The following is a 144,179-nucleotide window of genomic DNA, read 5'->3' on the forward strand; positions in this document are numbered from 1 at the left end:
GGAGTTGAGGGGAGAGTGTCGTCCGGAGGGCGGGAGGGTTGGAGTGGGCGTCGGGCTGAGTCGTCAGTGGGCAGAGTGTCATCCTCTCCCATTCCCAAGGCTAAGTGGTGGGCGTGGCTACATTGTGATCCGTAGAGTTTGAGTTGGTTGCTGAGGAACCAACCAGTCTTACTGTTGGGGTACGCTATCTTGTACACAGAGGGACTTACTTTGTCAGAGATGGAGTAGGGGCCTGCAAATGTAGAGGCTAGGAAGGAGCTGGGGTTGTACAACGAGATCATAACCTGCTTGCCGACTGTATACTCTATGAGGTGAACCTTTTTGTCAAAGCTGGCTTCACTCTGCTTTTTCCTAGCGTCTAGTCGGACAGCAGCAGCTAGTTGTGCCGCTTTAATGTTTTCTGTGACCTGTTGCACTGCTTTTTTGTGGGTGAACGCGGTTACTGCGGGATTTGCCAAATCGAGCCCTAATAAATATTCAATGCCTTTCATTGGTCTCCCTGTCATAAGAGTGTGTGGGGGGGGGGGGGGTTGAATTCTGTGGAACTGGAAACTGTGTTCCTGATAATCATGAGAGCAAAGGATAGTACCGTGTCCCAAGTGGAATTGTTCTGCTGTACCAATTTCCTAATGGTCGTTTTTAAAGTGCGGTTCATGCGCTCTACTATGCCGCTGGACTGGGGGTGGTAGACTATGTGGAATTTCTTTTTGATACCGAAAATGGTCATAACGTTTTGCATTACTCTGCCGGAGAAGTGGGAACCTTGATCTGTCTCAATGCTGCGTGGAAGACCACAGTGCATAAATATCTGATGGGGCAAAATTTTAGAGCTCCTTCCTAGCCTCTATGATGACCAGCACGTAATCTGTTTCTGCAGTGGGGGAGGGGACCAATGTAATCAATTTGCAGATTTGTCCAGGGGCCTTCTACAGGTCGGGTGTGTCTTAATTGTCCCTTCTTTGCATAATGTTCTGGGTGCAAATGAGGCAATTGTCAACATAATGTGTGACATCGCTTTTTAATTCGGGCCACCAGCACAAGGGTCTTAAATGGGCAATGGTTGTGTCTATTCTCTGATGTCCGTAGATTAACTGGTTTCTGCCATGGGTGGGGACCATATAAATTCCGTCCTTTAACATGTCCTGTATTGTGAGTGTGTCCTTCCATTTATCATAGGGGGCTGGGTAGGTGCCGTTCAGTACCTGTTGAAGGGAGTCGTCTGCTTTCTGTGCCTGAGATAAATCCTCAATATTGGTTTGGGAGACCTGGATTGAATGTATCTGTTCACACTCGGGGGGTTGCCAGAAATGACCAGTGCGAGATGCAGCTTTAGCTAAGGCGTTGGCCTTGCGATTCCCGGGGGGGGGGGGGGGGGGGGGGGGGGAGGTGCAGTGATGGCTCTTTACTTTAATGATGCCTTATGTGCGGCCGGTAGCTTTTTTAAGAATATGTTTCAGAAGAGGGGCGGAGGGTAGGGGCTTTCCGTCGGTGGATACACCTCGAGATTCCCATAGGGGAAGGAATTCTGTTAGACTGTTGCAAACATACAAGCTGTCTGAGTGTATGTCTGTAAGCGTTGGAAAGGAGTCTGGGTGATCAATTACATAAGCTATGGCAGCCAGTTCGGCTGCCTGCGAACCCAAGTGGCCGGGTAATTTTAAAGATACCTCTTCTAGTGGGCGTTCCTGTGAGTCCTCCATGTAAATCCCGCATCCTGTGATTCTTATTCCATCCTCAACAGTGGAGGAGCCATCTACATAGATCTTTACTGTGTCCCCTGTGTCTTGGGAACTTTGTGTCTCACCGTTTACACGTGGTTGTAGCGATTTGGGAACAAAGGGTCCTGTGGCTGCAATTATCTGGTATTCGTGTGGGGTCCCTGTATATTGTAAATTGTCTGCTAAGAATGTGTGGGTCTTGGTGCATTTCACAGAAATATCCCTGCCTTGTAATAAGAGTGACCAGCGAGCTGCACTGGTCTGGCTAACTGAACCATCCTTTAGTTTGCCGTCTAACCACAGTTGGGTGGGGGTATGCTCGGTTAATATTGTGACTAGGTTGAGGCCTGTAATGTAGGCAATGTACTGGACTGCTCAGAAGACTGCAAGCAAGTGTCGTTCACAGGCAGAAAATCCTTGTTCCACAGGATCTAAAACTCTAGAGACATAGGCTACCGGTCCTAATCGGTCATGGCGTTCCTGTAGCACTGCTGAGAGGGTTCAGTCGGTGGTTGCGACCTCTATGGCATAGGGCAAGTTGGGGTCGGGGACTTGTAAAGCGGGAGCTGTACCTAGGGCGCATTTTAAATCGTCTATGGCGTCTATGTGCCGGGGAAGCCAATTCCATGGGGTGTTCTTTTTCAGAAGCTCTGAGATAGGGGCGGCCTTGTTGGCAAAACTATCTATATAATTTCTGCAGTATCCCACTAAACCTGGAAATGAGCAGATTGCACTTACATTATGGGGCAGGGGAAATTTCACAATGGACTCAATTTGCTTTTGTTCAATTTCACGTTTGCCATGGGTAATAATGGTGCCTAAATAAAGTACCTTTTCCCTCAATATCTGTGCCTTTTTGGGGTTTACCTTACATCCAATGGACTGTAGCAGGGTTAGTAATTCGGCCAATAGAGCCACGTGCTCTTCCCTGGTATCGGTTTGCAGGAGCAGGTCATCTACATGCTGAATTAGGCATTCGGGACGGGAGAATTTGGGAAGACCAGCAGCTAGCTGTCTGTGGAAAATGGAGGGGGAATTATGGAAGCCTTGGGGGAGACACGTCCACGTGTACTGTTGTCCTTGAAAAGTGAATGCAAATTTATACTGGCAAGCCCGATCTAGGGGAATGGACCAAAGACCATTGCTGATATCCAGCACGGTGAAATACTTTGCTTGCACTCCCTGCTTAAGCATGGTCGCGGGACTCGTGGCAATGGTGGGGGCTGTTAAAGGGGTAACTTTGTTTAGTTTGCGGTAGTCAATGGTGAGTCACCATGAACCGTCTGGTTTCTTTATGGGCCAAATCAGGGCATTATTAGTGGAAGCTACGGGTCAAATCACTCCTTGTTTTAACAGACTGTTAATTACCTTTAAAATTTCGCCCTCAGCCTGCTGTGGAAATCCATACTGTTTCTGTGGTTTGGGGTCAGGACCTGAGATCATAATCGTACCTGCAATGTGCCCGCAGTCGTGTTTTGTTGGGCAAACACACCTTTGTGTGTGGCTAATACCCGTCAAATGGTGTCGTCTGTGCTAATTGCCGAAGGGTTAAACCAATAGTCCCCTACTGAGCAAATCCTGTTTTCGTAATCCCCTACTGAGAGTGTGGCGGGGGCTTGGACATTCGCCAGACACACTTGTTTACGGGGTCGAAGGAGAGGTTATGGGAGTTCATAAAGTCTATGCCTAGGATGTGTTCTGCAGTCGGGGGTAGGTCTACTAGAACAATGGGGTGGGTAGTGGCTACGTTTCCTATTTCGATGGATATAGGGGCTGTGATGTATCCCTCTTGCATGTAGCCTGTGAATCCACTGAGTGTGATGGTATCGGTGGTGGGCCAGGGTAGGTTTGCGGAGTTTAGTGTGGTTTGGGATCCTCCTGTGTCCCAAAGAAAATCAACTGCTTGTCCCCGGACTGTGCCTGTGACTACCGGTCTTCCTACGCTAGTTTACATTATGCATGGGGCGAGCGTTGCCTTCTAGCTGTCGCGGCTGTCTGACCTATTGTTTCTGGGTGGGGGATTGGGCTGTTGAGGTCGTTGGTGGTGTGGGGGATTTTGTCTGCAATCGCGGGCAAAATGTCCTCCTTGGCCACAATTGTAACATGAACCTCGTGGTGCGTGGGCTGGGGCTTGTGCTCTGGGGTACTGTTCCTCTCTTCTGCCTTCATTTATCCATGCGGGTCCCTGGCTAGTTCTGACTGGGTACATTGTGGCTTCTAATCCGTTCTGGTCCATCTGATTCTGAAGTGACAGTTCCCATGCCCTGGATAGGTGTCTAAGTACCCAAATCTCATTTTGTGTGGTATCTGCTGGGTCATAATTTGCGCAAGCCCTTTTTCCTGCTTCCGTGGCATGCAAAACTAAGGTACTGGACCATTTAGTGGTTTCTTCCTCATCTAGGTGAGCGCGGTGTAAATTTCCGTATACTGCCTTGAAATGTATCCAGAGGCGACCAAGAGGCATGCGCATTAAGGACCATCAATGACAGCAGACTAACCGGTGCCACCCCCCTTATTTGGAAAGGCCTACGTGCCTGGGACAATGATAGATAGGACCCGCCCAGCCATTGAGGTATCCGTCCCCTAATTGGCCCAGGTCAATGAGGGTGATCGAAAACCCTATTGATCCATTGGACCTGGAGTAAGGACCACCCAAAAGGGCGGGAAAGAGATGAAGGATAAAAAGCCCTGCACACCAGGGATCGGCCTCTTTTGGGACTGGCCTGTGCGTGACCAACTGTAGCAGAACAACCAAGTTCAAGGACCCGCAACCATTTCCTGAAGGACGAGCCCAGCTGAGACAAACCCAACAACTTCCAATCGACCATGTGGACCCAGATAAAGGCCTTATCTCGCACAGTGCCGGTCACTCGAAGTTAAGTAAAGGTTATCTTAATTGTTAGGTGTAGTTTAGTACGGAGCTGCATGTATTATTGCACAGAGATACAAGTCTTATGTTATTAATAAACTGTGTTTTTGAGCTAACATACTGGTTGTGTGGTCATTTGGTCAATATAAGAAATAGCTTATGGTTCACATAAAGGGTAAAAAGTCAACATTTATTGGCGACTCTGACGGGATCTCGATTAGAAGTGACTCTGTTACTCCGAGGGATTCCGCAACTTTGAATTAAATTGGGGAAAGAGAACAAACCACAAAAGTAAGTTTCATATCGACTAAATAACCAAATTTCGGAAGTGTGCATTAACCGCACGCGTAACTAACAGGGAAGGGTAAGGTAAACTCATCAGACTTGCATGCAAATCTAGAGGGATTGTGAACTGGAATATACCCGTAAGCCGTACCCGTTATTCGATTGACTCCTTATTCTCCCCTGTTCCAAATTTTAAGTAGAGAGGAGATGGCAGGCTGTAACTAGTGGAGTGCCAAACAAAATCGTGCTAAGGCCTCAATTTATATTAGTGACTTAGACAAAGGAACAGGGAGTAATGTATCTAAATTAGCTGATTACACAAAACTAGGTGGAAATGCAAGCTGTGAGGAGGATATAAAGAGGCTGCAAAGATATATAAACATATTAAGTGAGTGGAAACAGATTGTAAGATTGAGTATGATATGGGAAAGTGGGAGGCAGAAATCATTTTTAAAAGGTCTGGAAATTGTAAATTTTGGATGTTTGAAAGACTTGAGTGTATTCATAGAAGGATCACAAAACGTTAGCATGTAGGTACAGCAAGCAATTAGGAAAGCAAATGGCATGTTGTCCTTTACTGCAAGTGGATTGGAGTACAAGACTAAAATGTCTTGCTACAATTGTACAAGGATTTGGCAAAACCAAACCTGGAATACTGTGTGCAATTTTGGTCTTCATATTTAAGAAAGAATATATTTGCATTGGAAGCAGTGGAGTGAAGATTCACGAGATTGGTCCATAGATGAGAGGGTTGTCCTATGATGGGAGTAAATTGGGTCTATACTCTCAGGAGTTTAAGAGAATGAGAGTGATCTCATTGAAACATTGGCAGTCTGGATACTGAGACGTTGTTTCCCTTGGTTGGAATTCTAGAACAATGGGGCACAGTTTCAGGCTGATCATTTAGGACTGTGAATGAGGAGAAATTTCTTCAACGGGATGTGAATCTTTGGAATTCTCTACCTGAGGCTTGTGGATGTGTCATCATTGAATATAATTAAGGCTGAGATAGATAGATTTAATTGTCTCTCAGGGAATCAAGGGGCATTGTAAGCAGGGGGAAAGTGAAGTTGAAGGCCAGGAACAGCCATGATCACATTGAATGGTGGAGCAGTTTTGATTGGCTACATGGTCTTCTCTTGCTATTTCTTATGTTATTATGTATAGTATGTAGCTGCCATGTAAGTGAGGCATTGACGATCTTTTGAATTCCGTGGAACTGTATTGTGAGTCAGTGGATAATTAAAAGACCATGTCATATTCTTTTTAAACAAGTTGGGAGAGATTTTCTGTTTCAAGTGCAATTGTCGATTCCACGCAAATTGCACCCAAAACTGTGACTATTTTGAAAAGTGCTTTATCCTCCTTGAATTTTCACTCAAACTTATTCACAAAATCTGCGATAAACAAGTGCAATCAGAGGGGCGGCACAGTGGTTAGCACTGTTGCCTCACGGTGCTGAGGACCTGGGTTTGATCCCAGCCCCGGGTCACTGTCCGTGTAGAGTTTGCACATTCTCCCCGTGTCTGCGAGGGTTTCACCCCCACAACCCAAAGATGTGCAGGGTAGGTGGATTGGCCATGCTACATTGCCCCTTATTTGGGAGGGAAAAAATGAATTGGGTACTTTAAATTTATTTTAAGAAACAAGTGCAATCAGGCAGTCTTTTAAAGTTTTTTTTTTGTTTGACATCAATAATTTTCCTAAATTGATTTAAAATTGATAACTTGATAAAGTTTGAAATAGGTGAAAAAAATAAGCATTTTTAATTAATGTCAATCCACCAATATTAAGTCGCTGAAATTTATTTTTAAATAAATTGAATTATTTTCTAGTTATATTTGGGTAAGTTTGTTCTAGTTTCTTCGTAAATTAGAATACCAATTACATTTAAAAGCTTTTAAAACACCTGCCTTAAAGTTTTTTTTAATCCAAAAGAACAAATGTTCCTTGAAGGTGTGTGGTAGTCACCACTGTTTGTATAATACGTATATGAGAGATAATACGGTAAGGCTCCTGTGCTACAGGTACGGGGGTAGATCCCTGCCTGCTGGCTCTGCCCAGTAGGCGGAGTATAAAAGTGTGTGCTCACCGAGCTGCAGCCATTTCGGCAGCAGTTGCAGGAGACAACACATCTCTGCTTAATAAAGCCTCGATTACTCTCTACTCTCATCTCATCATAATTGATAGTGCATCAATCTGCGAACAAGCAGCATTAATGGAATCTCCCAATGGTGATTAAATCCTCCTGCGGGCATGACTAATGTTGTGGGGGAGATCCAATGGGCCTGTTTCAAAACTAGCACAAATGATTGTGGAAAATCAAGTTGCGCTGAATGCAGATTGCGATCTTTTGCCCCAACATTGGCTGAATGCTCTGAGAAAGCCAGTGCAATTGAATGGAAAGTCCCAAGTCATCATCTCTAAGCCTGTGACAAAATTGAAAGAGGAAAGCAAAACTCAGGAAATTGATGGAAGGTATAACCAGGATGGTAATGTACAAAAGCAATGCAGTGCTGCAGTTTTGTAGCACAGTGTGGTCGGAAACCCAGGGAACAGCAAATCTTTCATCCAGTATAGTTGTAAAATGATTTCACCAGGGTTTGAACTATTTTTGACAGTCAGTTTATAAACGCACTCAATAGAATTCTATTTCTATGGGTGGCACAGTGGTTAGCACTGCTGTCTCACAGTGCCAGAGATCCGGGTTCAATTCCGGCCTTGGGTGACTGTGTGGAGTGTGTACATTCTCCTTGTGTCCGCATGGGTTTCCTCTGGGTGCATCGGTTTCCTCCCATAGTCCAAAGATGTGCTGGTTAGGTGGATTGGCCATGCTAAATTGCACCTTAGTCTCCAAAATGTTTTGGTGGGGTTACGGGGTAATGGGATAGGTTGAAGGAGTAGGCCTAGGTAGGGTGCTCTTTCAGAGGGCCGGTGCAGACTCGATGGGCTGAATAGCACCTAAGGGATTCTATGATTCACGTAAACATAACAATCACTATTATCAGGTACACAACAAAAATTTTGAACACAACATAATTTTGAAGTATATATATCCAGTCGCTGTTCCAGTTCAAGACCTACCTTAAATACCCTTTGTTGTGGGTATACTTGAAACGAAGATTCTGGGATTGGCTAAATTGTTACAGGCCAAAGCTGTCTTTAAAAAATCAATCTAATGCAGCTGATGGCAGTTGTGTCACAATGTACATGATTCCAACATTTGGACAATTTATATTCTCACCAACATATGAATCAAAGTATCATTAATTTAACAACAACAGTTCAATAAATGTAGAGGAACTGGTCCTATTTTTGCGGTCTGCATCTTTGTGTTGTCGCGCAGAGCCCAGCACCCAGAGACTCACTGCTAACAGAGAATGAAAAAGCAATGAATTGCTGTTGCTATCCTAAAATAGGTTCAAAATCCAGTGGTGTATACCTGAAATAGAGCATCCTTAATTTTTCAATTTTAATAATCTGGAAGTGAACCATTAAATAAATGCACATCTAACTATCGGCTACAGTATGACTCTGCTACAAACAAACTCTCAACTCAGCCTAGTGGTAGAGAGCACAATTTCTATTCTTTCCATGTCACTGTACCTCTGGGAGGGAAGGGAGGCTCAGGGCTAAGTGGTTCAATTGAACTAGGGAGAAAAAGTATGTAATATACCAGATGGTCCTTCCGAAACCAGTGAATGGGAATGAGAATCCTCTGCACTGGACTCTGATCCTCCCTGAGGAGTGAGTCTCTGGATGCTGGGCTCAGCTGTGTGCGGATTAGAGGGCCAAAGAAAAGTGGCACTAATTTTCTACAAAATTTGGGCTTGGTTAGTTTCATGGCTGATTTGATAAATGTGTCTGTGAGGCCTTCAAGCCTTTAATCTTTAAATATATATATTTTTTATTCATTTACAGAATGTGGGAGTCGCTGGTTTAGCCAGTATTTATTGCCCATCCTTAGTTGTCCTTCAGGTGGTGGTGAGCTGATGGTGGAGACCCATAACAGAGGCAACCACAGCTGCAGCCTGTCTGTCCGGCCAAACACTTCACCAGGACAGAGCCCTTCTGCGGCTTATCTCATGCAAGTCAATTTCACTCAATTTGACTATGAGCAGTCTCTAGGTCCACAGCTAAATGCTATTTCAACAGAGGAATTAGCCTTGTTCGTTGTGATAGCATTTCACGCTCCTCAACTCTCAAGTGCCTCCTCATGGGGACACGTGCCATTTCTCAGAGGATGATTAGTGCACTGCATGTCAAGCAAACTTTGAAACCCGAATAGAGTGCCTGAACTCTAGGAACGTCAGCACCATAGAGACAACAATTGTTGATTGTTCATATCCATCCTCTGAATGGGGTCTGAATTGGGGGCTTTTGATCTTGGATCACTGTGCCCACTGGGCGGGGATGGGAGGAACGGAGAGCAACGTGGGTGTGAGTGTAGGCAGGCCTGCTGTGTAGATTAACGTGACAAGAGATTTCACACGTATCAGGTGTAACATGTTTGAACAGTGAACATTTTATACTTCCATTCCCCCTAGCAACATATAGTGAAAACCCCAGAGCTCCTCACTCTTCTTGATGTTCCATGGTTTACTGCTACGTCTAAGTGTCCCCCCCCCAGTATGCACATCAGAGGTGGAGGCAGCCTGCTGCTTTCCGTGCCCTATAGCCTTTGATGCCCTTGGCTGACGTCCTCTGGAGGGCCTGGAGCTAGAGGACCCCTGCCAAACCGGGCCCAGCCATCGCTGTGCCACCCTGTTCTGCTCGCTGCCCTTGAGATGCCAGTGTCAGGTGGGGGAGAGATTTGGTGGAACTGGAGACCACCATTGTCTCCTTGGTGGTAGGCCTCTAGTGCTTCCTCCTGGGTGGGAAAGGAGATAGTGTGAGTGGGAAAGGACGAAGAGTGGGAAAGGAGAGTGAGTGGGAAAGCATACAAAAAATTGAGCTGAGTTTTCAGGAATGCTGTGAGTGAGACAGAGAAACTGAATTTCTCTCAGCTTGTTTGGCTTATTTTGTGTTATCTAATTTGAAAATATATAGTATTCCTGGTATATTCAGTGATTTATTTTATTTTGCAAATTATTCCAACTAAGAATGCCAGTGCCGCACCTGTACGGTACAGTATTTCAGCCTGTACATTGGTTTTTCCAGGCAACGAATGTCCAAAGGAAACACTGGCTTAATTTATTCCTAGGGGAACTTATAATTCACAAAGTTGTTTCATTTAAAGTCACAATTTTCAGGAATGCAACCTCAACTTTTAAATGAGGGCTTATTGTACTGGAGTTAGTGGTTGAAACAAAGACTATGTGAACATTTAAGAATACATTAGGGGAGGAGGCCCTGGTGGGGAATATAAAACGCAAGTGGGAGGAGGAGTTGGGAGTGGAGGTGGGGACCGAGACATGGGCAGAGGCTCAGTGGTGGGTGAATGTGCCCTCATTGTGTGCAAGGTTAAGTTTCATCCAGTTTGAAGTAATACATAGGGTGCATATGGCAGTAGCAAGGATGAGTAGGTTCTTTGAGGGGGCAGATAGGTGTGGGTGGTATATGGGGAAGCACACAAATCACATCCACTTGTTCTGGGCATGTCCAAAGCTGAAGGGGTTCTGGCAGGAATTTGCAGACGTGATGTCCAAGGTGTTAGGGGTGGCCGAGTCTGGACGTGGCGATATGTGGGATGTCAGAAGTCCCGGGAGTCTAGGGGATGAGAGAGGCCAATGTTTTGGCCTTTGCCTCCTTGAGAGCCCGGAGACGGCTCTTGCTCGGGTGGCAGGACTCAGAGCCGGTGAAGCGGGGATGTGGGTGAGCGACCTGGTGGAATTCCTGAAGCTAGAGAAGGTCAAGTTTGTTTTGAGGGGGCCGGTGGATGGGTTCACTCTGAGGTGGAAGCTTTTTATTGATTTCTTTAAGGAGGTTTGAGGGGTCAGTAAGGGGATTAAACTGGGGAAGGCTGAATGGGAAAATGGGGTGGTATAATGTTGTATGATTGTTCTTCTGCTTTTATTTACATGAAAATGCCTTGAATGAAATATTTTTTAAAAATAACATATTAGGCAGATGGTTTAAGGAAATTGGAAGTCACAGACATGGGAGTAGGAAGATTGCTCATGTTGAGGATAAAAACCAACAGATAGGTATGATTGTGGATCGTAATTTCTATGTAATGCCTCTGACCATGTTTCTTGGTATACATGAAAATCTAGGATCAGAAAGTCACCTCCCACATTCAGTGAGTGCTGTCATACATGGGAGTGTCACATATCAGTCCCCGATTACACAAGGTCTAAGCTGCTTAGAACTGGGAACAGTAAGAAGTCTTACACCAGGTTAAAGTCCAACAGGTTTGTTTTGAATCACTAGCTTTTGGAGCACTGCTCCTTCCTCAGTTGGACTTTAACCTGGTGTTGTACGACTTCTTACAGTGCTCATCGCAGTTCAACGCCGGCATCTCCACATCATAGAACTGGGAAGTTATTGAAATCTTCAGAATGGTCCAGAACTTCCAATCTCCAGGGGATTTTATCCAAGTGGTACCCCAGAAGATGCACTGATCCCTCAGAAGTCCCCATGCAAGGACTGCATAAGAACTGCCAGGGAAGTTAAAACTTCCGATGGGCAATTACACTGCCCTGGGAACCATCCGTTACGCCGATGTGAATTGGGAGACTTGGATCATTCTGATCATGTAACAGAAAAGTTACCCAGGAAAAGATAAAAGGATGAAAACCACTTATAACTGTTGGGCCTGAGATTTACACAGGAGGGCTCCATGCCTGAAGAGTTGTCGGCCAATCTGACTGGCGTTTAGCTCTACAAAGCGGGACTAATTCCCACCATCGCTCATTGGAGTAAAATGGCAGCTGGCCTGGAGTCGGCAGGGATGTATTGGGTTAAGCATTTGCCTTCCCATTATTTAGAGGTAGTGTTGGCTGAGCCCCCGCCATCCTAAAAATGCAGCCCTTGTGTACTGATACTAGTGACCCGCCCCCCCCCCCCCCCAAAGGACTGCCTGACTACACCCTAATCCTCCAGTAGACCACCAATGCCCCCCCCCCCCCCCCACACCAAACTACTCTCCTCACCCAGCGACTACAACCCGGACTCTGGCCTACCCTCTTCATCCCTCACTGGACCTCTCAACTACACACTTCTGACTGCACCCCCAACCCCTGACTAGCCCCCCCCCCACCTTCTGACTGACCACCCGACCTCATGACCATCCTTCTCCAACTCCCATCCTACCCTCCTAACCCATCCTACACCCATTCCCCCAGTCTCATCCACTTACCAGCAAAATGTGGCAAAATTGATTGTGCGCAACAGTCAACGTCTCTTGGGCCACACTCAGAACCCAGATGGCCCGCATGTGACCCCTGGGCCGTAAGATGCCCACCATTATCTAGTTGAACGGCAACAGGCCAAATGGCTTACTCCTGCTCCTATGTTCCTTTGAGCAATCAGAGATTTAATTTTAAATAAAAGATTCACAAATTGGCAAACTAGTTCAAAGCTGGAGCGCAGCAAGCTACCCAGTCAAATGTCAGCCTGGCAACAGCCTTATCCAGATGCAGCTTAAAAGGTATTTTCATAATAAAGGTTGGTTGTCTCACAAGAGCAGCATTTAAACAAGAAACCTACAATCTTCACTGCTAGTGTTTGTTCAGCCAACACTACCTCTAAATAATGGGAAGGCAAATGCTTAATCCATGCATCAGGCCTGAGGCAGAGCACCTTGATGGAGAAGAAAAACACTGAATAATTCTGGAAATGTCATTTCACTCCGATTCCTCTATAATAATCTTTTTATGTACACTTCATTGCACAGAATAACTCGAAAGCCTTATTTATTTGATATCACTATTCTTACAGTAAGCTCACAGGAAATAGACCATTGTTTTTACTGCTTCAACTCCTCCAACCCTATGACAGATGAAGGACAATTCCAGGTAGCCCAAAACAATTATCTGACAGGTTTTCCACAGTTGGTTCTAACGTGTTTCATCCATTTCTGCCATTATATTTGTGTAAATATGTTGCCACACCTAAAACTCTGAGGAAAGCAGTGATATCCGTACATTAAAATCAAGTAGGAAGCAATTTTCCATTCAAATCGATATTATGAATGACATATGTTACTTCAGAAAAAACATTGAAAGTGTACAGAACCCAGATGATTGCAGTGCTGGGGTGAATTGGAGCCATGTTGACCAAGGAGCTCCTTAAACCCAGGTCTTGCTGATTTAATGAACCTCAGCTAGATTAACAGTTGGGACACTACAATTGCTTCACTCTTCCCTGGGTGAAGGATGGGATAAAGCTATGAAAAGAAACTCAGCTGGTGCTTTCACTGCCATTGGCTCTCCAGTGCCCCCTGCTGGAATGTGCCTGCCTGGGGTCATAGGTAAGAGTAAGGATGGGCTTGGCTGGGATGCCTTGCCATGACTTTAAAGGCTATTGGTGCTCAATGACTAGCTTCATGCATAAAGCACAGCCAGCTATTGAAGTACTGGAGGGTAACAAATGTTGGAAGATTCAAACCCCTGCTTCAGTTGATATCTTCAGGATAGGGAGAAAATTAGAAAACAAATCATCAAACTTTTATTTTACACATTATTAGATAGACAATTTGAAAGTTTATTTTTAAAAAGTGATCTTTTCAAGCGGTCTTGCATGTTGCTTAATATTGTCCATTGAAAGAATAGTCCAAACTAAGAGAAATTGTTAAGAAAAAATAACAGGTTGTAGGAAAGCAGCAAATTGCAGACTGATGTCTTTATCTCTGGTTATTAACTGCTTGAACTTTTCATTTCTTGACTTTTGATGGTGAGATGCATTCAGTTTAGCTGCAAAAAGTTTCTAATTGCTCAGTTTCTTCTATGACCACTATCTCTGTGATTGTCTCTTCCCTTGTAATGGCTGACGTTGTCAGGGTCATTCCTCCTCTCTTTGTGCTTGATGCTATCACAATTTGAATCCCGCTCCTCTCTCTTATTGCGATCGTACTTCCTGTATTTTTCTCTGTCATCATACTTTCTGTCAAACCTGTCTTCTTTGCGCATTTTCTCTTGGTCACGCTGCCTTTCCTCGTCGTTTCTCAGCTCTCTCCCATCACCGTGAGTGAACCTTGTTTCTCTTTCTGACCTTTCATTGCACGCTCCTCTGCCGTTTTGATCATCTCTTCGCCTTTCTTCTCGCTCTGAGTTCCTAGGCCGACTTCTCTCATTATGTTTCTCTCTGGTTCTCATTTCATCAACTCCATCTGTTTGTTTCCTTGCATCTCCTCTTCCTCTTTCGTCATTCCTGCGATCCCCACTGCAATCCTGAGTAGTGTCCAGTTTCGTACTAGTGTATTTCTCATATCCTGCATCCTCTCTTTCACTCTTGACTCTTACAAGTGGTGGAGGGGATAGGTTTCGGCCAGAGCTTTTGGCCAATTGCTTGGTGGCTCGCTCCTCGCTCTCCTTCTTCGCCAGTTTGAATTTTTTCTCCTTTTTTTCTTTCTTTTTTTTCTTTTTCTTTTCTAGAGAGCAAAAAAAATGTTCCGGTGAAACCTGGCTCACGAAAAGGGGCCATGTTAGCCCCAACAAATAACTTCTCTTATCAACACCCACTGTCAACATCAAGGATTCTCGGGTAGAATGTAGCACAAAAAAAACACCTGCATTCTGTGCCAACCTCAGCAGACCACCAGCATTATCATTTCATTTCTCACATGGGCCATGTTTGTAACCTTACTGACCAAGTTATTCATCATCCTGACTTGGAAATATATCAGCGTTCCTTCAGTGTCGCTGGATCAAAATCCTGGAACTCCCTCCCTATCAGCACTGTGGGTGTATCTACACCTTAGGAACTGCACCATGTTCAAGAAGGCAGCTCACTTCCACCTTCTCAAGAGCAACTGGCGATGGGTAATACGCTGGCCTAGCCAGCAAAGCCAATATGTCATAAATTAATAACTAAAATATTGCCAATTCATACTGAATTAGAGGCCCTTTTGAGCAGTGCTTCAGTCGGCACTTGGAACTGGACTGAGACTAGCCAAATGCATTTGATGCAGGTCTCTTCCCTCGGTCTGTTTTTAACCGGTCAGTTTGATTTGGATTTTGAACAGATCCAGAGGAAAAAGGCTAGGTCACTAGCTTGCTGAATACTAAATACAATCCCAGGAGTGTGGGGATTTTGAATATCAAACTGCAGCTGCAACTAGTCCATTTTATAGAACCAGTACGCCAGTGACACAGAGTTGCTGTAAAACAGTGACTCATAAACTCTTATCACCTAATTTGCCCAAACCAAAGCTTTGGCAAAATCCAATCCGTAAGCCATTGACCCACACATTTCACTTCACATACCTTTCTTCCGTTTTTTAGCAGTCATTTCACTAACATCCTCTTCAGACGATTCTGAGGAAACTGGTGCTGAAGGAGGTGCTCTTGGTGCACAGCCTTCCTCTCTCAGTCTTTTTGTCACATCATCAATGTCATCACTATCCTTTGGAGGACGGTAATTGGCCACATGATCAACACGGATTGTCCTCCCCTTTATCTGAAAGGTGGATGAACACAAAAATTACAACACCGAGATGTCAAAGCTAGTCCTTATAGCAGATTGTTCGAATCATGCTTACCCACTGTGTTTCTTCAAATGTCTATGGTTTCTTGATGCTCTATTACTGGAGAAAATCTGCTTCTATCTATCCCATGCCAATCTTTCACGAGTTAGCATATTAAGTATTCTGCATGATTGACTGGACTAGAACCTCACTCTCGTGGTCAGTGCATACTCACAACACAGATATGAACTCAGATTAATGAGAGTACTTACATAATACTGGCATGCAATAATATGACAAATATGATTTAAATTCAGTAAAATAAACAGGTTGGAGTTTTATTTCATTCTTCGACAGCCTCAGAGCACAAGACAGCAGCAAAAGATATTTTTTCAATTCAAGTTTACAAAAACTGCTTTGTACCACACCCAATGTTATGTAACATTCATCAGAGAAAGGTCCGAGATGTTCAGGGCACCATACAAAAATATAAAATGAAATTAGCTTTAATCATATCCCATTGTAACCATCTGAATGGAAATGCTAACAAAATAATGACCAGACACTCTACTTTAAAAGAGAAATAAAAGGAAACATCAAGAATTCACTTTTGTTTCTCGTCGATCCTGTTAACGGTCGTTGTGCGCTGGGACACCAACTATGGCAACCGTTACCATGGCTTTGCTAGTTTTGTATCTTGCCAATCCTTTGTGACACATCCATATTTTTCTTCAGGGTTATTGACTGCACTCTGATCACACTGTTCTCCAATCAAATTGCTTTTTAAAATTTCATTTAAGAACATAAGAACTAGGAGCACGAGTAGGCCACCTGGCCCCTCGAGCCTGCTCCGCCATTCAGTGAGATCATGGCTGATCTTTTTTGGACTCAGCTCCACTTCCGGCCCGAACACCATAACCCTTTATTCCCTTTAATCCCTTTATTCTTCAAAAAACTATCTATCTTTATCTTAAAAACATTTAATGAAGGAGCTTCAACTGCTTCACTGGGCAAGGAATTCCATAGATTCACAACCCTTTGGGTGAAGAAGTTCCTCCTAAACTCAGTCCTAAATCTACTTCCCCTTATTTTGAGGCTATGCCCCCTAGTTCTGCTTTCACTCGCCAGTGGAAACAACCTGCCCGCATCTATCCTATCTATTCCTTCATAATTTTATACGTTTCTATAAGATCCCCCCGCATCCTTCTAAATTCCAATGAGTAAAGTCCCAGTCTACTCAACCTCTCCTTGTAATCCAACCCCCCCCAACTCTGGGATTAACCTAGTGAATCTCCCCTGCACACCTTCCAGTGCCAGTACGTCCTTTCTCAGGTAAGGAGACCAAAACTGAACACAATACTCCAGGTGTGGCCTCACTAAAACCTTATACAATTGCAGCATAACCTCCCTAGTCTTAAACTCCACCCCTCTAGCAATGAAGGACAAAATTCCATTTGCCTTCTTAATCACCTGTTGCACCTGTAAACCAACGTTTTGCAACTCATGCACCAGCACACCCAGGTCTCTCTGCACAGCAGCATGTTTTAATATTTTATCATTTAAATAATAATCCCTTTTGCTATTATTCCTACAAAAATGGATAACCTCACATTTGTCAACATTGTATTCCATCTGCCAGACCCTAGCCCATTCACTTAGCCTATCCAAATCCCTCTGCAGACTTCCAGTATCCTCTGCACTTTTTGCTTTACCACTCATCTTAGTGTCGTCTGCAAACTTGGACACATTGCACTTGGTCCCCAACTCCAAATCATCTATGTAAATTGTGAACAATTGTAGGCCCAACACTGAACCGTGAGGGACACCACTAGCTACTGATTGCCAACCAGAGAAACACCCGTTAATCCCCACTCTTTGCTTTCTATTAATTAACCAATCCTTTATCCATGCTACTACTTTACCCTTAATGCCATGCATCTTTACCTTATGCAGCAATCTTTTGTTTGACACCTTGTCAAAAGCTTTCTGGAAATCCAGATATACCACATCCATTGGTTCCCCGTTATCTACCGCAGTGGTAATGCCCTCAAAAAAATTCCACTAAATTAGTTAGGCACGACTTGCTCTTTATGAACCCATGCTGCGCCTGCCCAATGGGACAATTTCCATCCAGGTGCCTCGCTATTTCTTCCTTTAATTGGATGTGGGCGTCGCAGTTAGGCCAGCATTTATTGCCCACCCGTAGTTGCCCTTCAGAAGGTGGTGGTGAGTTGCCTTCTTGAACCGCTGCAGTCCTTGTGCTGTTAGGGAGGGAGTACCAGGATGTTGTCCCAGTGACAGTGAAGGAACGGCATTATATTTCCAAGTCAGGGTGGTGAGTGACTTGGAGGTGAATCTCCAGTTTGTGGGGTTCATAGATTTCTGCTGCTTTTTTGCCCTTTTAGATGGTAGTAGTCGTGAATTTGGAAGGTGCTGTCTGAGGAACCTTGGTGAGTTACTGCAGTGCATCTTGTAAATGGTACACATGGCTGCCACTGTTCGTCGGTGGTAGAGGGTTTGAATGTTTGTGGAAGGGAAACAATCAAGCGGGCTGCTTTGCCCTGGTTGGTGTCGAGTTTCTTGAGTGTTGTTGGAGCTGCACTCATCCAGGCAAGTGGAGAGTATCCCATCACACTCCTGACTTGTGCCTTGTAGATGGTGGACAGGCTTTGCGGGGTCAGGAGTGGGTTACTCGCCGTAGGATTCCTAACCTTTGACCTGCCCTGTTAGCCACAGTATTAATATGGCTAGTCCAGTTCAGTTTCTGATCAATGGTAGCCCCCAGGATGTTGATTGTTTCAACTTCCCTCGTGCATTTTCTTAACTGCATTAAGATAACAATTTTTGGTCATTTTTAAATGTAAAATATTGGTGTCCATCTTTGATGAACACTGGAGCGTAACTGAATCGTCATAAAGAGAATATTGTTTCAATATGCACAATGCTGCCACAGCTATGTCTATCATATACATTCTATCAAATGATAAAACAATTTAATGTCCTTTACTCATTCATATCGGTAAATTTTAAACTGTATGTGGAACGTACGAGAAACGTAAAAGTTTGGAGCAACATCATAGTACTAATAAAATAGAAAATTGGTGTGATGAAGAGGGTTGCTGAAGGCTGTAAAGAAAGGAGGACTGCCTATCAGGTGAGAAACTTTTTCTTGTATATCTTGTCGAAGAGTAGGGTCCTGTTGTAGGATCACTGGAATATGTTCAAACACTCATTGACGCTGTTGATTTAATCTGGATATAGTAACAGCAGCAACAACAAACAACAGTCGTCATCTTCATTGCAAAGGATAAGAAACCCTGTATATATCTTATAAACTAAATACAAATATTACCCAACTTTACTAAATATGGCACTTTAAAAACAAAATCAGTCCACTACTAGAGCGACTTAAATTTAATTTTAACGTCTTGCAATAAGTTTGCAATTTATGTATTAAAATTGCAAACAGCTAATGGTGGCATTACTACCGTATTCCAAGTTAGATTTGGCAATAGCTACACACCGGACTGGCAATACTTCAGAAGTTTCAAATTCTATTGTAAAGTTCAAGCCAGATTATTTATGTGCTCACAACTTTTGAAATGTTAAATCACTTTAAATTTTGAATCTGCAGTGGCAATTCTAATCAATTAACAGAAGTTTAAAAAAATCAGAAGCCACTAGATAGTCACCTTGTTCAGAAATACTTAAATGACTTATTTGACGGTCAAATGAGCAGCTGAGCCCTACGGTATGAAAAGGTGCCAGATTTGATTATGCCACCGTGAGTTATCTTCTGGGAGTGGCAGTACAGGAAATATAACTGGCCTCAGCCAGGGCTCACTCATGTATCCAGGGGAAGCCACCATGTGCATGAAGATAACATCCATGTCTATAAAACCATCTAAAGTTTACATATCATAGATTATCATAGAATTTACAGTGCCGAAGGAGGCCATTCGGCCCATCGAGTCTGCACCAGCTCTTGGAAAGAGCACTCTACCCAAGTTCAGCACCTCCACCCTATCCCCATAACCCAGTAACCACACCCAATACTAAGGGCAATTTTGGACACTAAGGGCAATTTATCATGACCAATCCACCTAACCCGCACATCTTTGGACTGTGGGAGGAAACCGGAGCACCCGGAGGAAACCCACGCACACACGGGGAGGATGTGCAGACTCCGCACAGACAGTGACCCAAGCCGGAATCGAACCTGGGACCCTGGAGCTGTGAAGCAATTGTGCTATCCACAATGCTACCGTGCTGCCCTATGTACAATGGTCACTAGGAAAAAGCTGTTTGAAGATGCCACTGACCAAGGAACAGTAGCAAAATGAGTCAATGCCTTCTCGAATTATGGACAAAGAATAATTTAAGTGGGGAGTTAAAGGAATGGTCTTAAATCATGTCCTGGAACTGCATGATCAATTACCGGAACTTGCAAACATGATGTTTTCTTGTATCATACATCATCTTATGTTCTCTGAGGTACTGTTACAAGAAAAGCAGTCATCAATTCCTTGCTGATTTTTACATTGATTAAATCAGGCAAAATACTGATCGTATGTTATTTGTAAAATTTGAAATTTTTTTTTTTTTTTACAATTAAAATTATTGTGGACAGAAGGTAGTCCCATTTTTCTGTATGGAGTACTTGCAAAATATTTTAATCTTGTAATTTACCCCAATTTTCAGTCTGGCTTATCCACAGCCGATAAAGCAAGCACATTATCTGCCAGATACAATATCGATGGTGCAGAGAATCTTTACATGATCCTCCTCCTGCATTCATACCCACCTTAATTCCATTAAAGTTGTCTACAGCCAAAATGGTGCTTCTCTGATCCTCATAGCAGATAAAGCAGAAGCCTTTTGATTTCCCAGTCTTCTTGTCTCGAACTAGATTGATGTTAACAATCTCCCCATACCTGTCACATGAAGATTAATGGTTTACTGCATTTATTCCGTCTCTCTTACAACACTTTTAGCAGAGGTTACATCTCACCAGATACACCATTGCTGTCTCATCTCCTTCTCAATAAACCTCCCACTCAGGCTCTCTTACATGGAGTTAGACTCTCTGCATTTTCCCCTATCTACCTTCGCTCTCCGATATCCCAGGCCTCACTCTCTGACTAACTGTATTGAATGTTCACTCTTGCGGGGAAGGCATCTGATCCAGGAGAGATCTGCCAACACACTAATCTGGAAGGGCCTGTGGATCACAGGTGGCGAATCCTTCTATTCAGAGACCACCTCACCGGCTGTACATCGTGTCATTTCCCAAACTATCTGCGGAGGTTGTATTGCTGCCATTGCCAGATGTCTACTGGGTCTTTCTCCCCCTCCTTTCCGGGTACTGTTTCCCTGTTCAAACTAGTCACCCTTTTCTACCTCTCTTTTAAAGTTCTTAGAGCATTTTATTCTCTGCTGCTCCAACTGTTATTGAGTAGTTCAGGGGCAAGCAGGGGAGGAAAACCAGAGGGAGAACTGTTACTCCGGCACATTTTGCTGGAAGTGACATCAAATGAACAGTATATATCTATCTCATCCTACACTAACTCCATTTCTTTCCAACTTATGGACATTGACCCCTTCTCAGATTTCACCTTGTCTCTTGCCTCCACTCCTGCCTATGCACTTAATTCTTGTCCTGATTTACAAATCTCTCCACAGGTCATCTACACAACCTCCTCCAGCATTCTGTATAACCCAGTCCCTCGCACCGTGTTTCCTTCAGTGTAAGATAATTCAGCCACCTTGGTTCTTCTCCAGATCTTCCTCTCAAAATCTATTTGTCTTGCTCCTTTCTTCCTCGCTTCTAAAATCTTTCTGACCATGCATTCAGTCTTCTCTCCTTGCTCTTCCACTCCTGTTTGATGTCTGCCCTCTGTTTGAAGCACCTTGAGAGGTTTTATTACATTAAATGTATTGGATAAATGCACTGCATTGTTATCAAACTGCAGGAAGGTGTGAAAGCTATGAGACTGTGCCATCTACTGGCACAAAACCAGACTATTTTCACCAATCCTGAAATGATAAACCAAATCAAGCACACACTGCTCATGATACTGTTTTTGAGACAATAAAAGATTTGTGATTATAAAGTGGCTTTTATCATCCAACGCACTTTAAAGCTAATGTTGTATTTTTAAAATTCAGTCATTGTTGCGATGTAGGAAGCGTGGCAGTCAATTTGCACACAGCAAGCTTTGGCGAACAACTGAGCAACACAGACCAAGAAGGTTCGAGATTTGATAATAATCGTTTATTGTCACAAGTAGGCTTGTGATCTCCAATGGTTTGTACTGTTTGGTGGTCCCAATCGATGCAGTGGCAGGGTCTACTACAATTAGGCTCAGTACCATTGCATCCGAGAAGGAAAGCTTAATTAGTATCTACTCCCACTAGTCAACAGGCTCTGTTCTAAGTGCGCAAGGATAAACATCAAATGAAATCAAGATCAAGCTGCACCAGTGATTAATGAGTCTAGTCACTTGATTGAGGAATTCAAGAGGGGCGTACCTGTGGAACTGCATATCAGCATAATATCTAGTCTCAGGTGGAGAAAGTGAGCAGAAAAATGGGCAAGGAAAAATAATACTTACTGGGAAAACACACAGATTATGTCTCCTTCAGTTAATTCGTAGGGCAAGCCACCTAGAAACAAGAAAATAGAGGGTAATTACAGACAAAACCAAACTCTCACAGCTGATGTTTGCATAGCCAAGGCCCAGGAGTCTGTACAATCAGTACTACACTCAGCTTAATAAATATAAGATCTGGGGTCGATGTCACAAACATTTTACAAGAGAAATGTATGCTATTTAAACATCTGATTACATTTTCTGTTTATTATTGGCGTTCAAATCTTCATACCAATGGCCTAGGAAACAGCAAATTAAGTTTTCACTCAAAGAATAAACACAATAGAACTTTTTCATGGAATACGAAAAAACATCACATTTTCTCCCCCACCTTTCAGTACCTTCCCCTTCTCGGAGAGTGCTTCTATCAGCCCAGCTGAGCAGTGATACTCAGTAAATGAGCCACAAACGTACCCGTCATCAGCACTATTGTGAAATCTTACACCAAGATCAAGTACTAGGAGCTGACTGCGTGACCTCAATCTGCGCCATTTCACAATATCACCAAATCCTGTTCACACCTTATTCCACTTCAAACTGTCACCTTCACTAAAACCATAATGCCAATCTGCACTCGAAATGGCTAAGATATCACCTCTGGCAACCTCCCCTCATTTAATACCTTTATTTTCCTCAGTCCTCCCACCTGCCTCTATTTTGACTTTTGTTTGTAAATTATTGGAATGAGAGGCAGCAGTGTAAATAATCCAATGGGCAACCAAGCAGCAAAGTGGGCCAGAAGGTGGTACTGTACAAGGGGTGGGTTAGTAAGCAGCACCGCAGGCAGTGGGAAACATGCAGCAGGCCATCTTCAGCATTTGTTAACCTCCTTTTTAATATTTGACATTCCATTTAAAATTTCTAAGGTTGAGATTATTGACATTAGAACTTTGAGGAAATGAAGGGATTTGGGGATCAGGCAGGGGAATTGAAGTTGAGATCAAAGATCAGCCTTGATCTTAATCAATGGCAGAGCAGACTCGAGGGACTGATTGGCCCACCCCATTCCTACTTGTCATGCTCACCAGAGTTGGATTCAGCAAATCTATATGGAGGAAAAATTTGAACAGCAACCTATAGGATAGGATGGGGTTATAAGTTTATTTTTTAAGACACATTTTTAAAAACACAAGGCTGAAGTGTTGATACCAAAAGCCCCATCCAAGTGGGGGCCAATAAACAAATAAGCGTTAGAGGAAATAAACGTTAAAATAAAATATTGATTGTTCAACCTTTAAAATATTTTCCAATTGAAACACTTAAATTGCTTGATTGAGAAAAATCTTTTGACAACAGTGGGTTCCAGTAAAACAGTAAACGCTCTCCTTTCACCTAGTTTACGACTGATGGGAGCAAGTCTTAAAAATAAAATACCTCCTCTGAAATCATCTTAAAGGAATCCTCAGCAGAGATCAACCCATGACACAGGCAATCCCATTAAATTCAACAAGAATTGAAGTCATTCAATTCCTGAGATTAGAATGGAAGCATTCCAGTCTTGGAGCGGAACTGACTGGTCAAATTACTGAAGGTTTTTGACTGTAGGATATTAGAAAGGCCGTTTGTGCCTTAGTTTTTATTTAGACATGGCCAGGGAAACAGGTTGTCTTTAGCAGAGAAAAAACATCAACACAGTGAAAAAAAAGAGGTGGACTCCTTTGTTAAGTAGTTGGGCGCAGTGTGACTGAGTTTTCTGGTTGTTGGGACTGGCAGGTTTAATTGTTGCACTGTTGTGTTTCAATGTTTATTTTTGTATTTTCCTGTTCTTGTTGGGGTTGAATTTTTGCAGTTTGGGGTTTAGTTTTATGTGGGGTTCTGTTTTGATTGTTATGAAAATATCTAGCTCACTGTCAGAGCTCAATGGTTTATGGGGTTTTTAGTATTTTGTTGTTTGTAACTATTTTTCTTAACTCTAGTGAGCCTCCCTGCTAACCTAAGAGTTAGATAACGTGAGCAGCATTGAAGGGTTGGCTGCAGCCCATTACAGTAGTTTTTTTTAGATAATGAGCTGAAGAGTTCTTGTTTTGTTTAGATTTGTTAGTAGCTTTTAGATGTTGGTGCTCGCCTTGCTTCTATTTGTACTCATATTTGGGTGGGGTGGTATCCAAAGGCAAGGGTGGTGGGAGTTTACTACAGCGCCTACAAATTTTTCTTTGTTTAGTCTTGGGATTTGGTTTGGCGGCCACCTTGGGTGGGCCTGGTTGCTGCACCTTTATGTACCTCTTGGTAGAAATGGCTGATTCCGGATTGAGGGGGTGTGGGAGACCCCTCATTTGTTTGGTCACCTGAAATGTCAGGGGATTGGATGGCCCAGGGAAAAGGTGAGAGTATTTTTTCATCATAAGAATTTAAATTCCGATGTGGTATTTTTGCAAGAGCAATGTGCAAGACCTACACTTGTGGGTCAGGGATCAGACAAGGCTGCAAAAGGGGTGGGTAGGGCAAGTCTTTCACCCGGGCTTCGATAATAGAGCCAGGGGTGCGGCAATATTAATTAATAAAAGGGTTCAGTTTTCTGCCTCTAGAATCTTGGCTGACCCCAATGGCAGGCACTCCAGTAGTTCTGGATAATATCTATGACCCAAACCGGGACAATACAAATTTTATTAATAATCTGCTGGCCTCTCTCCCCAATTTGGATTTGCATCAGCTTATTTTGAGTGGGGACTAATTGTGTTCTGAACCCTAGTCTGGATCGGTCCAAACCCAAATCTCTGACTCCATCAGGGGTGACCAGAACTTTGTTGTTTTGCATGGAGCAAATGAGGGGGGGGTAAGATCCTTGACACTTTTTTGCACCCAGGTGACAAAGATTTTTCAAGTACCAGGTATTCTCGTGGATCAATTTTTTGTGCAGGATAGGTCTCTCCTCCCTTCGGTGGTTACTGCTGAGTACTCCGCGCTTGTGATTTCAGACCATGATCCGCACTTTGTTGATTTGGCCTAGAGTCAGGTCCCTCCCAGAAATTTTGTGAACACATGTCCACTGCCATTGGGGACTATATAAAATGTAATAAAAGTGAGTCAATCTCACCTCCCATGCTGTGGAAAACTTTTGGGGTCGGCCTCGGAGGGCGATTATCTCCTATAATGCACACATGGTGAAGAGAGTGAGGGCGGAGCAGCAGAATTTGGTGGACTCCATTCTGGAGTTGGACTACCAGTCCACACTTGCCCCTATCCAGTTGGCAAGTGGGAAAAAGCTGCAGACACAATTCGAGCAAGCAATTGTCAACAGAGCGGTGGGCCAGCTGCGATGCTCGAGGGGCATGATTTATGAATACGGTGAGAAGGCTAGTCATCTTTTAGCTCACCAGCTGAAGCGTCAAGTGACTTTAATTTAATTCTGGTTTAATGATTCCTTATCCCAGGGTTCGTTGCCCCTTACCCTCTCACAGGCCTCTATTTCCTTGATTCTCAAGAAAGACAAAGGCCCAACAGAGTGTGGGTCTCACACTATCTCTCTCTTAAATGCGGATAATAAGTTTATTGCCAAAGTGCTGGCGCTGCGGTTGGAACCCTGCGGCTGGAGCCCTGCTTTGCCAGAGGCGATCTCGGAGGATCAGACAAGTTTTGCTAAGGGTTGACAACTGTCAGCCAATATACACTGACTGCTAAACATTGTCCTTTTCCCCTCCTCGATGTCCAAACTGGAAGTGATTGTTTCTCTCGATATCGAAAGGCATTTGATAGAGTGGAGTGGGAATATCTATTTGAGATTCTTGGGAGGTTCGGATATGGTCACAGGTTTATTTCCTGGATTCGACTACTGTAGGGCCCCCGCTGCTAGTGTTTGTACAAATTTCCTGAACTCTCTAGTTACTTCCTCTTAAATAGGGGAATGAGACAGGGGTGCCAATGGTCTCCGTTCCGGTTTGTTTTGGCAATAGAACCGCTCATTATAGCACTGAGGTCCTCTATTAAATGGAGTGGGATAAATCGGGAAAGGGTGAAGCATCTGGTGTCCCTTTACGCAGATAATCTACTTCTTTATATTACGGACCCAGTAGTCTCTGTTGACGAGATAATGAGGCTGCTTCGGAGTTTTGGCTCCTTCTCTGGGTACAAGTTGAACTTGGACAAGAGTCAATGTTTCCTGGTCAACCCCAGGGAGGAGATCCCAACTGGGGACGCTACCTTTTCATCTTGTCAAGACTAGCTTTCATTATCTGGGAGTCTGGCTGGCCTATAATTGGACCTTGCTTCATAAATGAAATTACACTAATCTGGTCGATAGTGTCAAGTCAGACTTAGAGGTGGGATAACATTCCCTCCCTACCCCCCACCCCCCTGTCCTTGGCAGGCAAGGTTCAGACTATTAAGATGAACATACTCTCGAGATTTTTTTTCTTTTGCAACGTCTCCCCATTTCTCTTCCCAAGTCTATTGTTAAAATCAACAAATTAGTGTCCTCCTTTATTTGGGTGGGAAAGACTCCAAAGATCCGTGGGGCTTTGCTCCAAAGAGATAGACTTTGGAGTCACGGGGCTTGGCTCTATGCAATTTAATATTTTACTATTGGGCAGCCAATATTGAGAAGATACTGTTGTGGTTCAGTAATCCTGGTTTGACATGGGGACAAATGGAAGGGAGCTCCTGCATCGTTGTCTTTCTCTCCAATCAGATTTTCCTTGAATCCAGATTTTCCCTGGTGTCCACCCTGAGAATTTGGAAGCAGTACAGGCAGTATTTCAGGCTCTGTTCCCTGACTTTGCAAGCCCCCATCTGCAACAACCACTTTTTTCTGCCAGCGGGTTTGGACTCGACGTTTAAGTCATGGGAGGGGCCGGGTTTGGAGACCTATTTGATGGGGACGTTTGCCAGTTTTTGTTTTATAAATTTAGAGTACCCAATTCATTTTTTCCAATTAAGGGGCAATTTATCGAGGCCAATCCACCTACCCTGCACATCTTTGGGTTTTGGGGGCGAAACCCATGCAAACACGGGGAGAATGTGCAAACTCCACATGGACAGTGACCCAGAGCCAGGATCGAACCCGAGACGTCCGCGCAGTGAGGCAGCAGGGCTAATCCACTGCTCCACCGTGCTGCCCGACGTTTGCCAGTTTTAAGGAGTTGCCGGAGAAATTACAACTGCCCGGCTCCGATTTTTAGGTAGTTTCAGATTCACGATTTTCCACGCAAGGATTTTCCCTCCTTTCCCTTGGCACCACCCTCTTCCCTGTTGAAGAGGATTTTGTCTTTGGCCGGGTCTGGTGGGGGAACTATTCCAGGCATATATGGCTCCATCCTCTCATTGGAATTAGCTTCGTTGAGGGACGATAAATTGGATCTCATTCTGGACAGTGAGGTGTGGAGTGCAGTCCTTCAAAGGGTCAATCACACGTCTTCATGTACTCAGCTAAGTTTGATTCAATTCAAGGTGGTGCATAGAGTGCATCTGACTAAGTGGGTTTTTCTCTGGGGTGGAAGACAACGGTGAGCGCTGCTCTCAGGGACTGGCTAACCGCACTCATGTTCTGGTCTTGCACCAAGTTAGTAAAGCTTCTGGGCCTCTTTCTTCGACACCATGTTGGAGATACTCAATGTTGATTTGGATCCATGTATGCTTGTGGCCAGTATTTGGGGTATCAGACTCGCCGGTGCTTCAGTCAGGGGTGAAGACGGATGCCCTCACCTTCGCCTCGTTGATAGCCTGGAGACAGGTTCTGCTTGGGTGGAGGTTTCCTACTCCGCCTAGTGCCTCAGCTTGGTTGGGTGACCACATGGTCTTTTTTACATTTGGAGAAGGTTCCACCATAATAATAATATTCATTATTAGTGTCACAAATATGCTTACATTAATACTGCAATGAGGTTACTCCAGCACCTGTTCGGGTACACGGAGAGGGAATTCAGATAGACCAATCCACCTAACAAGCACGTCTTTCAGGACTTCAAATTAATATGTCCGTTTGCTTGTGAGTCTCTTCGTCTATTGTGTAACTTTGGTTAATTGAGTTTTATGGTTTTGTTTATTATGGAAAAAGTTTCAATAAACATATTTTTTTAAAAAATACATTTTATCATCAAAACTTTGGCTTGCACTCATCAAGATAATTCGCAAGAACCCCAAATATAGAGGGAACAACAATGTATACAAACAAGAGTGCTGATTGGTGGCAAGTGAACTCTGATTGGTAGAGAATTTACCATGGAGAATGCACCAGTTGATGGGGACTGACAGTTAACTGCCAAGCATTGTTTGAGATTTAAGCCAGGCAGCTCGACTCTGATTGGTCAAGGCATTGAGGAATGAACCAGCAAATGGCGGTCACTTATTTTGTTTAGCCGAAACAGGTGTTCTTTCTCAACAGATCTTACAGCATCTGTAGAGAGAGGACAGAACTAACATTTTGAGTCTGGATTACACTGTCAGCTGTGACGGAGGGTAATCCAGACTCGAAATGTTAGCTCTGTCCTCTCTCCATAGATGCTGTCAGACCTACTGAGATTTTCCAGTATTTTCTGTTTTTGTTTCCGATTCCAGCATCCGCAGTAATTTGCTTTTATACATTTTCTTTCTGTCTGCAAAGAACAGGGCCCTGTGTATTAATATACATAGCTTTCAAAACACACACTGCGAGCCTGAGTGGCAATCATAAACTGTATTGCTGAAAAAAAGTCAATTTTTTCCGAAGGTTTTGTCTTGTACTCATGAGGATAAGCACAAGAATACATTGCAAGACAAATTGAGACTGTACGAGAAGAGAATGCAGATTGGTTGGCAAGTGGACTCTGATTGGTTGCTGTGTTCACCAATACTCAACTTCTACCAAACAAATCTTAGACGGGTTGTCAGCGTTAATTCTTAGCTCACTGAGAATTAGTTAGCAAATGTTGTCCAATCAGAATCAGATCTAATGTTGGGCACTGTTTGAGTTTTGCAAGCACAGGGATACGGTCTGTACCTTGCCCACTGCAAACAACAGAAGGGACATGCTATCTGAGGCATAGTGGTATTGTTGCTGGACTAGTAATCCAGAGATCCAGGGTGATGCTTTGGGGACCCGGGTTCGAATCCCACCACAGCAGATGTTGAAATTTGAACCCAATAAAATCTGGAATTAAAAGTCTAATGATGACCATGACTCTTAACTGCCCTGTGAAATGGCCTAGCAAACCACTCACTTCAAGGGCAATTAGGGATGGGCAATAAATACTGGCTTTGCCAGCAATACCCACATCCCATGAATGATTCCCAAAAAATCTGCCAGCCTTTGGTTTTACAGCCTACATACCGAGCATCACACTGGCATTGAAATTCATATATCACATTACTCATTTGTGCATTTTGGCTTGACAGGAGCATCCTGCTAGTGGCAAATATCATTTGTGTTGCTACTGTATAGTAGCAGCGTGAAACGGCTAGCTTCAACTGTTGCTCAAATATTTGAGATACCTTGCTTTTCTGGGGTAATGTGACATAGATTGGGCACATTTCAGGACCGAAAGTGATGGCCTTAAGCCCGTTCATGGGTTTGTGCAACATACAGCAAAAAATGATCTGATCGGATAGCTGCTATCCCACGGGATGCCTTTGATGTACCCTATTTCAGCATCAATGATGAGCAAATGGCTCGGGCCTGATTTATATGATTGCTGATAATGCCAATCCTATGCTGTGTGGAACTGTAAGAATCTCAATGTGCATATTGACCAGTGAAGGTAGGCTTGCGGTAGAATGTGGTAGAAAACCCCGGCAGATTTCTCAACTAGTACCTCAAGGAAAGAACTCTGGTTAGAGAATTCAAAAAGAATCTTGTTCAGTTCAGAGAGCCATTTAGTGTTTGTCATGATAAGTTAATTCATAGAATATGTTTTACAATAGTAGAAACTTATAAAATAATTGATGGGGTAAGGTGGAAGAAATAGAAGATGATTGAAGAGGGAAGTTATGCTGGAACTGTATAAAACATTGGTTAGGCCACAGCTGGAGTATTGCGTGCAGTTCTGAAACTCATGTTATAGGAGGGATGTGATAGCACGGGAAAGGGTGCCGAGGGGATTTACCACGATGTTTCCTGGGCTGGAGAATTATAGCTACGAAGAGAGATTGGATAGACTTGGATTGTTTTCCTTGGAGCAGAGGTGACTGAGAGGGGACATGATTGAGATGTATAAAATTATGAGGGGCATTGATAGAGTAGACAGGAAGAAACTTTTCCCAAGGGGCACAGATTTAAGGTAAGGGGCAGGAGGTTTAGAGTGGATGTGAGGAGAAACATTTTTTATCTAGACGGTGGTGGATGGCAGCAACTTGCTGCCTGAAAGGGTGAAGGAGGCAGAGACCCTCAAAACATTCAAGAACTATTTAGGTGTGCACTTGCGATCACAAGACATACAAGGCTATGGGCCAAGTACTGGAAAATGGGATTAGAATAGTTAGGTGGTTGTTTTTTGCCGGCACAAACTCAATGGGCCAAAGGGCCTTTTCTGTGCTGTATGACTCTATGACTCAGAAATGAAAGACGACCACAGAGAAGGTGCAAAAGGCGCAGGAATGAGGCGTCATTCACATTGCAAAGAGAGACAGATAGGACCAGAACACTGCACAAGTAAATTTAAATTTACTTTCATAGTACAGGAGACAAAATGGTTTTAAGTCATTTTATTAATAACAAACTTTTGAACAGGGAATGTGGATTTACTATTTCTATCCAACTAGGACCAAAAGATTTTATTATTTAAAAAAAAAATTTCCAAGGGGCAATTCCTTAGAATCCCTACAATGCAGGAGGAGGCCATTCAGCGTAACATGTCTGCACCGACCCTTCCAATGAGCACTCTACACATGTCCACCCCACTCTATCCCCACAGCCTAACCTGCACATCCCTGGACACTAAGGGGAAATTTAGCATGGCCAATCCACCTAACTCGCACATCTTTGGACTGTGGGAGGAAACCGGATCACCCGGATGAAACCCATGCAGACATGGGGAGAAAGTACAAACTCCACACAGACAAGGCCGGAATTGAACCTGGGTCCCTAGTGCTGAGGCAGCAGTACTAACCACTGTGCCACCCTATTTAGCGTGGCCAATCCAACTACCCAGCACATCTTTGAGGTGTGAGGGTGAGACCCATGCAGACACGGGGAAAACTCCACAGTGACTGGACAGCGACCTGGTGCTGGGATTGAACCCTGGCCCTCAGCACGTGAGACAGCAGTGCTAACCACTGTGCCACCCCAAGATTTTATTAAACTGAAATGCGTTGAAGTTTCCATGGCTACTGGACAGCTGATTTGTGATGCAGAGCAAGGCCAACAGCACGGGTTCAATTCCCATACTGGCTGAGGTTATTCATGAAGGCCCCACCTTCTCAACCTTATCCCTCGCCTGCGATGTGGTGATCCTCAGGTTAAATCACCACCAGTCAGCTCTCTCCCTCAAAGGGGAAAGCGGCTTAAGGTCATGTGAGACTACGGTGATTTTACTTTTACGTGGCTAACTTTGTAATAGTTACTTGGGAAATTATGTTTTCGTTATATAAACAGAATTAGGGAAAGGAAAGTAGCACTGCACTTACAAATCACAAATCCTGATTATACAAGAGTTAAAGAGGTTTCAACAATATCTTAATTAGTTCAGGCTGTTGGCAGTTGGGGATTATATCTATGACAACTAGAAGCAGTTAAATAAGCACCATACATTAATCCAAGACTGGTATATTAACCGGCAGCACAGTGGTAGCACTGCTGCCTCACAGCGTCAGGGACCTGGGTTTGAATCCGACCTCAGGTGACTGTGTGGAGTTTGTACGTTCTCCCTGTGTTTGTGCGAGTTTCCTCCGGGTGCTCAGATTTGGCCATGATCAATACGCAGGATTACAGGGATAGGGGCGGTGGGTGGGCCCTGGTCGAGTGCTCTTTCGGAGGGTTGGTCCGTACTTGATGGGCGGAGTGGCCTTCTTCTGCACAGTAGGGATTCTATGGTAATTGCTACATGTAACATATCTGTCCTGTAACCATCTCTTTTCTTGCCAGGTTTCTGGTGTTCATTTAGGAGTTGCCAAGGTGAACCATAGTACAGAAGGAGACCATTTGGTCCATTGAGTCTGCACCGACCCCATGAAGGAGCACCCTATCTAGACCCACTCCCCCACCCTATCCCCGTAACTGCACATAACCTGCACACCTCTGGACACTAAGGGACAATTTTATCATGGCCAATCCACCTAACCTGCACATAGTTGGACTGTGGGGGAAACCAGAGCACCAGGTAGAAAACCACGCAGACCCAGGGAGAAAGTGCAAACTCCACACAGTCACCCAAGGCCAGAATTGAACCCGGGTCCTTGATGCGGTGAGGCAGCAGTGCTAACCACTATGTCGCCCCAAATCAGGAGTGTGTCCTTAGAGGTGCCGTGTGGTGAAATGTGCCAGAGACTGAGTTCCAGGCAAAACATGTCGAGTTGTGGTGCACAAGGAAAGATAATAAGTAACCCCATCTCACACAGCCCCTTTCTTTCTTTCATCATCCTAATTAGAAAATCTGCTTTAGATCTTTCCACGTAATGCTGGAATTCAAAAACAAATTTTGATACACCTTACGTTTAGCAATATAAAAGAAAATAAATTCAATTATATTTAGATTTTAAACAAACTAATACTTCTGGCCATAAGTACTGTTGCCACTAAAACAATGACAGATTAGAAACTTGGAGAAGATTTCGCTTACCCAGAAAGATCCAGGCACTGTCCTTGTACTCCGAATGCCAGGACACTTTATCTTGAACACCCAGCTCTGCCTCTCTTGCATTTAGCTCATTGATGAGTTTCACTTTTGTGAGTGGACTAAGTACGGGGATTAAAAAAACCAAAATGATTGATTATAAGATGTGTTGAGACTATGGTACTCAAACAAAATATTAATTTGTCAGGTCCACGTGCGTATTCCACTGATGGGAACTTTTATCATGCTAATTGAATCAAGGTGTATGATGGATCATTTTAGGACAGCCACAGCTATATTCCAACACTCTCTAGACTTGGTCTCTTCAATGCCCTCTGGTCTGCGCCTAGACCCCACACCACGCAATTGCCATCTCACGCAGAACTCTCTTCACAACAATCTATTCTATCCTGCACACTGTCATGCTCACCAATTACTCTAGTTCCCGTTCAACTCCACTAACCATTTGGCTCACAACACATAGCTTTCCAAATTCTGATGACTGTTTCATAATTTCCCCCTCGTCTCACACACTACTACTGCAAATTCCTTCATTCCCAACTTCCAGAATACGGTGTAACCTTCCCCCTCTACTATGAGACCCTGGCCTTCAGCTATTTCAACACTCCATCTCAGAATTATCTTGTGGTGGGGGAGCACGGTGGCAGAGTGGTTAGCACTGCTACCTCTCGGCGCCAAGGTCCCAGGTTTGATCCCAGCCCTGGTCACTGTCCGTGTGGAGTTTGCACATTCTCCCTGTGTTTGCGTGGGTTTCGCTCCCACAACCCAAAGATGTGCAGGGTAGGTGGGTTGGCCACGCTAAATTGCCCCTTAATTGGATCTCTAAATTTATATTTTAAAAAAAGAATTATCGCGTAGAATGGCACGATATCACAGTGGTTAGCACTGTTGCAAAACAGCTCCAGGGAACCGGGTTAAATTCCGACCTCGGGATGACTGTCTGTGTGGAGTTTGCACTTTCTCCCCGTGTCTGCATGGGTTTCCTCCAGGTTCCTCCCAGTCCAAAGATGTGCAGGTTAGTTGGATTGGCCGTGATAAATTGCCCCTTACGTGTCCAAAAAGGTTAGATGATGTTACTAGATTACGGGGATAAGGTTGAGGTGTGGGCTTAGGTGGGGTGCTCTTTCCCAGGGCTGGTGCAGACCCGATGGGCCGAATGACCTTCTTCTGCACTGTACATTTTATGATTCTATGAACCACTCTGCCTCTTATCTGCACTTTCCTTCAAACAAAAACCTCACAGGGCAGCACGGTGGTGCAGTGGATAGCGCTGCTGCCTCACGGCGCCGAGGTCCCAGGTTCGATCCTGGCTCTGGGTCACTGTCCATGTCGAGTTTGCACATTCTCCCAGTGTTTGCGTGGGTCTCGCCCCCACAACCCAAAGATGTGTGCAGGGTAGGTGGATTGGCCACGCTAAATTGCCCCTCAATTGGAAAATATTAATTGGGTATTCGAAAATTATTTAAAAAAAGAAAAATAAAACTCACAAATTCATGCTCAAAACTTGTTCTTGTTCCTACTCTATGCCTGTCTCTCTGTGAAGTGTTTCAGAATATTTTGCTGCATTGTTACATTAAGCAGTCTCATACCTGCGAACTCAACCATTCAGAAAAGCCAACATATAATGAAAGTTGACAACTCAACAAAAATAAATGCAATGGAAAGCAGTCCAGAATCGAGTTAATTCATCAAAGCCATTGAATTAAAGGTGAGTGAATTTAAATTCCTTTTTATTACATTGGATTTCAAGACTTTTACGATACCTCCTCCACTTCCCTGAAAGATTCGGCAGAGTCTTAGAAAGTTTTGAACGAATGCTTCTCTTTGTCCAACTCAGTGGGACTGCCCCTGCTTGATCTACTTTTACCAATCCAACTGTAGTCAGGGTATTGGCATAATCTCCAAACTCCTCCAAGTATCGACCCATGTTCTCCTCCCTCTTCAACTACGACACGGAACTTGGAGCCATCATCTACAGAGATGCGGTCAGCTTTTCCATGATACCCTCTCCGGTGTACAGTGGATGATGGAGCTCTCATTACCTTTTCACAGACTGGGAAGCCCCGAATGTCTCAGCCAAGGTGGGATGGCGGAGCCATTTCCCCCTTGTTGCAGCCATCAATCTCTCATATGAATTTACAACCATCATCAGCCAATCATGCCTCTTCCGGAGGTCCCCAGCATCACAGATACCAGTCTTCAGCCAATTTGATTCACTTCATTTGAAATGAAGGAATGGCTGACAGCACTGGATACTGCAATGACAACAGCAATGACATTTCAGCAGCAGTACTCAAGACTTGTGCTCCAGAGCTAGCCACACTCTAGCAAAGCTGTTCCAGTAGTTACAACACTGGTATCTACCCGACAATGTGGGAAATTGCCCAGGTGTCCTGTACATAAAAACAGGATAATTGCAATCTGATCAAGCTCGGAATGTGTATTTGACAGTGCTATCAAGTAGCACTTACACAGAAGTAAGCTGCTCATTGATGTTCACTTTGGGTTCTGCCAGAGCCACTCAGCTCCTGACTTCATTAAGTCTTGGTGCAAAGATGGACAAAAGAGCTGAACTCAAGAGGTGAGAAGAGAGTGACTGCACTTGACCGAGGGCAGCATCAAAGAGCTTCGTAAAATCAAAGTAAATAGAAATCAGGGGAAAAAACTCTCCGCTGGTTCGAGTCGTACCTGTCAAAAGAAAGATGGTTATGGTTAGCGAGGCCAATTACCAGGCTATTGTTACAAGAGTTCACCAAGGTAATTTCATGGCCCCAAACTGCTTAATCAATGACTTTCCTTCCACTGGAAGGTCAGAAGCGGGGACAGTTGCTGATGCCTGCACAATGCTTCGCACCATTCGCAGCTCCTCAGATACTGAAGCAGTCCATGCCAATATGCAGCAACATTGGACAACATTCAGGCTTGGATTGATAAGAGGCAAGTAACATTTGCACCACACAAGTGCCAGGCAATGAACATCTCCAACAAGAGAGAATCTAAGCATCTCCCCATGACATTCAATGGCATTACCATCGCTGAATCCCCCACTCTCAACATTCTGGGCATTACCATTGACCAGAAACTGAACTGGAATAGTCATATAAATAATGTGACTACAAGAAATGGTCAGAAAATTGGAATTCTGCAGCAAATAGCTCACTTCCTGACTCCCCAAAGCCTGTCCAGCATCTACAAGGCACAAGTCAGGAATATAGTAGGATACTCTCCATTTGCCTGGATGAGTGCTGCTCCAACAAAACTCAAGAAGCTTGACACTATCCAGCACAAAACTGCCCTCTTGATCACCACCCCATTCACCACTTTCAACATCCACTCTCTCCACTACCAATGTGCAGTGGTTGCACATCTACAAGATGCACTGCAGCAACTCATCAAGGCTCTTTCGACAGTGGAGTCCAAACCCGTGACTCCTACCTCTAAAACGACGGGACAGCGGATGTATGTGAACACCACCAGTTGCAGGTTGCCCTCCAAAGTTCACACCATTCTGATTTGGAACTATATTGCCATTCATTCATTGTCCCTGGATCAAAATCCTGGACTCCCTCCTGAACAGCACTGTGGGTGTACCTACACGACATGGACTCCAGACGTTCAAGACAGCTCGCCACCACCTTCTCAAGGAAATTAGGAATGGGCAACAGATGCTGGCCTAACCAGCGACACACACATCCTGTGAAAGAAAATATATGCACCTCACTACCTCCTTGTCGTGATAGTGAGTGGATAGGCATCAGGATCACAAAATCAACAACTCTCCTAGCCAACACACAAGCAAAAATCATTCTCACTGACTGCTCTGAACACAAACTATGGGACCACGGCAACTTGCAGATACAAACAATAAAATTTTGTTCACTGGGTCTGTAAACATAAAATTGAATCTTTGTATCCCTTTGAACCATTTGTAACTGTGTGAAAAGAACAGGGGAAACTTTCATAGATTGAACAAACTGTTAATCAAAAGAAACCCTTTTAAAATATATTAATGTCAAGCAGCAATTTGGCCATGACTGACATCTGTAAACATCGCTGAATCCTCCACAGACTGACTGCACAGACTTCTACCCTTGTTCCCCAAACTACACACTCTTGTAGAACAGTGACACGTACAACAGATTTACTCCAGCTGATCTAATGGGAGGTGGGATTTTCTGATTCGAGTGCAAATCCTAATTTCAAAATGAAAGAAGGTCTGTACTAAGAGTTAAGGACATATTACACTCAAAGATTAAGTTAGAAAACAGTATGATTTAAGGTCGTTTCAGACTTCTACACAAGTTTCCTTTTTAAAAAAGATTTGTTGTAATTCCTCTTCCATGAATTCACAGAGTGAAGAAGTTCAGTTTTTTCTGACGAATTTACATTTGTCTCTTTTACTCTGTTCACCTGAATTTCATCCAGGCTCAGTACTTTCCTGAAAGCCGTCTGTGGTGATATGCATCACTGTAAATACACAAGGGATTAATGTAAATACACGTAGACTAGATAGACACTAGAGGGAGCACCAGAGACATGACACACAGACATTCAACCAATAGGCCTGTCAGATAGGACACAACCAATGGGCAGTCACGACACACACACAGAGGTGACACTACCACAGGAGGGCATTACATCAACCTATATAAAAGGACACAGCACACATGATCTTCCTCTTTCCAGTGGAGACACTCAGTGAGTACAGACACAGGGTTGATTGAACATCACACCCACCACGTGGATTGTAGCAGATGGGTTTGTCAGTTTGAGTAGCTATAGAAGGATTAACAGTCGAGTCAAATCCAAGTAAGAGAATCGTTAACAGTTTAATAAATGTGTTAAAGCTATCTCCAAGTTTGAACCTTCCTTTGTCAGAGTGCACATCAAGGAAGCAGCTTATGCTACGTCAAGAGCATAACAAAACATGGTACCCAGGAGTGACTGTTAAATCCACATAGCTCAACTCAACAAAACAGTGACAACCAGCAACAGCCGCCAGGCAAGATGATGTTCAGGATTCCGGTTCCACAGCAGCTCAGGTACCAAGGCAATCTCAGTGAAAACTGGCGTTGGTTCAGGCAGAGATTCGAGATCTACCTGGTAGCGTCTGTCTTAGATGGTGTGGCGGATGCAGAGAAAATAAAGCTTCTACTTACCATCGCGGGTCCAGAAGCAGCTGAAATCTTCCAGACCTTCAAATACTCAAAGGGGCAAAACAAGGGTGACTTCCAGGCAGACCTGGACAAATTCCAAGAATTCTGCAAGGAACATACAAGAAGAAAAGGTAAAAGAGGCGCCAAAACTCACCACGAGGTAGGCCTGCAGCAACGAACGGCAGTTTTGAATTGCAGCCATCTTGGAAAAGGTGCTGCACATGCGCAGTTGCGCGAAGAGTGCACAGAATGGGAAGGTCCGTCTGCGCATGCGCAATTGAGAACAAGGCCCCAAGTAAAGGAACAGCGATCTGCGCATGCACAATCGCTTCCAACGCACGACGTCACACACGTCGTGACATCAGAGGCCCCTGACCACGCCCACTTAAAGGGGAAATGTCCCAAAACAAGGGGAAAATTTTTTTAAGCCTCAACACCAGATTCTTTCACCTGGAACGACAGCACAATGCCTGAACTTAGACCAGTAACTGAAAGTAACCTCTGCAGAACCCTGCAACAAGCAGTTAGCACCGCCCAAAGAGATGATACAGTCCTTGAAGATTATGACTCAGACCGTAAATTCTTCTTTGGACATCGCGAGCCCAATGCCAGCTCCGACACAAAACGTGATGATATGGTCCTAGAAGACTACAACTCAGATGATGATTCCATCATTGGCGATGGCGACCCCTGTACCAAATCCGAACCGCAACGAGATGTGTTCTACAGTGAAGAATCCGACACAGACACGGACGTGTTCTTCGGATTTGAGGATCTTCAACCCAGCATATACGACATCCCGACTCGGGAGTGCAGGATTATGCTGCGGCCTGACACCAGGAGACAGAGAGCGGTAGAAGCCCACAGTGAGCGGCCTGCTGCCACACAGAGAATGGTCCACGCACCGCGAGCAGTCCCCGACTCCACACAGAGTGGTTCACGCACCACGAAGGGTCCCAGCCTCCACACAAAAAGTGATGAAAGATGCCACAGCGAGACCGATGCACGATTCCACACAAGGAACGCTGCAAGACTCCACAGAGGGAGTGACACAAGTCTTTCAAAATGAAAGAAGGTCTGTACTAAGGGTTAAGGACATATTATACTCAAAGACTAAGTTAGAAAACAGTATGCTTCGAGGTGATTTCAGACTTCTACACAAGTTTCCTTATTAAAAAAAAATTGTTGTAATTCCTCTTCCATGAATTCCCAGAGTGCAGAAGTTTATTTTTTTCTGATGAATTTACATTTGTCTCTTTTACTCTGTTCACCTTAAGTTCTTCCAGGCTCAGTACTTTCCTGAAAGCCGTCCATCTCTAACATCTTCCAATGCCCATTTGAATTTGTGTGCTGAGGTTTTTTTTTCCATTCGCAAGATCATGGTTCAACAACTCACATTTCCACTGTGTAAAATCCCTAAAGGTGCTTCACGGGCCAAAGGGAAGGATAGTGGGGAAGAGAGCAAAGGAAAGGGAAACAGAAACAGAGGGAAGGGCTTTAGGAGATTTTTGCCAGCAGGAAGATGTCATGGTCGAGGGAGGGCATCACAAACGGTAAAAGCAGAGTGGCGGACAGATTTAATTCACTATCTGTGGTCACAAAAAGGGTTATCGTTGTTTTAATGCTAATGACAAGATTCATTCCATGGACCAAACTACTGCTGACAACAAACACTTCAGCTCAGATACTCTTTGATCACACTTTAGTCTGCTCAGCGCCCTGTCACCCATCACCTTGACCCTTCTCTATTTGAAATGAATGAAGAGTTAGTGCTGAAAACAAGCTCTGTACAAGCAGCAGTTTTCAGAGGAAATGGCTGCAGACTCGGAATGAACGATGCTGACCATTGACCATCATACGGCAAATGACAGCCCCGAGGAATCTCTTGTGTCCATACCAAACAGAGGCTATCCTTCCCTCACTGAACGTATTTCGAAAACCAGTAACGTAATCATTTCAATCTCCAACTCACTTCATTTTGCAGCAAAATTCCTGGTCTCTGAAGCAAGAGGGGCACTTCCCGGGACGTGAAGGAGGAGACGGGCAAGATGAGCCACAACAGGATCCTGGACCGCTCCTGCCACACCACCACCTACTGGTGCACAACACCAATGACAAGCTGCTCGTCTCACAGTCACTTCACTTCTCACTTTAGAATTTTGAAAACAATATGCTATATGGGCATTTAAATAAATGGGGATGATATTTAATTTGTATAAATGAGGATTGATCCAATGTAGAGGTAGAAGGAGATATGAGTATTGTTAATAATTATCAGTACTGACAAAATGTCACCAGAAATGTTGAGATGGGGAGATGTTGACTTGCAGGGGACGGGCTGTAGGGCGGCGATGTCCCACCCATCGGAACGGAGTGGCCAGGCATGGACGTTCATTGCCATGGGCTGACCACTCACCTTGGGCTGTGGTTCTGCAGGGTGACACCAGCCGAATGGGTGCCCTGCACCCCACCTTCTGCCATATCACCCCCCCCCCCCAAACCGGCCGCATCACGCGGCCTACCTAAGGACAATATCCACAGTAGCCCCTATAGTGGGGAGCTGGACAGGGGCTGCGGAGTGTACCGCTGGCATGGGCATAGGCAGCCGACGGTACCCCTAGCAGCAAGGATGGGCGCCAGGACCAGAGGCTCCCAAGTTGCCGGACTCCGACAGGGCCAAGGATGCGGAGATGGGGGAGTGGGGAGAGGGGGACATTCAGGGGCACAGTCCGCAGTGCCAAAAGGGGCCACCGTGTAGCCCGTTAGACCTGGTTGGGCACAGGAGTATGCACCATGCTAACATGTTGGCCTTTCGCCCTCTGAAGACAATGGACATTGGAATTTTTACCAGCAATGGTGGCCTTCCTCCTAGTCGCCGCAGCCCTGGAGGATGCCCTGCGGCTGTACGAGCTGGAATACGCTGCGGCAGCGGAACTTACCCCAGAGGAACACGAAGCAGCTGTGAGGATGGAGAGCCGGCCACCCAACAGGCCATGGAGCAGGTGCAAAGGAGGCGCTGCATGAGGCCTTGTATGTACCGGCGGCCCCTCTCATCCGAGGACCTGCCAGACTGGTAATACAGTCGAAGACTCCGGCTAAAGAGGGGACGGAGACCCGCTGCAACAACACCCATGCTGTGACCATGGGTTTGAGCGAGCGGTGATTCAACATCCTGAAGATGCGGTTCAGGTGCCTGGACCACTATGGCAGGGCCCTCCAGTGTAGCGCTGGAAGAGACTCACATATTGTGGTACCCTCCACAACATTGCTTAGCAGACGGACGACATGCTGGAGGAGGACGAAGAACGCTAGTCCTCATCCGAAGAGGAGGATGCGAGATAGGGCGAGGATGGGCAGGGCACTGGGCCCAGGCAGGCAAGGGAGGCCACACAACGCGTGCGCCAGGACTAATGCGCATGAGACGCTCTGATCGCCTCCAGGCTCGCCGACTAGGGGGACTGGCCCGGGCCATGGACATCTCATTCCACCACCCCTCACCGGAGCAGTGAGCACTGGCTGAACTGCAGTCCCTGGGCCAAGCCCATCCACAAGGTCCGCCCATTCCCCATCCCTCCCATGCCCCTGAGGCCAGCCCATCCCTCACACCCATCTGACAGAGCACCGAGGTAGGTTGTAATGTTGTGCACAGATGTTTAATGTGAATAAATATATACAGGTTTGTGCCTTAGCCCCTAACATTATACTGTGCCCTGCACCTGTGCCAATTTAACTGACGCCTATTTTTCTGGCCTTACAGGCCCAAGCGCTACGCCTAGGTGGATCTGCAGATGGTACACCAGGAGTGGAGGTTGCCTGCTGCGATTCTCGCCCTGAGTCCTGGGTCCTCTTTGGCGGCCGTCTTCTGGGGAGACTGTGCCTGGATGGGCCAGGCTGCTGCTCGGTTGTCCCAGGTGGAGTGGTGCTGCCCTGTTCTGCTCGCTGCCCATGTGATGCGCCAGGGACAGGAGGGAGGGGGGATTCCGAGGTGCTGAGGTGTTCCGGCACCTACCCTGTGGGAATCACCAGCATGAGCCCCAACATCTCCTCCTCCATTGGGATGCCTGATGGCCCCCGAGCTACTCCATGGGATGGGGGTGTGAGCGGAGCGTACCCCTGAGGCTCCCCCGCCACCTGCTGCTGCCAGTCCTGGAGGCCCACTCTCGTCTCAACTAGGGTCAGCATGCTCATGGCCATAGAGCACAGGGCGTGGACCACCTTCATCTGGGACTGTGCCACATCACCCAGTGACTGTGCCACCACCTTCTGGGCGTGTGCCACATCAGCCAGTGACTGTGCCATCTCCCTCTGGGACTGGGCCACCTCACTCTGTGTCTGTGCCATGTCGGCCAACGCCTCTGACGTTATCAGCCATGGCCCGCTGTGACTGGGCCGTGCTTTGCAGTACCGCGGCAATGTCCAGGTAGCTCTGGTACATGGTTGCCTGTGTCCTGGGCCCCAGCCACTGCCTGCACAGATTGGACTCCTCCAACTGCACCTGCAGATACTGAATGCTCGCCGACAACCCCATATGTAGTCCCTGGCTCTGTGACTACATCTCCACAATTGATGGGACCGTCTGTTCCAGATGTCCCTGGGGTCGGCTCGCCCTCTGCCCTCCGGGTGTTCCTACCTCCATCTGCTGTACCGGAGCAGCTGTGTAGTGAGCACCAGATGGTGTCCCAGGACCATCTTCACTAAGGTAAGTGTCTGGGGAATGGTGGAGGGTGTTGGAGACAGCTATGATGGGAAATCAGTGTCTCCCTCGGACTTGAGTTCCGGGGATCCGGGTCGATGACTCCCGTCGGTGTCATCATCATCGCTGCTGAACTGGGAATGTGGTTTGGTTGTGGTCGAAGGGGGACACCAGAAGGCCCACCTCATCACCAGCAGCTCCTGGAAGACGCAAGACAAGATGCATGATTGCATTGTGGACCGGTGTGGGGGGGGGGGGGGGGGGGGGGGGGGTATATTTGGGGAGGAGGGTGGGGTGGTGGTGGAGAGGTGGTTTGGTGTGGTGGTGGTAGAGCAGGGGTCTGGGGGTGGTGTGGGGGTGGTGTGGGAGTGGTGGTGGTCGGGGGCTGGGGTTATGACACACGTGCCATGCGGAACGGCAACCGAGCAGGGTCTCAGCATCTGGATGGCGACCTTCGCCCTAGCAACTGCCCTTTCTTCATGCCCTCTGACCACGTCCAGTGCCCTTTGTTCTGCTGTGGTGAAGGGCCGCTCTCTTCTCCCTCTCTTGGCGGTTGTGTGCCGCCTCCTCCTGGGGAGGTGGGGGTGGAAATAGAAAACACAGTGTTAGACAGTGCGTCACATGCAGCCTAGGGGGTGAATAGCTGGTGGCTTCAGTGGCCAGAACACTCAACCATGGTGGCCTGTATGGGTGCCAGCATGTGGTGCAGGGTAGGGGTTCAGCTGCTCTTTGGGTGGGGGGAATGGGGTTGGGTTACGGGTGTGTGGGATGTGGGTTGGTGCTAGGGGCATAGTGCTGCCTACTCACCCTGGCTGCCCTGAGGAAGTTGTGCAGTTTCTTTCGGCACTGCTGGCCGGCCGGGACAGTGTTGCCTGCTGCGCTAACGACCTCTGCTACCTGCACCCAGGTCCACCGAATGGCGATGGCTTCCCTCCCACCCCGGGATGCAGGATCGCATGCCTCTCCTCCACGGCGTCCGGCATGGTCTTCAGTTCAGCATCTGTAAACCTTGGTGCCACATGTCTTGCTGCCATCTTGTTGGCTGTGATGAGTGTGTAGGGGGGAGGGGGGGGTGGGTGCAGTGTGTATATGCAGCTGCAGCTTGTCAGCCTTCTGAGTGCCTATCCTGAATCCGGCACCGCTTCTCATTGGAATCGATCGTGTTCCATGTGGCGCTAGTGCCAGCCCCCTAACTGTTGGTGAATTGGTCTAGGTGCGGTGCCAGATTTACTGTCGTGGAAGTCCATTAATCCTGCCCCAGCGTCAACACTTAGGCTCGGGAACGGAGAATCCGGCCCCGTGTCTTTAACAAACCCATGCTGGCTTTCCTTAATTAATTCACGTTTGTGCAAGTGACTGTTAATTTTACTCCTAATTATCATTTGTTAAAGTTTTCCCGCTATAACGGACTGCTCTGTAGTTGCAAGGTTTATCCTTCCCTCCTCTGTTTTTTTGAACAATAGTGCAACATTTACAATTCTCCAGTCTGCTGGCTCCACCCCTGTACCTAAGGAGGATTGGAAGATTAGAGGCAGTGCCTCCGCAGTTTCAATCCATACCTCCCCCTCCAGTACCTTTGGGTGCATTTTATCCGATATGGTGACTAGTCAACTTTAAGTGCACCAACCTATCTGATGCCTCCTCTTTATCAATTTTTAACCCTTCCAATGTCTAAACTACCTTTTACACTAGCTCTGGGCAGCATCCTCTTCTTTGGTAAAGACAGATGATCATTTAGTACCTCAGCGATGCCTCCTGCCTCTATGTGTTAATCCCTTTGTAAGTCCCTAATCAACCACACTCCAACCTTTTACCCACCTTTTACTATGTAAATGCCAATAGAAGGGTTTCAGTTTCCCTTTTAATTTAGCTGCGGTCTCTCATCATACGTCATCTTTGGTTCTCTGATTTGCTTTTTCACTTCTCTGAATTCATTTGTGTTCTCAACCTGGCATCGGTTCTGCTTCATCAGATTGTCTGTCTCTCTCATCCCCCCCCCCCCAGTGTTCCCCCCCCCCCCACGCCCCCCCCTCATCCCCCAGAACCAAATCCAGCAATGCCTCCTTCCTCACTGGATTGGAAGTGCTGATGTAGAAAGTTCTCCTGAACACAGTTCAGGAACTCTTGCTCACCTTTGCCCTTTACACTATTAATGTCCCAGTTTATATTAGGATAATTGAATCCCTATTTATAATTGTATAATTCTTCAACCTCTCTGTGGTCGTGGCTGATGACGCCTATCCACAGACCGCCGCGGAGACCCGCTACAACGATGCCCAGACAGAGACCAGATCCGTGACCGAGCGGTGCGTCGGCCGCCTGAAGATGTGTTTCAGATGCCTGGAACACTCTGGAGGGGACATTCAGTATGATGCGGTGGCCTGCTGCATCCTCCACAACATCACATAGCAGAGGGGCGATGTGCTGGAGGAGGAAGTGGAACACCAGGCCTCATCCAATGAGGAGGATATGGGGGAAGGCTAGGGTGGCAGGACATGATGCCCAGTCAGGTACGGGAGGCCGCACAACGTGGGCACCAGGGCCAACGCGCACAGGGAGCTCTGACCGCCTCCAGATTCACCGACTGGGGGTTGGGGGACTGGCCAGGGGCACGGACACCACATCCCACTCCCACCCCCCTCCCCCTCCCGTGCGCAGGCCACCCCATGCCTGCAACCACCTCCATGATAAATAACTTTCTCAGTACGGGGCGGGGGCCCTGGGTTGGCAGTAACAGCGGGCCTAGTCTATGGGATAGAGGATGAGGACAACCCACTCTGCGATGAGCTCTGGTGCTCTGGGAGGGGGTTGGGGTGGAGTCCGTCAATTCCCCCGCCCCACGTCCGCCCATTCATCCATTTCCCACCACCCCCCGGCCACCCAGAGTAGCCCACCCCTATCTGACAGAGTACCAAGGCAGGTTGTAATGGTGGCAACAGGTGTTTAATGTGAGCAAATATATACAGATACGTGCCCTAGCTCCTATAACTAAACTGTGCCCTGCACCCGTGCCAACTAGTGTCTAACCGTATGGCCTTATGGGCCCTAACGCTACACTTAAGTGGATTTCCAGACGGTACAGCAAAAGTGGAGGCGGCCTGCTGTGATTCCTGCCCTGTGACCTGGGTCCCCGTTGGCTGGCGTCTTCTGGGCCCGGCCGCTCCTCAGGCGTCCCGGGTGGTGGGGTGCCACCTGTTCTGCCCGCTGCCCACCAGATGCACCAGGGACAGGAGCGGGGCAGTCCGAGTGGCTGCGGTGTTCCGGCACCTCCCCTGTGAGAGTCACTGGCACGGACCCCATCACTTCCTCCTCCCTCAGGGTGCCTGATGGCTCCTGGGCTACTCCATGGTACAGGGGTGCGAGTGGAGCTATCTCCTGAGGCTCCTCCGCCATCTGGCGCTGCCAGTCCTGGACATCCGCTATGGTCTGGACCAGGGTCCGCACGGGTTTCATTTCTGGAATGGACTGACTCATCGATTGTGGAGATGCAGTCGCAGAGCCAGGGGCACCCAGCACCGCAAGTGCAGTTGGAGGAGTCCTCATGTAGTCCATGGCTTTACGACTGCATCTCCACTACGGATGGGACTCTCTGTTCCAGAAGTTCAAGACCCATCTGGACGGCAGCTAGTTCTTCGGGTCGGCCTGCCCCTGGCCGTCCGCCCCCTTGGGCGTTCCTATCTCCACCTGCTGTACCGAAGCAGCTGTATGGTGCGCACCAGAGAGTGTCCCAGGAGCCTCTTCACTAACATCTCCAACTGAGGTGAGTGTCTCTGGGGTGGTGGAGGGTGTTGGGGATGGCAGTGACGGAAAATCACTGCCATCCTCCGACCCGAGCTCTGGGGTCTCCTGGGTCTTGGGCGGAGGGCTGGTTTCCAAGCTGCTCTCAGCTTTGGTGCCCGGCTCACAGGGAGGGCTCTGGCTGTGGCAATGGCTGGGGTTAGGGGTCGCTAGATCGACCCAAGGCAAGACGCATGGTTAGACCACGGGCCGGGAGAGAGTGGGGGTGCCTGGGGTGAGAGAGGGGGCTGGTGGCGTGGGGGTGGGATTGGTGTTGAGTTGGGGTGGTGTAGGGTGAGGGTGATGTGTTGGAGAAGCAGAAGACGACAGAGTTGGACAGTCCAACGCATGCAGCCCAGGGGGTGGGCAGCTGGTGGCCAGGTCACCTGGCTATGGTGGCTGGTATGGGTGCTGGCATGTGGGGCAGAGTTGGGGGTTCCGTCCTCCAAGGGGGGGGGTAGGGTTACAGGTGTGTGGGCCGCGGGTTAGTGCCCGGGTCACAGTGCTGCCTACTCGCCCTGACCGCCCTGAGGAGGTCATGCAGTTTATTCTGGCCCTGCTGTCCGGCCCGGAGGGTGTTGCTGTTGGCGTTGATCGCCTCTGCCACCTGCGCCCAGGCATGACAAATGACGGCAGCTGGCAGCCTCCTTCCTGGGCTAGGGTACAGGATCACCCTCCTCTCCTCCACGTTGTGCAGGAGGGTCTCTCCAGCTCGGCGTCGGTGAAACTGGGTTCCGCCCTCCTTGCTGCCATATTGTTGGCTGGGATGGTGTGTGTGGAGGGAGTGAAGTGTGTATATGTGCCTCCTGAGTGTGAATCACAAAACCACCGAATCTGCCATTAGAATCAATTGTTTTCCACGTGGTACCGGTGCTAGCCCCTTAACGGTAGCAGAATCGGTCAAGGTGAGGCGGCAGTTTTTCTGTCGTGAAAGTCCACGAATTCTGCTTTGGTGTCAACACTAAGGGCGCGAATCTTCGGCCTCGTTGGGCTCCCAGCGCAAAGCAGTCGGAGAATGCCGGTAGAGGCCTCCCGACATGCTCCGCGCCTCCTGGGGTTCTCCAGAGTCCCGCGAGACATCGGAGTCGGAACCCCATCCCAAATGGGCGGGACCGAATATCGCTCGCGGAAGTAGGTCGTAAACCTACTTACTACCTATCTGCGAGCGATCCAGCAGCGTCCTGCGATTCTTCGGCCTCCCCAGCAAGGCTGCAGCCGGGCGCTGATCAGTGCTTGTCCACACTAGCGTGGACCAGGCGGAACGGCACTCGGGGGGTGTCCTAGGCCACCAGAGACCCCCCAAGGTGGTTAGGGTAAGTGCAGGGTGGCCCCCTGGCCTTCCCCTTGGAACGGGGCACCTTGGCACTGCCCAGCTGACACATTGGCACTGCTGCCCTGGAACTGCCAAGGTGAGCAGTTGGGTGCCATGGTGGCAGTGCATGGGTGCCCGAGTGCTAGGGTAGCACTGCCAAGGGTCAGGGGGCAAGGCAGGGCCATTGCCATGAAATGAGGGTGGAGGGGGGGTTTGAAGGGTGGGGGAGTGCAGGGCAGGTAAGTACGGGCCTCCAGGAGGTTGGGTAGGTGATGGATGAGGGTCCTATAAGGAAGGGGGTGCTGTAAGGTGGCGGGGGTCCTGAAGAAAGGGGACCCCTAGGGACCCCATAGTGGGGTGTCCTCACTTGGAGGGTGTGGGGTAGTATCCTTGTGTGGGGGGAAGTGAAATTGCCCTTAGAGATTGGGGCACACTTTCAAAATGGCAGCCGATTTCTGAACGCGGGGCCGTACAGTATCGTGGATAAAGCCAGCCCCATGGTGTACGCTGTACAGCTTCCCCGAAAGATAAGATGGTATCACGTAAACAAGTGCAAGCTCTTTGACCCCACCAGGGCCGGTAAGAGCAGGAAGGAAAGGAGGAAGGGGGAAGTGAGTGAGAAAGCCCCCTTGGAGGTGGAAACGGTAGGGGAAATACCCGACCCCACCGTTACCCAACAGGTGACAACGTGCTGTCCCCGCCTAGCAGCACCAGAAGTAACGACCACTGTGAGGCAGACGGTGATACAAGCACCCAGCCCGGGTAACTTTAAAATACCCGAACACCCACTCACCGGTCGAATAAATTGCCTCAGGGAGGCAGAAGTAGTGGAGGCAGAGGAGATGGAGGTGTTGCCTCTGGTTTGGGAACCATTGAGGGGACGTAGGAGCGGTAGGGTCTCCAAGCCCCGGTAAGGTGGTCTCCCTCACACATGGCACCTGGGGCCCGATCCCGCAGTAAAAGGGCCCGGGTGGAAGGTGGGATCCGTAGAGCACTGCCGAGTGCGGCCACAAGTAGCCCAGTCTCCGCAGGGAGCGGAGGGGGATTCCAGAACCCCTTAGGGGAGGGGTAGGCCAGGGGCAGTCAGGCCCCTCGGCCCAGGGAAGTCCGGACGAGACGGTCGGACCAGATGGACGACTGGCCCCAGCATAGTGGGGACCGGTTTTGAGCTGGCCACCCGGGGACGGGTGGCGTTGTACATAGGTTTATTGCTGTATTTATAGCTTCTGTTTAGTAGAACTCTTGTGTAGGATCTGGTCAGTGTTGTGTGTGTTTTGTTTCTACTTGGGGTAACAGTTTAGTGTGGAGGTCGGGAACTTCCACCGTACGAGATTGTGGTGATACACCACTGTACTTCCCTAGCATTGTACATAGTTATATAATAGTTGTGTGTAACGTAGCCCTGTAATCCTGTGTATTGTACTGTGTATTGTACTGTAGCTCTGTAGAGGTTCGGTCACCTGTATGTAACCTGACCTGTCTACGGAGAGCTCCGCCTTGGCCACTCCCCCGGGAGTTAGGTATAGGACCCAGCTTCTGAGACCTGACCCATTTTGTCTGGGGTCGTCTGTGTCGGGTAAGCTTCCTATGTAGTGTATTAAAGCCTTGGTTAAAGTCTCACATGTCTTTGTGGTTCTTGACGCTTATTGCATCAATTTAATACACTACAGTTATAATGGAGGCTGCTCTGAAACCCGACAAGCTCTCGCTCGACCCCCACGCTCCACGCGCGGATCACCTTTTCAACTGCTGGCTCCGGTGTTTCGAGGCCTACCTGGAAGCATCCTCCGCCTTCGCCAAAATGGACGCTGACCAACTCAACCTCCTGTGCTCACGGCTCGACTACGGGCTTTTCGGCCTCATCACGGGAACAACGACCTACGCCGATGCCATTGTGAAGCTCAAAAGCCGGTATGCACAAACTGTTAATTCTATTTACGCCCGCCACCGCCTCGCCTCCCGGCACCAGCAGCCGGGTGAACCCCTATCCGTGTTCGTTCGGGGCCTCCGTGCCCTCGCGCTCACCTGCAACGCGCCAGCAGTCTCCGCTGAGCAGAACACTGAGGCCCTGGTGTTCGATGCCTTTGTAGCCGGCATCGCTTCCGTCCCAATTCGCCAACTCCTACTGGCACAAACTACCCTGACTCTGGACACGGCAGTCACTATGGCAGAGGCTCAACAGGCAGCCTATGACAATAATGCGTCCTACACGCCTGCCCAAACTTCCTTTGCGTCTGCCCACGTTCCCTACATGGCCGCTACCTCCCTGCCGCCCGCCCAGCAACAACCCCTGCAAGTCACGGCCCACCCAGCCACACCAGCAGTAAAAATAATGCCTGGGCCCCAGTGTTACTTTTGTGGCCAGGCAAAACACCCCAGGAAACGCTGCCCTGCTAGAGATGCTACCTGTTCAGCCTGTGACAAGAAAGGCCATTTTGCAAACGTCTGCCGCTCCACCGCTGCCTCAGGGTCCAACACCGCGGCCTGCTACTCCTGGGTGCCGCCATCCTCTGTTCCCGGCTCGCTATTCGACACGTGCGACGCATGGGCGCCGCCATCTTTGATTATCCCCGGCCCGGCTTCCTTCACTTCCGGTCCGCCGCCGATCGTCGCTTCCGGGTCCGCCCCGCCGCCGATCGTCACTTTCGGACCTGCGCACTCGACCGAAATGCTGCAAACAACTGAGATGCAGCCAACGACAGCAACCTGGCCTCCAACAGCAGCCTACGACGCCTGGGCGCCGCCACCTTCTTCCGCAGGCCGCTCCCCGGATCCGGCACCCTTCTCCAACAGCTCCACCATCGCATCCATCGTCCTCGACCAGGACTGACCGCATCAGCTCGCCAGATCCACCATGGAGGTTCAGGTAAATTGTTTCACTGTTACCTGTCTCTTCGACAGCGGCAGCACGGAGAGCTTCCTCCACCCGGACACCGTGCGCCGCTGCTCCCTCAAGGTACTACCCACGCGCAGGCATATTTCCATGGCCTCCAACTCCCAGTCGGCCGAGGTTTCGGGCTACTGCGCCGTCACCCTCTCAGTGAACGGCGCGGTGTTCCAGGATTTCAAATTCATGGTCCTCCCTCACCTCTGCGCCGCCGTGATACTCGGCCTGGACTTCCAATGCCACCTGCGCAGCCTCACCTTGCATTTTAACGGCCCCCTCCCCCCCCTCACGGTCTCCAACCCCCAGTTCTTCCCTGATCCCCCCCCCCCCCGGGTCCCACCTGTAGTCTCTCCACACTCAGGATCCCCCCCCCCTTCACTGTTTGCTAATCTCACCCCCGACTGCAAGCCCGTGGCTACTAAAAGTCGGCGTTACAGTTTTGGGGACCGCCAATTCATTCGAGCGGAGATTAAGCGCCTTCTCTCGGAAAATATCATTGCTCACAGCACCAGCCCCTGGCGAGCCCAAGTGGTGGTAGTCAAGTCTAGCGAGAAACACCGCATGGTCATTGACTACAGTCAGACCATCAACCGGTACACGCTGCTTGATGCGTATCCCCTCCCCCGCATATCTGACATGGTCAACCGGATTGCACAGTACCGGGTGTTCTCCACCATAGACTTGAAATCCGCCTACCACCAGCTCTCTATCCGCCCGGAGGACCGTAACGTCACGGCCTTCGAGGCGGACGGCCGCCTCTGCCACTTTCTCAGGGTACCCTTTGGCGTCACCAATGGAGTCTCGGTCTTCCAATGGGAGATGGATCGAATGGTGGACCAGAACAGACTACCTTCCCATATCTGGACAACGTCACCATCTGCGGCCACAACCAGCAGGACCATGACATCAACCTCACTAAATTCCTCCAAACTGTCAAATGCCTCAATCTCACGTACAACGAGGCAAAATGTGTTTTCGGCAGCACCCGCCTCGCCATACTCGGCTACGTGGTGGAGAACGGTGTTCTCGGCCCCGATCCCGACCGTCTGCGACCCCTTCTCGAACTCCCCATTCCCACCTGCCCCAAAGAACTGAGGCGATGCCTCGGGTTCTTTGCCTACTATGCCCAGTGGGTGCCCAAGTACGCTGACAAGGCCCCACCCCTCCTCCGTTCCCCCTCATTCCCCTTCCCGCCCGAGGCCTGCCAGGCCTTCCACCTCCTAAAAACCGCTATCGCCAAAGCCGCCATGCATGCGGTAGACGAGTCTGCACCATTCCAAGTCGAGAGCGATGCCTCCGACTTTGCCCTGGGTGCCACCAGGCGGGCAGGTCCATCGCCTTCTTTTCCCGCACACTCCAAGGCCCCGAGATCAGCCACTCCTCTGTTGAGAAGGAGGCACAGGCCATAGTGGAAGCCGTCTGGCACTGGAGGCACTACCTGGCCGGAAAACCATTTACCCTCATTACTGACCAACGATCAGTTGCGTTCATGTTCGACAACAAACAACGAGGTAAAATCAAAAATGATAAGATATTACGGTGGAGGATCGAACTCTCCACCTACAATTATAGTATCTTATACCGGCCAGGTAAGCTCAATGATCCTCCTGATGCCCTGTCCCGTAGTACTTGCGCCAACGCACAGGATGACCGACTGCGGGCACTACATAATGACCTCTGTCACCCGGGCATCAGGCGGTTCTACCACTACACCAAGGGCCACAACCTGCCCTTCTCAGTCGAGGAGGTCAAGGCCATGACTAGGGACTGCCAAGTCTGTGCGGAGTGTAAGCCGCAATTCTACAAGCCAGACAAGGCGCACCTAATCAAGGCTACCCGCTCCTTTGAACGTCTCAGCATTGACTTCAAAGGGCCCCTCCCCACCCACAACCGCAACACGTACTTCCTCAATGTCATCGACGAGTACTCGCGGTTCCTCTTCGCCATTCCCTGCCCCAACATGACCTCCGCCACCGTCATCAAAGCGTTGCACGACCTCTTTATGCTGTTCGGTTATCCCAATTACATTCACAGTGACCAGGGCTCCTCCTTCATGAGTGAGGAGCTGCGTCGGTACCTGCTCGCCAGGGGTGTTGCCTCGAGCAGGACGACCAGCTACAACCCCCGGGGGAACGGACAGGTGGAGAGGGAGAACGTGACAGCTTGGAAGGCCGTGCTGCTAGCCCTCAAGTCCAAAGGCCTACCAGTCTCCCGTTGGCAGGAGGCCCTCCCTGCCGCACTCCACTCCATCCGGTCCCTTTTGTGTACTGCAACGAATGCTACCCCTCATGAGCGGATGTTTCTCTTCTCCAGGAGATCAGCATCCGTGACATCGCTTCCGTCCTGGCTCCTGTCCCCGGGAGACGTCCTGCTCCGCAAGCACGTGCGGACCTCTAAGGCGGAGCCCCTGGTGGAGAGAGTCCGTCTCCTCCACGCCAACCCACAGTACGCGTACATAGCGTACCCCGACGGGCGTGAGGAGACCATCTCCATCAAGGCCCTGGCCCCCTCTGGGGCCCCTGCCGCCCCCGCCCCGCAACCTCCACCCCACTCCCTCTCTGCTCCCGTCGATCCCTCGGCCTGATACTACTCCGTGCCAGCCGCTGTCATCCCGCAGTTTCGCCTCGAGCCAGCCGAAGCGGTGGGGGACGTCATGCCGCCTCACGACCCAGCACCACCGACCGCACAGATACCGCCGGACACTACCTCAGCGCCGCAGCTCCGACGTTCAAAGAGATCGACCAAACCCATCGTTCGTCTCGGCCTCTGACGACACGGAACCTCCTGATGGACTCTGTTCGTTACTCCCTGTTTGTTCACTGTGTTTGCTACTCCATACTTTCACCCCGGACTTCCTTCTAAACAAGGGGTGAATGTGGTGATACACCACTGTACTTCCCTAGCATTGTACATAGTTATATAATAGTTGTGTGTAACGTGGCCCTGTAATCCTGTGTATTGTACTGTGTATTGTACTGTAGCTCTGTAGAGGTTCGGTCACCTGTATGTAACCTGACCTGGCCACGGAGAGCTCCGCCTTGGCCACTCCCCCGGGAGTTAGGTATATAAGACCCAGCTTCTGAGACCTGACCCATTTTGTCTGGGGTCGTCTGTGTCGGGTAAGCTTCCTATATAGTGTATTAAAGCCTTGGTTAAAGTCTCACATGTCTTTGTGGTTCTTGACGCTTAGTGCATCAGAGATGGACGCAGGGCACTAGGACCCTGGGGAGCTGGGCTGCGAAGTACAGCACCGCAGCCGGCAGTTTTAAATTGTATCGTGACAATCCTAAAGTGGTAGCCGCTAGTGTCAGCCATATGGCGCCCTTCCGTTTTAAAAGGTCTCAGGAAGGGTGGACGACAATGTGGAGGCAAGGAGGTCTTTTGTTCTGTTTTTCAGATGGGTCGTCCAGCTATGTGGATGGTGTTGATGGCGTGTCTGAAGGTGTGCGAGGCCCGCAGAGGAGATGCAGAAGAGTCCCAGGTGTACGGGTGCTCTGGGGACAGGGCACCCCTCGTAACCACCGGACAGGGTAACCCGGTGGCAAATGAACGGGCCCGCTACTCCCACAAAGGGAGGTGGCCTGGGTGGCTGGGTCGAACTCGACCAGGTACTCCAGCCACCAGAGCCTCACCTACGGGGAAGCCTCTGTGCCCTGTAAAGAAATACAGGTGGCGACTGACCGGGTTAGGGTGACTGAGGGCAGGCGGGTGTGTTTGACATGCAAGGGGGATTTTCCTTCGGGGGGATGGTGGTGGCTCAGGAAGCTGAGCCCGAACATGTGGGATCGATTCTCGAACTGGGAACGATTAGACAATGACACCTACTAGACCATCACGGGGTCGCCAGGAGGGATTACTGTATGTTGGGAGAAGTGGTAGGCTTATGACCAGGGGATATATTTATGCCTGCGGGGGTCTGCCAAGGTATGTCCACAAGGGGCATCGATCACTTTTGTGAGGTGGTGGTAGGACCCAGGGAACGGGATAAATTGGGGTCGCAGTGGGCAGGCATGTGTAGCTCCCAGGGAAGGGATGACAGTGAAAGCTACCGAACTGCTGGTTCAGGTGAAGAAGCCCCTACCCACAGCCCAACCGATCGACCCTCACAACTGTCCGACCACCACCAAGGGGCCCGAGAATGGGTTAGTACTCGTCCCCACTAAGAAGGTGTTATACCAGGGGGTACATTACGCTGTGGCCTCGGTCGTTCTGAACCTGATCGAAGTACGTTTGTACCAAGCACTTTTAAAAGATATGTTTCAGAAGTTCCACAACTTGGACTTCAGGGATATAAATGTTGATTGTAGCGAGCTCCCTCTTTTTAACTCCACTCGCTGGCTTATTCTGGGTTTGGTTCTCCGTTGCCCAAACCCCACCAATGCCCGAGTGATTCTCTCTCTCTCGCCGGTGGAGCAACGGCCAGCTTGCGCCTACTTCACTCGAGTAGCACCCCCTCCCCCCCCTCCCCCCCCCCCCCCCACCCCAAGAGAGAGAAAAGGAAAACTGCTGCCTATCCACTACCTGTGATGTGGAGATGCCGGCGTTGGACTGGGGTGAGCACAGTAAGAAGTCTTACAACACCAGGTTAAAGTCCAACAGGTTTGTTTCGATGTCACTAGCTTTCGGAGCGCTGCAGGTTCACCTGATGAAGGAGCTGTGTTCCGAAAACTAGTGATCGAAACAAACCTGTTGGACTTTAACCTGGTGTTGTAAGACTTCTTACTGTATTCACTACCTGGCAGCCTTTCCTGAGTGGACAGGTTTGAATCGCCCAGAGTGCCCTCGGTTCTCGACTCCGGAATTATGGTAATTAAATTGTGACCCGACCAGGGATAACTGATGAGAAAATGAAAGAGCAAGATGGACTCCAATCGAGTTCAAATCATATATCTTTTATTAGCCACCAAGATTAAACCTCATCAACACCAGAAAACAACATGTAGGTATCTTGTACTCTATAAACTATGACTATGGGAATAAGAACTAAACGGACACAATGTAAATTCTAACTGTAAACAGTATTAGCAATGTATTCCACTATGAAAGGTTCATGCACCCACCATTCCCACAAAGCCTCAACTGCTCTGTTACCCTCGGGAACTTCGCGCATTACTAGGAAATACTCACAATCCTGGATTATAAATTACTCAGTTGAGTCGAGCTTAACCTCCTGGGCTGGCTGCGTGCCGTGAAAAAAACTGCTGTCTGTAACTTGGTCCAGGAGAGTCCGAAGAGAAAGGGAGTTGCCATGCGGGTCCGAAGAGAAAGGGAGTTGCCATGCGGGTCCGAAGAGAAAGGGAGTTGCCATGCGGGTCCGAAGAGAAAGGGAGTTGCCATGCGGGTCCGAAGAGAAAGGGAGTTGCCATGCGGGTCCGAAGAGAAAGGGAGTTGCCATGCGGGTCCGAAGAGAAAGGGAGTTGCCATGCGGGTCCGAAGAGAAAAGAGAAAGAAAAGGCTGCCCAGCCACACTTTTTAAAGTTCAGATTTCAAAAAGTCCCGTGAGCTCCGCCCCCATCGGCAAATGCAAGAACAATGGTCCTGGATTGTTATCAGCCTCAGTGATAGCACAGTCTATAGACTGCCCTGCCCAGTATGAATGGGCCCCATCGATGTTCCTAATCACTTACTGGGGCTTACAGATTGCTTTCCCATCATGGAGATGGGTTTCTCCTTACTGCTGGATCGCCCCATTATCGTGTCTATTGTATCTTACCAGGTCCATTGTGGTTGGTATCGATCTTCCAATCTCGATGCGGGTCTGGTCTGGTGATGTCATCTGCTCCCTTTGTGTTTCAGTTAATCTAATCAGCAGCCCGTCTGGGCTCTGACCGTTTGTGAATTCGACTGGGGGCTGAGCCTGCTGGGAGAAACAGCCAGTTTCTGCAGCCAAACGTGGCCACTTCTACCATTTAAAATGGCCAATGTGCGTTTTACAGTCCTTATAGGTGTTGATGTTGCCCGAAAAACTTACACTCACTGCTTATCTTGACTATAGCACATCTGCTACCCTAAGGTTTTGCTTTCACTACTTGGTGCTAAGAAATACTTTTCAACTAATTTTTTCTTGTATTATTTTATTTTGTTAAAAGAACATTCCTCTATGTTCGCGGGCTTCGCCCCCACGACCCAAAGATGTGCAGGGTAGGTGGATTGACCATGCTAAATTGCCCCTTAATTGGAAAAAATGAATTGGGTACTCTTAAATTTATTAAAAAAAGAACATTCCTCAATTCATTTCTTAGCGCACCTATTCATTTAATCAATCTTGCTTTTCCTGTTTGGTGTTTTATTTTGCTAAATGATACTTTTCAGCTAAAATCATTTAACCCTTTCGGTAAATCTTTCATAGTTTTCTCTGAATCATCAATGCCCGAACAATAAGTATTAGTTTATTCGTGGGTGAAGGGAAAAGCGATGAGCAGAGATCTTTCATCAATTTCTAAGAAAAAAAGAACATCCATTGTCCTCCATTGTGCCATCCATCAAAATGACAGTAATAACACTACCGACAGAGGAATAAGGTATCGGATTGAAAGCGACAGGTGATCATTTAAAAATGACAGCCTGAACCCAAGGATGTTAACCAATTGACCTATACAAATGTTTCCAAAGGTACTGAGAATAAAAAAAACCCTCACGGATCAGTCTCAGTAGCTGCATGACCATTTTAAAATATGTGTCCAGCATCTTTATTTATGTCTTCTTTGGGTTGGTTTATGTAACAAAGAAATCATTCTGATGTGGTATATTGTGACTATACGCAGCCGTTTCAAAGTTTTTGACAACGGAGACCTGGAATTAGAGATGAATCCTTATGAACCATTACATGCTTTCCAACATTATCCCGAAGGAGATGCAGAATCCATGTGGCACATTACTCTCTTTGCACTCCAGCGGTGTGCTGCTGAATGGTTGTCTTTCTCAAGGCTGCTGAACCAAGTCAAGTCCCTTTTCATGCATCTAAAGTCAAAGGATGATAATTTCAGATGCCAAGCAGAAAACACATTTTTCTTCACGGTATTTGAGCAGTGTACAGATTTTAAATGTCAATTTCTACAAAGCGAGCTGAGCCAGGTGACTTGCCCACTCAAAATTAAAAATGTGTTAGTCATGACTAACGACATGGGAGTTAGGCTATAACATGGCATCTTAGTACATATGAGATATCAGTTCTGAATTTAACTGTCTGGAACTGTTCGTATTGGGTTTCCAATTAATTTGGAGCTTTAATAAGGACATGGGAAGTCCACAGTAAAAATAAGAAATTTTTAAAATTTACAAACAATATATATACACTTCCCGGAAGACCCCTATCAGGTACCTGCTGTTCGGTGCCTTACTGGCTGACCTTATATGCACCGGGTAATTGAGATACCCCTCCCCTAGCGGGGGAGCTCGTACTCCGCAAAGAGCATGGGGAAGTCAAGCATTCCATAGGTCCCGTGCGGAATATTACAGGAGACAATATGATTAATAATCACAGCTATGGAAGATTTAACAGGAGACACCAAACGACAAAACCAATTCATTTTGTGAAGATTGTTAAGGATAGATTACAATTAATGTTCACCTTCTTTGCAGTTAATCTTAAAAACAAATGCAAGACAAATGTCAAATCTGTTTGCTTTGTTATTACAAAACAAGCTGTATTACCAGACTTTGATGGACTTCCTGTTACAATTAAATCCTACCGAGTAACTCAGCCGGCTTCAGATAAACAGGGTCCCAGCTACTTTGCTCAACTAAATAACTTTATTACAATCGTGGGTACGGCCGTACTAATGTTAAATCTCTATTAAATTTAGAAATTGAATTTATCTGATGCCCAGACATCTATCTTGCAGCTTTCCAAGCAGATTAATTTCTGCAGTCAGACAAGAAAGGGTGACATTAGACCAATTTTAATTCACCTCTCATGCCTCAGGGCTCAGGAGGAGTAAGCTGCATCTGGAAAATAAGCACAGTGAGATCAGGATCAATCTCAGTTATGGTTGCAAATCAGAATCCAATAGCGCAGCACTTACTGTCCACTGAGGGCTCATGAATCCAACAGCAACAATAGTAACCACTTGCATTTATGTAATGCCTTTAATGTAGAAAAGATTCCCAAGGTATTTCATGGAAATATGATCACAGCACCGAATCTGTTCTCTCTACATTTTGCTTTCTACATTCTGCAATGTGCAGCATTCTTTGACCGTCTTTGTCCTGAAGCATCATCCAGAGATTTAAAGTAACAAAATCGTAAGAGGTTTTTATTGTAAAAATCTGTTTCTTTTCAAACACAATTTACAGTATGATTTATTGAAATTGCTCCATATTTCCATGGCAGAGAAGGTCAGCAATGATGAGGCAATACTGAAATACTTTGAGATCCAGAGTAAGGCCAAACAGGGTTGTGTTCGGACATCAACACTCTTTTGGCCAATCCCTTTATTTGCTACTGTCATATGCCTTCAGGTCATCTCTAGATGGTGTACATTTACATACCAGAACTGAGGGAAAGCTGTTCACCCTTGTTCACCTAAGATCCAAGACAGAGGTACACCAAGTCCTCATCAGAGAGTTGCTCGATGATGTTGATGCTAACATTCCATCCTGAAGAATATCTGCAGGGTCTAGTGGACAGACTCTCTCAGGCCTACAAAGAGTTTGGTTTGACGGGACTTCCGGTGGTGGCCATGGAGTGAGTGCTCGCACATTTGGCAGCTCCCGCTCGAGGCAGCTTTATCGAACATTTTCCCTGCTTGTGGGTGGCCGAAATAGGAGTGATGCGGGAGACCCAGAAGCCCTTAAAGGAGAACAGGGTGAAAGTTCAACAGGTTTGTTTCGAATCACTAGCTTTTGCAGCACTGCTCCTTCCTCAGGTGAATGAAGAGGTGGGTTCCAGAAACATATGTATATAGACAAAGTCAAAGATGCAAGATGATACTTTGAATGGGAGTCTTTGCAGGTAATTAGATCTACAGGTCCAGACGGAGCAACTGGAGAGAGGGATAATCACAGGTTAAAGAGGTGTGAATTGTCTCAAGCCAGGACAGTTGATAGGATTTCGCAAGCCCAGGCCAGATGGTGGGGGGGTGAATGCAATGCGACATGAAACCAAGGTCACGGTTGAGGCCGTACTCGTGTGCGGAACTTGGCTATAAGTTTCTGCTTGCCGATTCTGCGTTATCGCGTGTCCTGAAGGCCGCCTTGGAAATGCTTATCCATATGCTTACCAAGATGGATTTTGGCCGGATTTCCAGATTCAAGCGAAATATGGGGAAGAGTGAGGTGTTCCCAATCGAGGTTGGGCAGGAGATGAGGTTAGGAGAGCTGCCGTTCAAGGTGGTGAGGGAGAGCTTCAGGTACTTGGGCATTCTGGTGGTGCAGGGATGGGCGCAGCTGCAGAAATTGAATCTGGCTTGGTTGGTGGAGCAGCTTAAAGGGGATTTTAAGAGGTGGGATGTGTTGCCACTGTCGCTGGCGGGGCGGGTGCAGGCAGTGAAAATGACGGTGCTGCCGAGTCTCTTAGTTGTCCCTCAGAACCTCCCGATCTTTGACACAAAATCATTTTTTAAGGAAGTTAACTCTTTGATTTTGGTGTTTGTCTGGGCGGGGAAACCCCGTTGGTTAAGAAGATTGATGTTGGAGCGGGGGCGGCGGGAGGGGGAGGGGGTGCTGGCCTTGCCAAATGTACTGAATTATTACTGGGCAGCTATGGTTAGGAAGTGGATAGTGGGGGAGGGTTTGGCGTGGGGGCGGATTGAGGTGGCCATGTGCAGGGGGACGAGTTTAGGGGTATTGTTGATGGGGCGTCAGCCGTTCTTGCCAGCCAGGTACTCCACGAGCCCAGTGGTGGTGGTGGCCGTGAAGGTATGGGGCCAGTGGCTGCAGCATCTGAGGTTGGAAGGTGCCTTGGTGTGGACACCGATTTGCGATAATCACAGGTTGGCGGTTGGATGCGACAGGCAGGGATCGAGCGGTTTGGGGAACTGTTTGTGGAGGGAAGCTTTGTGAGCTTAGAGGACCTGGTGTAGGAATATGAGCTGCCCAGTGTTGCTCTTTTTAACCTTAGTCTATTTGCTCTGTTTACGTCACCTTTGCTCATGAGTCGCCAGGTATCTTTATGATACCGCCACGTGGTTCAAGTTCAGGTTATGATTAATAATACAGCACACCGCTTAGTAAGGATTAAAACAACGGTCATTTATTATATACAACAAGCAATATTAATACACTAATACTACTATTTATATAATAAACCTATCACTACTGGCCAATACTTAACTTAGGAAGAGCCCACCAGGTCAGGGAAACGAATGGCTTGTCCAATCAAATCTGGCCCGCGGGATTCAAAAGGCTGCTACAGGTCGGTGGCTCGGTGTCTCTACCGGATAGCGTGGCTGGTCTTGCGAAGGTCTCGAGCAGGCGAAGAGGAGAGAGAGAGAGATCTGAACTTGGACCCTCACTTTTATAGGGCCCAGGGGCTTCCCGCCTCCCGGGGCGGCCCTTGACCCTGAGTCCCAAGTGATTGGATTCTGTCCCCAATCTCTGGGGTCGATGTGTCCAATGGTGAGGCGATTCCTCGATCGGGGGGTGGTCGCTCACCTGTTTTTGTTTCGACCACTGCAGGCACCGACAGATCTGGCCCGGTATTCAATTGCTAATATGTTGCAATTGTTCGTGGGGATAGCCGATTTAACTGTGGATGTCTGAATAGATGGGCTGCAAACAGTCCTGAATGCAACTGCGAATACCTGGGTTGATGGGCTGTTGATAGCCCTGAGTATCGATCTGGGCTACGTTCCCAGAGCTGAATATGCAAACCTGTCTGCAGCTGCCTGCTTGTGTCTTCTTGACTGCTTTTCCCAGCAGTCTTTCGGATGAGCCATTTTAAACTGGGTTTTGGCCAGATTAATCGGAACGCAGCCATTTTACATGGCTACACCAGCAGGAACGGGTTTTGATACTTACAGGTTTGAGACTTTGTGAGGAAGCAGGTGCCGTCCTTTCCTGGTTTCCCGCCTTTGGGATTGCAGGATAAGGTCTTACCGAAGGAAAGAGTGGGTGAAGGTAAGGTGTCCAAGATTTATAAGGAGCTAATGGACTGGGAGGGAAATGGAGGCCGATAGGGGAAGTCAAACCGAAATGGGAGGTGGAACTGGGTGGGAAATGGAGGCCGGGATGTGGGAGGAGGCTCTGAGGAGGGTGAATGCGTCCTTGCCTTGTGCGAGGCTCACCATTATCCAGTTCAAGGTAGTTCCTAGGGCGCACAGGACGGTCACAAGGATGAGTAGGTTTTTCGAGGGGGTAGAGGATAGCTATGGGCGGTGCGTGGGAGGCCTGCGAACTATGTTCACATGTTTTGGGCATGTCCCAAACTGAAGGAGTTCTGGCAGGGGTTTGCCGACGTAATGTCTGAGGTGAAGGTAGTCCGAGTCCAGAAGTGGCGATATTCGGAGTGTCAGAAGACCCGGGAGCCTGAGGGGCGAGAGAGGCCGATGTCTTGACCTTTGTCTCCCTGGTAGCCCGGAGACGGATTTTGCTTGGGTGGAGGAACCCGGAGCTATCGAAACCGTGTGGGTGTGGGTGAGTGACCTGGCAGAGTTCCTAACATTGGAGAAAATCAAGTTCACCTTGAGATAGTCGGTCGATGGGTTTGCCCTGATGTGGAAGCCTTTCATCGACTTCTTCAAGGAGGATTGAGGTGTCAGCAGAGGGAGGGGGAGGAGATAAATGGGTTAAAATGGGGAAGGCAGGACGGGAGGTAGGGAATGACAGGGGGGTTGGGGTGTTGGTTGGCTAGTTAATTATTCTGATGTTCCTGTTCGTTCTTGCACTTGTTTTTTGTTTGTATTTACTGTTTATACAAATGCCTTAATAAAATTATTTTTAAAAAGAGTTTGGCTTGACCATCAGCATCAGCAAGACAAATGTCATGGTCCAGAATGTTGCCATACTGCCATTTATGTGATTTGACAATGTGATGCTGGAAGTTGTTGATTGCTTCACATATCTTAGCTCCATAATCACCAACAATCTGCCACCTGATGCTGAAATCAACACACATCGCAAAAGCTACAATTGATTGTCCACGCTGATTTAGAGCAATGTTTTAAAAACTTTTTTCCTGGCGACCCGCTTGTACCAAATGGCTGTCTCTCAGGACCCACACCATGTTCACTTACTACTCAGATGAGCCTGTCCTCATTTTTATGCATTTAAAATTAATATAATTGATCTTCCTCAATTATGACGATAAATTACATTCAGTTCTGCAGACTTAAAGCCAAGATGTTGCATGACAACAAAATAATTCCACCTTCTGTTTTGCAAATTTAACTGACCAACAGTTTTACATCTCTGAAATTAAAATCGCTGGTTTTGTCCAATCGGACATTTCCAACTCGAAGCTGAGATTTAACGTTGGGTCCAAAGTACCAAAAGGCTGTTTAATCGATCTGAGGATTTGACCTATCAGATTTCTGGTGCAGCGCCCCACCCGAGATTCTCCGTCTCACCAGCCGGCCATTGGGCTTTCCCAATGTGGGCAGCCCCATGCCATCGGGAAATCCCCGGGCTGCTGGCGCAATGGAGAATCCTGACTGCGGACAATCCAGCCCAATATTCTTGCTATTTGCCTTGGATGGTTTCTCTTTCAATGTGCTCCATTTAAAGCCCCTATTCTTCCTCATCGCTCACTCCACTTTAATTATCCTGCACCAATCAGGTACATGCCAGGCACTGCTGGAAATCAGTCTGCTCATACCTTTTTATGGTGTGATATACATTATAGTTATTATCTACATGATTCTCACACTAAAAGACAAAGAACCATCAACTCCTCATATGTACTTCTTTACTGATGCTGAACGCAAAGACCAATCGACTTGACCCAGTTTCTTTTCAGTTGAGTTCGCGGTGTCGCCATAGCCTAGAGTTATAATAGGTATTTGCATTTTAACAAGGTGCAAACTAGCACTCTGGGCGCGATCAACCCGAAGAGGGACAGAGTCCAACAGCACATGAGATTATGCAGGTGTTTCCCGGCGCTATCCCCGCTATCTAACGCCCATCCAGGTGGATCGGGGGGGGGGGGGGCTCAGTGGGTAACTCCCGGCGAGGTCGTACTTCGCACCGTTTTCTGCATTGAGGCGCTCCACTCGCCGGAACTCTTCCGCACATTGAGAGATTGGGTCACCATTTTTAAATGGCGTCTGAATCTCAAGCTCCAAACGCGATCCCCGAACCCCCTCAAGCCCCAACTCACCGCACAAGGCACCCTCCCCCCCGGCCCGATCATTGGTGTGCAGAAAATGCCAGCTTAGTACCTTGGCAGTGCCAGCCTGGCACCCCAGAGTGCTCCTGCCAGTTGACAGTGCCACCATGGCAGTGCCAGGCTGGCACTCAGGTGACACTGCCAAGGTGCCAGGCTGGCAGTGCCAGGGTACCACCCTGTCAGAGAGCAAGCATCTGGGGGCCTCCAAACCTCTGAGGGACCCCTTCAAGTGTTGTTCTGTCTGGTCCCCATTTGTAGAGACCAGCATTGAGCAACGCTCACCCAAGGTCTCCAAGGCAAGGGAGTTGGATCCCACGCCTTGGTTAGATCTCAGGAATGCATATTAGAGTGAGACTAGCTGTCTCACTCTAATCTGCAGATTTGTCAGAAAGTCAATTTCCCGCAATGGGTGGGAGTCACATTGTGGCGTCTCTCGCGAGGCGTGGCGAGCTGGATAGATCCTGGAAGTAGGACCTGCTAACATCTACTGGTCACGTTATGCTGTGCCGCACTGCTTTTCGGGCGCAACGTGACCAATAGATCCCATCCTCTATCTGCCCAAAATTGCCTGCATGCTTCACAAGCCTGTGGGTGCCAACTTTGTAATTGACCATATTGGTAATGGAAAATGGTTTGCGCCATTTGTTCTGTTTAGGTGACTTGCTTGATATGAAGGTTTAAGTGGCTGAGACTGTCCTTTTCAAAGTCACAGTTTGCACACTTTCAGTACCATAGGATTCCTCATTGCCATTGGTGTAAATATAGCTAAACCGGAATGTAAAGGGACTGGCTCCCCAATGGTCTATGCGAGTAGGAAAGCACATTATCGAGTTGAGACTGATCCATAAAGACAAAGAAAATGCAAGGTTTAACCCCCAGCTCTAATGAGTTAGCTGATCTCAACCATATCCACAGTGGGAGCCATACAATTGCCCTCAGTGTCCTTGGAAGAGGGAACAAATTAGTAAGAGTTCCTGATCACTATTCCGAAACTCGTGCTGGAAATTCTAAACTTGTGAATGTTGGCTGACGATTGGGTTGCCTTTCGTTCCCTTTCAGGTTAGTCATTGTCTCTTACTCTCTCTGATGATAAAATGCCCTTACTAGCCTCACTATCAAAGTTCAGATGTGAAGAATGGTTATTTGGTCAAATTTGTACACTGGCCCTATACTGCTCATCCTAACTGAGTCGAAACCTTCAGAGAGGCTCAGGAGAAAATTAGAGGGTAAAAATAAAATAGAAACTTTAAAAAATTTGTACTGGAATGAAGTGCCTCTTCTGGGTGCATGTAAAAAACAGTGAGCAAAAATAAGGTAGCTAGGATGATGTGTGATGGTAAAATAATAATATAACTTGTGCCTCATTGTGGTAGTATGTATTGGGGGTCATGTGGGACTGGAAGCCCTAATGTCATTGGCTGACAGATCCCGGGTCCTGGTTGGCCGTTGACCTCAAGCTCCGCCCTGAAGGCGAAGTATAAGAAGCCGGTGTCTTCCCCCGCAGGCCAGTTTACTATTGGGCTGCTGGGGAACAGACACGCTTAATAAAGCCTCATCGACTTCACTCTATTCGTCTCACGGAGTCTTTGTGCGCTACAATTTATTAAGCGTGCCTAAAAAGGACTATGGAGCTCAGGATCATTCCAGAATGCCTGAGGATCAGCCCCCACGCAGTGAATGCGGCAGCAGCCTTCAAACACTGGCAGACTTGCTTCGAGGCCGACATCAGATCGACCACAGGCCGAGTCTCAGACGAACAAAAACTGCAGGTCCTGCACTCGAGGGTGAGCACGGAGATTTTCACCCTCATTGAAGACACCGACGATTTCCAGACGGCGTTCACAGCACTGAGAAATCTCTACGTTCGCCCAGTTAACCAAATCTACGCTTGCTACCAGCTCGCGACAAGACGGCAAGCTCCCGGAAAATCGATGGACGAGTTCTACGCCGCGCTGCTGATTTTGGGACGAGCCTGCAGCTGCCCGTCGGTGAATGCAAATGAACATACAGACATGTTAATGCGCGACGCTTTTGTGGCAGGTATGCAATCCTCCCAAATCCGCCAAAGACTTCTAGTAAAAGAGTTGCTAGGACTCTCAGAGGCCCGGGCCCTAGCAGCCTCCCTAGATGTGGCCGCGCGTAATACCCGCGCCTACGGCCCCGACCGCGCGGCAGGCCATTGGGCCCCGTACGTACCCATCGTGGCAAACCCCCTACCCCCCCCGGACACCCCACAGGCTTGCGCAATCCAAACGCCGAGTCGCACCGGGGGCGCCCACTGTTATTTCTGCGGCCAGGCGAAACACCCCCGACAGCGCTGCCCGGCCCGCGCAGCCATCTGCAAAAGCTACGGGAAAAAGGGCCATTATGCGGTGGTGTGCCGGTCCCGCGAGGTCGCCGCCGTCCCGGGAGCACAGGGAGCCCTACAACCAGTCTATGCCTCCCAACCCCCCCAGCACGCCTTGTATGACCCGCAGGCGCAGCCGCTCTGGGTCCCGACCACCGCGGCCCCGGGAGAACTGGGAGCCCTGCACGCCGCCTACGCCCCCCAACCCCCCTCCCCGCAGTCCATGTACGACCCGCCGCCGGCGCTCCCGCTTTGGGTCCCGGCCAACACTCTCCACGGAGTGGAGGGGGTTTTTCGCGTCCCGAACGCCACCCTCACCCCCGTCCCGCGCCCCACGCCTGACCCGCCGGCGCCACCTACTTGGACCCCGACCACCGCTGTCCCCAGTGAGGGAGCTCCTCGCGCTCCTTGCGCTCGCGGCCCCACGCCTGACCCGCCGGCGCCGCCGACTTGGGCCCCGACCACCGCTGTCCCCGGCGAGGGAGCTCCGCGCGGTCCTAGCGCCCGCGGCCCTGGCGCTCGCAGTGAGGGAACTCCGCGCGGTCCTAGCGCTCCCCAGACCCCCCAGCACACCATGTGCGACCCGCAGACGCCGCCACTTTGGTTTCCCGAGCACCACGAGGGGAGGAGGGGCGCCGCCATCTTGGACCGTCCCCGATCTGTACGACGCATGGGGGCGGCCATTTTGTCCACCCCGACGCCATCTTGTGACCCCCCAGCCACGTGCGATGTATGGGGGTGGCCATTTTGTCCATCCCCGACGCCATCTTGGACGGCAACAACAGACCCCACCCCACTACTACAACCACGGCTCGCTTCGGTTACGCTCGATCAGGCTCGGCCCCGGACTCTCCAGACGACGACGACAACGGTCCTAATTAATGGCCACGAGACGCCATGCCTAGTCGACTCCGGGAGCACGGAAAGTTTTATACACCCCGACACGGTAAGACGCTGTTCCTTAACTACCTACCCCAGCGCACAAAAGATTTGCCTAGCTGCAGGATCCCACTCCGTACAGATCCAGGGATTCTGCATAGTTACCCTAATGGTACAGGGAAGGGAATTCAAAAACTACAAACTTAACGTCCTTCCCCAACTCTGTGCCCCCACCTTGCTGGGATTAGATTTCCAATGTAATCTACAGAGCCTTACGTTTAAATTCGGCGGCCCCATACTCCCACTCACTATCTGCGGCCTCGCTACCCTCAAGGTGCAACTCCCGTCCTTGTTTGCGAACCTCACCCCGGATTGCAAACCCGTCGCCACTAGGAGCAGACGGTACAGCGCCCAGGACCGGACCTTCATTCGGTCCGAAGTCCAGCGGCTACTAAAGGAGGGCATAATCCTGGCCAGCAATAGTCCCTGGAGAGCGCAGGTGGTAGTAGTGAAGACAGGGGAGAAACAAAGGATGGTCATTGACTATAGCCAGACCATCAACAGGTACACACAACTAGACGCGTACCCTCTCCCCCGCATATCCGACATGGTCAATCGGATTGCCCAGTATAAAGTCTTTTCCACCGTGGACCTCAAGTCCGCCTACCATCAGCTCCCCATCCGCCCAAGTGACCGCAAGTACACAGCATTCGAGGCAGACGGGCGATTATACCATTTCCTACGGGTCCCTTTTGGCATCACAAACGGGGTCTCGGTCTTCCAACGGGAGATGGACCGAATGGTTGATCAATATGGGTTACGGGCCACGTTCCCGTACCTTGACAATGTAACCATCTGCGGCCACGATCAGCAGGACCACGACGCCAACCTCCAAAAATTCCTCCAGACCGCCAAAGCCTTGAACCTCACGTACAACGAGGACAAGTGCGTTTTTAGCACCGATCGGCTAGCCATTCTGGGCTACATAGTGCGCAATGGGATAATAGGCCCCAACCCCGAACGTATGCGCGCACTCATGGAATTTCCCCTCCCGCACTGCCCAAAAGCCCTGAAACGCTGCCTGGGGTTCTTTTCGTACTACGCCCAGTGGGTCCCCCAGTACGCAGACAAGGCCCGCCCCCTAATACAGACCACGACCTTCCCTCTGTCGACAGAGGCTTGCCAGGCCTTCAGCCGCATCAAAGCGGACATCGCAAAGGCCACGATGCGAGCCATCGACGAGTCCCTCCCCTTCCAGGTCGAGAGCGACGCCTCCGACATAGCTCTAGCGGCTACCCTTAACCAAGCGGGCAGACCCGTGGCCTTCTTCTCCCGAACCCTCCACGCCTCAGAAATCCGCCACTCCTCAGTGGAAAAGGAAGCCCAAGCCATAGTGGAAGCTGTGCGACATTGGAGGCATTACCTGGCCGGCAGGAGATTCACTCTCCTCACTGACCAACGGTCGGTAGCCTTCATGTTCGATAATGCACAGCGGGGCAAGATTAAAAATGACAAGATCTTAAGGTGGAGGATCGAGCTCTCCACCTTCAACTATGAGATCTTGTATCGTCCCGGAAAGCTGAACGAGCCGTCCGATGGCCTATCCCGCGGCACATGTGCCAACGCACAAATTGACCACCTCCAAACCCTCCATGAGGACCTCTGCCACCCGGGGGTCACTCGGTTTTACCACTTCATCAAGTCCCGCAATCTCCCATACTCTTTAGAAGAGGTCCGTACAGTCACAAGGGACTGCCACATCTGCGCGGAATGCAAGCCGCATTTTTTCAGGCCAGATGGAGCGCACCTGATTAAGGCTTCCCGCCCCTTTGAACGCCTCAGTCTCGATTTCAAAGGGCCCCTCCCTTCCACCGACCGCAACGCATATTTCCTTAATGTAGTGGACGAATACTCCCGCTTCCCTTTTGCCATTCCCTGCTCCGACATGACCGCGGCCACAGTCATTAAAGCCCTGAACAGCATCTTCACACTGTTCGGTTACCCCGCATACGTCCACAGCGACAGGGGGTCCTCGTTCATGAGTGACGAGCTGCGCCAGTTCCTGCTCAGCAAGGGCATAGCCTCAAGCAGGACGACCAGCTACAACCCCCGGGGGAACGGGCAAGTAGAAAGGGAGAACGGCACGGTCTGGAAGGCCGTCCTACTGGCCCTACGGTCCAGGGATCTCCCAGTTTCACGGTGGCAGGAGGTCCTCCCGGATGCTCTCCATTCCATCCGGTCATTATTATGTACAAGCAGTAATCAAACGCCTCACGAGCGTCTCCTTGTCTTCCCTAGGAGGTCCTCCTCTGGAACGTCGCTGCCGACCTGGTTGGCGGCCCCAGGACCCATCCTGCTCCAAAAGCACGTGCGGGCACATAAGGCGGACCCGTTGGTCGAAAGGGTTCACCTCCTCCACGCAAACCCCCAGTACGCCTACGTGGAGTACCCCGACGGCCGACAGGACACGGTCTCCCTGCGGGATCTGGCGCCCGCCGGCACCACGCACACCCCCCCCGACACCATCAACCCAACCGCCCCCCTTCCTGCCACCGCCGCACCCCGCGACCGCCCCCTTCCCAGGAGGATCAGTCCCCCTCCCCTTTGCACCGACAGCTGAAACCGTGCGGCTCCCGGAGGCGACAACACTGGTACAAGCACCACCACCACCGCCGGGGCCGAGGCGATCGACACGGACGACCAGACCGCCCGACCGACTCGTGGCGTCAATGTAAAACAAAGATGGACTGTTCAATGAACATTTTGTTTCCCCTATACCCTCTGTAAATAGTTGTAACAGGACGAAACTGTCCAATACTGTACTACCATGTAACTGTTCTATCCTCCCAGGACCAGCCCTGTAAACCCTTACCACCATACGAAGCATCACCCCGCCGGGTTCATTTTTGACAAGGGGTGAATGTGGTAGTATGTATTGGGGGTCATGTGGGACTGGAAGCCCTAATGTCATTGGCTGACAGATCCCGGGTCCTGGTTGGCCGTTGACCTCAAGCTCCGCCCTGAAGGCGAAGTATAAGAAGCCGGTGTCTTCCCCCGCAGGCCAGTTTACTATCGGGCTGCTGGGGAACAGACACGCTTAATAAAGCCTCATCGACTTCACTCTATTCGCCTCACGGAGTCTTTGTGCGCTACACTCATGTACTCCCATTTGTCCATCATCTTATAACTCACTAAATTGGTCAACCTGTTCCAATAGATGACATAAAAAATTATCATCTTCGTTTTCAAATTACTCTGTGGCCACACCCCATCCTGTCTCTGAAATCTCCTCCAACCATACAAAGTTCACAAATTTCCATTCCTTTGACTCTGGTCTTTTGCGTGTCCCCACTCAATCACACCACCCTTGGTAACTGAGGCTACTTCCCCTTGAAAGCTCTCCACCTTTCCATGCATCTTTCTCCTTTCCTTTAGAAACCTTCTCAATATCCATCTATTTGACCAAGCTTTTTGTCATCCTTCCTCACCTCTATCAGAGTCCATCATGCTCCTCATGCCTAGGTGAACAGCCAGCGTATTTAAATTTGTGACATAACTGCAAGTCTTTTGCCTTGCTGCCTTGAAATCCATTTAATTTTCTCCTTGTGGTCACTTTGCTTGACCTTTACTTTCACTGCACAGTGTTGGTCCTTTGAATGTAAGAGTGCATGCACGTACCTTTCAGTGTATTCGTCGTCATGTGAAAACTGACTGTACCAATTGCTGGACAGGTTCCATGTATTTCGCCTTCATTCCATCTCACAGTTCCAGGGCTCTGGATGTCACCCACTTTCCTCTGACAATGGATGCAGCTGAACATGGGAGAAATCCTGATTTTTGCAGAACAGCACATCTGAAAAACCTGCATTCTCACATCCTTTTGCCAATAGGAATAAATTAGTGGATTCATCAAAGAGTTGCAAACACCAAGAAGCCAGAGGTAGTCTTCAATGATTTTATGTAATTTGCATTTGGTGCAACATGCTTGCACGGTGCTTGCAGTGAAGAACGGGGTCCACGCAACCATAAAACATCCAACGAGTATCGCTATAATCTTCACCGCTTTGACATCACGGATGTGACAGCGTGGTGGTGGAGCAGGGCTGGAGGCAGAGCTAATTCGCTCACTTTCAAGGATCTGGCGTGTGTGTGAATATGCTATTTTGAGGATTATGCTATAGAAGTAGACGAAGATTAATGAGGCCGGAAAAAAACAAGCACAAAATACAATTATAAAATACTTAGGATTGACGACCGAGAACAGGGTACAGGTACCATTATATTCATTAGGCTGTAGCTGCTGAACGATCAATGGAAGGAACCCAATTAGAAGTGCTACAATCCAGAGGCCGGTCATGATCAAAGCCACCATTTTATCTGTCATCAGTCGGCAGTACTGTAAAGGTAGTTTTATGGCTAGAAAACGATCGAAAGCGACGGAGACCATTGTTAGTATAGAGGCAGCGGAGGGTGAGATTGTAAGTGAAATCCGTAACATGCACAATTCCCTGCTGGTAGCGAAACTCTGTCTGCTTAGCACTAGTACAGCTGTTCCAAAGCAGGTAAATCCCAACAGCATGTCTGCAACTGCCAAGTTCAAGATGAAGCACAAGCTAGCAGATCTGTTCTTCAGAATCATCAGGGCCAGTGCCATTATCACTACAGCATTGGAAGCAATGATTAGCAGTGAAAGTACTGTCAAAATGCTGCCAAACTGATTAACATCCATGTTTTAAAGATCAGGAAGCAGAATCTGGAAAATAGGCTTGAGCGCTGTCTTCCACATCTGCTCCTGTCGACGCAAATAGATCCAGGGAGGCTACCAATGATTCAGGATTTATGAGAACCAGTCTCTTGCATGTAAAGTTACAATCAAACTGAAATGCACTGTCAAAGGTAACTTGAAAAGTAATTGGTCAGCTTTTTGTTCCTGATTCATTTACAGCAACGTTAGCACCATAATGAAGAACAAAGTCTTGTTGATATGCAGCAACATGACTGTATCCATACGTTGCTAGCCAACAAAGCAGTGTTTGAGATAAGATGCGTCCCTTCATTTATCATGCCACACTCGCTGATGCATATGTAGACTAATAGCGAGGGATTTTCAATTTTACCTTTTCCAGTTTATTGCCCAGTTTACTAGACAGTGAACATAAACTGTCTCTGGTTATAACTCTTTCGCTGCCCACTTCTAGCAATAAGCTTCTTGGAACTGGGACTCACTGGGCTCTGTTGCATAACATGTGAATTCTGCTATCCTTCTACTGCAGTAAAAATAACCTCATGTGCAGCGATTAGTAATGAGTGAGTTTATTTTAAGTTATCTTTATTGTTATAGATAATCACCACTAACAGAAAAGAAGGACTATGGTCCTGTATTGAGAAATCTGGGTGAAAGATCAAGGTCCATACAGAATCACACCACAGTTGAAAAGAATAGGAGAGAAGCTGAGATAAGTCAGGAAGTAACAATTAAGTGACATCAGGCATGGGTTTTAAGGCCCCGTATGTTCTTGAAGGTTTGAAGCTTTGTGAGAGGCTATAAGAGTAGAACCATAAAAGCAGTGATAGCCCATTTACCTTTCGCAACATTAGCTGCGGCTTTCTTGTAACTCATACTTCTCACACCCACAGACACACACTTGGCTTAACCAGTCTGTGCCTCATGAGCCACCTGGTCTATTCCTCTTCCTTACATGTCATTTGCTTTATGTACATACCAAACTAAAAACAAGAAAAAACTAACCACAAGCTTTACGGCAACAGTAATAGGGAAAATAATTGATAAATGAAGTTCAACATAAATAAACGTGAGGTAACACATTTTGGTAGAAAGAATAGAACAAGGACTAAGGAAGAAAATATATATATTGCTTGGTGAGGTGTATGTCTAGGTGGAGTATAGGAACAAAAGGATCTCAGGCTTTTTTTTTTAGAGGGATAGAATTAAAAAGTGGGGAAATTAAACCTCTATCGAACCTTGGTTAGACCAAATACTTAGGGTGGGATTTTCCAGCCCTTCCCACTGAGGAGGTCATCCAGTCCCGCCAAAGACAGCCCCTGCCACGGGTTCCCTGGTGGTAGGAGGGGCAAATCCGGCAAAATACTTTAGAAGGGTCAATGGACTCGAAATATTAACTGTATTTCTCTCCCCACAGTTGCTGCCAGACCTACTGAGTCAATCCAGCCTTTTCTATTTTTATTTCAGATTTTCAGCATCCGTAGTATTTTGCTTTCAATTAAAATTGGGGAATGCCCAAAAGGCCAGAAAGAGAGGAGCACAGTTATCTCACAGGATGGTGAGGTGGGAGGAGATTACAGCGAGAGGGAAGATCATGGAGGGATTTGAAAATATGGACCAGACTTTTAAAATCCAGACATTTCTTGACTGGAAGACAATGCAGGCTAGTGAGGGATGATAGGGAAATAGGACTTACTGTGCGTCAAGAAATTGGCAGCAGAGTTTTGGAGTCCTCAAGTTTACAAAAGATAGAATGTGGGACATCAAGCAGCTCAGTCTCAACGTAACAAAGGCAGGAACGATGGGCGCAATCAAACGGCCTCTTCGTGCCTGACTCGGTGACACGGCGAGGCCATTAAATACTGCGAGAGGCCTTTCGAACGATTTGCTATGCTCGGAACACCTCATAAGTTCCAACGAGACTTTGCGAGATGTCGAGATCCAGATTTACATATTTAAGTGAGCCATTGGGCTCATTTGAATATGTCGGCGCCCAATTCTCCCGAGGCTCAGGAACGAAAGCCCATGGTTAGGATACCTCGCCTTGCCGCCAGTTAGCACTAGTCCACACAAACATGAACTAGGCTCCACATCTCTAATATGCAATTATGGTCTGTCTTTGAAACCACCGAGAAGACAAAGGCTTCCAATGTAGTGGGGAGACCACATTAACATGTTTCCCTGGAGCAGACGTGGTATCTTGACACGTGGAAAATCCTATACCAATGACTACCTTCGAAATAGCACTTCATGATTGAGCTGCAATTGATAAACTGAGACTATGATAGACTAGAAATGTGTGGTGTGGATAATAAGGAATGAACAGAGCTAGGGCAGCACGGTGGCGCAGTGGGTTAGCCCTGCAGCCTCACGGTGCCGAGGTCCTAGATACGATCGTGGCTCTGGGTCACTGTCCGTGTGGAGTTTGCACATTCTCCCCGTGTTTGCATGGGTTTCGCCCCCACAACCCAAAGATGTGCAGGCTAGGGGGATTGGCCACACTAAATTGCCCGTTAATTGGAAAAATGAATTGGGTACTCTAAATTTATTTTTAAAAAAGGATTGAACAGAGCTTTCCTTCTTCTGCTATTTTAATGACGGCATAAATCTATAGTAGAAGATTCACACTCATCTCATCCCACAGGCTCATTGGTGATAAAACTCCAAAGACTATGGTTATCAAATTATTCAATAATATGATCAATGTAAATCCTCTCCCAACTAAAGCACCCCTGCACCAGAAACAGCTTGAAAGTGTTAAAAAATCCTACTCTGCCTTGTCATTATAATGTTCGTTGATTGGGCTGAATCTTGATATAGTAGTGTGAACAAAGAACATTAGACTTTGTTTTATAAAAAAAAGTTATTTATTACTAACATTACACTAACAAATTACTAAAATGTCTAAAATTAATACAGTTGGAAATAATGGTCGACCACTAACTTACACTAAGATACTACAGAGCTACTTTAATTTGCGACTGCTACAAAATCCTTACTAACACTTTCCCCCGGAACACATGGTGTGTCCAGGTCATGCGTCTGTATACTCACACCACCTGGTGGTCGGATGCTGGAACTACAACAGTTATACATATATTATTATTTGCATACATGTGATAATACAGATGACAATCTACATATCATCACAGCCATTTCAACCACAACAGATTCACACACTTGCGACGTGACAGAGAAATGGTCTTTGTCCAGAGCCTCTCCACTAATATAGCCAAAAGTAATCTGTCGCTTGAAGGAACTGTAATGTAACTGTTGTAATTTGGTAAAATGTTATTGCAGTCCTGAGGAAGGGTACTGGGTTACAATTGATATTTTTATCTAAGTATATTGATGAAAATTAGATCAATCTAGTTACTGTAAGTGCTCAAGCCAAATCTTTATGAAATAGTTATCAATTCCATTCTTACGCAAAATATACTGCTGCTGGTTGCACATTAAGAGCATTTTTCATCACAACAGCTTGACTGTAGCTCTGATTAGTCCTTTTCAGAAGTAAGCATTTGCAAGGCAAAAATTGAACTCAGTCTGAGATTTTTTTTAATCAATGTTTTTTATTGGGTTTTTGAACAAAGTATATTTACAGTTATGTACACAGAATAAAAAATATATATATATAGAAGAGAGAAAAACCACAAAAAAACTGGTAGGATATTGTGCACTAGCTCAACAACAGTAACCTGTACAGTTAGCAATATTATTTTTAACACATAAGTAGGCACCTATTTATTGGGGGGGGGGGGGACTGGGGAGATACATATACATTTGGTTGCTGGTGAAACACATTAGTTATGTCCAATACAGAGTGGGCAATACGAGAATGGCTCTGGTGTTGGTGTTGTTACTTGCTTCTCCTGGACGGTTTTCACTGCCGTGAACTCAGTCTGAGATGGTACATGTGTATGTTTCCTACAGTTTCCTAAAGCAATAAAACGTTATCTGCCACAAAATATCACAGTAATAAAATGATCTGATGTGTAAAGTACTGTTTCTGTAATATCCAAGTACTCTGTTGTAAAAATGGCTTTGGTTCCACCTATATGGAAAACCAGCAGAACAATTACTCTCCCAGGTAACAGTCTGTCACTTGAATTTCCTAAGTTGTGAACTACTTATTTAATTTTGCAATGCAATAACATAAGCAAGAAAACTGTTTGGCCAAATATGACACCATATTAAACCAGGCGTTAAACTGCATAACAGGACTAGTCATCAAGATATGGCCCTATGTATAAAGCATTGTCCAACAAAAAAAGGCATTTATTAAAGTTGTGTAGAACATATGTGCTTTAGGAAGGTAGGGAAGGAAAGCTGGTGGTGAAGTGTCATTATTTGTCAGGAAAAGATTATCTGCTCTCTATTCAATGGGGTTAGTTTGCCTTTAACGGTCTGTGGGATTCTGTGCTTTTCTGGTGTAAGTATGACAGGAACACTGCAGAAAGGTAAAGTGCCATTTTTTTCCAGAGCGTTTGTTAATCTCCTGCCGGAGAACCTCGGAGGAAATTCTCGATACCTTCTCTCCCCGGTTCAACAAAAGAAAGAAAAAAAATGGGCAAGGAATCGCACAAGTGATAACTTCTGAAGATAGAGAGGGAACTCCGGGAAAAGGAAGAGAGGAGATGAACAGAAAAAAATATAAGGAATGATGTACCGTCAATTACCACAAGACGAGAATGGTGAGACAATCAAGGCTTTATTGCACAAGATGTTGTGCCTCCTGCAGCTGGAACCAGAATGGGAGCAGCGCAGGAGAGCATACACTTTTATACGCCGCCTGCTGGGAGGAGCCAGCAGGCTGGGATTTACTGTTGTGCCTGTAATACAGTAGCAGTACCGTAATACATGCAATGTGTTACTAGTGGTGTTTACCACATTCACCCCCTGTTTAAAAAAATGTCTGGTGGGGGTGAAGAAAAACACTACAGATTGAGTCTGTCGGGGGCTCTGACCCTCCGCTGCAATCGCCTCAGTCCTGGTGGTGATGTGGGTGCCGACGTGGTCACCTGCGACTCCGGGAGCGTGTTGTTCTCTTTTCCGTCACCCCTTAGTGGATCCAGTGAGGGGACAGATCCTGCTGGGGTGGGGGCTGCGGTGAGGTTCGCTGGTGGGAGGGTGGGTGGCGCAGGGGTGAATGAGGCAACCGGGGGGGGAAGGAGCGGTATCAGATCGAGGGTTGTGGGAGGTTGTGGGTGGGGACCCAGCGGGTGTCAGGTCCCGGAGGGAGACTATGTCCTGTCACCCATTGGGGTGTCCAACGTAGGCGTACTGCGGGTTTGCATGGAGGAGGTGGACTTTCTCAACCAAGGGGTCCAATTTATGGCTCCGCACATGCTTCCGGAGAAGGACGGGACTAGGAACTGTCGGCCATGTTGGGAGCGAGACCCCGGAGGTGGACTTCCTAGGGAAGGCAAACACATGTTCATGAGGAGTCTCATTAGTAGCGGTGCACAGGAGCGGCCGGATGGAGTGGAGTGCGTCGGGGAGGACTCCTGCAAGCAGGAGACTGGCCCTTTCTAGACCGAAGGGCCAGCAGGATGGCCTTCCAGACCGTCCCGTTCTCCCTCTCCACCTGCCTGTTTCCCGGGGGTTGTAGCTGATCGTCCTGCTCGAGGCGATGTCCTTGCTGAGCAGGAACTGACGCAGCTCATCACTCATGAAGGAGGAACCCCGATCGTTGTGGATGTAGGTGGGGAAACCAAACAGAGTGAAGATGCTGTGCAGGGCTTTGATGACCGTGGCAGAAGTCATGTCGGGGCATGGGATGGCAAAAGGGAGCCGGGAGCACTCATCAATTACGTTGAGGAAGTACACGTTGCGGTCGGTGGAGGGGAGGGGTTCTTTGAAGTCCATGCTGAGGCGCTCAAAGGGGCGGGAGGCCTTTACCAGGTGCTCTCTGACTGGCCGGTAGAAGTGCGGCTTGCACTCTGTGCAGACTTGGCAGTCTCTGGTGACAGCCCTGACCTCCTCAATGGAGATGGGCAGGTTGCGGGCCTTGACAAAATGGAAGAACCGGGTGACCGCCTGGTGGCAGAGGTCAGAGTGGAGAGCCCGGAGTCTGTCCACTTGTGCGCTGGCACATGTACCGTGGGATAGGGCATCAGAGGGCTCATTGAGCTTCCCCGGGCGATACAAGATCTCATAGTGAGGGTGGAGAGCTCGATCCTCCACCTCAAGATCTTGTCATTTTTGATCTTGCCCCGCTGCGTATTGTTAAACATGAAGGCAACTGACCGTTGGTCAGTGAGGAGAGTGAATCTCCTGCCGGCCAGGTCATGCCTCCAATGCCGCACAGCTTCCACATTGGCTTGGGCCTCCTTTTTGACAGAGGAGTGCCGAATTTCAGAGGCATGGAGGGTGCGGGAAAGGAAAGCCACGGGTCTGCCCACCTGGTTGAGGGTGGCGGCCAGAGCTACGTCTAATGCATTGCTCTCCACCTGAAAGGGGAGGGTCTCATCGACTGCGTGCATCGTGGCCTTGCCGATGTCCGCCTTGATGTGGTTGAAGGCCTGGCGGGCCTCGGCCATCAGGGGAAAAACTGTGGACTTGATGAGGGGCGGGCCTTGTCCGCATAATTCGGGACCCACTGGGCGTAATACAAGAAAAACCCCAGGCATCGTTTCAGGGCCTTGGGGCAGTGGGGGAGAGGGAGTTCCAGGAGGGGGCGCATGCGGTCGGGGCCGGGCCCTAGGACTCCATTTTTCACTACGTAGCCAAGGATGGCAAAGCGGTTGGTGCGGAACATGCATTTCTCCTTATTGTAGGTGAGGTTAAGGATTTTGGTGGTGTGGAGGAATTTTTGGAGGTTTGCGTCGTGGTCCTGCTGATCGTGGCCACAGATGGTGACATTATCCAGGTACGGGAAGGTGGCCCGCAGCCCGTACTGGTCAACCATTCGGTCCATTTCTTGCTGGAAGACCAAGACCCCATTGGTGACGCCGAAGGGAACTCTAAGGAAATGATAAAGGTGGCTAACTGCTTCGAAGGCAGTGTATTGGCGGTCCTCTGGGCAGATGGGGAGCTGGTGGTAGGCGGACTTCAAGTCTATTGCAGAGAAGTCTCGATACTGTGCAATCTGATTGACCATGTCAGATATGCGTGGGAGGGGATACGCGTCGAGCTGCGTGTACCGGTTGATGGTCCGACTGTAGTCAATGGCCATCCTGTGCTTCTCCCCAGTCTTCACTACCACCACTTGAGTTCTCCAGGGGCTGTTGCTGGCCTCAATGATCCCCTCCCGCAGAAGCCGTTGGACCTCCGACTTGATAAAGGCCCTGTCCTGCGCACTGTGCCATCTGCTCCTACTGGCGATGGGCTTTCAGTCCGGGGTGAGGTTTGCAAATAGTGAAGGCGGATCGACCTTAAGGGTCCTGAGGCCGCAGACAGTGAAGGGGGGACAGGGGTCCGCCGAATTTCAAAGTAAGGCTTTGGAGGTGGCATTGAAAATCAAGACCTAGTAACAGGGCAGCGCAGAGAAGGGGGAGGACGTACAGCCTAAAGTTGCTGAACTCTATGCCCTGAACGGTGAGGGTCGCGACACAGTACCCCCGGATTTCCACAGAATGAGATCCAGAGGCCAGGGGGATTTTCTGGGTGACGGGGAGGACCGGGAGGGAGCAGCACCTTACCGTAGCAGGGTGGATGAAACTCTCTGTGCTCCCGGAGTCAAAGAGGCAGGTCGTCTCGTGCCCGTTGATCTTCACTGTCGTCGTAGCGGTCGCGAGGTTGCGGGGCCGAGACTGATCCAAGGTGATGGAGGCGAACTGCGGAAGATGTTGGGAGGTGCCGGGCTGATCAGCGGTGGCGGAGGCATCAGCGGGCAACGAACGGCCAGACGAGTAGGGGCCCTGAGGCGCGGTCCAAAATGGCGCCGAAGATGACGGCACCCACGGGGCGCATATGGTTTGTGGCGGAGAAGATGGCGGCGCCCACGGGGCGCACATGGCAGATGGCATCAAAGATGGTGGCGCCCACGGGCCGCACGTGGCTTGTGGTGGAGAAGATGGCAGCGCCCCTGGATCACACGTGGGGGGTGCAGCAACGCCGGGCCTGGAAACAGCGGCGACCGACCGCGCCTGGCAAACGGAAACAAAGTGGCCCTTCTTCCCGCACCCGTTGCAGGTCGTGCTCCGCGCCGGGCAGCGCTGCCTGGGGTGTTTGCTCTGGCTGCAAAAATAACATTTGGGACCTCCGGAGTTGGCTGGCTGCCGCGCGGCGCAGGCTTGCGGTGAACTGGATCGGCAGCTGGTGGGACCCACGATGCCCACGAGGGTGCCGCGCGGTCGGAGATGTAGGCCTCCAGATTACGGGAGGCCACTTCCAGGGAATTGGCAAGCTGTCCAGTCTCTGCAAGGTCGAGCGTATCCCTTTCCAATAGCCACTGGCAAACGTACGTAGACTTAACGCCCGTGACATAAGCGTCTCTGATTAGTAGTTCGGTGTGTTGGACTGCCGAAACTGCCTGACAGTCACAGTTCCTACCGAGAATCTGTAGAGCCCACAAGAAATTGTCCAGAGTTTCCCCCGGGAGTTGCCGTCTCGTGGCCAGGAGGTGCCTGGCGTACACTTGATTCACCGACTTAATGTACTGTCCCTTTCGTAGCGTCATCGCTTCTGTGTAGGTGGGCGCATCCCGGATGAGGGGAACAATTTGATGGCTCATCCGTGAGTAGAGGACTTGGAGCTTCTGTGGGTCCGAGAATTCTTCAGTGGCTGCTCTGAGGTAACCTTCAAAGCGGGCTAGCCAGTGCTCAAAGGCAGACGTGGCATTGGCTGCGTGAGGGCTCAGCTCCAGGCGATCAGACTTGATTAGGAGATCCACCTTTTAAAATCTTGTGCAAGAAATTGATGTACCGTCAATTACCACGAGACGAGAATGGTGAGACAATCGAGGCTTTATTGCACAAGATGTTGTGCCTCCTGCAGCTGGAACCAGAATGGGAGCAGCGCAGGAGAGCATACACTTTTATACGCCGCCTGCTGGGAGGAGCCAGCAGGTGGGGATTTACTGTTGTACCTGTAATACAGTAGCAGTACCGTAATACAAGCAATGTGTTACTAGTGGTGTTTACCACAAGGAAGAGAAGAAAAATATATAAGCGCTTCACAGTCATCTCTGGCTTCCCATTTGATAGAAAGCTTTCATCAAGTTGGTTTCTATGACTCATGGCTTCTGAGGTACATGCTTTTGGGTGGCACGGTAGCACAGTGGTTAGCACTGTTGCTTCACAGCGCTAGGGACCCGCGTTTGATTCCCGGCTTGGGTCACTGTCTGTGAGGAGTCTGCACATTCTCCCCGTGTCTGCATGGGTTTCCTCCGGGTGCTCCGTTTTCCTCCCACAAGTCCAGAAAGAAATGCTTGTTAGATGAATTGGACATTCTGAATTCTCCCTCTGTGTATCCGAACAGGCGCAGGAGTGTGGCGAAGAGGGGATTTTCACAGTAACCTCATTGCGGTGTTAATGTAAGCTTTCTTGTGACACTAATAAAGATTGTATTATATTATTACAAGCAAAGCCACATTGGTAGAATTAGTCCAATGTCAGTCCTGACAGTCTATAGAAAACTCAGCAGGGAATGTACTGTATTCTAATGATACTGGATTGTTCCCATTGTGATGTAAAGTCTTATTTGCAACGGCTGAGGAAACTGTTGCAACATGCTGTTTTACTGAGATCATGTGAAACTTAACAGAAAAGAAGAGGCTAATTACTTTCCTAACTTTCTCTCTGGATGGCGTTTTGCTACCACATAACCTCCCTTGCACTTGATAGTTTGGACGGCTCTGTTGCAGTCAGAAGAGAAATTAGTATTGAGCCAGAAGATCACGGGCGGGATTCTCTGATCCTAAGGCTAAGTGTTGACGGCATCGTAAACGCCATCGCGATGGCGACAACAGGCCCCCAGGAGCAGCGATCCTAAGCCCGACAGGGGGCCAGCATGGCACTGGAGTGACTCACGCAGCTCCAGCTGCCGAGACTGGCGTCAAACGGGCGGCGCGGGTCTGCGCATGCGCGCTGCGGCCGGCGAGAACTCGCACATGTGCACTACGACCGGCAAGAACTCACACATGTGCACTTGCTTCCTTCTCCGTGCTGGCCCCGATGCAACATGGCGCTGAGCTACAGGAGCCCGGCGTGGAGTAAAAGAGGTTTCCACCAGGAGAGGCCGGCCTGCCGATCAGTAGGCCCCGATCGCGGGCCAGGCCATGGTGGAGGCCCCTCCCTGGGTCGGATCCCCCCTCCTCCCACCAGGCCGCACCCCGCAGGATGGACGCCGAGGTCCCGCTGGGTAAGACCACATGTGAACGGCGCCGGCGAGACCCAGGCTTTCTTGGCGGACACTCGGCCTATCCTGGGCGGAGAAGCTACCGGAGATTCGGCGGACCAGCATTGGGGCGTCGTCGCATGAATTGGGGCTGGCCCGGCGATTATCCGACCCGGCCCAGTGGTGAGAGAATCCCGCCCCACTTTCTTTCATCAATGATCTGCATTCAACAACTGAAACATATGAAAGAACAAGAATATTTGAGTGACAGACAGCCTAAAAATGCTAATTCATTACTTCGAGATCAAGATGCAATATTCATAACTGTACACAATTTTAGTCTTCTTACCTGATGAAGATATCCTTACCATAAAGGGTGCACAGCAAAGTGTCACCAGATTGAAATTGGGATGAGAGAATTAACCTATGAAGGAAGATTGAAAGAATGGATTATATTCTCTGGAGTTTAGAAGAATGAGAATGATTTAATTGAAATATATAAAATTATTTGAGGGTTTGATGTTGAAAGGCCCTTTCTTCTGGCCACAGGGCCTAGAACTAAGAATCACCGACTCAGGACACAAGGTCAACCGTTTAGGACTGAGATGAGAAGAAATTAGGGCGGTATGGTGACGCAGTGGTCAGCACAGCTGCCTCATGACGCTGAGGACCGGGTTCGATCCCGGCCCCGGGTCACTGTCCATGTGGAGTTTGCACATTCTCCCCATGTCTGCGTGGGTCTTACTCCCACAAGCCAAAGATGTGCAGGGTAGGTGGATTGGCCACGCTAAACTGCCCCTTAATTGGAAAAATGTAATTGGGCACTCTACATTTAAAAAAAAAGAGATGAGAAGATATTTCTTTGCTCAGAGATTTGCAAATCTTGGCAATTCTCTGTCCCAACCTGACAGCTTTTGCTCCTCAATAATTATTTTTAAAAAAAAATGTATTTTACTCCAAATGTATATGAAAAGTTACAATGTATGAACAATTCGGGAAACAAACTTCCCAACACACAACCATATAGCTTGTACAAATTTTTCCCCTTTTTTTGCCTCCCCCTCCTCATCACCTCCCCCGCCCCCGACAAACAACTCCTCAAATACAGTCACGAGCAACTCCCACCTTGCCTTGAAACACTCCACTGAACCCCATAACTCGTATTTGATCTTTTCCAGCCAAAGAAAGTCATGTAAGACACCCACTACCCCCAGTGGCATTGCTGACTGCCACTCCAATAAAATTGAGGATATCCAAGAGTGAGTTTGATAGGCCCTTGGGTGCTAAGCGATTCAAGGGTTGTGAGGACAGGGTGGGCAAGTGGAGTTGATGAAGTTCAACCATATATTTCTTTACAGTACAGCTTACTTCTGCTCAATGTCTTATCTCATAATGCAGTTGTGTCACGGACAAAGTTTTTTTTTAACATGGAAATTTCTAGGCTTTTACTGGCAGATGAATAAATATGTTTCTCTGAATGGTGAATGAGTGGCAGTGACTCTGATTCCAGTACTATGACACACAATAGGAGTAAAAACATTCACTAAGCATCTAGAATTTTCTGCTGCTTTGACATTGTTCTGGATAATCTCTTTCATGACAATTGTCAAAACACAATTGTAACAGCCGAGAAGTTAGACACAATTACTTCCAACACATGGTTGCTGGTGACTACTGTCTAAGCATAGCTAAGAGACTGTTGTGGGCAGCATCCTTTAGCAATAAACCAATGAAAGATTAACCATTCGTTGCTGCTGTTGTCGTGCAGAAGGATGTCTCTGAAAGAATGGCTGTTGTCTGCTTTCCTCAGCGGCCTCTGTTCCATTGCTTCCCTTTTCTGCTTCCAGCCTAACCGTTTCAGCCACGGTCCAGGCGGTCCTCGGTGAGTAAATAGGAGTCAAATATTTTACAGCCTAATACTGACAAAAGGCCACTCTTTGCCTAAATTAAAAGATGGATCTTAAAGGCCACATTTTTTGGTCAGTAAGAAATTTCATTTCTAAATAACTTATGTTGGAGCATTGTTTGACATTAGGGAAAACCAAAGCTCCTTGTAACAAGCATGGTTTGGGAATGATTTATATGTACTACTTGCATGCCAACAGACCTGTTTAAAGGCTACGCTTAAACTTTCAAAAAGCATTGGATTTGAGTCAAACGTCCATCATAATTTTGTATTGTACTTATCCTTCTTGGCACAGATCAAGCAATCGTTTTGGGATGCTGTAACCATAATGCCTCCTACCATTCCTGAATACTGAACAATACAGTCAATGATTGTTCAACAAAATTCATGCGAGCAAATGTTGCTGATAGTTTGTGCACTGCAATGTTTCCTCATAGTTTAATTTAAGCTCTGACTTACCTCTGTTGCTGTAGGTAAAGCTGCTAGCTGCTGGTAAGTGAGCTTGCTTGTGCAAACTGAGTCTGATGATACAGAATGAGCATGTTGGTGCCTTGGTTTTCACGACTTGCTTTATCCATTGTACATTCTATAATATATTCTAAAGTAGAATATTGACCCACATCATGAATGCAATGCAGGCAAGAGCCATACCTGAAATTATACTTACAGCATTTACATAACACACTCCTGGATAACTACATCTGTTACCAAAATCGTCATCTGTGTTTTTGTTACCTTCAGACTCAAATTCCACTGCCCTCCGGACTCTCCCATTTTCCACACTCCATACATTTTTAGTCATTGAAAGCTCTGCTGCCTGTACTCTAACTTGCAGCAAATTTTGTTCACCCATCCCTCCTGTTTTCACGGAGCTATACTTGTTTCCTTTCTGGCAGTGCCTCAATTTTAAAATTCTCATCCTTTCTTCGAAATCCCTTTGCCGTCCCAAATTCTGTAACGTCCTCCAGCCCTTCAACCCTGCAGGGTATCTGCACCCCTCCAAATCTGGCCTCTTGCATATCTCTGATCTTACTTGCTCCACCATTAATGGCCATGCATTCAACTGCCTGGTCCCTGTGCGCTGGAACTCCCTCCCTGAACCTTCCTGCCCCTTTACCTCACTTTCCTTTCAAATGTTCATTAAAATGTATTTTTGTCCAGGGTTTTGTTCAGCTGTTCTAATATCTCCTTATGCAACTTGGTGTTACATTCTTCTCCTGTGAAGGACCTTGGGACATTCTCTATGTTAAAGGTGCTATATAAATGCAAGTTGTCGCTGTTTGTTGTGCCAGTGGCACTTATGATGCTGATGGAGCATCTGCCTCAGGCGAGTAGATGGGTCCTTACTGCAGCATATGTATTCTCTGGGTCAGGAAGCAGCGACAGTATATACACTGAACACGCCCTAGTTTGCCAAAAGGCAGTTTCGAGGTATTATCAGTCTCTAGGCCATTAAGAATGCTGGATGCCAGGGATGCAAAGTGTCCCTTACACCCAATATTACTATGATGCAAATGATGGAAAATACAGCCTATGGCTGGCATATTTTGCCCATTTGTATATCATCATAATGACTTTGCTTCCAGTATGATTTTTGGTTTAAAAAAAGGAGATGGAAATACCATATAACCATACCTTGTCCCAAATTTCAAGCCCTGACAACTGAGATCAACAGCATCTTTCTGCTTCCAAGCTCTCAGGATTATGGGGCTCTTATCTTTAAACATAACATTTGTTGATCGTTAATAATAATGTCAGAGAAAGTGATACGGGATTGAATTTAGTCAAAGTGAAAAAGTGGACGGGCAGCCTGATTTATACTGAAGCCGATTGTTTTCCTATGGCAGTTAAATAGAGCTGAGTATAAAGTAAACTGCAGCTTCACTATCAGCCTGTTGTGTGCTCCTAGTGCAGAACAATTTCATCCACTCTACGCTGAAGCCGTTGGGATTTTCTTAATCTTTGACAGTACATTTGCAGGAACATTCCCAGAAACCTTGGAGAATTGGTGTAAACAGCTGGTATTAACCATTTCCCTTTTTCCCCTGGATATTCCACTGATCTCTTGGAAGAGCCCTGCAGAAATCCCAGGTATATAGGTCAAAGGACAGCACAATTACACAACAAATTGAAAATCAAATATTTAGCATTATTGCAATTTTCCAGATTATTTTGAAAAGATTCTGAATGCCATAACATCAAAATGTTATGAAAAACCTTTGTGAATGTGGATAAACTGGTTCCATCTACAGTCCTTCCAGCTATATAAGAATACAGAACACAAAATATGCCAAGTTTTAAAACCATAGCAATCTGTCATTACTGGAGGAGTTGCAGTTTTCCTTTTGGGTGAAATAATTGGTAATTTGCACAAATTGACTTTTTTAACCTGTAACATAATGATGATGCAAACGGCAATCCTAATGTGGACCTTTTGTTCATGTAGTCTGAATTTTATGCTGTTGTTAAGTGTACAAGTCTGTAAAAATACTGCTTCTTTATATTTTCTGACAGAAATCTGGGCAATTTGTTTGAACGGTTGTATGAACGGGCTCTTCGGCTATTTCCAAGTACCATGTGATCGTCCAGGTCTGCTTGAAGCCCCAGTACCTCTGAGTCCAGTGTTGGTGTCAAGATGCCTGCTCTCCTAAGTGTAGAGCACTCTGCTGATAGAATCGCTGTCAGATTTTCAATTTTGCTTTATCATCTGCCTAGTACGGATTAATAGAAACCAGTAGGAATGGCAGTACCTGTAGTATATATATCAGGAGGGATTTTGCAAGTAATCTGAATTATGGACTGATAGTGGGTTATCCTGAGAGGCATGAACATTACTTTTCTCAATAGCGCTGAAAATAAGAGATTTACTTGTTAAATTTTGGTGCTGTTCGTCAATCTCCAAGTGATAAAAGGAATGGGTGGTTCTACACATGTATACGTTTAGTCATTTGATGAAACCCATTTAAATAATCACGCCCACAAGGTGAATCCACTATGCGGTATGCTGTCTGTCAGAATTTACGAATGATTAATTGGCTTTGTAACACATGACATAATAGACAAGACAATATGGTGCCTAAACCTAGTGCACTTCTTGGACTCCCTCTAAACGTTCAGCCATCTGCAAACTATCAACATTTTTTAGCGCAAGCAATGGATGTTTTGAAAGGAGCGACTTCTGATTAAATTGTTTTGAATGTGTGTAGGCCATCTGATCCAAATTTCCTACCCTTGGGAAACAGTATCAACCATTACGGGCATGAGGATTGGCAGACGAGATATGCTTAGGAAGGCTAAGAATTAGAAGAGAGACTGGAACAGTTGTGCCATTTCTTTCAGGAAGACCGCTAAAAGACTGTCAAGATTATTGGGATCTTAAAACAGCAGATGTTCAGACCAATCAGGGGCAACTTACTGAAGAGCAACCCCTTTCTCTTTACCCTTGTATGTTACAAATAGCTGCCACCAACTGCTTAACTTACCTTGTAATAAGATTTCACCATGGAGGGCAAAGAACAAGGTAACAAAGGCACAGCTGAGCAAAAGGGTAAAACGACAATGAGGAAATAATTGCTGAAACAATAAAACAAGAAGTCTGATACTTTAGGTACTATTTCGAGATGCCTTCCATCGAGAGCTAAAGCTGCCCCTTATATTAAACCTACAATTCACATCTGTAAATTAGTTTCCTTCAACCACCTTCATGCACACATTCCTGCACAGTTCTCAAATCTGTTCCCATCTTTTGCTGTGCTCCTGTTTTATTCTAACTGAATCTAGTTTATTTATTCAACAGCTCAAACCAAAAATACCTGAGTGGAATTCTCCCAAACAGTGCAATATCTATCAGTCCCTCAAAGTGAGCTTTGTGCAATATCTATCAGTCCCTCAAAGTGAGCTTGCATGTGGAGTCGCTAGTGTGTTGCAGCTGCCACACAGTTCTGGCTGACCAGGATGCTCTCCCACTCACCATAGGCATATTGGAAGGATTTAGCTCAGTGGGCTAGATAGCTGGTTTGTGATGCAGAACACGGCCAGCAGCATGGGATCAATTCCCGTACCAGCTTACCTGAACAGGCGCCGGAATGTGGCGACGAGGGGCTTTTCACAATAACTTCATACTTGTGACAATAAAAGGTTATTATTATTTATAAGTTCACAATCTACCTATTTGGCCACACGGAGCATGCACACGCTCTGTGACCATCATGTCTGGAGGTGGTACTCAAATCTGGAATGCCTGGCTCAGAGGTAGGAAACTACCCACTGTGCTGCACAGCCACTGCATTGCGTTGAATTTTCTATGGCACAAGTAACTCATAAAGCCAAGCGCATTCTGATGGAAATCTAAATTTCTAAACAAGCCCGGTGAGATCTGAAACTTTAGACACTACAGCAGAGCTAGAACCAAGCTGAACCTCTCTGTCAGACACATGCCTGACCTTCATTGGACAAGAGTAATTGTTTCTCCTTACCCTGGACCACGATTCAACTCATGCCTTCCCTTCTTAACGTTGCTATCTGTGTGTTTCAGGGTGAACATAGCTGTGCTGGTGTTTGGTAGAGGCCATAATAATATTTGGTAATGTGAAGTGTTTGTTTGTTGGGGACAGTGTTCTGGTTTCTTTTGTTCTCACATTCACAAAAGGAGAGAATCAAACAATAACCACGATTAAGCACTTTCTGCATTGCACAATGCTCACGTCGTGCTGTGTGATGGAGTTACCAGGACATTTCTAACCATCCCCCAATTTCTGATGTTCTCCTGGTCAATTATATTAAGAGTTCTCTGCAGAAGAAGTTAACCATACCTTAACCAGCAGAACAATATTACAAAAAAGTTAAAGTACTTAGAATAGAGACAGTGCCATGTAGCTGCATGGTCTCAGAGCAACACTGTATGCTACAAATTGAAGGTCTGTAGTACTTGTGTCAAGTTCTTTAAGAACTGTAGCTATGTACATGGTTGCCAAATGCATTTCCTAAATATAGCAATAGATTCATTCTGAAGCTTTTTTTAATGTAAAGCATTTATTGCCCTAATTTTTTTATGGCAGGTGACCTATTTTTACTGCCTTAGTAGCTTCTGGCATAAAATATTGGCATAAATTGCATTTTTACATGCTTAGTTGTGGCTGGTGGTTGCCTTGCATAGCAATATTGTTGCTGTATTTTGGCAGATTGCTTGAGATCTGGCCGGAATTCTCCAGCCGTTGGGATTCCCTTTTCCCACTGGCAGTGCACCCTTACCCATGGGTTTCCCGGAGGCGTGGGGTGGCTTCAATGGGAAATCCCATTGACAAGCGGTGGGAAGAGAAAATCCTGCCACCAGTGACCAGCACGCCGTTGAGAAACACGAGGCTGGGAGACCCGAGAACCCTGCCCCGATATCCTTTACCCAACACCATTTTACCTGGGCATTTGGGACACAGCATTATCTCTTCTGCAACCTCCTTCTACATCCTTTACAGCAGGTATTTCTGGAAGGAGACTGTCAGTCTCCAAAAATCTTTCCCTCCTTCCCTTCACTACTTCTGGTGGTTTTCCAGCACTCGATGAATAAACTTTGTGATCCGAACCAGGATTGCTCTATTAACGGCGACCTAGAACAATTTAAAATACTGCTTACAGCAATTTACAAGTATTTGTCAGCATTATTAGGCATGCTGCTTCATATAGGTGTTAAAATACACATTTTACTCCACAAAACAGCAAAAGTATAGATTAATTAGCATGCCTTGTAGTGCTCAAAAATGAAAAGTCAGTTAACAATGTAGATGACACGGGTGGCACGGTGTCACAGTGGGTAGCACTGCTGCCTATGGATCTGCGGACCCGGGTTCGACCTTGGCCCAGGGTCACTGTGTGGAGTTTGAGTGGGTTTCACTCAAAGAACAAAGAACAAAGAAAAGTACAGCACAGGAATAGGCCCTTCGGCCCTCCAAGCCTATGCCGACCATGCTACCCGTCTAAACAAAAATCTTCTACACTTCCTGGGTCTGTATCCCTCTATTCCCATCCTATTCATGTATTTGTCAAGATGCCTCTTAAATGTCACTATCGTCCCTGCTTCCACCAGCTCCTCCGGTAGCGAGTTCCAGGCACCCACTACCCTCTGTGTAAAAAACTTGCCTCGTACATCTCCTCTAAACCTTGCTCCTCGCACCTTAAACCTATGCCCCCTAGTAATTGACCCCTCTACCCTGGGAAAAAGCCTCTGACTATCCACTCTGTCTATGCCCCTCATAATTTTGTAGACCTCTATCAGGTCACCCCTCAACCTCCGTCGTTCCAATGAGAACAAACCCAGTTTATTCAACCGCTCCTCATAGCTAATTAATGCCCTCCATACCAGGCAACATCCTAGTAAATCTCTTCTAAAGCCTCCACATCCTTCTGGTAGTGTGGTGACCAGAATTGAACACTATACTCCAAGTGTACTCCACAACCCAAAGATGTGCAGATTAGGTGGGTTGGCTACACTAAATTGCCCCTTAATTGGAAAAAAATAATTGGGTACTCTAAGTTTAAAAAATACAAAGTAGATGGAAATAACTATTTCTATACTATTTAGCAGCAAAGGTGCCTGTTCTTCCTTTCAGAAGTTGTGATGTTGAAAATTTGTCAAATGATGCTCTTATGGAAGCCACGCAGATGGAGCTTCATGAAGTGATATCCTAATGTGCATCAAGGAAGAGTGAATGAAAGCATAGAATATGACATGAAATGAGAATAAGCATTTGGTCCATCAGGTTTTCTCCATCCACAGATGGCATAAATTATTTTTATCATGGACGTGACTTGAACTATTTCATCTCCTGAACAAAAACTTTGAATAAATATTCTCTGATTCCCAATGATATTAAAACAAAACGCCACAATACTTGCCCATCCTCCCATTTCCGCTAACCCTTATAGTTGTTTGGTAGTACAGAAGTTGAACATTCCTGGAAAAAGAGACTTTTTTGTCAAAGGTTTTCATCCTGCACTCAAGGCATTTGTAAGAATACAATAGAAGGGAAATATTGTGATTGGTAAAGGCATTGCCATGGGAATGCACCAATTGATCGTGACAGACAGTTAACTGCCATACAGTGTTTCAAATTTAAATCAGGCAGCTTGACTATGCTTGGTCACGGCATTTCTCTGAGGAATGAAACAGCGAATAGCTGTCACTTATTTTGTATAGCTAAAACAGGCACAATGTGTGCACATGTCATTTCTATCTGCACAGAACCGGGCCCTGTGTATTAATATATGTAGCTTCCATTTAAAAAAATAATTTAGAGAGCCCTCCGATTTTTCCCAATTAAGGGGCAATTTAGTGTGGCCAATCCACCTACCCTGCACATCTTTGGGTTGTGGGGGCGAAACCCACGCAAAGAAATTAAATTAAAATGAATGAAATGAAAATCGCTTATTGGCACAAGTAGGCTTCAAATGAAGTTACTGTGAAAAGCACCTAGTCGCCACATTCCGGCGCCTGTTCGGGGAGAATGTGCAAACTCCACACGGACAGTGACCCAGAGCTGGGATTGAACCTCGACCTCAGCACCAAGAGGCAGCAGTGCTAACCACTGAGCCACCTATGCTGCCCTATGTAGCTTCCATTTCATGATCCACACTATAAGCCTGACTGATCATTTTAAATTGGTTGTCCCTAGTTCACTCATCATGGCAATGTCTTGACCATTCAGAGTCAAGCTGCATGGTTTAAGTTTCAAACAATGCTTGGCAGTTGATTATCAGCCACCATCAACTGCTGGATTCTCTATGGCAATGCCTCTACCCATCTAAATCTACATGCCAACCAATCAGCACTTTCTTCTCATGCAGTATAAATGTGTTGGTTTAACTTACATTGGGGTGATTTTGATCCCGTGTTAGCCGTCAGTGAGAATGGCGGTGTGGACTCAAAATCCGCAGAGAATCAGAAAATACGATTCTCTGGCGAGATTGGGATTTTTGATTCTTATCCCAAATCACCGGACGTTGGGGACGCAGATAAGTTCAACTTGGGGCCGGGGCTGGGATTCAGTCTCTCAATGACAGGGGGAGGAGTCGTTGGCAGGCCTGAACTTCCCTTCATTTTGGGGTGTGCGTTGCTTTAAGGGGGTCTGGAGGCTGGCATGCAGGCATTGCTTCCTCTGCCCTTCCTGCTGGGCTTGTGCCCAAATTACGTCTGAGGGAGTGTCCATCCTTAATGGGAGCTGGAAAGTTGGAGGGAGGTGGTGAATGCTGAGGGTCAGCACTGGTGGCGACTGTGAGGTTCCTGGGTGGGGTTCCATGAGAGGCCAGGCTGCGAGAGCAGAGAGTGTTGCATCCCTTCCTCTTGAGGCATGAAGACCCACTCACTGGAGGGAGGACAGTTGTTGTTGAAGCAGAACACCATATCCATGCAGCACTGTGAGGACAAACGGGCTCAGCAGTATGGAAGTTCAATTCCACTTGTCAGGGAATTTTGACAGTCAGGAATTAATTTTGGGCTAGAAGTCTGATGGAAGGCTTGTCAACTCTGCACCACCACCCCCACTTGTGAGCTGGGAGAATGAGGTTGTCCTCTAGGTATATGCTTATCATGCTAATTGCAGGCTTCACTCTAAACAGCTGTGCCTTGTCTGTCACACGTGGCAGTCATTTTCCTGATGCGCTACCTCACCCTTCATTGACTAGCCAATTGTGCCAATGAAATCTGCAGAGTTAAACATCAGTGCCACTGATTGGAGCCAAGTTGTTCACCCGAAACATTGAACTCCAATGCTCATGCAAGCATGAGCATGTAACAGATTACACTGATGCAAGGAGTGATGGTCAAGCTTATCCTCATTCACCCCACTTAAGGTCATAATTTGGGGGTTTCTTTGAAGTTCCCCGTGAGGATGCAGATGTTGGTCCCATGCATCCACTCGACTGCCCTTTCACCTAATGCCAGGGTTGGGGGGATGGAGATGTTTAGGGAATGGTCGAAGGAAATCTGTCACTGAGACGCTTGAGTGTCGACATGCCTCATCCAGTTGAAGTTGAGAAGGACAATTGTGGTGAAGTGGCTATTGTGTGAGAGGGGAGGGTGTGAGGCTTAATGATATGCACTCACGAAGGGGGAAATGCATGGGTGGAAGTCCCAGAGCGGTTGAATGCTGAGGGATAGGGCTCAGTCAGGAATCCTCACTGCTCAGCTTTGTGTTCTTTTCAGCACATGATTCTGGAGAATCATGGAGCCTGTCAAGTTGGCGTTTCTATTCCTAACGATAGAGCAGCAGCAGAGACAGGGATGAACCGCTGCAAATGGCCAGGACAAACATCCTGCAGAGGAGGGGGTGGCTGATCCTGTAACAGTTCCGCGAGCTGCATCCAGGATGGTGAAGCCTTGTAGGAGACACTACTGGCACTTCTGACGTTGGACATTATACCTGCAAATATTGGAGCTTAGTGCCCGTGAAGACTACATCTGTCCTGGGGGATGGTGGACCATCTTTTCCAGGTCCTGCACGAGCTGGCACCACATGGAATGGGAGGACACCGACTTCCTATGGTCCTTATAAATTTACCGCTGCTCTGAACCTCTATGTGAGTGGCTCCTTTCAGGGCAGCACCATTGATCAGTATGGCATCGCCCAGTTAGCCGCGCACATATACATTAGAGAGGAGACACATGCCCTTTATGCCAGAGCCCACATGTTTAGAAACTTGGACCAAGACCAGGTGAGCCACGACGCCAGGGCCATGGGCTTTGCCCGGTTAGCAAGCATGCCTCAGGTGTAGGGTGTGATAGACTGCACCCGCATGGCCCTGCGGTCTCCATGATGTCATACAACACCATTCATGAGCCGCAAGGGATTTCATTCCTTCAATGTCCAACTTGTTTGTGACCAAAAGATGGGCATAATGCAACTGTATGCCCATTTCTCAGGGAGCGTCCATGACAGTTACATCTTGGGGCTCTCACAGACTTCTGACATTTTTGATGGAGGGCAGCGGCTGGAGAGATGGCTCCTCAGAGACAAGGGGTACCTGCTCAGGAGTTGGCTGATGACGCTAGTGCAGAGGCCGCCAACACCTATGGAGACTCGTTACAACGGGTCTCATGCTTCAACGTGCATGCTGGTTGAGCATGCAATTGGACTGCTCAAGGTGCAATTCTGGTACCTGGACTGGTCGGGGATGTCCTGAAATACAGCCCCCAGATGGTGCCTCACACAATTCTGGTCTGCTGAGCTCTGCACAACTTGGCACTGCTAAGGGAAGACCAGCTGGACCAGCAGAAGATAGCAGAGTGCCACATCTCTTTGGATGAGGAGACGTTCTAGGAGGGTGGAGGAAGGACGTCTGACCATGGCCAGGGCCTGCTTGGGCCGAAGAGCCAGGGATGCCCTCCTGCCTTTCTGCTTGGGGACGAGCAGGACTAGGGAGTGAAGAGCTCTTCCACTGTGGGTTGTGACATCTCAACATTACTGTGGCCCCGTTCTCATATTGGTGCCCAAGTTCTTGGGCAGAGCATTAAAGCCAAGGGCTGGGCTCTGTGGGAGAATGATGAATACTTGTATTGAGGACCAGGTGATGCTCCTCTCATCTTCAGCGATATGTCTGACTCCTGCCTGACAGAGAGCGGAACACGTCCTGCCATTAAACAGGCTTATCATGGGGTCCAGCGATGCTGGATGAGCTCTCATCTGCTCCAGCCCCCTTTGAGGTCAGGGGTCCCGGTATGTTGCTCCAACTAACCTACAGGGTGGGTCAGCCTCTCTAAACTTTGTCAGCCCATGGCCTCCTCATCAGTGGAGAAGGGTGGCAAAAATGAGAGGCCTGAGTGTTGATGTGGCAGGGGGTGGGAGAAGGGTGAGGTGGCGTTATCAGCTGCAGCGCATCATTGCTGAGTCATCAGTGTGGGAGGAGCTGCAATTCTCACATTGCACAGGGATGAAGTGCCAAGTGTGCTTGAGGGTTTGCAGGGCAAGGCGCCATGACATGACAGGAGGATTTGCTGGTGAACAAAGTGATATTTAATACACGTGCTATATTAGAGTGGTGACCTATCTGAACCTATGTTCACCCGTGTCTACTAGTTACCTCCAGTTTCTTATTCTTCCTCACTCTCCCACTATGTCTAGTTGTATCCCAGGATCCACAGCTAAGGTTGAGTTGACCTGCTGCCTTCCATGCCCTGTTACTCGAGTTGAACTTGACGGGCATCCTCTGGGGCACCTGGACCTTGAAGGGGCCGGCCTAATTTTGGGCAGCAAGGGTGTTGCAGTGCTGTCCTCCTCAGTGTGCTGTGCTGGGATGTGTCAGTCACAGTGGGGGGGGGTCAGATGGACTGGGGGGGGGGGCGGTCAGATGGACTGGACACCCCCACGCTCCCCTGATTGGAAGGTTTCGAGCTGCACTTCTGTCAATTCTCTTCCCTTCAGGTGCCCGGGAGTCCCTGTGCTCCTCCATGGGATAGAGGGGCAGCTGGAGTGAGATCCAGAAGCCCTGCTGTCCTTTGTCACTGCAACTTGTGGATTCCCACAAATGTCTGCACTTTGCAGTTGAAGCCCTGCATCATGGCCCTCAGCCATGGAGTTCATGAGCTGAGCCATGGAGCAGACATCCCCCGCCATGGAACGCACATTATGCACCTAGGTGTCTACTGCGGTCCCCGCCAACCGTGCTGGCCTCATTGGCCAGGAGTGACGGCCCCATCTCCTCAAACAGAAGGCGCTGGGACTCCTCTAGTTGGTCTTGCAGTCCAAGGAGAGATGCTGACATTCCTTCCTGATGCTCGCCACTCTGCCTTTGCAATTCCATCAGGTCTGGGATGACTGGACCAGGGGCACATTATCGGCCAGGGTCTCAGCAGTGTCCTGGGATCCGGCATCCCTCTGAGTGCCGGTCCCTGCGACATCAGCTGTGAGGTGCTCATCAGTGAGTGACCCAGAAGCCTGCCTACTACTTAATTCCACCGAGGTGGGAGTATCTGCACTGGTGGAGGATACAGATGGCAGGTGTGATCCCTTTTCAATGCCGATGTTTAAGAATTGTCCCTGGGAACTGCTCGGGTTAGGGGTATCCAAGGGGGCGCGAGTATGGTTCAGCCTGCTCGTCCGATGGCCCTGCAAGAGAGGGGCATTAGTACAGGGGATAAATGATGCGTGATGCTTACTCAAATGAGGCTTAAGGATTGGCTGTGCGTCCTGCGGATTAACACTTTTTCCTGCAGCCCCCACTTCGCCCTCTGCAATGGCACAGTCTTGCTCCTCTGTGGCCAGCTCAATGGCTGTTTCCTCAAATGGAGTGAGACATCGGCGCTCACAAATCACTCCAGGTGGCTGTGCCTGTTGTGCTCGATTTTGTCCTCCAACAAGACAGATGGGATATTGTAGGTGGGAGTCCTGTCAGTTCAAATGGTTGGGGCATGGCAATCATGGGACTGGAGTGGGAGCGGGGTTGTGAGGGCAGAGCCGATACTGGGGAGCACGTTGGGGATTGGGGACAGGGGAGGCCTCATGACTGGTGTTGGCAACCCACGAGGTGGCTGAGTGAGAGACCACCTTAGAGGTGTGAGTGATGGGTGAGGCAGTGCAACGAGAGGCCAGAGGTGGCGGACCTACCCTGGCCACGCAAAGGTAATTCATATTCTTTCAGCACTGCTGCCTCTTCTGCAGGGAGGTGGCACTTACTAAAGCAGCCACTGTTACCCAGGCAGCGGTGGTCACCTTGTTGGAGGGACACCTTCTGGAATGTGGGTACAGGAGGCCCTGCCTCTGCTGAACTCCATCCAGGGGTCTGGCGAGGGCTCCCTCTGAGAATCTTGGAGTCGGTTTTCTGGCTGTCATCCCCTCGATTGGTTCTAGAACAATTGCTGGGCAGGTGTTTAAATGGAGCTCCCCACTGATTGCGGAGATTAAGTTACCCCGAAACAGCGGGAGGCAGCCACGAGCACGGTGAGATTTGAGTGAATAAAAAACCTTTGTTTAAGAGGCTCAATATTCCACGAGATTTCTCGCCGCAGGATTCGCACCGTTTTTCTCGTTGGAACTGACACTTTGCCATTTGTTGGTAAAATTCCACCATTGCATTCTTGCAAATATCCTGATGAGTGCAAGATGAAAAACTTCAACAAAAACTTTATTTTTCAGCAATACTTAACACTTGTTGGATTTGCATACCTGGCAATGTTCCTTGCCCCTTTCTCAGCAGCACATAAACCATTCATTCCAGGGATTATTTATTCTTAGGTTTGACCTGACATTAGACTTAGAGGTATTTAGCAACCCAGGGTTGGAGAAGAAAGTGAGTCGAACAGTTCAGGTGAGATGACCAAACGTGTGGTGGCACATGAATTGAGTCACCTTTTGAAAGTGGGTGAGATTTGCAAAGGGCAGGGATTGTGTTCAAGTGGTGTGATATCTAACCCTCCGATTCCATTCCCAACCACATGTTGATCCGGCCCTTTCAAAAAGGAATGCCCGGTCATCACAAATATGCAACTTACTTACCTCTTGCTGAGTAGGTATGGCTAAATCGGATTGGCACCTTCCAAAAATTCACATTCAGATCAAATGTGGCCTCCATACCAAATCACTGTACTTCAAAGATAGTGAATTGCATGAAGCACTTTGAGATATTTTGATTAAAATATATATTTGATTAAAATATATTTGTACATGACATACAAGTGTGTATTTTTTGAGTTGCTGTAATGAAACTAATTCCTGAATGCTGATTGCTTGTGAGGTTATAAAGAGAATCCCTGGCCTTATAATTATTTATGCTGTTTATGTCACACGTCTGGAAGTGGGACATTGGACTCGATACGGATGAACAGCAAGTGATCTTCTACAGCATTAAACAATGCTTGAGACTTTGTATATTTAATAAGAAAGGCCGGCTGAGATGAGCACATAGAAACTTAAATAAGGGAATCTGATTTTTTTTTTTAGTGAACAAAATATATCTATGCGCCACATGTTTTATAATGTATATTTGTATGTAATTGCTGGTAATGAGACCAGATTTACCCACTGTAATCCATTTGAACATTTTGAAGAATGATCTCAGGATGATTGCATGTTGCATGAAACCCGACTGTTTCGTTCACTGTTAATAAGACATAATTTATTTTATGTTATTATCTGTCAATGCTTTTCACGGTGACTTCATTGCAGTGCTAATGTAAGCCTACTTGTGACAATAAAGATTATTATTATTGTACAATGTCTGCTTTATTAATGTGTTTTTAATGGTGCAGAATTTATTTTCACGTGATCTTGTCGTCCAATGCTTTATAATCCCAAGTTTGCCCATAAATCGTTGGGCACATAGAACATAGAACATTACAGCGCAGTACAGGCCCTTCAGCCCTCGATGTTGCGCCGACCTGGGAAAACATTCGAAAGCCAATCTACACTATTCCCTTGTCGTCCAAGAACAAAGAACAAAGAAATGTACAGCACAGGAACAGGCCCTTCGGCCCTCCAAGCCCGTGCCGACCATGCTGCCCGACTAAACTACAATCTTCTACACTTCCTGGTTCCGTATCCCTCTATTCCCATCCTATTCATGTATTTGTCAAGATGCCCCTTAAATGTCACTATCGTCCCTGCTTCCACCACCTCCTCCGGTAGCGAGTTCCAGGCACCCACTACCCTCTGCGTAAAAAACTTGCCTTGTACATCTACTCTAAACCTTGCCCCTCTCACCTTAAACCTATGCCCCCTAGTAATTGACCCCTCTACCCTGGGGAAAAGCCTCTGACTATCCACTCTGCCCCTCATAATTTTGTAGACCTTTATCAGGTCTCCCCTCAACCTCCTTCGTTCCCGTGAGAACAAACCGAGTTTATTCAACCGCTCCTCATAGCTAATGCCCTCCATACCAGGCAACATTCTGGTAAATCTCTTCTGCACCCTCTCTAAAGCCTCCACATCCTTCTGGTAGTGTGGCGACCAGAATTGAACACTATACTCCAAGTGTGGCCTAACTAAGGTTCTATACAGCTGCAACATGACTTGCCAATTCTTATACTCAATGCCCCGGCCAATGAAGGCAAGCATGCCGTATGCCTTCTTGACTACCTTCTCCACCTGTGTTGCCCCTTTCAGTGACCTGTGGACCTGTACTCCTAGATCTCTTTGACTTTCAATACTCTTGAGGGTTCTACCATTCACTGTATATTCCCTACCTGCATTCGACCTTCCAAAATGCATTACCTCACATTTGTCCGGATTAAACTCCATCTGCCATCTCTCCGCCCAAGTCTCCAAACAATCTAAATCCTGCTGTATCCTCTGACAGTCCTCATCGCTATCCGCAATTCCACCAACCTTTGTGTCGTCTGCAAACTTACTAATCAGACCAGTTACATTTTCCCCCAAATCATTTATATATACTACAAAGAGCAAAGGTCCCAGCACTGATCCCTGCGGAACACCACTGGTCACAGCCCTCCAATTAGAAAAGCATCCTTCCATTGCTACTCTCTGCCTTCTATGACCTAGCCAGTTCTGTATCCACCTTGCCAGCTCACCCCTGATCCCATGTGACTTCACCTTTTGTACTAGTCTACCATGAGGGACCTTGTCAAAGGCCTTACTGAAGTCCATATAGACAACATCCACTGCCCTACCTGCATCAATCATCTTAGTGACCTCCTCGAAAAACTCTATCAAGTTAGTGAGACACGACCTCCCCTTCACAAAATCATGCTGCCTCTCACTAATACGTCCATTTGCTTCCAAATGGGAGTAGATCCTGTCTCGAAGAATTCTCTCCAGTAATTTCCCTACCACTGACGTAAGGCTCACCGGCCTGTAGTTCCCTGGATTATCCTTGCTACCCTTCTTAAACAGAGGAACAACATTGGCTATTCTCCAGTCCTCCGGGACATCCCCTGAAGACAGTGAGGATCCAAAGATTTCTGTCAAGGCCTCAGCAATTTCCTCTCCAGCCTCCTTCAGTATTTTGGGGTAGATCCTATCAGGCCCTGGGGACTTATCTACCTTAATATTTTTTAAGACACCCAACACCTCGTCTTTTTGGATCTCAACATGGTAAGATCAGGGGAAAATCGTGAACGGAAATACATAATGGCAATAATCGAACTCGCTTTCAATTCTGCTACTACCGTGTTTATTTGTGAAATTACACCTTTCAAGATGGTAGAAACCTAATTTAGACCACTGGGTTGTTTGAAGTCTATAAGGAGGATTTCTGTTCCCTTCTGCCTTACAGTGGTTCTTGGAGGCTGTAATTACCAGAACAAAATGCACCCGGCAAACTGGGCTAAACCTTAGATTCATTAACTCAATGACTCCAGAAAACTACAGTATAAACCCCTTGAGGATCTGACTGAAACGTGAGACACTAAGTACAAACCACTTTATGATCCGTACAATCACCCACGCGGCTGATCATTATTGGTCGTGATTATCCGCTTGGGTCTCGAGATGTCCAATCACCTGCAGTAACCACGCTTCAATAATGTCCCTTTTTAATAGTGTTCAGGGCCCCAATTCAACCACTGCGTGGTGTCTGGCGTGGTGCCAGGCATGATGGGTAAATCCTGAGAGATGCACAAATCAGACTTTGCGCCGGGCTGGTCACAAGCCACCTGACCCATGAAGCCCAGTGCAATCTGGATCACGTCCTCGCTGGGTGTGATCCAGGTATTGATAATTAATGATAATAAATGAACGACACTGGTGGGAGTTTCCCAGGGGATCGGATGCCCCCAGCTGCATGCCCTGTGGCAGGGTGGTGCCCTGGTACTGCTACTGCCACCTGGGTATTCTGGCAGTGCCATCTGGATGCTAGCCTGGCACTGACAATGTTCCCAGATGGTGCTGTCAGCTGGTATGAGCACTGCCAGGGTGCCAGGTTGGCACAGCTAAGGTGTCAAGCTGGCATTTTTTGCGCAGGGGTACACGATCGGGCATGTTTGCCCAGCGTGTGTGTTGGGGTGGGGGGCCGGCTGGGGTGCCTGCCATATTGCGCTTGGGCTGGGGGGTAAGGAGGTTGGGGGCTGTTTTGGGGGCCTCGGAGATTGGGATGCCATTTAAAAATGGCATCCCGATCTCTTGCTACAATGGGGAAGTCTGACGAGCAGAGCTCCCCACTGCACAAAATAAGGCTATATGCGGCCTCGGCCCCGCGTTCCCTGTTAAGGCCCCTTATTCAACGTGAGTCGTGTTGAATCGCCATGCGTTTCTCAGCACTGCGAGTGCCATGAAACACTCGTCTGTACGCACTTGCTAGGGGACTGTGTTCGCTTTTGGGACGATCTCGCTCTCAGAAATGTCTTGGTTGAATCGCGCCCCAAGTCACATTACCACCTGGATCTCAAGCATAGATTCTGTTAACAGTCCACTGGACTTTCCGCCTTTTGCATCCTTTACTCTGGTCCTTTCTGTGCCCTGGGCTTTACAGAACCACAAAGGCATAGACAATTTTCCTGCTGTTTACACTGGAACAAAAAAATATTTCCTGTCCACAGTGAGGGACGCTTCGCTCATGGCTTATTCAGATGTAAAGGCTCCATTCATTTTGGCTGGAAAACATGCGGCATTGTCCAATTGTTATTGCTCCCTAAATTAACCATGAGTCAGTCATTCCCTCTTTGTGCTGCGGTTAACTGTTTCATGTCCCTCAGTCAGGGGGTTAGCTATTTCCAGTCCTTCAATCTGGGGGTTAACTGTTTCATGTCCCTCAATTTGGGGTTAACTGTTTCATGTCCTTCAATCTGGGGTTAACTGTTTCAGCTCCCTCAGTCTGTGGGTTAACTGCTTCATGTCCTTCAATTTGGAGTTAACTGTTTCAGCTCCCTCAATCTGGGGTTAACTGTTTCACATCCTTCAGTCTGTAACTGTTTCACATCCTTCAGTCTGTGGGTTAACTGTTTCACATCCTTCAGTCTGTGGGTTAACTATTTCATGTCCCTCAATTTGGGGATGAATTGTTTCATGTCCTTCAGTTTGGGGGTTAATTGTTTCATGTCCTTCAAATATGGTCAGCACTGCCTAGTTATCATGGCCATCATGGACATAGAACATAGAAAATACAGCACAGAACAGGCCGTTCGGCCCACGATGTTGTGCCGAACCTTTGTCCTAGATTAATCATAGATTATCATTGAATTTACAGTGCAGAAGGAGGCCATTCGGCCCTTTGAGTCTGCACCGGCAGACTCATTATGGAAATAATACAATACTCTCATTAATCCTGGCATTCAAGTTAACATTTCCAATGCTTTAAAAGTATGTTTATACCCCAAAAAAGCTAATTTCCCAAGGATTGATTATTATAAAAGAAAATCTCATCATCAACCTACTTGTGGGGAAATCAAAATTGTCAGAGTATAGAAATGACAAGATATGCCACATTGTTACAAATCAGAAACCTTAGTTTCGTGGATGAGTTCCATACATGGCATGAGAACGTCAATTTGGACTTGTACCCTCCTAATAACTAATGGTGAAGTTGCTTTTCTCCCGGCATGCTTTATTCCACAAATTTCAAGTTAAACATCTCTTCCAGTATCCAAACATACAAAAATAACTTAGTTGACAACCATTCACTTTTCACAACTCATTCGGGGTTTGGGTGAAGTCACTTCATAATTCATTGTACATCACTTCTTTTGCACATGCATTATGCTTCAGCGCACATGCAGAAGAGATGATGAATTGTAGCTCTCAAATATTGTTCATTAACTGTTAAGGCAGTTGCTCCAGTTGCAATGGCTTCTGGCGGCTCACTGGCCTGTTGTACAGGCTCAAAATCTCAGGAGCCTTTACTTTGCTTGTAAAGGTCAAAACAGACTTTTCATAAATGCTGCCTGAACTGCTAAATGTTTCCAGTATTTTTGATTTTGATTCAATTAACCACGGTAGGATGCACCATTTCAGAAATCTCATTTGTCAAATTCCTCCTGATTTTTCTGAAACAAGTGTCCCAGGTCAATTTTGGACATTAACTTTTGTTTATTATACCGTCAAACATTTATAGGTTAATACAGCACAACATAATTTCAACACCTTATCTTCTTACCCAATAATATATTTACAGTTAACATGAAAACATCAATACCTTTTGATTTTTCCCCAATATGATATAACACATGATTACAGTTAATATTATTTCTTGCACAAGCACCTTTAAACATTAATGGACGATATGGTACCGCCGTTAATGTTGACATAAACAGACTTGTGAGGTGGGACTCTCCGTTTCAAAAGCTAAGTGTTGACACCGGGACTGAAACAGTGGTATTCTACAACAGGAAAATTGCCGCCGTTCCCAGAGCAATTCATCAACCGTTAATGGGCTAGCACCACGTGGAACACGACCGATTATAATGAAAAATGGTGTCAGAGAGGCTGCCCAGCTGCAGTCGCATAGAAACACTCCACTCCCCACACACACTCCTCCCAGTTAACAAGATGGCAGCAAGGAGAGCACAACCTCGTTTCACCGACACGGAACTGGAGGAACTGGTGGATGCCTTGGAGTTGAGGCACGCCACCCTGTACCCTGGGGTGGGGAGGAGGTTACCACTCACCGCCGCCGTACACCGGGCCTGGGCTCAGGTGGGAGATGCCGTCAGCACTGTGGGCAGCACCAGCTGGACTGGCAAGCAGTGCCGTAAGAAACTGCACCACCTCCTGAGGGCGGTCAGGGTGAGTAGGCAGCACTGTGCCCCTGGCACTAACCCTCGACCTATGCACCTGTCACCCACCGCCCCCCCCCCACCCCCCACACCACCCAAAGGGCGACCGAACACCTGCACCACCTGCCAGCACCCATACCGGCTGCAATGACTAGGTGCCCTGGCCACGAAGGCCACCAGCTACTCACACTCTGAGCTGCACGCGTCTGACTGCCTAACACTGTGCACCTTCTGTCTTCCCCCCACATCCCCCCAGGAGTAGTTGGCCCCACAACTGCTATGAGACGGAAAAGACTGGAGATGGACCGCAGGACCTGCTCCCCCTCACCACAGTAGAGCAGCGGGCACTGGACCTGATATATGGGACCAGGGAGAGGGCAGTCATCGAGGGGGAGGTCGGCAAGTGAGACCTCGCTGAGCTCCGGTTTCGCATGGCACATGTATCATCACCCCCTCCACCAGCCCCCCCAAACCACCCCCACACCCCCTCACACTGTTCCCACCACCCCCGGATCCCTGCTTCACAAGACCCACTCCCCCCAAACCAACCACCCCCACACTGCCCCCTTCACCACCACCACCATCCAAGCCGTACGCCTGGCCCTTTTATCTGCCCGCGGCCCCTGCCCAGTGGTAATATTGCAGGTTTGGGAGGGCTAGGCCTCCCATGGATCTCATTCTCTACAATGCTCTCTTTGGGATCTTTGCATCCCCCCCCCCCCCCCCTCATTCTCTACAATGCTCTCTTTGGGATCTTTGCATCCCCCCCCCCCCCCACACACACACACACAAACGCCATAATCAGTTTGTCCAGTGACTTGAAAAAGGCCTTGGGGATGTAGATCAGGATGGATCTAAACAGGAAGGGGAACCTGGGCAGTGCGTTCATTTTGATCGTCTGTACCCTCCCCGCCAGGGAGAGTGGGAGTGTGTTCCATCTCTGCAGGTCCTTTTTTACTTCCTCCGTCAGGCTGGTCAGGTTCCACTTGTGGATCCCTGTCCAGTCATGACCGATTTGGATCCCCAGGTAGCGGAATTTGTGTTGGGCCTGTTTAAAAGGTAACCCCTCCAGCTCTGCCCCTCCCCCTTTCGGGTTCACAGGGAAGATCTCGCTTTTGTTCAGGTTAAGTTTGTAGCCCGAGAAGGTTCCAAACTCTTTCAAGAGCGCCACGATTCCTTCCATGCTGTTTCGTGGGTCTGAGATGTAGAGGAGCAGGTCATCCGCACAGACTTTGTGCTCTCTGCCTCCTCTCCGGATCCCTTTCCAATATTTTGCCTCCCTAAGCACGATCGCTAGTGGTTCAATCGCTAGGGCAAACAGCAGCGGGGATAACGGGCATCGCTGCCTTGTGCCTCTGTGCAGCTGGATGTACTTAGAGCTGGTGGTACTTGTCCGTACGCTCGCCGTGAGGTACTTCCATTAGACTCTGTTGAAGGTCTTTTTTGCGTTCAGGGAGACGATCACCTCAGGTGTTCTCTCCCCGGATGGGGTCATGATCATGTTCAGCAGGCGCCTGATGTTCGATGTTAGCTGTCTACCCTTGACAAAGCCTGCCTAGTCTTATGCTACCACCTTTGGTATGAGTCCTCCAGCTTTTTGGCTAGGATCTTGGCATAGTGACAAAGTTAATTGATGAGGGAAGGGCTGTAGATGTCATATACATGGACTTCAGTAAGGCGTTTGATAAAGTTTCCCATGGCAGGTTGATGGAAAAAGTGAAGTTGTATGGGGTTCAGGGTGTACTAGCTAGATGGATAAAGAACTGGCTGGGCAACAGGAGACAGAGAGTAGTGGTGGAAGGGAGTGTCTCAAAATGGAGTAAGGTGACTAGTGGTGTTCCACAGGGATCCGTGCTCGGACCACTGTTGTTTGTGATATACAGAAATGATCTGGACGAAGGTATAGGTGGTCTGATTAGCAAGTTTGCAGATGATGCTAAGATTGGTGGAGTTGCAGATAGCGAGGAGGACTGTCAGAGAATACAGCAAAATATAGATAGATTGGAGAGTTGGGCAGAGAAATGGCAGATGGAGTTCAATCCAGGCAAATGCGAGGTGATGCATTTTGGAAGATCTAATTCAAGAGCGGACTATACGGTCAATGGAAGAGTCCTGGGGAAAATTGATGTACAGAGAGATCTGGGAGTTCAGGTCCATTGTACCCTGACGGTGGCAATGCAGGTCGATAGAGTGGTCAAGAAGGCATACAGCATGCTTGCCTTTATCGGACGGGGTATTGAGTACAAGAGTCGGCAGGTCATGTGACAGTTGTACAGGACTTTGGTTAGGCCACATTTGGAATACTGCGTGCAGTTCTGGTCGCCACATTACCAGAAGGATGTGGATGCTTTCGAGAGGGTGCAGAGGAGGTTCACCAGGATGTTGCCTGGTATAGAGGGCGCAAGCTATGAAGAAAGGTTGAGTAGATTAGGATTGTTTTCGTTGGAAAGACGGAGGTTGAGGGGGGACCTGATTGAGGTCTACAAAATTATGAGAGGTATGGACGGGGTGGATAGCAATAAGCTTTTTCCAAGAGTGGGGGTGTCAATTACAAGGGGTCACGATTTCAAGGTGAGAGGGGGAAAGTTTAAGGGAGATGTGCGTGGAAAGGTTTCTACGCAGAGAGTGGTGGGTGCCTGGAATGCTTTGCCAGCGGAGGTGGTAGAGGCGGGCACGATAGCATCATTTAAGATGCATCTAGACAGATTAATGAACGGGCGGAAGTAGATCCTTGGAAAATAGAAGACAGGTTTAGATAAAGGATCTGGATCGGCGCAGGCTGGGAGGGCCGAACGGCCTGTTCCTGTGCTGTAATTTTCTTTGTTCTTTGTTCTAATATTTTCACGTCTGCGTTTAGCAGAGAGATGGGTCTGTAGGAACCGCATTCTGTTGGGTCTTTGTCGTTTTTAGTTATCAGTGAGATTGAGGCTTGTGTCAGTATAGGAGGCAGTGTGCCCCTCGCCAGTGAGTCTGTGACCATCTCCCGCAGGTGCGGGGCCACTGCAATCACAAATCTTTTGTAGATGGCCACCGGGAAACCATCTGGTCCTGGAGCCTTCCCTGCCTGCATGGAGCTAATACTCTCCATAACCTCTCCCAGTTCTAGTGGTGCTTCCAGGCCCCATCTCCTATCCTCCCCCACGACTGGCATGCCCAGCCCATCGAGGAACTGCTTTATCCCCGAGTCCCCTGCTGGGGGCTCTGAGGTGTACAGCCCCCGGTAAAGGTCTCAAATGCCCTGTTGACCTTTTCCAGCTCCACTACTAATTTGCCTTTGCTATCCCCGATCTGGGCAATTTCCCTTGTGGCTGCCTGTTTTCTCAGCTGGTGAGCCAGCAGGCGGCTGGCCTTGTCCCCTGTGCCAGGAGCTCTACGGTCGGGGCCTCGAGCATCGCCGATCCACGTCCAGTATGGAGTCGACTAGCTGTTACCTAGTTACCCTCTCTTCCCTGTTCCTCTTGGGCAGGCTCTGCTGCTGCAGGGTCCCCCTTGAGCAGCTCCAGCTCATACAGCCTCAGTGCATCCCCCAGGGCTGCGAGGACTAGGATGAAGCCCACCTTTCCTGGTTGAATTCCAAAGTCCATCTTGTCTGCAGGGAGTGAAAGTCAGACATGCTAGCATGGTGCATACCCCCGTGTCCGACCAGGTCTAACGGGCTACATGGTAGCCACAGTCTGAACTGCAGACCCGCATGTCCCACATTGCTGAGGTGGAGGGTGGGGGAATGGGGTGGTGGGTTGGAGGGTGGGTGCTAGGTATGGGAGCACCCATGTGGCCTGTGTCACTCTGCACAATCACGGGCCACTGTGAGCGGTCAGTAGGATCCGTAACAAGATGGCTGCTTTGCAGGCTGCGGCAATTATAGTATGTGTCTGTACACCCCCGTTTACTGCACGTGCGGAATAGAACCCATTGACGCCGCTGTCGAGACACTGGAGCATGGCATTCTGGCGTGCGTCCGGTGCTCGCCATGACTTTGGCGTCACGACCAATTGTGTTTCACTATTTTAGCGTCGGCCAACAGTGAATCCTGTCCTTTGTCTCTCAGGGAATCAAGGAGCATGGGGAGTGGGCAGGAAATTGAGTTTTGTTACTTTTGTTAGTGTCAGAGCTCCTGGTTACTCCAACAAATTGCTAATTACTGGTTGCTGGGAAATTATCACAGGTACTTTAGGCCTCCCACTGAGAGAAATCTCTCCAACAAGCTGCTTCTTTATCTGCTAAATTGTTGCTCCTGATTACAACAGCAAAGAAGCCAAACAAAAGAAAATTGATTTGAAGGACATCAGTGTTGAAACTTTGAAATAATTGCCTTGCCACTTACTTGACAATCAGATTGAATATTGGATTTGCTCCAAATGCGGTTACAAATTAGGTGATCATTTATTGATCTATTTATTTTATCCTCCTATTTTCACCAATCTACTTGTCATTAAGCTGTATGGTCGCTGGGGTTTCACAGCTAGTGGGAGGGTCTCTGCTGGGGAGTTTCTCTGTTGGGGTGACTGGGGGCTGGTGGGCAACCATGCGTGGGTCTGCCTTGCCAATCCCTGGATTGTGTGTACCCATTCTGGGGGCAACTCTCGTCCCTGCCTATTCGCCCCACCGACCACCCATAACTCCCACTGACCACAGAGGCCTCTGGCCGCGTGGCTGAAGGCTATTGCTAATCGGGAATTGGCAATCGTAGTTAAGTGAAGGCTTCACACATCCCAAGTGGATTGCTGTGGGTAGCCTGCCATGGAGCATGTGAGGCTTATTGCCTAGCATTCCAATCAGACCATGATGCCTGGACACTGTGCAGGAGGCAACACCACGGACTCAGCAGCCAACATCCGAACAGAGGGGATGTGCCCCCGCGCTGGGGACATATCCATGGCCAGAAGGTGGCTGAGTGCAAAGGGGAGGGGATCAGCACCTGGTCCTCGTAATGTTATGTGGGGGTGTCTGGGGTGCAGGGTGTGGGGTCCGAGTGAGCAGAGGCCCCCGCTGCGGCCAGGTGTGCGTAAGGAGGGCATGCAGGGTTGGGAGGAGGAGGGGGGGGTGGGGGTGGGGGGGGGGGGGGGGGGGAGGGGGTGGGGTGGGGGTGGTGGAGGGGAGGGGGGGGAGGAAGGGGGAGAGCAATGGAGGGACCGGAGGGTCCCGGGGTAGAAGACATTGCTGTTTGTCAGTCGAGCACCCTCTCCCAATTCCTTACAGGTACTGAATGGTATGAACGATATTTTGGACCCCGCTGAACTTTGCCCTAGTGGTGCAGCTGGCAGGCCGGGAGGCCAGACTCCAGACAAGGCGGCCGCAGCAGCAGCGTCGACAGAGACTCGAGGTGGCGGCCCATATGCATGGCCACGCCCCACAACCTGAGGACCCGGCCCCCCCATCAGGCCAGGGAGGGACCCAGAGGGGGAGGCCCGGCATGAATGAGCCCCTGATTGAGAGTTTGTGCCCACTATGGGCCTTATCGTGCCACGGCTGGGATTTATCAGATGGTGGGAGGGGCACATGACAAGTGGTCAGCCTGGCAGGGATTCTGTGGGGGCTGGTGTTGGGTGGGGTGACTCTCCTTAATGGGCCCCTCCCAGGATTGTACTCCTTCCCAGAGGCTTCCTTCCAACTCCCCCCCGCCCCCCAAAGGAGCCTCAAACTGCAGTACCTGTGGTAAGCAGAATGCATCGACGATAATAGAAATGAATGAACAAGAATTATTACAATACAATTCCAAACCTCCTCCACTCCCATAAGGGTCTCCTTCCCGATCTGCACCCAGGCCGGGGGTTTTATACAAGCTGGGGCTCTCCTTGTTTCTTTTAAAATAAATTTAGAGTAGCCAATTTCTTTTTTCCAGTTAAAGGGTTAGCGTGACCAATCCACCTACCCCGCACATCTTTGGGTTGTGGGGGTGAAACCCACGCACACACGGGGAGAATGTGTAAACACCACACGGACAGAGACCTGGGAACGGGATCGAACCCGGGTCCTCAGCGCCATGAGGCAATAGTGCCAACCACTGTGCCGCTATGCCACCCGGGGCTTTCCTTGTTAAGGGGAAACTGTTATAACCTGCCTGCTTACCATTGGCTGGGCACTAATGGCAATCCCACAATCCTGTGGGAGTATGAGCTTCCCCAATGAGGGGGGCGGAGAAATCATTAGCAGACTCCCTGTATAAATAAAGCTGGCCAGTTTGGAACCAGCAGGAAGGAGTAAGCAGCAAGCAAAGTTGCTGCTGTTGTATATATATATATATATATATATATATATATATGTTATTGTAAATAAATGTTATTTCTTTGTATCCTTGAAACTCGTGCTGGATTCTTCGTGGCCCTCACAAAACTGGCGATGAGGTTTAAAGTGAATAGCTGTCTCCACTGCTGAAGCCACCTCCCTGGATTTTTGTTGGATACAGGTTGGAAGTTGTTTTCTATTATACCATGCCTCTGTACGGACGTTTGGATGTTTTTGATGCTGCGCTGGAAAGCTGGAACCAGTACACACAACGGATGCGTTACTATTTCTGGGCAAACAATATCACCGAAAACGAGTGCCAGGTGGTCATATTGCTCACTGCCTGCGGCTCGCATACGTTTGGGGTGATTAGGAGCCTTACGTACCCAGCTGCGCCGGACACCAAAACGTTTGATGAACTTGTGAATTTAGTGGGGCAGCATTTTAACCCAACCCCGTCCACGATAGTCCAACGTTACCGGTTTAATACCGCTGAGAGGACCCCAGGAGAATCCCTTGTGGACTTTCTATCCAGGCTATGCAGGATTGCGGAGTACTGTGACTATGGTGAGACCTTGTCAGAAATGTTGCTCGACCGTTTGGTTTGCGGTATTAACAATGCGGCCACCCAGAGAAAGTTGTTAGCTGAGCCAACATTGACTTTTCAACAGGCCATTCAAATAGTATTGTCCCGAGAGAGCGCAGAACGAGGAATGCAGGAGCTACAGAGAATGGAAGTGCATGCCTTGGGGCGCAACCCTTTCCGTCCGAAAACGTCCCCCCACACTCCTGCGGTACCTTGGGCGAGGCGACGTCCGGATCGATGCCAGTGGCCGTTGGACATTCCTCCCCGAAGGGAGCCTTCTCCAGAACCAATGGATGAGGAGCCATGTCCGTGTCAGACTTGTAGGCGCCGACCCCGTCGCGGACGACGGTCCTGGGGGCGCCAGAGGCGCCGTCGTTCCGACCAAAACTGGGACCAGCCCAGGGGCCATACCTTCCATGTGGATGAACCTGCGGCGACTACTCCTGAGGACGTGGAGACGGAGGACGACTGCCTGCAGCTGCATTGTGTGGCAGCTCCCCATGTGGCCCCCATTAAGGTGACAGTATGGGTCAATAGTCACCCGCTTGAGATGGAGTTGGACACTGGCGCAGCGGTCTCCATGATCGCCCAGAGGACATTCGACTGCATCAAGCAGGGTATACAGACCCTTACATTAACCGACACACAGGCCAGGTTGGCCACCTACACGGGGGAACCACTGGACATTGCAGGAACTACGATGACCCCTGTTGTTTATGGACGCCAGGAGGGGCGTTTCCCACTTATCGTGGTGTGCGGCCATGGGCCAAGTCTGTTGGGTCGGGACTGGTTGCACCATTTGCGCTTGCAGTGGCAGCACATCCTCCAAACAGTTTCTGGAGGGTTGACTGAGGTGCTAGGACGATACCAAGATGTATTCCAGCCCCGTTTGGGGAAAATAAAAGGGGCCGTAGCTCGTATCCAAGTCGAACCAGGAGCCACGCTGCGCTATTTCTGGGCGCGTCCTGTGCCTTACGCCTTGCTCGAGAAGGTAGAAGGGGAGCTCACTTGTTTGGAAACTTTGGGTATTATCAGGCCCATCCGTTTCGCTGACTGGGCAGCACCAATTGTACCTGTAATGAAGCCAGATGCCACAGTTCGCTTGTGCGGCGACTATAAACTTACAGTGAATACGGCTTCCCGGCTCGACCGATATCCAATGCCTCGTATAGAGGATGTCTACGCGAAGCTTGCAGGTGGACTCTCGATCACAAAATTAGATATGAGTCACGCCTACCTACAGTTGGAGGTGGACCCTGCCTCCCGACCGGATGTAACGATTAATATACACTGGGGCCCGTATGAATATACATGTTTGCCCTTTAGAGTATCCTCTGCCTGCGCTATTTTTCAACGCGTTATGGAGGGCATTTTGAGAGGTTTACCGCGTGTCGCTGTCTACTTAGATGACGTTTTGATCACAGGGACGTCGGAGCAGGAACATTTGGAAAATCTGGAGGTTGTCCTTAGACGCTTTTCGGAGGCTGGAGTCCGTTTACGTCGCACAAAGTGCGTCTTTCAGGCGAAGGAAGTAGTCTACCTGGGTTATCGGGTGGACCGTGAAGGTTTGCACCCCGTTGCAGAGAAGGTGCGCGCGATTCAACAGGCCCCCTCCCCGACTGACACTTTGCATCTTCGTTCTTTTCTCGGCCCCGTAAACTATTAAGGGAAGTTCCTCCCCAATCTGGCAACTACGCTGGCCCCGTTGCATCTTCTGCTAAAGAAAAATCACACCTGGGTTTGGGGCCAATCGCAAGAAACCGCTTTCTGGCGGGTAAAACAACAATTGTCGTCGTCTGGGTTACTAACCCACTATGATCCTGGAAAGCCTTTGCTCGTCACATGTGATGCATCCCCGTATGGTATTGGGGCCGTCCTGTCCCACAAGATGGAGAACGAGGCCGAGCGGCCGATAGCTTTCGCCTCCCGCACATTGACTGCAGAGGAGAAAAAGTACGCGCAGTTCGAGAAGGAGGGCCTGGCAGTGGTTTTTGCGGTGAAACGCTTCCACCAGTACGTGTATGGCCGCCACTTCACTATCGTGACTGATCATAAGCCTCTGCTGGGACTTTTCAGAGAGGATAAGCCAATACCGCCCATTGCTTCCGCACGGATCCAGCGCTGGGCTTTGTTGCTCGCTGCATACGAGTATTCTCTGGAGCACAAACCAGGAACGCAGATAACGAATGCCGACGCACTGAGCCGATTGCCTTTATCGACCAGCCCCATGTCGACCCCACGACCGGTGAGGTGGTTGCAACCCTAAATTTTATGGACACCTTGCCTGGCACGGCATCACAGATCTGTGAGTGGACCCAGACGGAGCCAGTCCTGTCAAAGGTTCGACACATAGTCCTGTATGGTGGGCAGTATAGATAGCTCCCAGGCGAGTTGCGGGCATTTTCCTCCAAGATGTCAGAATTCAGCGTGGAAAACGGCATCCTCTTGTGGGGGACGCGTGTGATTGTCCCGGAAAAAGGACAGGAGCTGATACTAAGAGAATTGCACAATGGGCATCCAGGTGTGACCAAAATGAAAATGTTGGCCCGGAGTTATGTTTGGTGGCCAGGCCTCGACGCCGATATTGAGAAGGTGGCCCAAAACTGCTCCATTTGTCAGGAGATTCAGAAGCTTCCGCCGGCCGCGCCCCTACATCACTGGGACTGGCCAGGGCGGCCTTGGGCGCGCTTGCATTCAGATTTCGCCGGCCCTTTTCAAGGATCCATGTTCCTTTTATTAATCGACGCCCAGTCTAAATGGCTAGAGGTGCATAAGATGCTAGGCACAACGTCCTGCGCAACAATTGAGAAGATGCGTTTGTCTTTTAGTACACATGGCCTCCCCGAGGTGCTGGTCACGGATAACGGCACTCCATTCACCAGTGAAGAGTTTGGGAGGTTCATGAAGATGAACGGCATACGCCATATCCGAACTGCCCCTTACCACCCGGCTTCAAATGGGTTGGCGGAGCGCGCAATGCAGACATTCAAACGAGGCCTAAAGAAGCAGTCTTCCGGGTCAATGGACACGAGACTGGCTCGCTTTCTGTTTTCGTACAGGACCACCCCCCATGCGGTGACTGGGGTAGCTCCCGCAGAACTCCTAATGGGCCGGAGACTTCGCACCAGCCTTAGTATGGTTTTTCCGGACATTGGCGCAAAAGTACGCCGCACACAAGAATGGCAGGGACAGGGTTTTTCTCGGCATCGGCCGATTCGGCAGTTTGCGCCCGGTGACCCAATGCTCGTTCGCAATTTTGCTGGTGGTGCCCAGTGGGTTCCTGGCGTAATCTTTCGCCAAACGGGCCCTATATCCTACCAGGTGCAAGCCCAGGGTCGTCTCCAGCGCAAACATGTAGACCACGTTCGGTCCAGAAGACTATCCCTTCCAAAGATTCCCACCCCCGGAGCTCATTTCTACAGCCACAGACACCAGAGACAATGGAAAGTAGTCCTCACAATATTCCTCTGGTGCCTCACTCAAAGCCTGCGCAGGTCGTTACAGAACCGCGTGGAGATAATGACGCCGAGGTGACAGAGGCAGCAGACTCTGACTCCGAGATGGAGACACAGGACGCATCAGAGGGGGAATCCTCGGGCCCACGGGCCATGGATATACAACCATTACGCCGTTCATCACGGAAGCACCGGTCTCCGCCTCATTACACGCCGCCCGATCCAGCGCCTCGTGCAAATGGTGTCCGGCCTGCGGCAAAACGAGTCCGACGCCCTCCTTTGCCAGGGTCTTCGGTGGATTCCTTGGACTTTGGGGGGGGAGGGATGTTATAACCTGCCTGCTGACCATTGGTTGGGGACTGTGGTGGTATGTATTAGGGGTCATGTGGGACTGTGAGGCCGTGATGCTATTGGCTGACAGATCCCGGGTCCTGGTTGGCTGTTGACTCCTGGCTCTGCCCTGAAGGCGGAGTATAAGAACCTGAGCTTCTCCCCGCCGCTTCATTCTGTTGCTTAACTGCTGGGGACAAGTCTCGCTTAATAAAGCCTCATCGACTTCATCACTACTCGTCTCTCTCGTAAGTCATTGTGCGCTACAATTTATTAAGCGAGCTTAAAGGACTATGGAGCTCCGGATCGTCCCGGAATGCCTGCGGATCAGCCCCCACGCAGCGAACTCGGCAGCAGCATTTAAACACTGGCAAGCATGTTTTGAAGGCTACCTCCGAACGGCCCCCGGCCGGATCACAGAAGACCAGAAAATGCAGGTCCTGCATTCGAGGGTAAGCCCGGAAATTTACCCTCTCATAGAAGACGCAGAGGATTTCCCGACGGCGCTCGCATTACTGAAGAGCATCTACGTTCGCCCCGTGAACCAGGTCTACACGCGCTACCAACTCGTAACGAGACGGCAAAGTCCCGGAGAATCGCTAGAAGAATTCTACGCCGCGCTGCTAATTTTGGGACGGGGCTGCAGCTGCCCGCCGGTGAACGCGATCGAACACACGGACATGCTAATTCGCAATGCTTTTGTGGCAGGTATGAACTCGCCCCAAATCCGCCAAAGACTTTTAGAAAGAGAGTCGTTAGGACTCTCAGAGGCACGGGCCATTGCAGCTTCCCTAGATGTGGCCTCGCAAAACGCCCGCGCCTACGGCCCCGACCGCGCGGCAGCCCCTTGGGCTCCGTGGACCCCCGTCGCGACAAACCACCCCCCCTCACAGGCTTGCGCGGTTAAAGCGCCAGACCATCCCGGGGGGGCCCGCTGCTATTTCTGCGGGCAAGCGAAACACCCCCGGCAGCGCTGCCCGGCCCGCACAGCTATTTGTAAAAGCTGTGGCAAGAAGGGCCATTACGCGGCTGTGTGCCGGTCCCGGGGGGTCGCCGCAATCCCCGGAGAAGAGCGAGCCCAGCATAGCCCAAACGCTCCCCAACCCCCCCAGCGCCCCATGTGCGACCCGCGGGCGCTGCCATTTTGGATCCCAGGCACCACGAGGGGAGGATGGGTGCCGCCATCTTGTGACCCCCCCAGCCACGTGCGATTCATGGGGGTGGCCATTTTGTCCACCCCCGACCACGTGCGATCCATGGACGCCGCCATCTTGGATGACAACAAAGGACCCCAGCATCGACGGCTCCACGGGGTCCGAAGAAGACGCCGCGACACTACGACCACGACTGGCTTCGGTGACTCTGGATCAATCACAGCCCCGGACTCTCCAGACGACGACAACAACGGTGCTGATCAACGGACACGAGACATCATGCTTGATCGACTCCGGGAGCACCGAAAGTTTCAGTCACCCAGACACGGTAAGACGCTGTTTTCTGACCATCCATCCAAGTACGCAAAAGGTTTCCCTAGCTGCAGGATCCCACGCCGTAGAGATCAAAGGGTTCTGCATCGCGAACCTAACGGTGCAAGGGAGGGAGTTTAAAAACTACAGGCTCTACGTCCTTCCCCAACTCTGCGCGCCCACATTACTGGGATTAGATTTCCAGTGTAACCTGCAGAGCCTAACATTTCAATTTGGCGGCCCAATATCCCCACTCACTATCTGCGGCCTCGCAACTCTCAAGGTTGAACCGCCGTCCTTGTTTGCAAACCTCACCCTGGATTGCAAACCCGTCGCCACTAGGAGCAGACGGTACAGCGCCCAGGACCGGATATTTATTCGGTCTGAAGTCCAGCGGTTGCTGAAGGAAGGCATAACCCAGGCCAGCAATAGTCCCTGGAGAGCCCAGGTGGTAGTAGTAAAGACCGGGGAGAAGCAAAGGATGGTCATAGACTATAGCCAGACCATCAACAGGTACACACAGCTAGATGCGTACCCTCTCCCCCGCATATCCGAGATGGTAAATCGGATTGCCCAGTATAAGGTTTTCTCCACCGTGGACCTCAAGTCCGCCTACCACCAGCTCCCCATCCGCCCAGGTGACCGCAAGTACACAGCCTTCGAGGCAGACGGGCGTCTATACCACTTCCTAAGGGTCCCATTTGGTGTCACGAACGGGGTCTCGGTCTTCCAACGGGAGATGGACCGAATGGTTGACCAGCACGGGTTGCAGGCCACGTTCCCGTATCTCGACAACATAACCATCTGCGGCCACGATCAGCAGGACCACGACGCCAACCTCCAAAAATTCCTCCAGACCGCTAACGCCTTGAACCTCACATACAACGAGGAAAAGTGCATTTTTAGCACAAACCGGTTGGCCATCCTGGGATAAGTAGTGCGCCATGGGATAATAGGCCCCGACCCCGAACGCATGCGCCCCCTTATGGAATTTCCCCTCCCCCACTGCTCCAAAGCCCTGAAACGTTGCCTGGGGTTCTTTTCATATTACGCCCAGTGGGTCCCCCAGTATGCAGACAAGGCCCGCCCGCTAATACAGACCACTACCTTCCCCCTGTCGACAGAGGCTCGCCAGGCCTTCAGCCGCATCAAAGCGGATATCGCAAAGGCCACGATGCGCGCCATCGATGAGTCCCTCCCCTTCCAGGTCGAGAGCGACGCATCCGACGTAGCTCTGGCGGCCACCCTTAACCAAGCGGGCAGACCCATGGCCTTTTTCTCCCGAACCCTCCACGCCTCAGAAATCCGCCACTCCTCAGTGGAAAAGGAAGCCCAAGCCATAGTGGAAGCTGTGCGACATTGGAGGCATTACCTGGCCGGCAGGAGATTCACTCTCCTCACCGACCAACGGTCGGTAGCCTTCATGTTCGATAATGCACAGCGGGGCAAAATTAAAAATGACAAGATCTTAAAGTGGAGGATCAAGCTCTCCACCTTCAACTACGAGAGCTTGTACCGTCCCGGAAAGCTGAACGAGCCGTCCGATGCCCTATCCCGCGGCACATGTGCCAACGCACAAATAGACAGTCTCCAAGCCCTCCACGAGGACCTCTGCCACCCGGGGGTCACTCGGTTCTACCATTTCATAAAGTCCCGCAACCTCCCCTACTCTGTGGAGGAGGTCCGTACAGTCACCAGGAACTGCCACATCTGCGCAGGGTGCAAACCGCACTTTTTCAGGCCGGATAGAGCGCACCTGATCAAGGCTTCCCGCCCCTTTGAACGCCTCAGTTTGGATTTCAAAGGGCCCCTCCCCTCCACCGACCGCAACGCATACTTCCTGAACGTGGTGGACGAGTACTCTCGTTTCCCCTTCGCCATCCCCTGCCCCGACATGACAGCGGCCACAGTCATTAAAGCCCTTGGCACCATATTCACACTGTTCGGTTGCCCCGCATATATCCATAGCGACAGGGGGTCCTCCTTCATGAGTGATGAGCTGCGCCAGTTCCTGCTCAGCAAGGGCATAGCCTCGAGCAGGACGACCAGCTACAACCCCCGGGGGAACGGGCAAGTAGAGAGGAAGAACGGCACGGTCTGGAAGACCGTCCTGCTGGCCCTACGGTCCAGGGATCTCCCAGTTTCCCGGTGGCAGGAGGTACTCCCGGATGCTCTCCACTCCATCCGGTCGCTGCTGTGTACCACCACTAACCAAACGCCCCATGAGCGCCTCCTTGTCTTCCCCAGGAAGTCCTCCTCCGGAACGTCACTGCCGACCTGGCTGGCGGCCCCAGGACCCATCTTGCTCCGGAAACATGTGCGGGCGCACAAATCGGACCCGTTGGTCGAGAGGGTTCACCTTCTCCATGCGAACCCGCAGTACGCCTACGTGGCGTACCCCGACGGCCGACAGGACACGGTCTCCCTGCGGGACCTGGCGCCCGCCGGCAACACACACACCCCCCATGACACCGATCATCCCCTCCCTGCCACCGGCGCACCCCGCGACCGCCCCCTTCCCGGGAGGATCGGTTCTCCCCCCGTGCCCGCCCAGGAGTGAAACAGGAACGAACACCGAAACGCTCCCGGAGACGACAACGCCTGAACAAGCACCTGCACCACCACCGGGGCTGAGGCGATCGACGAGGAAGACCAGACCGCCCGCTCGACTCGTGGCATCGGCGTGACACCAAGAATGTTGTTGGATTGTAACAAAATTTTTTTTTTCTCTTACTAATATTGTAAATAGTTTCACAAACTTTGTACATCGCCCAGTGTAGGGCTAAAACTGTAGTAACATGCCCGAAATGTTCCTCCCAGGACCAGCCTTGTAAACCCCTACCACCATGCGAACCACCACCCCGCCGGGTTCCTTTTTAACAAGGGGTGAATGTGGTGGTATGTATTAGGGGTCATGTGGGACTGTGAAGCCGTGATGCTATTGGCTGACAGATCCCGGGTCCTGGTTGGCTGTTGACTCCTGGCTCCGCCCTGAAGGCGGAGTATAAGAACCTGAGCTTCTCCCCGCCGCTTCATTCTGTTGCTGAACTGCTGGGGACAAGTCTCGCTTAATAAAGCCTCATCGACTTCATCACTACTCGTCTCTCTCGTAAGTCATTGTGCGCTACAGGGACTAATGACAATCCCACAATCCTGTGGGAGTATGAGCTTCCCCAATGAGGGGGGCGAAGAAATCATTAGCAGACTCCCTGTATAAATAAAGCTGGCCAGTTTGGAACCAGCAGGAAGGATTAAGCAGCAAGTGAAGTTGCTGCTGCTGTATATACATATGTTATTATAAATAAATGTTATTTCTTTGTATCCTTGAAACTTGTGCTGGATTCTTCGTGGCCCTCACAAACCCCCCCCCCCCCCTTAAAGAGGAAGTTCATGTGGGAAACCGTATGGTCGTGATCCCGGGACCTCCATTGGTGTTATAACAGCACCCCGTTCCCTTCTCTTGGGCCTACCTGCTTGGCAGTCAGTGAGATCCCAAATGCTTACCCAAATTCCGATCCAATACCACATGCCTCTGATTCAAAGTGCTGGAGAGTTGTCAGCGTCTGATGGGCCAGCATTACTCTGAGTTGGAACCTCCTTCCCCTGAGGGGTTGAAGTCTGGCCTCAAATCTATTAACAGTCAATGGCCTGTTAAATGACCATGCCATTTCCCCCTTGCTAGGCTCTCTGCCAACTTGGGGCTAGGAATCCAGCACCTTGCATTTCACCCCGTTATCTCTATTTCTCTCTGTACCTGACCTGATGAGTATTTCGAGCATTTTCTGTACTTATTTTGAATTTTCAGCACCTGCATTAGTTTACCTTTTCCTATTCCAATGCTCTCTTGATCGCCATTGCATCTTTCATCCTCTATCAACTTGAATTCATTGAAAGCTCCCCTGCCCACATCTTGGCTCATACCCGATGCTGTTTACCCATCACCCCTATGCTCACTTTTAAAGATATAAAGAGCAGGAGAATAACGAGGGAAAGAGTAGGTGCCAATTGTCGACCATATAGGTAATCTGTGTGGACGTCAAAGACATGGGTACAGTCCTCAGTGAATACTTTGCATCGGTCTTCACAATAAAAACGGACAGCGCAGGTATAGACTTCAGGATGCAGGTCTGTGAAATATTAGAGGAAATCAACGAAGAAGGAGAGAAGGTAAGAGCAGATTTAGCAGCCTTAAAAGTGGATAGGTCCGCAGGCCTGGATGAGATGCATCCCAGGCTGTTAATGGAGGCGGGGAGGAGATATCAGGGGCGCTGGCAGTAATTGTTAAATCCTCTCTGACCACAGGTGAGGAGCCAGAGGACTGGAGCACAGCTAACATTGTCCCATTATTAAAAAAAGGGAGGAATGTATAGACCAGGAAATTACAGACCAATGATTTCTTGCCCTGGCTACCAGGGCAAGTCAAAGGCTCGGAATCCTACAGTGAGTAACTCAGGTCCTGATCCCCCAAAGCCTGTCCACCATCTGCAAGGCACAAGTCAGGAGTGCAATGGAATACTCTCCACTTGCCTGTTGGTGCAGCTCCAACAACACTCAAGATGTTCAACACCACCCAGGACAAAGCAGCCCGCTTGATTGCTCCCCCTTCCACAAACATTCAAACCCTTCACTACCGCCGAACAGTGACAGACATGAATACCATCTACAAGATGCACAGCAGTAACTCACCAAGGTCCCTTAGACAGCACCTTCCAAACCCACGTCCACTGCCATCTAGAAGGGCAAGAGCAGCAGATACTTGGGAACCCCACCACCTGGAGGTTCCCCTCCAAGTCACTCACCACCCTGACTTGGAAATATATCGCCGCTCCGTCACTGTCACTGGGGCGATATCCTGGAACTCTCTCCGTAATAGCACAGTGGGTGTACCTACACCTCAATGACTGCAGCGATTCAAGAAGGCAACTCACCATCTTCTGAAGGGCAACTAGGGATGGTCAATAAATGCTGGCCTCACCAATCCCATATCCCATAAATGAATTTTTAAAAAGTAAGTCTAACCTCGTTGGTGGGAGATTACAAGAAAGAATTCTGAGGAACAGAATATATCTGCACTTAGATAGGCATGGGCCAATCAGGAATAGTCAGCATGGATTTGTTAAGAGGAGATCGTGTTTGATAAATTTAATCAAATTTTTTGAGGAGGTAACCAGAAGTATTGACGAGGATAACGAATTTGATGTGTCCTGCAGCAAAGCTTTTACAAGATTACTCATGGCAGACTGGACAACAAAGGTAGGGCCCATGAGATGTAAAGCAAAGTGGCATATTGGGCAAAATTCTCCCAAAAAATGACTCCTTGCTAAGGGGAAACCCCCCTCCTTAAAGAGGAAGTTTATGAGCGAAACCGTATGGTCGTGATCCCGGGACTTCCATTGGGGATATAACAGCACCTCATTCCCTTCTCTGGGGCCTACCTGCTTGGCAGTCACTGAGATCCCCAAATGCTTACCCAAATTCCGATCCAATACCACATGCCTCTGATTCAAAGTGCTGGAGAGTTGTCAGCGTCTGATGGGCCAGCATTACTCTGAGTTGGAACCTCCTTCCTCTGATGGGCTGAAGTCTGGCCTCAAGTCTATGAACAATCAATTACCTGTTTTTACAAGGTCCCTCATTTCCTGACTCGAACCCGGGTCCTCAGTGCCGCAGTCCCAGTGGTAACCACTGCACCACATGCCGCCCAAAGGGCGCGGAGTCTCTGTAAAATTCTCGAAGTGTGCTAGCGAGCAAGGATTGACACGAGTTTCTCGGTGCTCGACCCAGCGAGGCACAACGCTTTTCAACATTAATTGGTCCACTTAATGAGGCCTCACGGGCTTATCGCCCCTCTGTCCCAAGGTGGGGATTCTGGGTGATCGGTCTGGCAGACGGGCAGGGACAAAGGTTACCCCCGGAATGGAGTTGGGATCCAGGGGTTGGCATGGTGGTGCCGCGAGCAATTGCCGGCCCCAGCGCCTCCCCTCACCCTCCCATGGCGGCCCACCCCTGCTGAGGGTCCCCCAACCCCCAGCCGAGGGTCCTTCATCCCCGGCCGAACACAAGGGCAGCAAACCCAGCACCCCTGGACTCTTTGCTTGTGAGCTACGCTGGCTACCCACCTCCTCGGTCCCCACAGAAGCCCTTCCATCAGGTTCACGTTTTTCAAAAGGGGTTCTAATCAGAGCCAGTGTGAGCACTTGCTGGGGAGGCTGGTGAATGACAGGAGGCCACTGGATATCGTGTCACTCTTGTTAATTGTATGGAAATGGGGCTTAAGTGGTGATAATTGGTTTCTCGCCACGCTATGGCGCGATCCCGATTTCGCCTCGGGAGTGGACCAGTTGCATCGCAAACTGTTTGGCATCTGGCGCGGTTCCTGTTTTTGGCCACTCCCGCTATTCACCGGCCTCGTTAGACTTGAGCGCAAGTGTAACGAGGCTGGAAGATCACGGCCTAAGTGCAGCTGTTGTGGAGAGAAACTCCCGAGGACAAAAGTAATGGCAAAGTACTGTTGAATAGCTGGATGTTTCCCGCCACTGCAGTCACCGTGAAACACCCCGCTATATGCACCCAACACCGGACATAGATATTTTTCTGGTTAAATCGGGCCCATTGATTCCAATCCCTCTCCTCCCACCTGAATCACCGGCCTGGATTTCTACCCTATTTCATTTCAGTTTAGATCCAATTTGTTTAACGTTGTGGGTCATAAGCGACTGCATTTTGCAGCCATGACACAGGATGGCAGTATCACCCTCCCCAGTGAGTCCATACAGCTGCTTCAGTGCAGAGAATCAACTCCAACATATATTCATGTTGTGCCTTTAATGTAGAAAAAAGTCCCAAGTGAGCCTCACAGAAAAATAAAAGATGGATGCAAAGCCAAAGAGGGAGGTAAATAGCCCAAATTCTGGTCAGAAAGGTTTGTTTTGAGGTGGTTTCTAAAGTAAGAGTGAGAGATAGAGGGGTAAGGGGGCCTGAGGAGAGAATCTAATCGCTTTGGGCCTCCAATGGCGAATAATATGGGGATGTGGAGCACATGTTGTAGGAATGGAGGAGTTTGCAGAAATAGGGAGGAGGTTGTCGAGAAAGGGAGGTGGTTACAGAAATAAGGAGGCGGTTACAGAGACAGGGAGGAGGTTGCAGAGATAGGGAGAAGGTTACAGAGATAGGGAGGAGGTTGTAGAGAAAGGGAGGAGGTTACAGAAATAAGGAGGAGGTTACAGAGACAGGGAGGAGGTTGCAGAGATAGGGAGAAGGTTACAGAGATAGGGAGGAAGAGGGCGGAACAGTGGCGTTGTGGTTAGCACTGCTGCTTTCAGCACTGAGGACCCGGGCTCGATCCCGGCCCTGGGGCACTGTGTGCAGTTTGTACATTCTCCCCGTGTCTGCATGGGTTTCACCCCCACAACCCAAAGATGTGCAAGTTAGGTGGATTGGCCACACTAAATTGCCCCTGAATTGGAAAAAAATAATTGGGTACTCTAAATTTTTAAAAAAAGAAGAAAAAAGAAAGAGATAGGGAGGACATATATGTAGATTTCAACACAAGGATGAGAATTATAAATTTGAGGTTTTGGGTGTGATTTGGTGAGCATAGGCGATGAGTGAATGGGACTGGCATGAATTGATGGGAAAGGGTATGGAGTTTGTGGCTTGGGAAATAGCTTTGGTCTTCCAAATATTTAACTGAAAGAAACTGGACTTCATGCAAGACTGAATGTTGGGTAGGTGGTCTGAAAACAGAGAAGCAGTTGCTGGAGAGGTAAAGCCTTGTGTCACCAGTGGCCATGCAAAAGCAGACCCCATATCTGAAAATTACATAGTCAAAGGGCAGTGACAGATAATGAAGTGGATGGGACCAAGGATGGATCCTTGGGGACTCTGGCAGTAAAGCAGGAAGAGGAGACGTTATTGAAGGTGCTTTGGCTATGAATGGATAAGTAAGAATGCAGCCAAGTGAAAACCACCCGATTCAGATGGATAATGCTGGTTGGTGTTGGGGAAGGATGGTTTGGTCAATCATGTCAAAGACTGCAAAGAATTTCATAATTTGAGGATGAGTAATACAGCAGTCACAAATAATGTAATTTTTGTGTTTCATTAGGGTTCTTTAAGTGTTGTGGTAGGGCAGAAACCTGATTAGAGAGATTCAAGCATTAAATTGTGGGGAGGATAGGCAGGGTTGGGGATGCAACGCCACCTTCAAGGATGTTGGAAAGGAAGATTAGAAATGAGACAGAAGCTTACAAGGACAGATGGATCAAGGGTTGGATTTTGAAGAAAGTGGTGATGAGAGTGTTTTTGAATGGGATGGAGATAAACCATTTCCGTGAAAGCACAGAAGATGCAACACTTTGTGAGGAGGTAGTGCATTGTTAGTAATGTCAGTGAACTTGTAATCTAGGGGCCCAGGCTAATGGCCTGAGGACATGAGTTCAAATCCCACCATGGTAGCTGGTGGAATTTAAATTCAATTAATAAATCAGGAATTGAAAGTTAGCGTCAGTAATGGTGACCATACAACTACCATGGATTGTTGTAAAAGCCCATCGGGTTCACTGGGGTAGGAAACCTGTAATCCTTACCCAGTCAGGCCTACATGTGACTCCACACGCAGTGGGACTTATAAAGAAAAGTGGTTAACTCTTAGCAGTCCTCTGAAATGGCCAAGCAAGCCAGTTAAAGGGCAATTTTGGCAAGAAATGCTAGCCTGTCCAGCGACGCCTACATCTCATAAAGGAATGAAGATAAAACTTACCCTTCGCAATGCCCAAGCCCCCAAACACTCCTCGAAGGTGAACAGCAATTTACTTGTCCTTGTTTCAATCAAGTATACTGTATACACCAATCAGGAAGCAGTCTCCAGGACACTGGGGAGACCAAACACAGATTGCGTGACTACTTTGAGGAACACCTCTGCTCAGTCGCAAGTGTTACCCTGAGCTTCGGGTTGCTTGTCAGCTACCATGGCAGGGACACAAAGGCAAGTTGGCGAAAAAAAAGAAAAGGCTGGAATTTAGCAGATTTAACAGCATGTGTCTAAAAATAAACATTAAGTTAATGGGCTGGATTCTAAGCGGGGAGGGGTCAAGTACACCCCGGAGGAAAGTTAGTCGGCAGCCGATGCCCCAGGAAAAAGATCGCCCTGAAGCCATAAAGCGCTGTCGGCAGGCTAAGCGAGGCAAAAGTGGAACTTCTGCTTTTTTTCAGTGGGAGGAAGACGCACTTTTGAGAGCTGCCAGCTAATCTGGTTGGCTGGCAGCTCTGGCAGTGCCAGCGCTCAGTAGTAGGACTACCAGGACTATAAGGAAGAGTGCTGGCGACTTCCGGTGGCGGCTGTGAAGGAGTAAGTCGCACATTTGGTGGCTCCTGCTCTGGTCGGACTTTTGGATCTTTTTCCCCAATTTTCTACCAGACTTGAATTGTAAAACTGATGACAGAGGCAATTGTGTACTGAATTCCCACATCGATGCATGGAGAGAAGGATTAGAAGTGCTCGTAAAGGCAGAAACAGAAAGACAGAGAAGGCTTGGGCTGAAGCTGCAGCAGGAGACAGCATGGCGGAGGACAGGATCTCTGGTTTGTCGTCCCAGCAGTCAACGGAGCAGCTGATGCAAGTTATTCAGGAAGGCTTTGCTAAGCAGAAACGGGACTGCTTGGACCCGATAAAAGAGTCAATTGAGCGGCTGGAGCTTAGATTGGATGCCTAAGATCGGGCGATCCAGATGGTAGAGAAGGCGCTGGCTGAGCAGGAGGAACATCAAACTGCGGTGGAGTTGGAGATGGGGGTGCTGAGGGACCAGCAGAAGAAGCTCTAGGAGAAGGTGGAGGACCTAGAGAATAGGTCCCGCCGGCAGAACTTGAGAATCGATGGGGCATACATCGCAGGCATGTTTAAGAAGCTGTTGGGGGATGGGGCATTCTCCCTGCTCTTGGAGGTGGACAGGGCTCACAGAGCACTCGCGAGGGCTATAGTGGTCAGAAACCACAGGTGCTTGGATAAGGAGTGCATTCTACAGTGGGCCAAGCAGACACGGAGCTGTAAGTGGGACAACAGTATCCTGCGGGTTTACCAAGACCTGGGTGTGGAGGTGGCGAGGGGAAGAGCAGGCTTCAACCAGATTAGGTCGATCCTTTTTAAGAAAAAGGTGAAGTTCGGACTGTTGTATCCGGCCAGTCTCTGGGTCACGCACGAGGAACAGCACTTTTATTTCGAGTCGCCTCAGGACGTGTTGGACTTCACGAAAAGGAAAGGACTGGTGGTGGACTGAGAACTTTTGAACTTTGTTGCAAAGTTCATGTTTTTTTTTTTTTTCTGTTCTTTTAAAAAAAAGTTCCTCATTTTTCATTTTGTGGAAGCTGTTTGTAATGCCTTTTGTATTGATTTGGGACCAGCGGTAGAGCTGAGTGAGTTAAGGTTTTCATTTGCACTGTTGGGGGATTGTGGTGTGCTTGTTTAGATCTTGGTGTTTTTCTGTCGGGCAATTGTGTGGGGATTGTTTGATGTTGGAGTATGTTTGTATGAGCGGGGGAGGGTGGGGAGGGAACAATAGGTGGGAGACTATCCGGCACCAGGGATGGGGGCCACCGAGCTAGCTGGGCGGGCTAGCTCACAGAAGCGCAGTGGGGGGTGTGCATATGTTCGGTTTATTAAAGGGGTTGGGTTACAGAGTGTTGTTACTGGGGGGGGAGATGGGTAAATGTTCTGCTGACGAGGGAGGGACTTGGGCTAAGGGACAGAGAGGAGGTTGGGGGCTGGAGCTGCCTGGGGGCGGACCGGTGGAGGCGCGGAGCATGGGCTGGAGGTGGGCCCAAAAAAGGGGATGGCTGATCGTCAGAGGGGGTGGGGCAATGAGCCCCCCAACTAGGCTGATCACTTGGAATGTTCGAGGGTTAAATGGGCCGGTCAAGAGGGCATGTGTGTTCGCGCATCTTAGGGGACTGAAGGCGGACGTGGTAATGTTGCAGGAGACGCACCTTAGATTAACTGACCAGATTAGATTGAGGGAAGGCTGGGTCAGTCAGGTCTTTCACTCGGGACTAGACTCAAAGACTAGAGGGGTCGCGATCCTGATCAATAAGCGGGTGGTGTTTGAGGCGGGTAGAATAGTCTCGGATGTGGGAGGTCGGTACATTATGGTCAATGGGAAACTGGAGGGAGTGCAGGTGGTAATAGTAAATGTGTATGCGCCAAATTGGGATGGTGTGGAGTTTATAAAGAGGATGCTGGGGAAGATACCGGACCTAAACTTGCACAGGTTGGGAATGGGACGGGACTTCAACACAGTTATTGACCCTGGCTTGGACCGGTCAAGCTCGAAAACGGGCAGGGTGCCAGCAATGGCAAAGGAACTAAAAGGGAAAAGGGTTCATGGAGCAGATGGGGGGTGGGGGGGGGGGGGGGGTTCCAGGGGGATCCATGGAGATTTGGGCAGCCGAGGGTGAAGGAGTTCTCCTTCTACTCACACGTGCATAAAGTGTACTCCCAGATTGATTTCTTTATTTTGAGCAGGGCCTTACTGGCAGGGGTGGTGGACACGGGGTACTCGGCGATCACTATCTCAGACCATGCTCCACACTGGGTTGACCTGCAGGTTAGTAAGGACAGTAACCAGCACCCGCACTGGAGGTTAGATGTGGGACTTTTGGCTGACGAAGGGGTGTGCGAGCGGCTGAGGAAATGTATTCAGAACTACCTGCAGATCAATGACACGGGGGAAATTTCAGCAGCGATGGTCTGGGAAGCACTGAAGGCGGTGGTCAGAGGGGAGCTGTTCTCGATATGGACCCATAGGGAGAAGGTGGACAGGGCAGAGACGGACCGACTGGTAAAGGAGATACTACAGATCGATAGGAGGTATGCGGAGACCCCAGAGGCAGGGCTTTTAAGGGAACGGCGGAGGCTACAGGTGGAGTTCGGCTTGTTAACCACAGGGAGGGCGGTGGAGCAGCTGAGAAAGGTGAGGGGGGCAATCTGAGTTAGGAGAGAAGGCCAGCAGAATGCTTGCACAGCAGCTTAGAAAGAGGGAGGCAGCCAGGGAGATAGGGAAAGTAAATGACGGAGATGGGAACCTGGTTGGAGATTCAGCAGGGGTGAATAAGGCATTTAGGGATTTCTACAGTAGGCTTTATCGGTCGGAACCCCCTACGGGGCCGGAGGGGATGAGGCACTTCTTGGAGGGGCTGAATTTCCCAAAGGTGGATGGGGAGCTGGTAGAAGGGCTGGGGGCCCCGATCGGGTTGCAAGAGATAGTGGAGGGTCTGAAGGCCATGCAGTCGGGTAAAGCCCCGGAACCCGACGGGTACCCAGTGGAGTTTTATAAAAAGCTCTCTGGGATATTGGGGCTGGTGTTGATGAGGATGTTCAATGAGGCAAGGGAACGAGGGGTGCTGCCCCCGACGATGTCACAGGCAATGATTTAGCTGATTCTGAAGCGGGACAAGAACCCGGAGCTGTGTGGGTCCTACAGGCCGATATCCCTGTTGAATGTGGATGACAAACTGCTGGCCAAAATGTTGTCCTCCAGGATTGAGGAGTGTGTTCCGGACGTTATTGGGAAGGACCAGACGGGGTTAAGGGTAAGCAGTTGGTGGCCAATGTAAGAAGGTTGTTAAATGTGATCATGATGCCCCCGGAAGGTAGGGAGGTGCAGGAAGTGATCGCAATGGATGCAGAAAAGGCTTTTGATCGGGCAGAATGGGATTATCTTTGGGAGTTACTGGGACAGTTCGGATTTGGGCGGGGCTTTATTGACTGGGTCAGGTTGCTGTATCAGGCTCCTGTGGCAAGCGTACGGACGAATAGGACAACATCGGACTATTTTAGACTGCACTGGGGGACGAGACAGATGACCCCTGTCCCCACTCCCTGGAAGGGGCTGGTCTGGGGGGTGGGGGTGGGGGGGTGGAGCAGAGAGTCTCGCTCTATGCAGACGACTTGCTTCTGTATGTATCGGACCCAATAGAGGGGATGGAAGAAATCATGAGGATTCTAGGGGAATTTGGCCGGTTTTTGGGGTATAAGCTAAATATGGGTAAAACTGAGAGGTTTGCGGTCCAGGCGAGGGGACAGGAGAGGCGATTGGGGGAGCTGCCGTTTAGATTAGTTGGGGGAAGCTTTAGGTACCTAGGCATTCAAGTGGCGCGGGAATGGGACCGGCTGCATAAATCTGGCCCGACTAGTAGACCAAATGAAGGACGATTTTCGGAGATGGAACGCGTTTCCGTTGTCACTGGCTGGGAGGGTGCAGATGGTGAAGATGATGGTACTCCCGAGATTCCTGTTTATATTTCAGTGTCTCTCCATCTTTATTCCGTGGTCCTTTTTTAAACGGGTCAACAAAGTGATCACTGGCTTTGTTTGGGCGGCCAAGACCCCGCGAGTAAGGAAGGTAATGCTTGAGCGGAGTCGGGGAGAGGGTGGGCTGGCGCTGCCAAATTTTAGTAACTATTACTGGGCGGCGAATATATCCATTATCAGGAAGTGGGTGGTGGGGGAGGGGTCGGCATGGGAGCGTATGGAGGTGGCTTCATGCAAGGGCACCAGTCTGGGGGCGTTGGTAACTGCGCCTCTGCCATTCCCGCTGGCGCAGTACTCCACCAGCCCCGTGGTGGTGGCGGCCCTGAGAATCTGGGGGCAATGAAGGAGACATGTGGGAGCAGCGGGAGCATCGGTCTGGTCCCCAATCTGTAATAATCACTGGTTTGCCCCGGGAAGTATTGATGGGGGGTTCCGGATATGGCGGAGAGCAGGGATTGAGAGGATGGGGGATATGTTTATTGAGGGGAGCTTTCGGAGTATGAGGGCGCTGGAGGAGAAGTTTGGGTTGGCGAGGGGAAACAAATTCAGGTATCTGCAGGTGCGGGACTTCCTACGTAAACAGGTGTCATCCTTCCCGCTCCTACCGCTAAGAGGGATCCAGGACAGGGTAGTTTCCAGAGGGTGGGTAGGAGAAGGGAGCGTCTCTGACATTTACAAGGAACTTATGGGGTCAGAGGAGACGCAGACCAAGGAGCTGAAGCGCAAGTGGGAGGAGGAGCTGGGAGGAGAGATAGAGGATCGTCTATGGGCGGATGCGTTGAGTAGAATCAACGCGACCGCAACATGAGGCTCAGCCTCATACAATTCAAGGTCGTTCATCGGGCTCACATGACAGTGGCCCGGATGAGCAGATTCTTTGGGATGGAAGATAGGTATGCAAATTGTGTGGGAGGACCAGCGAACCATGTCCACATGTTCTGGACATGTCCGAAGCTTAGGGGATTTTGGCAGGGGTTTGCAGATGTCATGTCCACGGTGTTAAAAACAAGGGTGGCAATGAGTCCAGAGGTGGCGATTTTCGGGGTGTCGGAAGACCCGGGAATCCAGGAGGAGAAAGAGGCAGACGTTCTAGCCTTTTCTTCCCTGGTAGCCCGGAGACGGATACGATTAGCTTGGAGGGTCTCAAAGCCCCCGAAGTCAGAGACCTGGCTAGCTTTCTCTGTTTGGAGAAAATCAAGTTCGCCTTGAGAGGGTCACTGTTAGGGTTCGCCCGGAGGTGGCAACCATTCGTCAACTTCTTCGTGGAAAATTAATCGTCAGCAGAAGGGGGGCGGGATTAGTTTAGCTTAGAGTAGGGGGTTAATAAAGGTGGGACCTGTAAGGAAGGGAGACGGCTTTTGCACTATGTTTATAGTTTCATGTACATTGTTTATTTTGTTGTTGTTACAAAACCACAAATACCTCAATAAAATATTTATTAAAAAAGAGGGAAGAGTGATGGCTCCAAAGAGAGACATGTCCTGAGCTTTTAGGGCAGAAAGGGAAGGGGAGAGGGAGTTTTGGTGGCAGGTCTTGGAGGGCAGATGATGAGGAATGATGAGAGGGGATACCTTGGGAAGGGTTTCCTCCGATGTGCAGAGGGAACTCCCTGAATAATGTGCCACGCCTTCCTTCCCGTCTTGGGGCTGGATAGGAGGGTGTAAGATCCAGCCCAATGTTTCAGATGAATGACCTCTCACCAGAACTAGAAAAAGTTAGAAGTGTAACAGGGGTTTTAAACAAATACAAAGGCAGAAAATGGAGGAACAAAGGAAACATAAAAGGGAAGGTCTGCGATGGGGTGGAAGGCAGGAGAGATTAAATAACAAAACAGATGACGAGACCAGGTACAAGACAGTGTGACAGAAGGTCAAGGACAGAGAAGTCAGATTTGTAATAATAATAAGTATTAGTGTCATAAGTCGGCTTACATTAACACTGCAATGAAGTTACTGTCAAAAGCCGCTAGTCGCCACATTCTGGCGCCTGTTCGGGTACTCTGAGTAATAATTCCGAATGTCCAAATTACCTAACAGCACGTCTTTCGGGACTTGTGGGAGAAAACCGGAGCACCCGGAGGAAACCCACCCAGACACGAGGAGAACGTGCAGACTCAGCACAGACAGTGACCCAAGCCGGGAATCGAACCTGGGTCCCTGGTGCTGTGAAGCAACAGTGCTAACCACTGTGCTACCATCCCGTCCGTAGTGGAGAAGCGAATTTAAATGACCAGCAACCAGAGGTGGATTCTCTCTCTGGATTGTCTCTCTCTCACTCTCTCCGGATTCTCTCTCTCTCTGGATTCTCTCTCTCTCTCTCTCTGGATTCCCTCTCTCTCTCTGGATTCTCTCTCTCTCTCACTGGATTCTCTCTCTCTTGCAAAGGGAATGGAATATAAAAGAAGCAAACATTTACTGCAGCTTTGCAGGGTGTTGGTGAGACCACATCTCTACTGTGAACAGGTTTGGTCTCCTTATTTGAAAAATAATGGAATTTGTGAGAAGAAGTTCAAAGAAGCTTCACTGACTCATTCGTAGGATGAAATGATTATCTTATGAAGCAAGATTGAACAGGTTGGGCCCTTACCCTTTATGGAAGGGTTACTGATGCACGGTCAATTGCACAAAGATTAAGTTGGGTACAACTGTGGCTTTATTACAGTCAGATGCGTGGCCTCCTGCTGCAGCTGGCGAAATGGCAGGGCACTGGAGGTCATGCATATTTATACAGTTCTCCGTGGGCAGAGCCAGCCGGCAGGAGCTACCGGCGAACCTGTAGTGCAGGTCCTACCTTACATCTTCTATTACAGTGGTTCGCCACATTCACCCCCTGTTAAAAATGAGTCCGGTGGGGGTGACGTGAAACTATATACAATTAGTGCAATTATGTACAGTGGTAGGGAAAGAAAAGTCCATGTTGACGGTCCGGAATACGTCAAAGGTTCAGCCGGTCCGTTGCTTTGATGCTTCGTTGGGAGCGGCGTAACGGTGGCGGCGAAGTCGGTGCTGGCGGTGGAGGCGATGCTGATGCTGGCCAGTCATCGTGGAACTCCGGGAGCGTGCCAAAGTACATTTCGGCCTCTTGTGCGGAAAAGGGGAGGTGGGGGGTGGTCTGGTGGGGTCAATATTGGCGGCGCGATGGGAGGTGGGGGGGGGGGGTGGTATTGGGGTGGAACCTGACTGTGCCAGGTCCCTGAGTGAGACAGTATCTTGGCGGCCGTCGGGGAACTCAACGTAGGCATATTGAGGTTTGGCGTGGAGCAGGAGAACCCTGTCCACCAAGGAGTCCGCCTTGTGGAGTCGGACGTGCCTATGGAGCAGGACTGGTCCTGGAGCCGCGAGCCAAGTCAGGAGCGACATCCCGGATGTGGACTTCCTGGGGAAGGAAAAAACACGTTCATGGCGTGTGTTATTAGTGGCGGTGCACAATAGTGACCGGATGGAGTGTAGAGCGTCAGGGAGGACCTCCTGCCAGCGAGAGGCTGGGAGGTTCCTGGACCGTAGGGCCAGCTGGATGGCCCTCCAAACCGTCCCATTCTCCCGTTCTACTTGCCCGTTTCCCCGGGGGTTGTAGCTGGTCGTCCTGCTGGAGGCTATACCCCTGCTGAGCAGGAACTGACGCAGCTCATCGCTCATGAATGAGGATCCCCTGTCATTGTGGATGTAGGCGGGGAAACCGAACAGAGCGAAGATGGTGCTGAGGGCCTTGATGACGGTGGCAGATGTCATATCGGGGCATGGGATGGCGAAGGGGAATCTGGAGTACTCATCGACCACACTGAGAATGTACGTGTTACGGTCGGTGGAGGAGAGGGGCCCTTTGAAATCCACGCTGAGGCGTTCAAAGGGGTGGTAGCCTTCACCAGGCGCGCACAGTCTGGCCGTTAGAAGTGCGGCTTGCGGGACTTCCGGGTGTGGCGATGACCAGCTAAGTCGCATGTTTCGGCAGCTCCCGGTGGAACGGACTTTTGGGCTCTTGATAAGAGCCCCAACGGCAATTTTAACGACTAAAAGCACTGTGCGGTAAACCAGAAGGGAATCCCCCCTGGATACGGATGGAAAAAGGAGAGGAAAGTGGCCGGATTGCAGTGGATCCTTTGGAGCAGCGGCAAGGAAGGCAAGCAAGAACCAAGATGGCGTCGGAAGGTGGCAGCTTAACATGGGGTCCTGAACAACAAGAGTTTTTGAAATGCTGCGTGGAAGAACTTAAAAAGGAGATGAAGAAGGAGCTGTTGTCCCCGATATTACAGGCGATCGAAGGGCTAAAGGATGAGCAAAAGACCCAGGAGCGGGAGCTTCGGGTCGTGAAGGCAAAGGCTGCCGAGAATGAGGACGATATACAGGGCCTGGTGGTGAAGACGGAAATGCATGAGGCACACCATAAACGATGTGTGGAAAGACTGGAGGTGCTGGAGAATAACGCGAGGAGGAATAATTTAAGGATTCTTGGTCTTCCTGAAGGTGCAGAAGGAGCGGACGTCGGGGCATGTGTGAGCACGATGCTGCACTCGTTAATGGGAGCGGAGGCTCCGGCGGGTCCGCTGGAGGTGGAGGGAGCATACCGAGTGATGGCGCGAGGACCGAGAGCAGGAGAAATTCCTAGAGCCATAGTAGTGAGATTCCTCCGTTTTAAGGACAGAGAGATGGTCCTTAGATGGGCTAAGAAAACTCGGAGCAGTAGGTGGGAGAACGCGGTGATCCGCGTATATCAAGACTGGAGTGCGGAGGTGGCGAGAAGGAGGGCAAGCTTTAATCGGACCAAGGCGGTGCTTCACAAAAAGAAGATAAAATTTGGAATGCTGCAACCGGCAAGACTGTGGGTCACATATCAAGGGAGGCACCACTACTTTGAGACGGCGGATGAGGAGTGGACTTTTATTGTGGAAGAAAAATTGGAATAAGCGGGTTATTAAAAAAGAACGTTTGAAACAAAGTGGTGGGGCAAGTATGGGGGGCGAAGAGGGGGGAAAAAGGGGGGAAAGAGGAGTTTTATGTTATTAATCCTGCGATGCGGTAACTTTTCTCTCTTCCACAGGTGGTGGTGGAGGGAGGAAGGGAGGTGGAGGAGATGGGGCGTTGGCCATGGGGGGCGGGGCCAAAAGGGAAGCGCGGGCTTTGTTCCCGCACTATGATCATCACGGCGGGAATAGGGAAGCAGGAAGGAGGGGGCATCGTACGGTGCGAGCCGAGGTCGCGGGGGGAAGCCGAGGTCGGCCAGAGTTTGCTGACTTCTGGGAGCAACATGGGGGGTGTAATTACGCTAGCGGGGGATCTAGCGGGGGGGGCGGGGGGGGAGGGGGGAGTTACTGGGTTGCTGCTGCTGGGGAGAGGGGGGAGCCGGTATGGGGTGGGGTGGGCGGGGGGGGGCACCGCCTGGGGGGGACACAGCTGCGTGGGAACCGGGTGAGGAGCTGGAAAAAGGGGATGGCTAATCGACAAGGGGGGGGGGGTAAAAAGCCCCCCAACCCGATTGATCACGTGGAATGTGAGAGGGCAGAACGGGCCGATAAAGAGGGCACGGGTACTCGCACATCTTAAGAAACTTAAGGCAGACGTGGTTATGCTACTGGAGACGCACTTGAAACTGATAGACCAGGTTAGACTACGCAAAGGATGGGTGGGGCAGGTGTTTCATTCGGGGCTAGATGCGAAAAACAGGGGGGTGGCTATACTAGTGGGGAAGCGGGTACTGTTTGAGGCAAAGACTATAGTGGCGGATAGCGGGGGCAGATACGTGATGGTGAGTGGCAAATGACAGGGGGAGGCGGTGGTCTTGGTAAACGTATATGCTCCGAACTGGGATGTTGCCAATTTTATGAGGCGCATGCTAGGACGCATCCCGGACCTAGAGGTGGGAAAGTTGGTAATGGGGGGAGATTTTAATACGGTGCTGGAACCAGGGCTGGACAGGTCGAGGTCCAGGACTGGAAGGAGGCCGGCTGCAGCCAAGGTGCTTAAAGATTTTATGGAGCAGATGGGAGGAGTAGACCCGTGGAGATTTAGCAGACCTAGGAGTAAGGAGTTTTCGTTTTTCTCCTACGTCCACAAAGTTTATTCGCGAATAGACTTTTTTGTTTTGGGAAGGGCGTTGATCCCGAAGGTGAGGGTACGGAGTATACGGCTATAGCCATTTCGGATCACGCTCCACATTGGGTGGACTTGGAGATAGGGGGGGAAACAGAAGGGCGCCCACCCTGGAGAATGGACATGGGACTAATGGCGGATGAGGGGGTGTGTCTAAGGGTGAGGGGGTGCATTGAAAAGTACTTGGAACTCAATGATAATGGGGAAGTCCAGGTGGGAGTGGTCTGGGAGGCGCTGAAGGCAGTGGTTAGAGGGGAGCTGATATCAATAAGGGCACATAAAGGAAAGCAGGAGAGTAGGGAACGGGAGCGGTTGCTGCAAGAACTTCTGAGGGTGGACAGGCAATATGCGGAGGCACCGGAGGAGGGACTGTACAGGGAAAGGCAAAGGTTACACGTAGAATTTGATTTGCTGACAACGGGTACTGCAGAGGCACAGTGGAGGAAGGCACAGGGTGTACAGTACGAATATGGGGAGAAGGCGAGCAGGTTGCTGGCCCACCAATTGAGGAAAAGGGGAGCAGCGAGGGAAATAGGGGGAGTGAGGGATGAGGAAGGAGAGATGGAGCGGGGAGCGGAGAGAGTGAATGGAGTGTTCAAGGCATTCTATAAAAGATTATACGAAGCTCAGCCCCCGGATGGGAAGGAGAGAATGATGTGCTTTCTGGACCAGCTGGAATTTCCTAAGGTGGAGGAGCAGGAGAGGGTGGGACTGGGAGCACAGATCGAAATGGAGGAAGTAGTGAAAGGAATTAGGAGCATGCAGGCAGGGAAGGCTCCGGGACCGGATGGATTTCCAGTTGAATTTTATAGGAAATATGTGGACTTGCTTGCCCCGCTACTGATGAGAACCTTTAATGAGGCGAAGGAAAGGGGACAGCTGCCCCCGACTATGTCAGAGGCAACGATATCGCTTCTCCTAAAGAAGGAAAAAGACCCGCTGCAATGCGGGTCCTATAGACCTATTTCCCTCCTAAATGTAGACGCTAAGATTCTGGCCAAGGTAATGGCAATGAGGATAGAGGATCGTGTCCCGGGGGTGGTCCATGAGGACCAAACTGGGTTTGTGAGGGGGAGACAGCTGAATACGAATATACGGAGGCTGCTAGGGGTAATGATGATGCCCCCACCAGAGGGGGAAGCGGAGATAGTGGTGGCGATGGATGCCGAGAAAGCATTTGATAGAGTGGAGTGGGATTATTTGTGGGAGGTGTTGAGGAGATTTGGCTTTGGAGATGAGTATATTAGATGGGTACAGCTGCTATTAGGGCCCCGATGGCGAGCGTGGTCACGAATGGACGGGGGTCTGCGTATTTTCGGCTCCATAGAGGGACGAGGCAGGGATGTCCTCTGTCCCCATTATTGTTTGCACTGGCGATTGAGCTCCTGGCAATAGCATTGAGGGGTTCCAGGAAGTGGAGGGGAGTACTCAGGGGAGGAGAAGAACACCGGGTATCTCTGTATGCGGACGATTTGTTGGTGTATGTGGCGGACCCGGCGGAGGGGATGCCAGAGATAATGTGGATACTTGGGGAGTTTGGAGAATATTCAGGATATAAGCTGAACATGGGGAAAAGTGAGTTGTTTGTGGTGCATCCAGGGGAGCAGAGCAGAGAAATAGAGGACTTACCGCTGAGGAAGGTAACAAGGGACTTTCGCTACTTGGGGATCCAGATAGCCAAGAATTGGGGTACATTGCATAGGTTAAATTTAACGCGGTTGGTGGAACAGATGGAGGAGGACTTCAAGAGATGGGACATGGTATCCCTGTCACTGGCAGGGAGGGTGCAGGCGGTTAAAATGGTGGTCCTCCCGAGATTTCTCTTTGTGTTTCAATGCCTCCTGGTGGTGATCACGAAGGCTTTTTTCAAAAGGATTGAGAAGAGTATCATGAGTTTTGTGTGGGCCGGGAAGACCCCGAGAGTGAGGAAGGGATTTTTGCAGCGTAGTAGGGATAGGGGGGGGCTGGCACTACCGAGCCTAAGTGAGTACTACTGGGCCGCCAACATCTCAATGGTATGTAAGTGGATGGGAGAAGAGGAGAGTGCGGCGTGGAAGAGATTGGAGAGGGCGTCCTGCAGGGGGACTAGCCTACAAGCTATGGTGACGGCGCCGTTGCCGTTCTCACCGAAGAAATACACCACAAGCCCGGTGGTGGTGGCTACTCTGAAAATTTGGGGCAATGGAGACGGCATAGGAGAAAGACGGGAGCCTCGGTGTGGTCCCCGATAAGAAATAACCATAGGTTTGCTCCGGGAAGAATGGATGGGGGATTTGGAACATGGCAAAGAGCAGGAGTAACACAATTGAGAGATCTGTTTGTAGATGGGACGTTTGCAAGTCTGGGAGCGCTGACCGAAAAATATGGGTTGCCCCAAGGGAATGCATTCCGGTATATGCAACTGAGGGCTTTTGCGAGGCAACAGGTGAGGGAATTCCCGCAGCTCCCGACACAGGAGGTGCAGGACAGAGTGATCTCAAAAACATGGGTGGGGGACGGTAAGGTATCAGACATATATAGGGAAATGAGGGACCAGGGGGAGATCATGGTAGATGAGCTGAAAGGGAAATGGGAAGAAGAGCTGGGGGAGGAAATTGAGGAGGGGCTGTGGGCTGATGCCCTAAGTAGGGTAAACTCATCGTCCTCGTGTGCCAGGCTAAGCCTGATACAATTTAAGGTGTTACACAGGGCGCATATGACTGGAGCACGGCTCAGCAAATTTTTTGGAGTAGAGGATAGGTGTGCGAGATGCTCGAGAAGCCCAGCGAATCACACCCACATGTTCTGGTCATGTCCGGCACTACAGGGGTTTTGGGTGGGGGTGACAAAGGTGCTTTCGAAGGTAGTGGGGATCCGGGTCGAACCAAGCTGGGGGTTGGCTATATTTGGGGTTGCAGAAGAGCCGGGAGTGCAGGAGGCGAGAGAGGCTGATGTTTTGGCCTTTGCGTCCCTAGTAGCCCGGCGCAGGATACTGTTGATGCGGAAGGAAGCCAAGCCCCCGGGTGTGGAGACCTGGATAAATGACATGGCAGGGTTTATAAAGCTGGAACGGATTAAGTTCGTCCTAAGGGGATCGGCTCAAGGGTTCACCAGGCGGTGGCAACCGTTCGTCGAATACCTCACAGAAAGATAGAGGGAATGGAAAAGAAGAAGACAGCAGCGGCAGCCCAGGGGGGGGGGGGGGGGGTGGAGGGGTGGGGGGGGGGGGGAGGAACCAGAAGGACTCTCAGGGATGTTAATATATAAGTATAATATGTATAGGTTGTTGTTATAGATAATTGTCTCTTGGACTGTTAAAACATATTTTTGGAGAGTATTTGTCTGGGACAAGGCAGTTGCCATTTAGTTTTGTTTTTGTTTTTATATTATTTATTTCTTGTTTATAAAACTGGCCATTGTTATTTATATTGTTATATTACTGTGTAAAGGATACACAATGTACTGTGATGGTTGGCCAAAAATTTTCAATAAAATATATTTTTTTTAAAAAGGAGTGAAAAGACTCCCAGTATGGCACTGTTAAAAAAAAAAGAAGTGCGGCTTGCACTCCGCACAGACCTGGCAGTCCCTGGTGACTGTCCTTACTTCCTCGCCGGAGTAGGGCAGATTGCGAGCTTTGACCAGATGGTACAATCGAGTGACCCCCGGGTGACAAAGGCTGTCGTGTAGGGCCCGGAGTTGGTCCACTTCTGCGCTGGCACATGTACCTCGGGAGAGGGCGCCTGGGGGCTCGTTGAGTTTACTGGGGCGATACAAGATCTCGTAATTATAGATGGAGAGCTCGATTCTCCACCACAAGATTTTATCATTTTTGATCTTTCCCCGCTGTGTGTTATTGAACATGAAGTCTACCAACCGTTGGTCCGTAAGGAGAGTGACTCTCTTACCGGCCAGGTAATGCCTCCAATGCCGCACAGCTTCAGTGATAGCTAAGGGCCTCCTTTTTGACGGATGAATGTCGAATTTCAGAGAAATGAACGGTGCGGGAAAAGAATGCCACGGGTCTGCCTGCCTGGTTTAGAGTGGCGGCAAGGGTGACGTCTGAAGTGTCGCTTTCTACTTAGAAAGGCAGTGACTCGTCCACTGCGCGCATCCCACCCTTGGCGATGTCTGCTCTGATGTCTGGGCGAAAGCGTGTTGTGCCTCGGCCGTGAGGGGGAATTGGTTGGACTGAATGAGTGGGCGGGCCTTGTCCGCATAGTTTGGGACCCACTGAACGTAGTAGGAAAAGAACCCCAGGCAGCATTTGAGGGCCTTGGGGCAGTGGGGGAGGGGAAGATCCATGAAGGGGCACATGCGGTCGGGGTCAGGCCCGAGGAGTCCGTTTTGGACTATATAGCCGAGAATGGCTAACCGGGTCGTGCTGAACACACACTTCTCTTTGTTATAGGTCAGGTTGAGAAGAGTGGTAGTGCGGAGGAATTTATTGAGGTTGGCATCTGGTCATGGCCGCAGATGGTGACATTATCTAAGTACGGAAAGGTGGCCCGCAAACCGTACTGGTCGACCATTCGGTCCATCTCTCTTTGGAAGACCGAGACCCCATTTGTGCCACCGAAATGGACCCTAAGGAAGTGGTAGAGGCGACCGTCCACCTCGAAGGCCGTGTATGGCCGGTCCGACTTCCGGATGGGGAGCTGGTGGTAGGCAGATTTCAGGTCAATTGTTGAGAAGACCCGGTACTGCGCAATCTGATTGACCATATCAGATATGCGTGGGAGGGGGTACGGGTCGAGCTGCGTGTACCGATTGATGGTCTGGCTGTAGTCCACGACCATCCTGTGTTTCTCTCCAGTTTTAACCACTACCACTTGGGCTCTCCGGGGGCTGTTGCTGGCCTCGATAATACCCTCCTTAAGCAGCCGCTGGACTTCGGACCTGATGAAGGTCTTGTCCTGGGTGCTGTACCATCTGCTCCTAGTGGCAACGGGCTTGCAATCCGCAGTTAGATTGGCAAAAAAGCGAAGGGGGATCGACCTTGAGGGTCGCGAGGCCGCAAAGGGTAAGGGGGGGGTAAGGGCTTGCAGTATTTGAGGGTGAGGCTTTGGAGGTTGCACTGGAAGTCCAGGCCCAACAGGAGTGCAGCGCAGAGATTAGGAAGGACATAGAGGCGGAAGTTACTAAATTCTACGCCCTGGACCGTGAGGGTGACTGTACAAAAGCCTCGGATCGGGACGGAGTGGGATCCGGAGGCTAGGGAGATCCTTTGATTGGCAGGGTGGACCGCGAGGGAGCAACGCCTTACCGTATCTGGGTGAACGAAGCTTTCGGTGCTCCCAGAGTCCAGCATGCACGAAGTCGCGTGGTCGTTGATTTTAACCGTCGTCGACGTGGTGGCCTGGTTGTGCGGGCGAGATTGGTCCAGCGTCATCGAAGCGAGCTGCGGGTAGTCATCGGATGCTTCGGGTGGCGAGCGTGTGCGGTTCCGATGTCGGGATGTCTGGAGACCCTGTGGGGGACGAGATGGCGGCGCCTATGGTGCGCACATTTCGGGGTCGGGACAAGATGGCGGCGCCCATGGTGCACACATTGCGGAGTCGGGATAAGATGGCGGCGCCCATGGCCGAAGAGGGGCGAGATGGCGGCTCCCATTGTGCGCCTGGCGTGGGGGAGGGGATGATAGTGGGCGATAGCGGGCGCGATCGCAGCGACTGCGCGGGCCTGGCACACAGTCGCGAAGTGGCCTTTTTTACTGCAGGCTTTACAAACTCCGGGCAGTGTTGACGGGGTACTTCTGCTGACCGCAGAAGTAGCAGCGGGGACTCTTCGGGTGTGCGGATCGGCGTGCAGTGCAGGCGTATTGGGAAGGCAGGGCCCCGGCTGAGAAGGTCGTCGGCTGGGTCCAGGAGGGGTTGGAAGGAGTAGAAGGGTGGGCAGCGCGACGGGAGGGGAACAATTGTACGTTACGGGATGCGACCGTCATGGAGAGCGCCAAGGTTTTCATCTCCGCCAGTTCGAGCGTGGCCCCTTCCAGCAATCGTTCTCGGATGCGGTCCGACGCAATCCCCGTCACGAAGGCATCGCGCATGAGGAGATTCGCATGTTCGGCGGCCGTAACGGCCTGACAGTCACAGTCCCAGATGAGTGGAATTAGTGCCCGTCAGAATTCTTCGATGGACTCACCAGGTAGTTGCGAGCGGGTGGCAAGTACATGCTTGGCGAAGAGCGTGTTCGCCTTCTTCGAGTGTTCCTTGAGGAGTTCCATTGCTTTTGTGTAATTCGTGGCGTCTTGGATCAACGGGAACACGCTGGAGCTCAGTCTGGAGTACAGGACGTTTATCTTCTGAGCCTCCGTTGGCGCCGCGTTGATGTAGGCCTCAAAACATGCTAGCCAGTGAGTAAAGTCTTTCCTGGCGTCGGGTGAGTGCGGATCCAGCTGCAGGCGATCGGGCTTAATTCTGATATCCATTCTGTGGAAAATCTGACTGTAATAAATTGATGCACAATCAATTGCACAAAGACTAAAGTTGGGTACAACTGCGGCTTTATTACAGTCAGATGCGTGGCCTCCTGCTGCAGCTGGCAAAATGGCAGGGCATTGGAGGTCATGCATATTTATACAGTTCTCCGTGGGCGGAGCCAGCCGGCAGGAGCTACCGGCGAACCTGTAGTGCAGGTCCTACCTTACATCTCCTATGACAGTGGCTCACCACAATGCCAAGTGATCTTATTGAAGCATATAAGATCCTGAGGGGATTTGAGAGGGTGGATACCAGGGCGATGTTTCCTCCTGTAGGGAGACTCGAAGGAGGGGGCACAGTTTAAGAATAAGAGATCTCCCTTTTAAGACCGAAATGAGTGTGATGAATGATATCTGTATACACATGTACCTTTGATGCGTAGGCCCCTTTAAGACCGGGTTTGGAACCCTGGGGGACTCCGCATCAGGCTCCGCCCCCAGGGAACTGTATATAAGGTTACGTTCAGTGGGCAGCGTGCAGTGAGCACACTTCTCGGCAGCTGCCTGGTTCTCTGGTAATTAAAGCCTTTGAATTATCAATCTTCTCTCCTGAGTCGTAATTGAGGGAATCTCAATTTAATTACCAGACTACATCAAGATGGACGGTCGGTCGCCGGAGGCCACTGAAATTTTTAAATACTAGCTCCGGTGTTTTTTTTTTATCATAGGATTTAAAGTGCAGAAGGAGGCCATACAGCCATTCGAGTCAGCACCGGCTCTTGGAAAGAGCACCCTACCCAAGGTCCACACCTCCACCCTATCCCCATAATCCAGTAACCCCACCCAACACTAAGGGCAATTTTGGACACTAAGGGCAATTTATCATGGCCAATCCACCTAACCTGCACATCTTTGGACTGTGGGAGGAAACCCACGCACACACGGGGAGAACGTGCAGACTCGGCACAGACAGTGACCCAAGCCGGAATCGAACCTGTGACCCTGGAGCCGTGAAGCAATTGTGCTATCCACAATGCTACCATGCTGCCCAGGCCTATCTGAATTCCTCAGAGACTGAAGTTGACGGACCTCGCAAGCTGAGCTTACTACATGCCCGGGTGGGTCACCGACTCTCCTCCGTGATCAAGAAAGCTACGACGTACGAAATGGCTGTCGAAATCCTACTGAAGCGCTTCGTAAAGCCGATAAACGAGGTACACGCCAGACATTTGCTCTCGACCTGCCGCCAGCGCTCCGGGGCAACGCTAGACGAATACTTGGAGAGACTTACCGCGCTCGCCAGGAACTGCGACCATAACGAGGTGGCGGCAGAAGTCCACATGAACTTACATATTCGTGATGCTTTTGTGTCTGGTATCCGATCCTTGTACATCCGGCAGCGGCTCCTAGAAGACGGAGCTAAGGACCTCCAAGGCACGGTAACACTCACCTCTTTTCTGGAAGCGGCCCACCATAATCTACATACGTATTCCGCGGACCTTGCGAACCCCTCTCGATCCCCTCCAGACTCGGCAACGCTACAGGCCTGCGCCGCGCGGTGACCCACTCACACCGGGGGCCCCCCATGCTGCTTCTGTGGGCAAGGCCAGCACTCACGCCAGCGTTGCCCGGCCCGCTCCGCTATCTGCAACGAATGCGGAAAGAAAGGGCCCAAAGGCCAGAAACAAAAGTCTCATCGGGCCCAGAAATCGAACTCCCGGGACCACAGGCCCCGCAACGTGGGCGCACGGCGGCCGGACACGCCTACTTCCGACGCGTAATTGGCCTCGTGCGAGTCATGTGGGTGGTCATCTTGGCGGCGGCCATCTTCAAAACCCAACACGTGCGACCGACTACGGCAGCCATTTTGCGAGTCCGATTCAACCGAGGACTCTGACTGCCCGCAACTAGGAGCGATCACGCTCGATCAATCTCGGCCGAAGCACCTGCGAAACTCAATGTTGCAGGTTCAAATCAACGGCCGCGACACCCCTTGCCTTTTTGACTCCGGGAGCACGGAGAGCTTTATCCATCCAGACACGGTAAGACGCTGCTCCCTGCGCAACTATCCTGCTTCCCAAACAATCACCCTCGCATCTGGGTCTCATTCGGTCCAAATCACAGGGTATTGTGTCGCGAACCTCGCTATTCAAGGCGCCAAATATGCCCGTTTTAAACTTTATGTCCTCCCTCACCTCTGCGCCCCCCTGCTGCTCGGTCTAGACTTTCAGTGCAGCCACCGAAGCCTGACACTGAAGTTCGGCGGACCCCTGCCCCCACTCACGGTATGCAGACTGGCAACACTCAAAGTTGCACCACCCCCACTCTTCGCGAACTTCACTCCCGACTGTAAGCCCGTTGCCACCAGGAGTCGACGGTACAGTGCCCAAGACATGACTTTCATCAAGTCAGAGGTTCATAGAGGCTAGCAACAGCCCTTGGAGGGCACAAGTCCTGGTAGTCCGCTCCGGAGAAAAACAACGTATGGTGGTGGACTATAGTCAGACCATAAACAGCTTTACGCAACTCGATGCGTACCCACTTTCCCACATAGCAGAAATTGTGAACCAAATCGCCCAGTATCTGGTATTCTCCACGGTTGACCTAATATCTGCCTATCATCAACTCCCTATCCGCCCAGAGGACCGCCC

The 144,179-nt window shown here is 49.2% G+C and overlaps 2 protein-coding genes across 3 annotated transcripts; both read right to left on the bottom strand.

Annotated features, from left to right (window-relative positions):
- Positions 1-13,459: 13,459 nt before the first annotated feature.
- rbmx2 (RNA binding motif protein X-linked 2) lies at positions 13,460-40,020 on the bottom strand. Its single transcript, XM_072505327.1, has 6 exons — positions 39,918-40,020; positions 32,775-32,890; positions 22,054-22,105; positions 20,244-20,373; positions 15,240-15,432; positions 13,460-14,404 (listed from the first exon to the last, which is right to left on the bottom strand). The coding sequence occupies exons 1-6, from the start codon at positions 39,920-39,922 to the stop codon at positions 13,749-13,751; spliced, it is 1,152 nt and encodes a 383-aa protein (XP_072361428.1). The 5' UTR covers positions 39,923-40,020; the 3' UTR covers positions 13,460-13,748.
- Positions 40,021-55,485: 15,465 nt separating this feature from the next.
- LOC140421032 (glucose-dependent insulinotropic receptor) lies at positions 55,486-72,032 on the bottom strand. 2 transcript variants are annotated; one of them, XM_072505328.1, is made up of 3 exons: positions 70,783-72,032; positions 58,525-58,561; positions 55,486-57,574 (listed from the first exon to the last, which is right to left on the bottom strand). In XM_072505328.1, exons 1-2 carry the CDS (start codon positions 71,831-71,833, stop codon positions 58,542-58,544), a joined length of 1,071 nt encoding a protein of 356 aa, XP_072361429.1. In that variant the 5' UTR covers positions 71,834-72,032; the 3' UTR covers positions 55,486-57,574; positions 58,525-58,541. The 2 variants fall into 2 exon arrangements, with proteins under 2 accessions (XP_072361429.1, XP_072361430.1); XM_072505329.1 differs by lacking the exon at positions 58,525-58,561.
- Positions 72,033-144,179: the final 72,147 nt, after the last annotated feature.

Source organism: Scyliorhinus torazame, chromosome 5 (assembly GCF_047496885.1).
Source record: "Scyliorhinus torazame isolate Kashiwa2021f chromosome 5, sScyTor2.1, whole genome shotgun sequence".
NCBI lineage: Eukaryota > Metazoa > Chordata > Chondrichthyes > Carcharhiniformes > Scyliorhinidae > Scyliorhinus > Scyliorhinus torazame.

Coding starts and splice junctions, on each gene's coding strand:
- rbmx2 (XM_072505327.1), bottom strand. Junction 20,374..22,053: donor ATAATCTGTGTGTTTTCCCA/GTAAGTATTATT, acceptor TTCATGTGACAG/GTATGGGGAGATTGTTAACA. Junction 15,433..20,243: donor ACAACTTTAATGGAATTAAG/GTGGGTATGAAT, acceptor TCCACCTTTCAG/ATAAAGGGGAGGACAATCCG.
- LOC140421032 (XM_072505328.1), bottom strand. CDS start 71,833: ATGGATGTTAATCAGTTTGGCAGCATTTTGACAGTACTTTCACTGCTA. Junction 58,562..70,782: donor GACGACGAATACACTGAAAG/GTACGTGCATGC, acceptor CTTATTTTCCAG/ATGCAGCTTACTCCTCCTGA.